At 58.5% G+C, this 139,463-nt stretch overlaps 1 protein-coding gene and 1 pseudogene across 3 annotated transcripts; both read left to right on the top strand.

Annotated features, from left to right (window-relative positions):
* The first annotated feature begins 23,987 nt into the window (after nt 1–23,987).
* Nucleotides 23,988–118,971, top strand: SMOC2 (SPARC related modular calcium binding 2). Of its 3 annotated transcripts, none has more exons than XM_058670620.1 (13): nt 23,988–24,100; nt 58,424–58,595; nt 67,132–67,238; nt 68,008–68,107; nt 74,691–74,738; nt 76,942–76,992; nt 79,176–79,250; nt 95,807–95,993; nt 101,376–101,458; nt 114,546–114,648; nt 114,873–115,147; nt 117,884–117,921; nt 118,695–118,971. In XM_058670620.1, the coding sequence occupies exons 1-13, from the start codon at nt 24,017–24,019 to the stop codon at nt 118,710–118,712; spliced, it is 1,341 nt and encodes a 446-aa protein (XP_058526603.1). In that variant the 5' UTR covers nt 23,988–24,016; the 3' UTR covers nt 118,713–118,971. The 3 variants fall into 3 exon arrangements, with proteins under 3 accessions (XP_058526603.1, XP_058526600.1, XP_058526607.1); XM_058670617.1 differs by having other exon boundaries at nt 76,909–76,992; XM_058670624.1 differs by lacking the exons at nt 23,988–24,100; nt 58,424–58,595 and adding an exon at nt 62,414–62,473 and having other exon boundaries at nt 76,909–76,992.
* On the top strand, nt 92,649–92,722 carry LOC118758387 (U6 spliceosomal RNA; annotated as a pseudogene).
* Nucleotides 118,972–139,463: the final 20,492 nt, after the last annotated feature.

Below are 139,463 nucleotides of genomic sequence, written 5' to 3'. Positions count from 1 at the left end.
TCCTGCCCACGGGCCGGGTGTCCAGCCCAGGCTGGCATGCTACAGCAGGGTGACGGGCATGCGCAGCTGCCCACACTCCTCCCCAGCAGGCCAACGTGCAGCCCTGGCTCCCCTGCGTCTGACCTAGCTGCTTGCCCAGGCGTACTTGGGGAGGCCCTGGGTGATGGCTCAGCTCCTGGAGACAGCTGTGGGTGCCGCCCCTGGCTCCTAGCTCTGCGGACTGGGCTTATCCCCTCCCTGTCCACATGCTTATCTCTTGACTTTTCAGATACTGTAAATTGAAATAAATAAGGCAGGAATGGCCCAGAGGAACACAGCCAGGCTCCCACTGGCTGGCAGCACACCGTCAGCCCGGGACAGGACCTGTGTTCGAGCAGCGGATGGATGAGGGGTGGACAGTGAGGGTGGGGCTGCTTGCAGGGTGCTGGCCTCTCCAAGGTGCTGGGCGCCCTGGCTGCCCACAGCCGGGCCTTTGGGGGTTGAGGTTGAGGACTGGGTCTGGGCCTCATGGGGGCTGGGGCCGGGGGCCTCATGGGGGCTGGGGCTGAGGCTGGGAGCCAGGCCTCGTGGGGGGCTGGTGAGCCTCGCGGGGGGCTGGGGACATTCTCTCCTGGCTACCCTCATGGTGGGCACCGAGCTGTCCTCTCTGAATTCCCCAGGGCACTAGATAAGCAGGACTTGGGTTTTCATCCTCCGTGCAGGCTTTGGGCCGTGGTCTTCCTGCAGCCTCACGTGCTCAGTCACGTGCTTACTCCAGACAGGGGCATCTGGAAGGCCTGCTTACTGGTCCCTTGCACGGGGTCTGCAGGGGCTTGTGGTGCCAGAGTCTGGGCTGAGGAGGGCAGAGTCCCATGGCCCTGAGCAAAGCTGGAACTGGCCTAGGACCCTTTGCACATCTGTGGACAGTCCTGGCAGGCCTCTCCTCAGGGTCTACCTGGCAGAAGCCTTCGTGCTGGTCCTGGGCCTCTCCCTGTGTGTGCATTCTCTCAGGTTTTCCTTTCAGAAGCACAATTGAGGAGCTGGTGACAGCTGCAATGACGTGGGGCGTGCAGGACATTGACACATGTGTTTGGATGCACTTGGAGCCCTGGAGTTTGCCCTGGCTGTTCACCGAACATGCAAACAGCGTGTGATTTGTGTGGTCTGGGTCATCAGGGTCCCCCGTGCCCACCACAGCAAACCACAGCATCCCCACCTCCTGGTGCCTGGGGCTCGCTCCCTGCTCCCCATGCTGGGTCAGCGGGCCTCCTCCTGTCCACCACAGCAAACCGCAGCTTTGCTCCCTGTTCCCCACGATGGGTGGGATGTCCTTGGAGGAGAGTGACTTGGGCTTCAGGGTGCTCTATGGGGAGCAGGATTCCAGCCATGATTTTAGAGGTCATGTTTTGTTTTATTTTTAAAATATGGGAGCCTATGTGCAGCAACATGACCAGTGCCCGCTAGTAGCATGTCTCCACGCCAGATCTGTGTGTGCAACTGAGCTTCCGAGGGAACTCGTGTGACTCACTCCATTCACACATGCATGTGCTGACCCCACGTCTGCGACAAGAGGAAAGGGCCTGGATGTCACTGCCCACAGGCCCATCTGCCTTGCAGTGCCCAGCAGGGCGGTGGCCTGGCTGAACATGCAGGGCTGCTGGGTCCATGCAGTACCGTGCTGCGCCACCAGGGGCCGCCCTTGACTTGGGCTGGAGGTGGCCACCACCCAGGAAGTGTCCTGGCCTGCACAGTGGTCCAGCAGGCTGGGTATGGCCTTGGGCTTTGGAAGCCCTCCCTGCTGGTGCTCCTGCCTTGGTCAGGGAGGTCCAGTGTGCAGGTGTGACTGGGCACGGGAGATGTATCTCCAGCGTCCTGCCCTGGGGTCCTGGACCCTTGTGGCACCCAGCAGGGCCAGTCCGGAGCCGATGGACTCATGGGTGGAGGCTTCAGGCTGGACACATACATGTGTGACAGGTTGAGGCCGCGGGGCGGAGGCCATAGCTGTTTCCTCTGTGCCAGGTTCATAGCTGCAGGGCTGGGCAAGCCCTGGGGGCACTACGGAGCCCCAGCAAGTGGCCAGGTCCGAGGCCAGGAGTTGTGGGACGCAGGAATGGTCACCCACCACCAGAGGGCACTGTGGGCCTGGGGTTCCTGCCTGGGGCTGGCACCCCACACTCTCACGCCAGTAGCTGGACTGGCTTTTCCCGGAGGGTTCGGGGCTGCTGGGCTCTGCCGGTGACCTTGGCTCTGTCTGCTGCTCCCTGTGGGCTGAGAGGGCCTGGCAGAGAAGGCTTGACTACGTTAGCCTGGGGGTCCCAGGGCAGAACTTGGTGGGTTGGGGCAGAGCCAGGGTCCGAGCACAGACGGGAGCTACAGGGGACGGGCGGGAAGGTGGCAGAGCAGTGGGCAGAGAGCGGCCGCAGTGAGCTTGGCGTGCGTACACACACCAATGAATCCATGGTCACATGTGTCAGGCTGCTACACACAGACACATGGCTAGTTACATGTTTCCATATGTGAACACCTACATAACTCACACACATGCACACAGCAATGTGCTTACCCCCTCACATGCACCCGGGCGATACGATCACATGTGTACACACGTGTACACACGTACACTCACACACACATTCATGTAAACACATGATAACACCCACTTGTGTACACACACTAGAAAAAAGCACAGCCAGGGCCCGGCGTGGTAGCCTAGTGGCTAAGTCCTCACCTTGCATGCGCTGGGACCCCCTATGGGAGCTGGTTTGTGTCCCGGCTGCTCCACTTCACACCCAACTCCCTGCTTGTGGCCTGGGAGGGCTGTCGAGGACGGCCCAAGGCCTTGGAAGCCTGCATCTGTGTGGGAGACCCGGAAGAGGCTCCGGGCTCCTGGCCTTGGGTCAGCTCAGCTCTGGCTGTTGTGGCCCCTCGGAGCAGGCTATGGAAGGTCTCTCTGATTCTTTCCGAAAACCGGATCTGCCTTTCCAATGAAATAAATCTTACAAAATCACGCAATCATACATTAATACATCTTCACACTCCCCCACGCTGCGTGTTTGCACACACACATGTACACGTGTGCAATCTCACATACAACGTCCTGGGCTGGGCAGTAGCCAGGTTATAATCACACGCTGGGCCAGGAGCATGTTCCAGGAGACACTGTTCTGGTGGCAGCAGCGTCCACAGGGCCATCCTGCAGGCTGTGGGCTGCAGCCCTGGGGTTCTGGTGTGGTCCCTTCTGGGTTTTCTCTCCACTTGAGCAGAGATCCGCTGTCCTGGCCTGCTCTAGGGGCTCATGTTTGCCTCAGAGTGAAACCACGGGGAGGCCTGTGGGCAGTGGTCACCCGGGGGCCCACAGGGAGTCCTGGGCCGGGCACCTCGGCCACCTGGGCGAGGGCCGGGCCGCTCTTTGATGTGTCATTCTCTGTGCAGTGCCTGCGCAGCTACCGGAACACTGGTTCCCACGGGCTCACTCGGAACTGTCCTGGGCTCCCGGCAACACTTCAAGGCTCACAGGTGCCCAGGGCAGCACCTGGGAGGTCACGCAGGCGGTTACTGATAAGGGAGTGCCCTGCCTGCCTGTGCCAGGAGACACTTCCTCCTGGCTGCGGTGGAGATGGGCCCGGGCGGATGACTGTGGGACGAGCGAGCAGCAGCACCTGCGTTCGTCCAACGGTTGGCACCTGTGTTGACTCAGCCCTTCAGGGGCCGCGTCTGCCAGGAGGACCAGCACGGAGATAAGCCGGGGTGCCTGCCAGCTCCTCAGACGTGGAGCACCCCGATCCTGAAGGGCACCCTGCCCAGGGCACTGAGGCTGTGGGGTCCCCAGCCAGGTGTGCTCTCACAGGGGACACAGGGCCCAATGCTGCAGAGTAGAGTGGGTGCATTGCCTTGGGGCGTGGGGGCCCCGGGAGCTCTCTTTCCAGCTCTGAAGTCTCCCCTGGGGTTGTGTGCACCGAGGAAGTGGCCGCTCGGTGTTTTTTTTGCCCACTTGTCGGCATCTGCTCTTACAGCCAAGGGCGGGGGTCCTTGCGAGAGGGGGCTGGCAGGGGCTTCAGAACCACTTTGGACAATAAGCCCAGGGACCGGGTAGTTCCACAGGCAAAGCTGGAGGCTGTGGCGGCACTTTCTCCTGGTGGGAAGTAGGAAGGGAGCCCAGGGCATCCCAGAACGGAAGGAAATGGCTATGCCCCTCAGGCCCCAGTCCCTGCCCGCATACCGGGTGCTCATTGCTGGCCTGGGTAGGGCAGACCTGCAGGGTTGGGAGACCCGTCCATGGCCCCTGGGCTCTGACCTTCACTCAGGGGCAAGGAAATGTTGGCTCTGGATGCTGGAGCCCCCCGACACCTGCTCCTGACTGCTCCTCAGGGCCTCTGGGCTGTGTTCAGCCAGCCTGGGCCAGGGCTTGCCATGCAGACCTGTGTACCAGCCACACCGCTATGCTGAGCGGGCCCTGGGAGCTGCGGGCACTTTACAAAGGATGTCATGAGGCTGCTGTGTAGGACCCTGAGGGAGCCTGGGAGCTTTGGTGTCAAGCTTGGGACCCAAGGGGACACCTGAGGAGGGAAGCAGCAGGGTCCCAGGTGGGGGGCCTGAGGCTCAGAGCCACTCCCAGTTGTGTCTACACAGTGCCAGCTGGGACCCAGGGGACGTGAGCCTCGGTTTTATCCCTGCACTACCTCAAGCAGCTGGCCCGCAGAACCCTGATTCCCCATCTGCCAGTGGCAGGGTGCTCTGAGTGCCCGCCTGTAGTCCCATCCTGGCCTGAGTCCTGCGCCCACCGCCCGCCCTGCCCAGCCCTGCCCTCTGGGTCCTAGCATGCCAGGCCTGCTGTTCCATCCGTGTCTGGGATTCCCTCCTCCTGCACCTTCCTGTGTCCTCGGCCCGCACAGCTGACCCTGGCCCTCACCTTGGGGCCTGCTGAGAGAAATCCCCAGGCCCGCAGCCTGTGGGCCAGCGCAGTCGCTAACCAGGCCGTCTCGGGGCCTTTGCTTGCCTGTTTGGGTTTTGTGTTTTCAGGCCCACGAGTTAGACCACGGTTAGACCTCAGTAGAGCCACGGTCTGGTCCCTCAGGGAAGCTGTGAGTGCTGGAGCATCAGGGCAGCGGGCACGGAGCTGAGCTGGGGTCTGCGAGCACCAGGAGGGACCCTGGCATTCCCTCCTAGTGTGCCCCCTGCCAGGCCACGTGCTCCACATGCTCCCTCCCACGGAGCAGCCCCCAGGGCCTCGACTACTGCCAAGGGGAAAGCAGGCTTTTCCAAGTCCTAAAATGCTTGCACGTCACAGGGTGCGAGTCGTGGAAGCCACAGGGACTTGGGGTTGACGGGAAGGGGCCTGGGAGGCTGGCAGCCATAAGGATGCAGGCATGACAGCCAACAGGGTTGGGCACGAAGGCCCAAAGGCTTGCAGGCTGAGCGAACGCCCGTGGGAGCCACCTCTACTGCACAGCTTCTGGCTCCCTGTGGGCAAGACCGGGTAAGCCGTGCACAGAGCGGCCTCCCTGTGGCCCGGGATTCCCCGAGGAGGCTACAGACACGTGGGCCAGGCAAGGGGGAGGAGGGGCTGGGACATGCGGCAGACACCTGCTCCGTGGGCTTGCTGCACGCTGCCCAGCATGGTGCAGGAGGGCTTGCTGGCGCCATGCTTGCTGGTTGTTGTTTTTGCCCACCAAAGCACCAAGGCCATGGCTGGCCTCTGCATGCCTTAGTGCTGTGTGAGGCGAGCTCCTAGCCGCGGCCTGGATGCAGCTAACACACCTCCTGGGCAGCCAGGGCTCAGGGTCTCTGAATGGAGCCTGCGTCCTGTGCACCATGATGGTGGCCCAACTGGGCCTAAGCTGCCCGGGAGGGCACCTCCAGCCAGCCTGGGCCAAGAGCCAAAGCGCATCTTTCCCGCAGTGGAAGACATTGTGCAAAACAGACTGTGGAAATGCCATGTCAGAAAGGGCATTCAGCTGGGCCTGTGGCTGCGAGGGACAGGTGTGCAGGGGAGCTGTGCCTGTGACCGCGAGGGACAGGCGTGCAGGGGAGCTGTGCCTGTGGCCGCGAGGGACAGGCGTGCAGGGGAGCTGTGCCTGTGGCCGCGAGGGACAGGCGTGCAGGGGAGCTGTGCCTGTGGCTGCGAGGGACAGGCGTGCAGGGGAGCTGTGCCTGTGGCTGCGAGGGACAGGCGTGCAGGGGAGCTGTGCCTGTGACCGCGAGGGACAGGTGTGCAGGGGAGCTTGAGGACCGCGAGGGACAGGCGTGCAGGGGAGCTGTGCCTGTGGCTGCGAGGGACAGGCGTGCAGGGGAGCTTGAGGACCGCGAGGGACAGGCGTGCAGGGGAGCTTGAGGACCGCGAGGGACAGGCGTGCAGGGGAGCTGTGCCTGTGACCGCGAGGGACAGGCGTGCAGGGGAGCTTGAGGACCGCGAGGGACAGGCGTGCAGGGGAGCTTGAGGATCGCGAGGGACAGGCGTGCAGGGGAGCTGTGCCTGTGACTGCGAGGGACAGGCGTGCAGGGGAGCTGTGCCTGTGACCGCGAGGGACAGGCGTGCAGGGGAGCTTGAGGACCGCGAGGGACAGGTGTGCAGGGGAGCTGTGCCTGTGACCGCGAGGGACAGGCGTGCAGGGGAGCTTGAGGACCGCGAGGGACAGGCGTGCAGGGGAGCTGTGCCTGTGACCGCGAGGGACAGGCGTGCAGGGGAGCTGTGCCTGTGACCGCGAGGGACAGGTGTGCAGGGGAGCTTGGGGACCGCGAGGGACAGGCGTGCAGGGGAGCTGTGCCTGTGGCTGCGAGGGACAGGCGTGCAGGGGAGCTGTGCCTGTGACTGCGAGGGACAGGCGTGCAGGGGAGCTTGAGGACCGCGAGGGACAGGCGTGCAGGGGAGCTTGAGGACCGCGAGGGACAGGCGTGCAGGGGAGCTTGAGGACCGCGAGGGACAGGCGTGCAGGGGAGCTGTGCCTGTGACCGCGAGGGACAGGCGTGCAGGGGAGCTTGAGGACCGCGAGGGACAGGCGTGCAGGGGAGCTTGAGGATCGCGAGGGACAGGCGTGCAGGGGAGCTGTGCCTGTGACCGCGAGGGACAGGCGTGCAGGGGAGCTGTGCCTGTGACCGCGAGGGACAGGTGTGCAGGGGAGCTTGAGGACCGCGAGGGACAGGTGTGCAGGGGAGCTGTGCCTGTGACCGCGAGGGACAGGCGTGCAGGGGAGCTGTGCCTGTGACCGCGAGGGACAGGCGTGCAGGGGAGCTGTGCCTGTGACCGCGAGGGACAGGTGTGCAGGGGAGCTTGAGGACCGCGAGGGACAGGCGTGCAGGGGAGCTGTGCCTGTGACCGCGAGGGACAGGCGTGCAGGGGAGCTGTGCCTGTGACCGCGAGGGACAGGTGTGCAGGGGAGCTTGGGGACCGCGAGGGACAGGTGTGCAGGGGAGCTGTGCCTGTGACCGCGAGGGACAGGCGTGCAGGGGAGCTGTGCTTGTGACCGTGAGGGACTGGCATGCAGGGGAGCTTGGGGACCACAAGGGACAGGTGTTCAGGGAAGCTGGGCCTGTGACCACAGGGTAGGTGTGCAGGGGGGTGGGGGCGGTGAGTAGGTCTTGGTTGCTGAGAGCTCCCAGGAGCGTGGTCTGTGTCTCCATGCACCGCAGCCAATCTGGCCAACCCTCCTGGCTGGCAGGGGTGGCTCAGGCCTCTTTTTTGTGTCTCCTGGGCACACCTCAAGGTTGTCTTTCACCTCCAGGAGTCCTGAACACTGACCGATTCACTGAGAAGTCCCGAGCCATAATTAGGGGTGAATCATCAGCCAATTAATAATGATTTAACCTGGTATTTGTAAGAAAAGCTAAAAATACCCTGGAACTGGTCTGTGGGTCCAGAGCGTGGCTACAAGGGCGACCGAGTTCAGTGCTTTGTGACCTGTAGGGCCACACTGGTCAGGGGCCCTGGCGTCTGTGTGCGGTGCCAGTCTGGGACCCTGGCATCTGTGTGTGGTGCCAGTCTGGGATCCTGGCGTCTGTGTGCGGTGCCTGTCGGGGGTCCTGGCGTCTGTGTGCAGTGCCTGTCGGGGGTCCTGGTGTCTGTGTGTGGTGCCAGTCTGGCACCCTGGCATCCGCGTGCGGTGCCAGTCTGGGGCCCTGGCGTCCGCGTGCGGTGCCTGTCGGGGGTCCTGGCGTCTGTGTGCGGTGCCAGTCTGGGACCCTGGCGTCCGTGTGCGGTGCCTGTCGGGGGTCCTGGCGTCTATGTGTGGTGCTGGTCAGGGTTCTTTGGCAGGATGAGGGCCTGACAAGCTATCCTGTTACTACTTAGTGGATCTGCGGTCCTCTCTCCTCTGCAGAGCCCCTGGAGGCCCCCAGCTCTCCTGGACCTCTGGGCCACCCAGGTAGAGGCCTTGGTCTTCTCCAGGAAGCCCTGGCAATTGCTTCTCGGGCCTGGAGCAGGAAGACGACACTGGGGGGGGGGGGGTCTCTGGGGCTCCGGCTGCTCACCCTGAGCCCTGAGGCTATACCCACGCCTCATTGACTGGACTTACCTGCATATGCTGGGAGTGGACAGGGACACACCTCTCCTCCAGGACGTCCCCCGTGCTGGCCCTGGAACAGCTGCCTTCTGTCGCACCATCCTGATTACCTGGTGTTCTCTGCAGGAGTCGCAGGCCTGCTGCTCCCATGCCTGGGACCCCAGGGCTGGTCAGCTGTAATTTCCCCCAGCGCCACGAGGCTGTCAGATCCTCCTCCTGTTCCCTGGTGCCCCCCAGAACTCTGCACTCTGATGTCCTTGCCTGGCACCCTTGTTACTTGGGTGAGTAAAATCCCTTCACTTGGAGGGGGAGTCCCAAGAGGAAACTGACGCTGGGGAACCAGTGTCTCTAGATATATATGTAAACAATACTTGGCTGATTTGTCTTTTACACTTAGAGAATGAGAGATAGAGAGGTCCTACCTGCTGGTTCTCATCCCAGATACCACCGGAAGCTACACTGCTCAACCCAGGCTATGGTTGGGAGCCTGCAGCCTTATGCAAGGCTCCCGTGGGCATGACCAGGGCCCAAGGACTTGAACCGGCCCTGCTGTCACCCAGGCTGCGTAATAGTAGGAGGTCAAAGCTGACCAGTGAACCCAGCACCCTGAGGTGGGTCAAGGCCTCCTAACCAACACCCTGGTCTTTGACCTGCCTCTCCCTGGGGTTTGACCTCAGGGCTGCAGCAACAATTCTCGAATGGCCAGCAGCAGTGCAGTGGCCAGCGGCAGTGCAGTGGCCATCAACAGTGCAGTGGCCATCAACAGTGCAGTGGCCAGCGGCAGTGCAGTGGCCATCAACAGTGCAGTGGCCAGCGGCAGTGCACTGGTTCTCACCTCTCCAACAGCGTATGTAGGCATCCATCGCGTCCTTGTGAAGAGGCACAGTTCTTTCTCACTTCGTGCAACATTGTGGATTCCTCTGCTGCTGATGTGGACGAGTGTGTTGATCCTCTGTGACCTGGCCATCTTGACATGGTTCTGTGGTGGTGGGGGGAGGCAGGACTGAGGGCTGGTCAGGTGTGGGAGGCAGCTGGTCACCCTTTTCCCAGAACTGTGTGCGTCCTGGCTCTCCTGGAACTGCAAAAGCAAGGTGGTTATGAGGTGCAGCACCCTAGGGTCCTGCCCTTCTGGCCGCTCCCCAGATCTGCATGGGGCATGAGGCCCTCGCTGCTCAGGTGTGAGCTCCCGGCTTCAGGAACTGCAGACCAAAGTCGAGCTTGGCCAGGTCCAGGTCACCCGGATGGGAGCGCAAGCCAACAAAAGTCCACCTGAGCTCTACTCCTCTGAGCACACAGCTGGGGTCCCCGCGAGACCTGGGCAGCCGTGGCAAGCTCACTACCAAGGGTCAGGTGAGGACAGAGCCTAGTGCTTCAGTAAGCAAACAGACTGGGCATACAGGGGGCTGCCAGGGCCGGCCATGGACCAGTGCACACAGGTGCAGAGGCCGCTCTGGTCAGAGGTGCCGTCTGCACATCTTGGAGGCCCCAAGCATCAGGGGCAGGAGTTGATCTACAGCCTCCAGCAAGGTCCAAGAAGACATGCCCATGACTGGCTCCAACACAGACACCCTCTGCAGCCTGTGGCCTCTGGAAAGCTGCCTCTCGGCCGGGCTGCAGGAGTGAGATTCGTTCCTTTTCATACAGCCTCTCCCATGACTCAGAAATAAACCTGATCTTGTTTGGTCTAAAGCATTTACACTAAATCAGGTCTTTGGGGAGCAAAGGGAGGAGCAGAAAGGAAAGGAGTCAGCCAGGAGTGCTCTTACATCACGGGCTCCGGGCTCATAATGGGCGCCTGTGTGTGCTGCAGCCCAGGGCACTGCTGGGCAGATGGAGCTGTGGGAACCGCCCTCTGCTGTAGCCTCTGCTGCCCCTCACCGAACCCCGCCAAGCCCCATGGCGCCTTGGAGACAGGCAGCTTCTTCTAGGAACAGGTTGCACATGGGGGCTCCATGGTGCTGAGCCCCTGGGGTCCCCTCCACACCCACGGCTATAGCAGGGCTGTCTGGGCTGTGCCTCCCAGGAAGCCTAGTGGGAGCAAGAACAGGGGCCCTGCAGGCCTGCGGTGGTGGGGGGGGAGCGGCTGCACCAGCGTGCTCTGAGGGGCATGGGGCTCTCTGCTCCCCAGAGGAGGAGGCTGGGTCTCAGAGGTGGGATCCTGACCCAGACCCCAGAGCACCTGTCTGGGTACCCAGAATGGGCAGTGGGCTGGGAGCAGCTCCAGGTTTGGCCCTGTACCCTGCTGGCCCTGAAGGACCTGGTCTTGCCTGACTGCTGCATTCACAGCTCAGACCCAATCCCAGGCCCCCGTGCATGCCACATGCTGTTGGCTATCCCGGCTTGAGTCCCAGTGCAAGTTTCTGGTAGAGAATACCACCAACCGTGGCCCAGGAGCCCTTGGTGAGACATCTGTCTCCTGTTCTAAGAGCTGTTGGGATTCGCCGTGATGCTGCTGTGCAGCCAGGGAGAGATTCGGAGGCAGCCTGCAGATGTCCCACGTGGCCAGCAATGGACACCCAGGCACTGCTCGCGGCCACCGTGTGTCATACCACATGCTGCTCCTACGTGCTCCTGGGGATGCAGGCCACGTCTGGGGATGTGCAAGGCAAGACAGGAAGTCCGGGAGAGCGGGCAGCGTGAGGCTAAGGAGGCCCTCCAGTGGCCTGTGCACACTGGGCTGCAGCGTGGGCCTCTGTGGCCTCTCTCAGGGGCAGGGACGCAGGCCTCAGTGCCAAGGACTCGGCCACTGTGGGGCACGGGCGAGCTGCTCTGAGGACGCCTGCGTGGCGGCCGGCATCAGCAATATGGCTGTCAGCTCCTGACCGTGTGGCTGGGATGAGAGTGTGATGGCTCAGGCTCCGGGCACGCTGGGCCTGAGAGCCGGATCTTGGCATCATGGCAAGTTCGCAGCAGGAAGCCTGCCAGCCTCCCTAGGGCACGGCTGCGTCGGCTCAGAGGCCACAGGAAGCTGTCCCTAGGCGCCAGGTGAGCTTGGCCTGAGACTTCAGCCTGTGCTGGAAGGGACGGGGCAGCAGGCCCCCAGGCCGCACGGCTCAGCCAACAGTGGGCTCCGGCTGGCTGCGGCCCAGGGCTCTGCGGCTCCAGCCTGGAGCTGCTCTGTGGACACAGTGTGCCCGCATGAATCCTGCCTTTCTCAGCCCGCATTCCCATCAGTTGTGCAGAGCCAAGGGATTGAAGACAAGTCCGAAGCCATGCACGTCCCAGCTGGCCGGCGGAGAGATGTCCGTAGAGGAGCTCAGGGCGTACACTTATTGATGAAAGGTGGAATTACACAGCTGGCTTTGCCGCCCAGCTGATTGGAGTGGGAGTGGCAGGGTTTTTTTTTCCTTGGCCTTTTCTTCTAAGTGCATTTACTCTGCTGGGCTTATACAGAAGTGCTATTCACGTCTGGGGCAGAACTGCTTTCCACTCTCCCTGGCCTCACTCTAAGGCCTGGCCAAACAGACCGGGTCCCCCGAGAGCCGCAGCCGCTTCCAGGGAGACTGTCAGCATCTCAGGGAAAGAAAACAGTGGCGCAGGCTTTGGCTCACCTGTGGACAGGACTGAGGGCCAGGAAAGGGGCAGATGGGCAGGGGTCCCCCAGCCATGACACCACCCATTGTCCCCAGGGACCCTGGTAGGTCTTGGGAGGGTGACTGGCTCGTGGCCGTGGAAGTGACCAGCCCGGGCCAGGCCTTAGCCCTGAGGTGCCTGGTCCATAACCTGCCCCTGAACTCCAGTCTCACTTATGCTGTCCTCTTTCTGTCACTTCAGACAGGATTTGTGACACTGGCTTGGCCCTGCCATGTGGTCACCATGCGGTTGGTGGGCCCCACACAGCCCCAGTGGTCAGCAGGTCCCACAGGCAGTCAGTGGGCCTCGTACAGCCCCCACCACATGCTTGGCGGGCCCCCTAGAGCCCCAGCCATGTGGTCAGTGGGCCCCATCCCCCAGTGCTCCCTCCTGGTCCTCCCACTGGGAGCCTAAACAAGTCCTGGTTGCAACACCTGCTCAGTTCTCTCAGCGTTCCTGCAGTTCCTTGTCTGAGTCCACCTGCTAGTCCATACCTACTTCACGTCCCCGCCTACGAGGTAAGGTCTGGACGCCTGGCTGACCTTGTGAGAGGTGACCATACCTCCCACAAGGCAGTCAGCCCTGGGAGTTGCTCCTGCTCCCTGGGGAGGGGCCTTTACCCGAGGGACCCTTCACACCATGGAGCCTAGGACTTGCAAAATCCATGGGACAGAAACAGTGCTATTGCCCCAACCCCCATCATCCCATTGCTGGGCCTGGTTACCCCTTTTCTGCTCTGCTTCCTGAACTTGGTCTGCATACCCTACATGTGGGGTACATGCATGGAGGCTGTCGTCCCAGGTATGACTGTTTTCCCTGTGTACACTGTGGGAGCTACGCAGCAGGCTGCTGTGGGCTGGGCCAGGTGTAGGCCACGGGCAGGCCGCTGTGGGCTGGGCCAGGTGAAGGCCACGGGCAGGCCGCTGTGGGCTGGGCCAGGTGAAGGCCATGGGCAGGCCGCTGTGGGCTGGGCCAGGTGTAGGCCATGGGCAGGCCGCTGTGGGCTGGGCCAGGTGAAGGCCATGGGCAGGCCGCTGTGGGCTGGGCCAGGTGTAGGCCATGGGCAGGCCACTGTGGGCTGGGCCAGGTGTAGGCCATGGGCAGGCCGCTGTGGGCTAGAGCCACGTGAAGGCCATGGGCAGGCCGCTGTGGGCTGGGCCAGGTGTAGGCCATGGGCAGGCCGCTGTGGGCTGGGCCAGGTGAAAGCTATAGGGTAAGCTGCTGTGGACTGGGCTGCATGGCCTCATGTCACCCATCTTCACAGCCTTTACGAGCCACACTGCGGCAAACGTGGGAACGGGAACGTCTTGCATGCACACGTGCCGATTGCCCGGCCTGAATGGATTCTGGCAGCATGCGAGGATTCAGGCTTCAGCTTTGGGTGCAGGTCCTGTGCTGCCCACAACGGCTGGCAAGAGTGACTGTTCTTCCTCGCTCTTCTCGGTTCCAGCCCAGGTGAGCTGCCCTGGGCTCCCGCAAGGCTTCACGCCCCTCAGAAATGCCGTCATCTTGCAGCCACTCGGCTCTTTGATGCTATCCTGCCTCGGAGGCCGACCCCTCGTCAGAGCTGAGCCTGCAAGTGCCTCCGGTGGTCTCTGTGTTGGCCCCCGGGCTGTGCAGGAGCCCCGTGTTTGTCCTTGTTGTCCGTGGTTTTGAATTTGAATCGGACACCATTGCCCAGACCAGGGAACTCTTTGCCTGACTTTGTGGCAGTCCTGCAGCTTCACGACACACGGACGTTGCCAAGGCATTGCTCCTCGGCCAAGGAAAGCCGGTTTTCCCAGCACCGTTTATTCAAAGACGCGTTCCCCCCGTCGGTGTTTGCCTGGCCGCCCCATCCTGTCCTCTGCTCTGTGCCGTCACGGTGTTTGTGCCGTCATGCTGTTGGGGCTGCTGTAGCCGTATGGTGTAACTGAGAGTGGAGAGGCATGATGTCATCAGCCTTGTCCTCCTGGCACGGGCTGTGGCCGCTCAGAGTGCCTGGTGGTTCCCTGTGGGAGCTCTCCCTGTGGGAAATGCCACCGGGATGGCGGTAGAGGGTTCAGGCGGCGTTGGTGGCGTGGGTGTCTGAGCGACGTGTGTGCCCCCAGCCCGTGACCCTGGGACCCCCCTGCTCACGGACGGCTCCTTCAGGGTCTCTGAGTGTTTTAGTTTCCAGTGCACAGGGAAAGACTCATTTCTCTAAAAATACATGTTCTAAAAATAACAATCTCTCCCCTAAATGGTGGTGGTATCAGGCCGGCATTTGAGAGCTGGGCAAACTTAAGGGAAAGCAAATGAGTGTGTCCTGCCCAAGGGCAGAGACGCCTGCCTGCGGGGGAAGAAACAAGCTGTGAGTAAGGCGCTGAGGAAACGGGACTTCACTGGGTTCAAGGTGTTTGGTTGGGAAGAACCTGAAGTTGCCACCACAATCTGATAGAAAATGAAATGGTTTGTGTAATTGAACACAGCAGGAGTGTTAGGACGACAGAGGAAAGCCGTGGGGCCACCTGCTCCCTCTGCAGCGTCTGAGCCGAGAGCTGCTGCCAGAGAACTGGCTCGCATCGGGAGCGGTGCCGGGACTCTGGGAGCAGCACAGGGAGAAGGCGGGAGGTGCGCGAGCAAGCAGCAGCTGGAGCGGCAGGGCATGGTGCACCGGGATGGGCACTGGGGTGGCAGGCCATCCTCCTGTGCCTGGAAATGCTGCCCACCATGCCAATCCGCACGTGGCTGGCAGCAGCGGGGGAGGATAGGGGTCTTCGGTGGTGGTCTGTTGAGGAGGGACAGGGCAGCAGGGTCTGCAACCGGACCCTGCGGAGGCAAGAGAGAGCCCCAACAGGCTTGGTGCGGGAGGGAGGAGTTGTGGGAGCCCTGGGTACAAGAGTGGGGTCCCTGCACAGAAGGAAAAACCCCAGGGTGACCTCACCCAGGGTGACCCCAGCCAGGGACCCCAGGGGAGGAAGAGTGTCTTCTGGTTGGTGGGTGGAGCTGGGGGACAGAGCCCATCCTTGGCCACACAGAGGGCTCCACAGCCTTAGAGGCAAGTGGGCAGCGCTCGGGGGACCCCCGCGTGCGGAGTCACGCCAGGGGAGCCAGGGGAGCCAGGAGAGCCAGGAGAGCAGTGCCGGCTGCCCCTGCACAGCTGAGTCCATCTTGGGATGCTTGTTGAGTTTCCGGCGTCTTCTGCCCACTCCCCGTACGTTCTCGGAACGCTGGATCCGGCTCGTCAGCCACAGTGACTTATAAACACCCAGCAGCTCTGTGACAGGTCTCCTGGAGAGCAGAGGGCTCGGTTTGGCCAGCCTCCTGTTCCTTTCCCGGAGCTCCTGCGGCCTCTGTCAGCCCCCTGGGGGCGGCCGTGGGATACCCTCTTGCATCGCTGGGTCCGGGCCAGGGTGCCAGCGGGCTGCTGTAGTGCGTGTCCACAGCACAGGGTTTGCACAGGGTTGTCTGTCATGGTGCCCACGCACGGCCCTCGTGTGCGAACCCGTGGAGAGCCCGTCTACCCAGGCCCACCCTTCTCTCCTTCACCTCAGCCTCTGCTCCCTGCAGACACGGCCATGTGCGGTGAGAGTTTCAACGTGGGAGGTTTTGGGTTCGGGGAGCCACGCTTTGGTCCACAATGTTCTAGCAGAGTTTGAAAGCTGTCCTGGGTTTCTTCGGAAAGTGTCAGGGTTTGGTGTTTGCACCCATGGTCCACCCTGAGGTGTTTGTGAGGAAGGGGTAAGGCTCGGAGGAAGTTCTTTGTTTCTCTCTTTCCCAGGGCCCCGCTGCTCCTCCCACTTTGCCTCATGCCAGCCGCCTCCTGGCTCGTGCCCTGAGCCCACGGTGCCCAGGCCTAGCCTCCACCAGCACCCTGTCACACTGGCTGCACGGTGGTCGCCTCGCCAGGAGGCTCGACCTCTCGGTGGTTCCTCCCTGGTGTTTTCCAACCCCGCGCCTCCTCCCAGGGCCACTTTAGAGCAGGGCGCCTGCTGGGAAAGGAGTCTGTGGCGGGCTGGTGATGGGGACAGCAGCGAGAGGGCTGGGCGGGGTGATGCCATGCGGGATGTGGGATGCCACAGGCCTTATCAGAGACCCTGGGTGTGAGCTGCAGTCCCGCTGCCGGCCACCTCCCTGGGAGGCACAGGTGGTGGCTCCAGGGGCTGGATCCTGTCGCCCACATGGGAGTCTGGCGCACCTTGTGCCCAGCTCCTGGCTTCCCTTGACCTACCCCTGGGTGCTGCAGGCCTGGAGAGTACACAGTGCACGGGAGTTCACACACTACAGTAAGCCCATTGTTGGCCCAGGCACTGGACACAGCTACCCCCGGCCCTGCCCCACTGTTTTAATGTCCCGCTCTGAAAATCTCAAGATGTCACACCCGTGAGAGGCGGTTGGGGTGCGGGACACAGGCCACTCCCTGCCGCCAGGATCCCACAGGCTGCGTGTGTGCAGGAGTGCTAGCAAGCCTTTTGTCACGCCTACAAGTGTGAGAGTGCATGATCACGGCCTCTGTTAGTATCTGGGCAAAGACCTGTCTGTCCCCCAGGGGCCCTACTGTTCCCACGACCCCGGTGGACAGCCTATGTCTCCATGCCCTGTGTTCCCCAGAGCCGTGCTGGTCCACGTAGCTCTGTCTTGGGCCACACGGTACAGCCCCGAGCCAGCTGTGGGGTCGCTGAGAGCCTGAAGGTGAGCAGGAGTCGTGGGAAGCTTGTGTCCGGCATGGTGCCTAGTGGGGGGGCTTCCGACGCCCCTCTCACTGTCTGCTCTCTGCTGAGGATGCAGCTGGGATGGCCCCAGATAGGGTCCCTGCCTCCCCTGGCCGCCCTTCCTGAAGCCAAGAAGGAGCCGCAGCACTGCTGCCTGGCATGGTCTTGTCTGTCCCGCCGTCCTCCTGAGGCAGCCTAAGCCTAACCCTGTGGCCCAGGCCCAGGGGGAGCCCCAGGTGCTGTCAGCCCCGGGCCAGCGTCAGCATGCAGGGGTGGAGTTGAGATGAGCTGGGCCAATCCCCCTGCTACTGTGTGAGCTCATCCTCTGAAGGACCCACAACTCTCATGCTTCCCACACATGTGTGCACACACATGAACACATGCAGACAGGTGCATGCTGTGGTCCGGTCCCTCATGGTGATACTCATTCTCTGGTATCAGGTGAGTGGCCACAGGAGAAGCCTTTTGGGAGTGAATACCCTGGGAGAAGCGAGCAGCATAGAGCCGACCTGGATGGACACATGCGTCCACCCCGCCTCGTGAGGCCCTGGGCCACTCCAGGACTCTTCCGAGGGGACAGGCCGGACTGAACCCCAGGGCAGCATGCATGAACATCGCATTTCTTCACAGAGTGAGGCTGCCTCTGGCCGCTCTGTTGGTGCTGAAAGCTTGAGTCACACGCGTGTGTGACACATACACACGTGGGCACCCAGACAGCCCAGGAACCCAAACCACAGGGAAACGTCCTCCTGCCTTCCAGAAAAAGCTGAGGTGCCAGCCTGACCTGGGCACAGCGGGCAAAGCTGAGGTGCCAGCCTGACCTGGGCACAGCGGGCAAAGCTGAGGTGCCGGCCTGACCTGGGCACAGCGGGCAAAGCTGAGGTGCCGGCCTGACCTGGGCACAGCGGGCAAAGCTGAGGTGCTGGCCTGGGCACAGTGGGTAAAGCCACCACCTGCAATGCCGCAGCCCACGTGGGTGCAGGAGCCCAAGCCCTTGGGCCATCTTTTACCTCCCAGGATTGATTACCTGGGAGCTGAGCTGGAGGCAGGGTAGCTGGGACTCCAGTGGGAACCCCAATGTGGGACTGAGTGTCAAAGGCAGCTGACCCCTCTGCATCCCTACACCCCCTGCTCACCTGCCTGACTTTGGGGGCCACCTTCCTGGCCGTCAGGCTCCCAGCACATGGTGTTGCTGGCAGGTCTCGTGGCTTGGGAGGGCAGGCTGCAGTAGGCTTGTGAGGGTGTGGGGTGCGGGTGCAGGGACAGCAGCGGAAGCCAGATTTGCTGATGGCAGCTGATGGAGGCAGCTTGATCAGTTGAGGGAGCCCAATAGCCAAGGCCTTAGTCAGAGACAGCCGGAGGCCAAATGTGGGAGACTGTCCGTGGAGTGCCTAGACAACCTGCAAACAAACCAACCTTGTGGCCCTGGGGATACCTGGGGGCCGAGTCCTGGCGGGTCGGGAGGGAGAAGTGGCTGCCCTGAAGGGCAGCATTGGCAGGCTAAGCCTGGAGGGGAGTGTCTACACTACATGGGTGCGGGTGCCATGCTGCGCTGTGGGCCAGCGTGGCAACAGCTCCCCGTTGTTGAGGTGGGCATTGGTGAGGGATTGAGAAGCAGCCAGCGGGGAGGACCTGGGTGGAAAGGGGCGCTCCATCTCTGCTCCATGGCGACTGGACGCTCAGCCTACTGGGAGCTGCTGCACTGTCCCGTGTGTCTTGCTCTGGGGCCGCAGGGTGTTCTGGGCATGAGGCAGCTGTCCAGGCTCACCGAAGCAGAGAGCAGGATGTGCCGGTGCGCGCAGTGCTGGCTGCCAGCCCACCTCGCCGGGCGAGCAGGAGCGCAATCCTTGGCTCTCTTGCCCAAGAACTTAAACACTCATGCATCTAATTTTCTCTGTTTGAGAAGCAAAAAGATGGGGCAGAAAGAGCTGGAATATGCTCTTTGGAATTCAGTGCCCCAAGGCCAGCAGTTCCCAGGTCTGGGCCGAGGCTGAGGCAGGAAGCAGGGGACTCGAGCCTGGTCTGCCTTGTGGACAGCTCGGTGCCCTGGCCTCGAGCTGGTGCTGCTCTCCGCCAGGGTGTGTGTGAGCAGGAAGTGGGGTCAGAAGCAGAGCTGGGACAAGTGCTTGGGCTGCGGGAGCCCATGGAGCGTCCTGCGGCTGTGCTGTCCTGGGCTGCGGGAGCCCGTGGAGCGTCCTGCGGCTGTGCTGTCCTGGGCTGCGGGAGCCCGTGGAGCGTTCTGTGGCTGTGGCTGTCCTGGGCTGTGGGAGCCCGTGGAGCGTTCTGTGGCTGTGGCTGTCCTGGGCTGTGGGAGCCCATGGAGCGTTCTGTGGCAGCCCATGGAGCGTTCTGTGGCTGTGCTGAGCCCCTGCCCCGAGGCATTTGGTGTTGCAATCACTTCTGGAGTGTGGCCAGCCAGGCAGCCCCTCTGCGCTGTACTGTCCCGTGGGTTCAGCTTCTTTCTTGGGACCCCTGGCGGGGTCAGAGGGAATCACCCAGCTTCCCCTAGGATGAAGCCAGACATGAGTAGGGGTGTGATGTGACATACGCTTGTGCATGTATGTGCTGATGTGTGTATACACTGCCTGTGTGTTGCATGTCCTCTGTGTTTGTGTGTCTATTCATTGAGTATGTTTCTATAGCATATAGTTGAGTCTGTGTGTGTGTTTGCATGTTGTGTGTGTCATGTATGTTTATCTGAATGTTGTGTGTGTCTGTGTGTACTTCTGAGACGTGTGAGGCCAACCTGACCCTCGAGAGGCCAGATCTGAACCCCCAAAATGTCAAATCAGGGTGTTCTTCCATGGAAATCCTCTGCTGACTAATTTAATTTTATCTATGATAGATTTATTTGTTTGAAAGGTACAGTTACAGATAGAGGGCTAGGCAGAGAGAGATCTTCCGACCACTGGTTCACTCCCCTAAGCAGCCACAGGGCCGGGCTGGGCCAGGATGAAGCCAGCAGCCAGGAGCACTGTCTGGGTCTCCCACGTGGGTGCAGGGGCCCAAGGACTTGAGCCGGCCTCTGCTGCTTTCTCAGGTACATTAGCAGGGAGCTGGACCGGAAGCAAGGCAGCCAGGACTTGAACTGGCATACATTTGGGATGCCAGCATTGCAGGCAGAGGCTTAACCATCGTGTCATCACGCTGCTCACCCCTGCCCGCCCTGGTGTCTGTGCGGGGCTCTCGGAATCAGCATGTCCTTCAGTGATACACACCTGGTGGGGTTGTGGTCGCTACAGGGAACAACAGTTCTGGTTGGCGTAGGTGTTGAGATGAGTCCTGCTGGTGACGCGGACGAAGGAAGGACGACCCCTGAGCACACAGAGGGAGGCTTGCTGGGTGCTTCCCTAAGGAGATGACAGAGGACAGTGATGCGGGAGGCTGCCAGCTCTCAGGGGCTGCCTTGTACTTGTGCTGGGGACACGAGGTGGAGCGTTGGGCACAGCCTGCACCTGTGTCATCTGAGATATGGCCCTCGATAGGGCACTCACCTCCATGGGGAGGTGCCGGCCATGGGCACCTCATCATGCAGTGATGAGAGTCCTCGGTAGGACAGAGCATATTTCTGAGCTGCTCTGGGCAAAGATGAAGAGCCTCAGCGTGAGGAGCCATGTGGCCCCCAACCTCACGGCTGGACCCCCACTTGAAGGCTCTGTGTTCCAGGACAGGAACTTCAGGAAACTGCCACGGATGGAGGCATGGTCAGACAACACCAGAAGACCACGGATGGAGGCGTGGTCAGACAACACCAGAAGACCACGGATGGAGGCGTGGTCAGACAACACCAGATGACCACGGATGGAGGCGTGGTCAGACAACACCGGGAAGACCACGGATGGAGGCGTGGTCAGACAACACCGGGAAGACCACCATCCTGTGTGTTGTGGCACAGCCGGCTGGCGATCATGTTCACACCACTGCAGCACAGCATGGCCACTTGTTGCTGTTCCAACATGAGGCACCAGAACCCTGGGTACAACGCCATGGGGAGGGGGTCAGGTATCCAGGCTGCCAGGACTCTGGGGGGAAGGGAGCAGAGGAGGAGAGCTCAGGGTTGACTGCAAGGCTCTTCCCTTGCCGTGTCTTCTCCCTGCTGTCCACCAGTGCACAACGTGTCTGTGTGGTCCACACTGCCTGGGAGCATGTTTGTGTAGTAAGGCCCTCCTTACAGGAAGTGGGCGGACACCCAGTGTGGGGAGCAAGGAGGAGGGCAGAGGAGGGCAAGGCACAGATTGCCCCAGGCCATGGCCCCTGCAGAAGGGCACGAGCTGTCCGCACGTGCTGGGCAGGTGCAGATGATAAAGACGACTTTCCAGCTGTGTGGGTGCACGACTGTGGGTGAGGGTGTCTACAAGGGTGGACCTGCGTGCCTGCAGACAGAACAGCTTCCCCAGCCACACCTGGGCTGTGTCTAGCCGATGCAGCAATGGAGTGAGGTTTTATCCGCATATGAACTGAATGGAGGAAGAGACAGATGGGATGAGGGGAGGCTGTGTGTGTGTGTGTGTGTGTGTGTGTGCTCCTGAGCTGTTATCACACATGCACACACTCATTGCCCATCACCTCTGCTTGCGCCGAACTCAGCCTGGGTGAATTTGTGTCCTTCCACCATAATAATCTCTGGGTTTTCTCCTTGCTCTCTGTGAGAGTTGCATCCGCCCTGGTTCCAGAAGGGTTAACAACCAGTGTGCAGACCACCCAGGAACACCCTCCTGTTAAGGATGCCCAGGACGATGGTGTTTCTGGGGTGAGCAGACCCCTTCCCCACGTCACTGCAGAACACAGAAGAACAGATTCTCACTGTCCCTGTGCGTCACAGGGGATGCTGGTGTCTGTCTTGACCCTGGTTGCTCACTGGACAGGCTCCACAGGGACACACGGGGATGCTGGGCCAGGGCCCCTGATGACTCTGCCAGACCTGGGGATTCCGACTGACCTGAGCTGTTCGCTTGGCTCCTAGGGTCCTGGAATTGCACAACTGTGCTGCAAAGCTGGGTCCTGTGTGTGGATTGGTCATGCACAGCTTGTCTGAACTACAGGCCACAAGAAGCTGCAGTGTTGTGGAGAATGAAGAGCCCCCAGGAGCTCCCGCGAGCCTGCTCTTGCCTGCCCAGCCAGGTCCTGAAACGCACATACGTAGGACTGGAACCGTGAGAAGATATGCCAATGCAGGTAGCGGCTGGCGGGCGGTGGGCGATGTGTGGGTATGCACCGTGCTCTGGGTCCTCCTCTCTGACTCCCTCCCTGGACGCTCAGGGTGTCGCAGATCGCCCCTTAGCAAAGGAGCCCTTGGCTCTGCCCCGTTTGTACACTTTGCAAAGCCTTTGTTCATGGAGATGCCCAGTGCACCTGCGGCATTCCCACAAGTTGGGATCTGTGCCCTGTGCTCATGGGAGCCGAGATTGGAGGACAGGGCTAGTCTCCTCACGTTTGGACTGGCCAAGGCAGCTTGGTGTCTGCGTGGGCCTCACGTGGTGCTGAGTGGGCCCCTCTGCGGGTCATGGTCTGCCGAGGCAGATGGCTCAGAGGCAGGACTCTCACATGGTGTTTTTAATCAGTGGGCTGTTTTGCTTCCTAAGAATGGAACCTCATCACCTTTCCACATTCCGCCTGTCGGATCTCCGAGGAAGGAGGACTTGGCGCTCCATCTGCTCGAGCACTTCCAGATTGCGGCCTCTAAGGGCGCCAGCGCGGCCTCATCTGTCAGAGGTTTTGGATAAGTGCGCCTCGTGGATGTTTCTGGAATCCTCTGAGGATCCCGGAGTTGATCCGTGAGGAAAGTGTCGAGAGGCTCGCCCACATGGCCAAGCAATGTTCTCCTGCCACGTGTGTCTCTGGAGGAAGTGGGGAGGACTAGTTGGGGCGCAGGCTTCGCCATCTGGCCATGTCTCCCGGGTTGGGGTGTGGGGGCGCCTGGCTGAGTCATCAGCCTCGTCTGCCTTCCTTCCCCATCTGTGAAATGGGAATAATTAACATTCCTGTCCACTTGCAGGGATGAAGTGAATCCAGGCACATGCACATTTCCCAGAGAGGGCGCTGTGCAAGCCACGTGACCTGGAAGGCCCTCAGCCCACTGGGTACACCGTAGGGACACAGGCTCTGCCTCAATGGCGGCGTGGGTTTAGGGAGCAGCTGCAGGGCTCGTGACCCGCCTAGCTGCTTCTGCTTCTCTCAGGCTCTTGCTTTCTCAGTCACTTGCAGCTGCTCGGCTGCCCTGGCCTGGAGCAGTCCCCTTTTGGGCCTCTGACCTGGCTACGCCAGCATTTTGGGGCCTGGAGGTGGAGGCCTAGTTCCCCTCTGCACACCCCAAGCCCAGCCTTCTCCTGGCCCAGGCTGTGCAGCTGGTAATGGGGCTGGGACCCTCGTGGCGGTTCCCAGAACTTGCAGTGTAGCCCCCTGCCTGAACTGGCGGCTTACCAGCCAACTCCCCTGTGGGTTCCGAGGTGCTGGGACCACCAGTCATTGCTCTGGGCTGTCTCCTCAGCACCTCAGAGCCACCTTTGGCTGTGTGTGTAGCCCCCTAGTGTGGGTGTGCAGAGTGCCTGAGGTGGCCCCACGAGGCCACTGCTCTGTGCTGGCACCTGAGCGTTGGGGCATTCCCCACAGGTCCACCAGCCAGGACTGCTGTCAGATCCCAGGGCTGGGGACCCCACAGCTGCAGAGCGCTCAAAAGTGGCAGGGTGGGGGTGGCTGCTCTGGCACCGCCCTGCAGTGCCTGAGAGCGGCAATCCGGCAGTCCCATAGACACCTTCCCCCCACCCCCACCCCCGCCGCATCCCGCTGGTCGGTGTGGTGTTAAGAGTCCCTGGGCCAGGGCTGCACCTTCAGCCTGGTGGACGAGTCTGCTGGGCACGTCTTGGGCCACCGGGTGGGGACGGGAGGAGCCGAGGGTGCGCCCACAGCGCCAACTGGCTACCACACAACCCGCTCGGGGGTCCCGCCCGCCCTCCCTGCTCAGCGCAGCCCCTGGGCCCCAGCAGGCGTCGGAGCCCAGGGGCGCGGCAGCGGTGGAGGCTGGGGGAGGTGGGGCCGGGGGCGGAGAGGGCCAGAGCAGGAGGCGGAGGCGGGGGAGGATCCCAGAGGCTCGGGGTATTTGACAGCGCGAGGGAAGCCTGGGCGTCCGCCTGCAGCCCGCTGGCCACGTCCAGACCCCTGGAGCAGGACGCTGAGCACGCAGGGCAGCCACTCCACCCGGCTCAGCAGGGCCGCTGCTCCAGGGCGCTGCCTGTACTCCGCCTGTGGCCCAGTCCTCTGTGCGAGAGTCCTCCGGGTACCCTCTCCGTGCCGGTCACCATGCTGCTGCCCCAGCTCTGCTGGCTGCCACTGCTCGCCGGGCTGCTCCTGCCGGCGTTGGCGCAGAAGTTCTCCGCGCTCACGGTAAGCCCGGCCTGCCGGGAAGGACCTGGAGATGCGACCGAGTTGGGGCCCCGCTGCCCTCCTCGCCCAAGTACCACCAAGGCGCGGGGAGCAGGTGGCCAGCGGTACCAGGCCAGGTGGGCCCCGGAGTTGATCCGTGGTGTGCGCGCCTGGGGCCGAGCTCCTGGCCGCGCGGCCCCAGGCAGCCAGGCTAGGAGTTTGTGCTCGCCCGCGCAGCGCAGTTTGGGGCCCACGCGAGAACGCGAAGGTGTGCGAAAACCACTGGGCTGTTTGGAAGGCCCTGGGCTGCCTCCCGGGCCAGTGCGTGCCTATTGCCTCCGTTGGACGCTAACAGGGACTCTGCAAAGTGGGCGGGCAGAGGAGGATCTGCAAAACCGCTGGTATAAGTCCTTAACCCCTTTGCCTGGGCATTGGCGGGGAGCTGGCTTGGGCTCTGCTTTCTTCTCCCCAGCACCTCAGCCCTCCTGCCTGCCAGGTGGCCTGGAGGCGCCCACCTGGATCGCCATTGCGTGTTTGTCTTTTCCCCGGGACAACCTGCGCACCAGAGCGCTGGTGGGGCCAGGCGCACAATGCCAGACCCAGAGCAGCTCTGGGGCAGGCTGAGTGCAGCAAGGGTGGTGGCTGAACCGGGACTGGTGCCTGCAGCCCGCGGTCCTGGGAGCCCACAATGACCACCATCACAAGTGTGTGCCTTGACCAACGCTGGGGGAAGCACCAAGGAGGGGGGTGCTGACGGCATCCACCGTCTGGGCTCCTCCAGCAGCTGTGGCAATTGCCGAGGGAAGGAGGCGAGCTCGCCTCTCATACCTGGAATTCTTCCTAGCAGTGGAGGTCCCTGCCTTGTGTCTCACAAAGGACCTGAGATTAGCAGCGGTTGGTGGAAGCTGGCGGAAGTTTCCACACACCCAGGCCTTGCTGGTGGGCCCTCTGGGAGCCTTCCCTGCATGTGTGTGCACACAACTTTATGGGAAGACTGACACACACACGTGTGCGCTCACACCTGCGGGTACCTGTAGGGTTTGTGGAAATGCATTTAATGATCTGTGGGTACTGGGGCAGGACTTGGGTCACTGGCAGCGTGTGCAAGGGCAGCACCCGCCCACCCCAGTGGAAGTAGGACATTCCTGCACCCCAGTGAGAGTGTGCTTAGTGCTGGCAGGCACCTGCAGGCTGTGTGGGAGATGCCCGCTGGGGCTGGCCCGGTGAGGCTGTGGGTCAGCCTGGAGGAGGGAGTTCTCTGCCTCTGGCAGTGCGCGTCATCCCGGGCCCTTGGCCTTCTGGAGGCAGCTCCCGGGACCTTCTGGGCTGTAGTGCTGCCAGCGGCCCTGGGGCGGGATGGGCGGGGGTGTCCCCATGTGGCAGCTCGCTCACAGCCTGGGACAAGGCCCCGTGTGCGGGACTCTCGCACGACCTGTTGTTTTAAACGCATGTTGGCAACCAGGAGAACCATGGGCACCCACTCCTTCCCACACGGCCCCTGGCAGCCGAGGGCAGGAGGCTGCAGTGGGATGGGGCCTTGGGGAAGTAGCAGGTGTGTTTTGGACCTGCCTGTGCCGCTGGTCTCTGCCCAGTTGCCTTTTGGTGTGGGAGAGGCAGCTGTGGGGCCGGAAGGCTCCACTCGAAGCAGGACCTCCTTGCCTGTGAAGCACGTGCAGGAAGCAGGACAGGTCTGGGGCAACGGGCAGGGCTGGCGGCTCGTGCCTTGCTGGGCGCTGAGATCTTGGTCCACTGGCGTTCTCTGTGAGCCTGTGCCAGGGCTGCAAACGCCAGGGCTGCTGATGCATTCTGGGTTGCACGCACCCCAAGAGCCCTCAGCCGACCCCTGGGTGCGGCTGGGTGGGCTGTGCTGTGGCCCCTGCCTCGCTCTTCCCAGACAAGGTTGGTGTGCTCCTGTGCCAGCCAGTGTTCTTGCTTCTGGCCGTCTGCAAGTCACGAGATCACGGAGCCGTCTGTCTTCCTCCTTTCCTAGCAGTGTTTGCTGTCCCACACACAGGAAGTTCACCCTTCCCGTGGGATGCTGGCTTCTTAGAACCATGTGGTCGGTTCTTTGGCCTTCCCCCAGGGGTTCTTAGGGGCATCTGGTACACCACGTCCAGCAAGGGGACTCTGCCTTTCTGAGTGGTTGTGTCCCTCCATCAGTCACCAGTTGGAAAAGAGAAGCTCTGGGCACCTGGCTTGTGGCTTGCTGAGTGGGGGTGTCTCTGCCGCTTGTGTCACTGAGCTGTGGTGCCATCTGCAGTTGGCACGTGGCACCCTTCCATGCCTGATGCGTGTTGCTTTGTGCCTGGGTCTATGTCCTCTTGAAAAAGCAGCTCTGTCTCGGGGCCAGGCCGACCCTGCCTGCGGTTCCTTCCGGCCTCAGTCTTGTGGCAGGTGTAGTTGTGTGGCCTTGGATGACCTGACTGATCTCAATCCATAGCCAGTGTCTTCTTTGGGGGCCGTGAGGGAGTGTGCGCCAGGGCTGTTGGAGTTGTCCCCACCCTCCTGACATGGCTAGCCTGAGCTTACACCCAGGGCAGCCCTTGCTGCCTCTGCGGCCCAGATGGAGCGTGCAGCGGCTGCCAGGGTTTCCGCCAGCCTCCCGGGACCCCGAGCAGGGGAGGGGCCATCACAGCCCAACTTCCCTCCTGTCCCAAGGCATCCTCTCCATCTCCATGTCGACTTGGAGCTGTTGCCTCCTAGCCCAGGGGCTGGCGCAGAGCCAAGTCCCACTGGGGGAGCTGGTGGTCACTCAGTTGCACCTGTTGCTTCTCAGCCCTGTTTGTATTTGTTCAACTGGGATGGGTGGAAAGAGGGTGGTGGGAGGCCTTGACCGATTGTCTCACTTGCCGTTAATCTGAGAGAAAGGCCAGTGCAGACTCTGCCTGAACATCCGGGCAAGCCCTGGTGTCCCCAAGCCCAGGGGTGCTCCTGTGTGCCCCTGTCCACTCTGTCTTCCACTGCTTTGGGCAGTGCTGGAGAGCTGGGCTGCTGCTGGGGGGCACTTCCCACCTAGAGGCCCAGGTACATTTCATCTGAGACCCCCAAGATGTGGCAACATCACTTGAGCTGAGACCTCAGGGCCAGGCTGTGGGTGAGATGACAGACACTAGCGCCCTTGCGTAACTGCGGTGTGGGCATGACCTCAGCGTGGCTGCTGTGGCCCAGAGTGAGCAGGAACCCAGACGCCTATGTCCCTGAAGGTCCAGTGTGCAAGCATGGGGGTTGGTGAGGGCAAGGCAGGGGAACTTGGGGCGGGGGCTCAAGGGTCTAGAGCCATGTTTATGTATTTTTGGATCCATCAGCACGGGACATGGAGTCGGAGCACAGAGCTTAGCAGCAGTGCCCTTCCTGTGCTGTTACCTCTGGACGGCCATGCTGGGCACCTGTGGGTCCTGGTCAGTGGCATGGGGTTGTTCAACTCGAATTGTGCAGGGGCCAAGGCCCTGAGAAGGGAGGGGTGGAGGATGACGGGTCCTCATTTCGTAGGACCAGGAGGAAAGGGTTCTAACTGTACAGGTCACGCTGTCCTGTGGGGGAGACCAAAGCTGGTCAGGCACACAGGACAATGTGCCCCAGGAGCTCGTCTGCTGTTTCAGGGGCACATGTGGCCAAATGCACGAGGCTTGGCCCACAGCGGGGGCGTCTCGGCTGGCGCGGCCGTACAGCCCAAGACCACGCGGGTGACACGCCATGGCTGTCTAGTCCTCCTCTAGTGTGTTTCTAAGCCTTATCCTTCCTGTCTCTCCTGGACATGTTTTTTCCTTCTCTGATTTTGTCCAAACAGCAGTCCCCCACCCCCCACCCCGCCAAGGCTGTGGTTTGTGATCAGTATGCTGGGACCTACAGGGGGCCTGGCCCTCGCACCTTGCTGTGTCCTCTGTCGGGCCGTGCGCCTGCTCTGGGCTCAGGAGTGGAGTGGCCTCACTCTCAGCTGTGGCCCCATTCAGAGCATGTTCTTCTTGACCCTCGGAGCCACAGGGCCCCGAGCCTGGGGCAGTCACAGTGGGCAGTAGCGGCAGCCAGGCAGGTGTCCATTCCAGATGTCCTAAGGGTGATGGCTTGCTGTCACTTCTTTAAAAAATAGTATTTCTGTGAAAGGCAGAATCGCAGAGAGAGAAGGCTCTTCCACCTGCTGGGTCACTCCCAGAATGGCTGCGACAACTGAGCTGGCTGGGCCAAAGCCGGGAGTGCCCTCCCGCTCTTCCACAGGGGCAGGGTCCCAAGGACTTGGGCCATGTATCAGCAACCAACCTGCTGGAGGCATGAGCACACCCATGTGGCACCTGGTGACCGTGACCCTCCTTCGAGTCGAATGGCTTCCCTGGCTTTGCTGTCCTGGCCAGCCAGTAGGCGTCCACTCCAGTGGGCCCACAAGGGCTGGCGGTGTTTCTCCCAGCAGGATGGCAGTGAGGACTTTTGGTGGTGTCAGGGGCTGAGTGATCACGGAGGAAGCCCCTGCCACCCTGCCACACTGCTGGTCACCGGAGCGCCCCTGGGGACTTCTCCTGAGACATTCAAAAGGACCAATGGTGATGTTCATTGCACCCCGAGGAGGAGCTGGGCAGCAGAGTGGAGCGAGGGGACTGCTGTGTCACCGGGAGAGTCAGGCCCAGTGACCACCGTGGAGGCCCTGGTCTAGCACACACTGCTCCCCACATCTCCGCTAGCCACACCTACCGGGGCTGTGCCGACTGCCCTGCACCCCCATGCCATCTCCACCGCCTGCTGGCCAGCTTTGATGTCCACCTGCCCTGTTAAGGTCAGACGCTTGCCGATCCGCCACTGGGCATGGACACACATCAGCCAGTCAGGATGCCATCCCCCTGTCTGCCACACCTAGCCCTTCCCGTGTGGCGGCCGTCCTGCGAGAAGCTGGGCCGAAGCGAGGGTCTCGGGAAGGCACAGGCGCCGGTGCTGTGGCACCCTCGCCTCGGACTGGAAACTCCAAAGCCACATGTGCTTGCACTTTCAAACCAGCTCCAGAGGGCACGTGGGAACAGTGAGACACAACTGACCTAGCACTCACACAGGAAGGACGTGTGTAACAAAGACACCGTTTTCAAAAGCTGGGGCCCCCAGGGCTCCGAGGCAGGGGACGCTGCTTCTGGCACGACTTCCTGGGGAGCATGCCTGGTGCGTCTGGCCTTCACCTTGGCCCCCAGGCCACCTGCTCACTTGAGCCGTTCTCAAAGGGCCAGAGTCCTCATCCCAGGGAGAGGCCCGTGCCCGGGAGCGAGCAGCGGCTGTCGCTCCAGCCTGCTCGGTCCGGGCTGGAGAGCACTGGGCCTCCTGCTGTCCCCACATTGCGGGGCCGCAGGCACCAGGTGGCCACCATTCACTGTGCTTTCCATGAGTGTGAGGAGGGCAGGAGAGGGCGGAGTCATAGTGGTGACAGGTGGGTTTGTGGACCCCCGAGACACGTGCCTGCGTGGCTGTATCCAGTGAGGCCTGGGCTGGGAGTCCCCTTGTGTTCGGTAAACAAGGTTTAGGTGTCAACAAAGAGGTGCTGTAAGCACATAGCCCTGGTTGGCACCCTGGCCACAGGGACGTTGGTCACCATGAGGACTCTCCTAGGAGTCACTGGCCCCAAGTGCAGACTGAGGTCATGGCCACGCTGTGCAGACCGAGGCCATGCAGTGAGAGGCTCCCTTCGCTGCAGGCTGCATCATCTGGCCGAGTGCTAAGCATGGGTGAGGCTGCTTGGTGACCTGTTCCATTTCTAGCTGTGGGGAGGGTCACCGGAAGGCAGCTGCCCGCCTGAGAGCCGGCCCTAGCTGGGGGACCTCAGCCGGCCAGCGCCTCCTTCCTGCGCCGTGGGAGCCACGGGACTCTGCACAGCTGTCCCAGTGGAACTGCAGTGTCTCAGGTTGCAGACGCCCACTCTGGTCAACACGAATCACTTGTTTCTTCCTGTGGTTGGGGCCCTTGTGCCCCTGTAGGTGGGAAGCGGCAGCTTGGCCAGTCTCACTTTCAGGAGAGACATGGGACGGGTTCTCCCTGGGAACCCACACTATGCCTTACAAAGCCTGCCCAGCCCTGAAACACCCACACTGTGTCCTGCACAGCCTGCCCAGCCTGGTGACCCACACTGTGTCCTGCACAGCTGGCCCAGCCTGGTGACCCACACTGTGTCCTGCACAGCTGGCCCAGCCTGGTGACCCACACTGTGTCCTGCACAGCTGGCCCAGCCTGGTGACCCACACTGTGTCCTGCACAGCTGGCCCAGCCTGGTGACCCACACTGTGTCCTGCACAGCCTGCCCAGCCTGGTGACCCACACTGTGTCCTGCACAGCTGGCCCAGCCTGGTGACCCACACTGTGTCCTGCACAGCTGGCCCAGCCTGGTGACCCACACTGTGTCCTGCACAGCTGGCCCAGCCTGGTGACCCACACTGTGTCCTGCACAGCCTGCCCAGCCTGGTGACCCATAATGTGCCCTGCACAGCTGGCCCAGCACCAGGAACTTACACTATACCCTGCACCGCCTGCCCAGCCTGGTGGTCCACATTGCACCCTGTGTCCTGCACAGCCTGGTGACCCACAATGTGCCCTGCACAGCCTGCCCAGCCTGGTGGTCCACATTGCACCCTGCACCACCTGCCCAGCCTGGTGACCCACAATGTGCCCTGCACAGCCTGCCCAGCCTGGTGACCCACAATGTGCCCTGCACAGCCTGCCCAGCACCAGGAACTTACACTATACCCTACACCGCCTGCCCAGCCTGGTGGTCCACATTGCACCCTGCACCGCCTGCCCAACCTGGTGGCCCACACTGTGCCCTGCATTGCCTGCCCAGTCCGTGTCCCCTCTGCTGAGTGCCTGGATGGCTCACTGCTCACATGGCACTTACACTCCTGCAGTCTTGGCAAGCTGCGTACACGTGCTGACTGGACTGTGTGTGCTGAGGTGTGGCACGACCAGTTCTCCATTCTCACAGATGCCACCTCCGTTGTCCCCCTAGTCTCTGCCCAGTCACCGTGTGCACCCCGGGGTGCAGGTCACAGCCTCTGTAAACCCCTCAGGAAAGGGCTGTGGCTCTGAACTGTGCTCTCCTGTGCTTCCCTGCCTGCCCTCAGCCCTAGGCTGTCTCTGGCAGTCAGGTCTCAGTCCATCTTTAGTGGCCGGGGCTGGAGTAGAGCCTCCCTTTGCGCAGAGATAGCTGCTGGAAAGGGGCAGGTCATGAGCCCTGTTTCTGTGCTGGGCATCTCCAAGCGCCTCACACCTGTGGACATGTGTTGGCCTGAAGTGCCCAGAAGAGCTTGCTCCTGGCACTTCCTGAAGGAGCCACAGGAGGGGGCCCAAGAGCGGCTGAGCGCCTTCTGCAGGGGAGGGGCACACAGGCCAGGTGTGGGGTCCCCAACCTCTGTGGCACCGGCCCTACTTTCTGGTCCTGGTGGAAGTCTGGGTGACGCACACTAAACATAGTGTCACTCAGAGTGTTCTATCAAAGTCAACTTCTGTTTTAAAACCAGTTAAGTCTCGGGACAGCTCGAGAGTTGGGCAGCCTCTGGGGTCCTGGGCTGGCAGAACATGGTCTGAGTTACTTTTTGCTGCAAGGACCTACTCGCTTTGTCAGCTGGGTTTTGGTTCAGCCACAGCTGACCTTCTTTGCCAAATTCGCACCGCAGTTCCTCTGCATGGAGGCTGGGTCAGGCCAGAGAACAGTAACAGCAGCACGTCAACTTGCTTCCCAGTGGAGCCAGCGTCCGAAGGAAGTTCTGGAGAGAGGATGCCAAAAAGGCAGAGGTGGCCAGCTGTCCTGTGCCAAGGTGGCCAGCTGGGCTGTCCTGTGCCACGGTGGCCAGCTGGGCTGTCCTATGCCACGGTCCTGTGGCTGCTGCCCTGTCGAGACCTGCTGAAGTGTGTTCTTTCTGGAGCTGCTGTAACTGGATGCGTCCAGGCAGGGGCATGGGACCCCTCCCCCTGCCCCATGCAGCCCTGCTGACCCCATCCCCAGGCACATGGTCCTGTTAGACGGTTTTCTGTTCTTTCCACCCCAAGTCCTAGGGGATTTGCGAAGGTTGGCGGTGTTCTGCATTCCAATGACTATCACTGGTTTCCGCCGCTCTGTCAGTTCACTCCTGCAGGGCATCAGGTCCTGGGGGTGTGGGAGAGGCAGGGTGCAGGGCGTCAGGTCCTGGGGGTGTGGGAGAGGCAGGGTGCGGGGCGTCAGGTGGCTGGGGATGTGGGAGAGGCAGGGTGCGGGGCGTCAGGTGGCTGGGGATGTGGGAGAGGCAGGGTGCGGGGCGTCAGGTGGCTGGGGGTGTGGGAGAGGCAGGGTGCGGGGCGTCAGGTGGCTGGGGGTGTGGGAGAGGCAGGGTGCGGGGCGTCAGGTGGCTGGGGGTGTGGGAGAGGCAGGGTGCGGGGCGTCAGGTGGCTGGGGGTGTGGGAGAGGCAGGGTGCGGGGCGTCAGGTGGCTGGGGGTGTGGGAGAGGCAGGGTGCGGGGCGTCAGGTGGCTGGGGATGTGGGAGAGGCAGGGTGCGGGGCGTCAGGTCCTGGGGATGTGGGAGAGGAAGGGTGCGGGGCGTCAGGTGGCTGGGGGTGTGGGAGAGGCAGGGTGCGGGGCGTCAGGTCCTGGGGATGTGGGAGAGGCAGGGTGCGGGGCGTCAGGTGGCTGGGGATGTGGGAGAGGCAGGGTGCGGGGCGTCAGGTCCTGGGGATGTGGGAGAGGCAGGGTGCGGGGCGTCAGGTCCTGGGGATGTGGGAGAGGCAGGGTGCGGGGCGTCAGGTGGCTGGAGATGTGGGAGAGGCAGGGTGCGGGGCGTCAGGTCCTGGGGATGTGGGAGAGGCAGGGTGCGGGGCGTCAGGTCCTGGGGGTATGGGAGAAGCGGGGTGCGGGGCGTCAGGTGGCTGGGGTATGGGAGAAGCGGGGTGCAGTGTTGCCTGCCATGTCGCCTTTGGACTTGGTGCTTCTTGGCTCCTATGTGGGTGACGCAGGGCAAGACCTTGGGTGCTGCCCCCTCCTGCAACTGAGGCTGGGCCTGCCTGCAGCCATGTCTCCAGGCCTCTGCTGGATATTGGGGCAGTGGGAACCACCGTCCAGGCCTTGGTCACGTGCGCTGGGCTTGCCTGCAGGTGTGCGAGGTGCAGGGACAGGGTGCTTGGGTCACAGCCCAAGATGATGCGGGACTGGGGAAGGGGATGGGTCACTCTGCTGTCTTCCTTGTCTCTGCCCTGTCCCTCCAGTCCTCCCCACGTCCTTCTTGTCCCAGCCTCATGGAAGCTGAGGAGGGTGCTTGGAGGCTGGCCTCCCTGACTCTCTGCTTCTCCCTGTCTGGTCTTCTCACCCTGTCCAGCCTGTCCAGCTCTTGCATGCTCACTCTTTCCTCCCTAGGCTGTGCTGCCTCTGGGTATCCCTGTGGCCACAGTCCTACAGGGAGGCTACTCACCCCATGGGGAGGGAAAGTTGACCTGAGCCGTACTGAGTCTGGCTCTGAGCCCAGAGCTAGCAGGCCCCTTTTCAAGTCCAACCCCACCCCATTCTTCTTTGATGTTCACCAGACGTTGGCTGGCAGCTCCCCGAGCAGTGTGCCGTCTCGGGCTAGAATGTTACAGGTGGGGGCTGCGTCAGCCCAGGGCCAGCTCCCATGGAGAGCCACCTGTGCCCAGCTCGGGCGATATGGCCAGGCACAGCCCATGGCTGGTGTCTCAGACTTGAAGGTAGACTGTTGGCAGGAGGGCTGAGTCTCAGAGGCCTGGGTGGCAGCGGGAGCTGAGTGTATGGGTGCCCAGAGTCCTGGGTGGGGGAGGGGAGGCGGCCAAGGCGCAGCCTGAGGCTGGGGGTGTGGCCCGACCCCTTACACTGTCCCTGGACTGTCATGGGGTCTTCGGACTGGGCAGCCAACCCGTTAGAGACAGGTGCAGGTGAGGGACAGAGTGGTCCTTGGTGGTGCTGTTCCCAGCTAGGCCGCCTGAAGGGCTCTGAGGTCAGGGGCAGCTACAGATGGAGTTGAGGAAATGACGGGGAGCCCAGCTTAAACGGATTTAGGCTCTGAGCCTGGTGGAGGGCGATGCCTGCAGGCTCTGTGTCCCCAACCCCCCCCCTCCAGCTGTGAGCTGCTGGGCTTCCAGGTGACCATCCTGTCCCCCACTCGTGGGAACTATGGCAGCAGCCAAACAGACAAGGGAAGGGATGACGACCCCGGCCTGGTTGTGGCTGACTTGGGAGCAGAAGCGTTCCCGGGATCCCAGGGGCCTTTGGGCTTTTCAGCCACTGTGCTCCCATCTGGGCGAGCAGCTCACCCTCCCCGGCTCACCTTCCTGGTGTGTGTCTGATCCTGTTCCCCTTTGGCAGCGCCATGGCACAGCCAGGTCCCAACAGGCACTGCTGTCCTTGGGAGTATGGTGAGGGAGTGAGATGCTGAGAGGTTGTGCTCAGCACACTGGGAGGACGGTGGAGGAGGGGCAGCATGCCCACAGGGGTACAGAGTGGCCATCAAGGGACCAAGTCTGACCAGGCTGCCCAGCCCTCTGCCCACTGCAGCCTGAGCACACACACAGGACCCCACAGGCTTGGTGACCTGGGATGGCTGTGCTGTGGTGATGTGGGGTATACTCTGGGCGGCATATCAGAGCTTGGGAATGGCTGGGCCTTTGCACGCCTGCTTTCCAGTGATGCCCAGGTCGGGTTGGTTGGCAGCAAAAGTGCCCCGAGAGCTCTGGCATCGTCAGGAGGAGAAGGTGGGCTTCCTAGGAGGAGATGCCCTGGGCCTCTGTGGGCAGTTGCGAGAACAAGGAGGATGAACTGTGTGGGCATGGGTCGCTGCGGGTACAGGCTGCATGAAAGTGTCACACTGTGTGTCATGGTGCACAAGGCAAAATTCTGAGGGATAGAGGGCTGGTCCAACACTGCCCGGGACCCCTGGACGCCATGTGATGTGCAGGGGCCATCGGGAAGGCGGTGGGACGGAGCGCAGCTCCGGGCTGTTGCAGCCATTCTCCAGGACAGCTGATTCAGAGCAGACATGAGAGCCGTGGCCACTGTGTTCTGGTGGCCCTGCGACCAGTCCTGGCGGTGCCACTGCCCTTGGGCTGCAGTTACTTCCTGCCTTGTTCTGTGCCTGTGTGGCCTGTAATTACATGGCGACCTGGAGCCTAAGCCAGGGGATGCCAGCTGCTGATGGCCGGATGTGGCCCAGTGACCCTCCCAGAACACGGGGGTGGAGCTGCGATGTGCCTTCCGGATGCGCCCTGTCACTGCCCCAGGCTCGCCAGCCGCAGTCCAGGCCTGGCACTGTTCTGGGCAGGGTGGACAGATGCTGTGGGCAGACCCTGCTGGCTCTGCAGGATGCCCTTGTCGGAGACCGTGCTGTCCCCCTCTCCTCTGTCTTTGCTCGCTGAGCAGACACGCTCCTGTTCCCTTTCTTTGCTTTCCGAGAGCTGATTCAAAGCGAGGGCCTCAGTACCCTCCCCTCCCCTGTGGCTGCCCTTTCTGGCAGCACAGACTCAGGGGATCCTGTCTGCAACGCTCCTCACACCCCTGGCTCAGCTGTGTCCAGAAAGGTGAGTTACTGGGAAGCCAGTGGCCCGGCGCTGAGGCCAGCCCAAGGCGGAGGTGTGGGAGGCCCTGTGGGTAGGGGCCTGGGCAGGGCTGGGCCCAGGACAGCCCGGTGGCCGTCACGCAGGGTTCATTGCTCTACGCATCGAACTCTGTGCTGTGACCTGGGGTTGGGGTCCTCTGTGGACCCCCACCAGTCGCCCCGTGTGGGATCCCTGGGCCTTGGTGGCTGCAGGAGAGACGCGAGGGTGCCTGGCCCACCCCACAGTCAGCGGTCGATGAGGGAAGTGCCCTCTGGGCCCCAGCTCTGGGTGCGAGCAGCCTGGTGCCCTGTGGCTGCTGCCTTTTGTGCTTGGCTGGCACTGGGGAGAGAGGGTTGCCGAGCCCGGGGTGGTCCCGCGAGCCCTGCGCCTGCCTGGGCGGTGGAGGGCGAGGGGCCTCTGGCTGGGCTTGTCCCTGCGCTCATTATCGCCTCATAAAAATTAGACGCTGGTTTGTTTTAGGCACTTGGTCTTGGGAATTAGCATAATGAGGCAGTTTAATTATGTGGAGGCTCAGCACTGTAATTAATAACTCGGAAATCTGAGGACTGAGCCAGTGTTCCCAGCGTTTACTGTGCTTGGGGCTGTGGAACACGCTCTCACTGTGAGCCCGATGGCTGCAGTGGTGCAGCCCCGGGTGGGTGCCGGGGACACCCACATCCTGGGAGGCAACATGAGGTGGCCAGGGGTTTGGGTTCCTGCTCCCATGTGGGGGACCCGGATGGAGATTCGGGCTCCAGGTGTTGGCCTGGCGTTGGAGGAGGGACCCCGCAGACAGAGCTCTCTCTCCCTCTCCCTCTGACTCTCTTATTTGCCATAAATAAGTGAATCCATGTTTGGGGCCCCAGACTGCTGTGGGGTGCCTGAGGTCAGCTCCTGGCTCCACTCCTGGGCCAGCTTTTAATGAGCACCCTGGAGACAGCGAGCTTGGCTCAGGAACCCACGTTCCCGCCACCCAGGTGGGTGATCTGGCTTGATGCCCACTCCCAGCCACGGTGGGCATCTGGGCGGTGGGCCAGCAGGATGAACCTCTCTCTCTCTCTCTCTGACACTCTCCCTGCCTTTCAAATAAACCCGCAAAAACAAAGGCCAAAGGCCAAAGGCCAAAGGCCGGCTTGGGCGCTGGGCACTCAGGCCAAAGGCCACTAAAGGCTGCGAGTGAGGGCACGAGGCCGCAGCCGACACGCTGCTGGCAGTGGGCCAGGGTGTGGATGGCCCAGCCCCTCCATGGCGAGCATCTTCTGTGTCCGGGCGAGCTCCAGGCCCCGCCGGACGCACCAGAGGAATCTGGGTCAACAACAGGAAGCGTGAATCCCAGGGTGAGCTGGGGGCTGGGGTGGGGAGAATTCTCCGGATGCTTGGAGGATGAGCTCTGGTGAATGTGGCCCGGGCACTCCAGGGCCAATGCTGAAGCCACATGGGCAGGCCACAAGGGCGAGAGCAGAGTGCCCACCACGGACAGGCCTGGGGTCCTGCTCTGTGGCCATGTCTCAGGATCACATGCATGGGTGGGCAGGGGTGTCTGGCTCCAGACCGTGTGTGTGTGTGTAGCTCCTGGCATCCGCACCATTGGGATTCCTTTCACCGTTGGGGGTCTCATTGGAGACCCTGATCCAAGGAACTGGGAATCTACTGAAGGGTTCCCTAGGACACATGGACACCTGGCTGGGGACTCCGCTAGGGGACATGTGGTCCATCAGACCCAGTAATCATGTCTGCAAGGCGCTCAGGCTCACAGAGTGTCCATGGTCTGAAGTGACCACAGGCAGCTTGGTGGCACTGACCCCTGGACCCCCAGTGCCACGGATGTCCCGGGAGGCCAGGAGCAGCTGCATGCATGGCCAGCACATGGGACAGCCACGATGTTTTCTCCAGCCTGCGGTGTGCCCACGTGTGGGTTTGCCAGGCTTTTGGATGAGCAGCATTCCAGGTCCTGATGTCACCACCTGGCACATCAGGTCCACGAGAGTGTGGCTGGGTCCAGAAGGCAGTGACTAGCTGACCTCTCCTTTAGGAATGGATGGTCTGAGCCCTGGCCAGCCCTGGGAGAGGTTGGTGTGGCCCAGGGGTGCACTGTGAATTCCCCACACAGGCACCTGCTCCATCCCGGCAGGCCAGGTCTCTGCCACGGGTAGCAGGGGCCTGGAGCACGGCCTCTGCCTGCCAGGGTGTGTATATATGGGAAGCTAGAGCCAGGAGGAACCGAGGGAATGTGAGGGGGAACAGGGACCCCGTGGCTGCCAGCTGGACCACTGGCCAGAGCCCTTCTTGCTGCCCTGTGACATACACTGCCCAAGTGCTGGAGTCAGCCATTTCCACGAGGTCACGGGAGCCAGACGAGAGCTGCAGGCCGGGATTCTCTAACATTCCACTTCTGTGTGCGCGAGTAGCGCTGACTGGTCCTAGCTCCTCTCTACCTTATGTTCGTCCAGTTTATTCCAGCAGTGGGAGCCGACTACACAGCGTCAAGGGCGCACTGAGGCTGGCCCCTGGGAGAGGCGTAGAAACTGTACCAGTGGGATGCTCGTGGGTGTGGGTGGGCTTCCCTGGCTGTCGATGCCAGGGCTCAGGGAGGACACAGGGTGAGCTTCTGGGGTCTGGGGGTCCCCAGCTACTCAAAGAAGGCTCATGCACTTCCCTGAGGCCGTCACTTGCCGCAGGTCCAGTATGTGACCTTAAAACGGCAAAACGAAATAGGGAGGCTTTCGGTCTGCCTCGGTGGGAGATGGCTGGTGAGCATCTCGCTGGCAGCTGTGGTCTGTGGTCTTCCCTCCAGCTCTCCAGGCTGCAGGTGGGGCTGGCATTGGTCCCTTGTCCTCAGCCAGCAGGGATCCAACCCAGGGACCACTGGGCCCCCCACTTCCCCCAGTCTGTGGGCTCCACATGAGGTCTCTCCGGTTGCCAGGATTAGAGGTGACCTAAGGACACTGGGCTGTGCTCCGGCTGTGGGGAGAAGGGTTGGCTGGGGTCCTGGCCACCTCGCTACTGTGAAGACGGGTCCTCAGACAAGGTGAGGGGTTCCCACCCCTCCCTGAACGGACGCTCCCGGCCACCCTGGCTACTTCCGTGGAGGCCGCAGCTGGGACGTGTGCAGAGAGGGAAGGATGCTGATGGCCAGCCCTCCCTTCCCGCTCCCAGGGCTCAGCTCCTTGCCAGGGGTGTCCAGAAGGAAAGATGTTTGTTGGAGTACTGTGCGAGCGCTGGCCTGGGCTGTCGGCTGAGGTCCCAGGGGACAAGGCCGCTTCCACCCCTGCTCTGTGTCGGGCGCACCTGCGGGATGTTTGTCTGCCTTGGCCCTGGCTGAGTGTGGGAGCAGCAGGTGGGCGTGGGCTTCCCAGAATGCTTAGCTGGTCTGGCTGCTCTGGGTGGGAGGATGTGGCGGCGTGTCTGTGTTGGATGCCCTTTGCTGACCAGGAACTCCTTCAGACAAGCTTAGCTCTTTCCCGAGCCAGCTTCTCAGCCCTGAGTCTGCTCTGCCTTCCCTGTGTCCTTGGCCTCAGGGCCTTTAGTGGCCATGGCTCAGGGCAGCACTGGCCTCCCTCTTGTGGTCTCTGAGAAATGAGGTCCAGACTAGTAAGGGGTCTTTATTCTGTTCAGGACGCCTCCTCTGCTTACCCAGGTACTCCATTCTCTGGAGGCCTCCTGGCTGTGCAGAGGTGGAGGAGTTTTCTTACTTGAGTCGCTCAGCTTTGGCAGATCTGGGCCTCAGGGGAAGCCAGCTCCTTGGGCCCCCTGGTGGGGAGCCATGCCCCCCGTGGGGCACACAGCCAGGGCTGCCTGTGCACCGCTCGCAGTTGGTTAGCTATGCCTGCTCCTCTCTGAGAAAACTAAATGGGAGTCCCCAGCTGGTGCCCTGGCTGTGCCAGAGCCTGTCTCATCACCGGCAGGGGAGAGGTGGGGGAGAAACTGGGAGGCAATGGTCTCCGAATTGGGTTTGCTTGTGGATAGCACAACCGGACATCAGAAGATACCCGTTCCCCGTTGCTGGACTCGGGCAGGTGCCCAGGCACCATTCAGTGGCACTACCCCCTGGGTCCTCAGTGGCCAGGGCAGAGTTCACAGGGTGGAGCCAATCGGCTTGTTCTTTCTGTCTTATTCTTTAAAGATTTGCTTGTTTGCTCACAAAGCTGACGGGGGTGGGGAGAAAGACAAGAGCCCCTCCACCTCCCGGCTCCCTGCCCCATGGATGCCTGGGAGCCAGCAGGGTGCCGAGCAGTTGGTCATCTCCTGCGTGTCTCCAGGTATGGCAGGCCCGGCAGCCGGGCCCCACAGCTGTGCTCTGATGGATGCCCGTGCTGCCAGCGCGTTTCGCCTGCTGCCTCGGGGTAACCGCACTTCCGGAGAGGACTCCTCTTCCCTGGCTCCGTGGGAACCTGCCAACACTGAGTCTCTTGGTGAACTCACATGAGACATGCCAACAGCACAGAGCAGTGCGCCAAATCTGGTCTGTCTCCACTGACCTTGGAGACAACTGCAGGATGATTTTTTAAAAATGTATGTATTTGGGGCCCAGTATGATGGCCTAAGGGCTAAATCTTTGCTTTGCATGCACTGGGATCCCATGGAGCGCCGGTTTGTGTCCTGTCTTCTCCACTCTCCACCCAGCTCCCTGCTTGTGGCTGGGAAAGCAGTGGAGGACGGCCCAAAGCCTTGGGACTCCACATGTACTTGGGACACCTAAACAAGCTCTCGGCTTTAGAGCGGCTCAGCTCTAGCTGTTGTGGTCACTTGGGGAGTGAACCAGCGGGTGGGAGATCTTTCTCTGTCTTTCCTTCTCTCTGTAAGTCTGGCTTTCCAATGAAAATAAATAAATCTTTTTAAAAAAAGTGCCACCAAGCTAACCCCAGTCCCAGGATATTATTTTTTTTCTTAAACCAAAGCACAAAACACAATAAACATGGTGAGACCCTGAGAGCTGGTTATACCCGCTGACTGGTGAGTGTAGTCCTTGCCATCAACACGTGGTGTTTAGCTGACATGTTTTTACAGAGTTATTGGAAAGACATGGTAACCAGGGCAGGGGCGGAAGATCATTCGCCTATTGTTCACTTCCCAAAGGGCCACAAACCGGGGACTCGCCAGAGTCCAGAACCTTGGGGATCTCCCACTTGGAGGAAGCCACCACCCCAAGGCATGGGGCAGGAATGGAAGCAGAGCAGCTGGGATAGGCACTGGCGCATTGCACCCAGGTGCCAGGGCAGAATGCCACAGCGCTGGCCCCTTATGAAGACCCTCCAAGTTGAGCTGGGATGCATGGAGTGTGTGCCGCCTTCCACAGGCTTGCCTTGGCCATGCTCTGTCAGCTTGATGCTCAGCAGAACCAGGCTGCCCAGCTCGCATCCAGAACTTGATCCTCTGGCAAAGCTGAAACTGTAGCCTGTGAGCCGCCTCCCACTATGCTCCCGCCCCGGACACCCCTGTTCTCCGGTCTTGGCCATCCTAGGTGCTTCGCATGTGGAATCATGCTGCATCTTGCTGGGCCCGACCTGCCATGGCAGGTCTTAGGGCTTCCTCTGCCACAGGGCTGAAAAACAGCCCTGTGTGCCAACCACATGTGGCTGACCCAGCCACATGCGGGGTGGCCGCTGCGGCGGCTTCCACGGTGCAGGTGCTGCTGGGAATGTGGGGTGCAAGGGTCTTGTGGGACCCTGCATTTGGTTCTTCTGGGGGTGCAGCCAGAAGCTGAGTGGCTGGGTCACGTGGTATCCTGGGTCTGGGGTCTTCAAAGGGCTGTCCTGGTTAAGAGTGCAAGCAGTGCCATCATTACCAGCATGTGCCCACCTCACTTCCTCCCGGACCGTGGCCGTCTGACAGGCTGAGACGAGGTCTCGTCTTGCGGTTTGGATTGGCATTTGTCTGCGCGTGAGTAGGATGGCAGTTTGGTCTCCCGTTGGCAGCTGTGCACCACCTGGAGAAGTGTGTGTGCCAGCATGTTCCCTTCCGTGTCGTTGACTGACCTCGGTGCTTTGTGTGCCCCAGATATGCAGGTCCTTTTCAAAAGTCTGAGCTAGAAGTGATCGCCCCTGCCCGCTGTGTCCATTTCTTGCAAGTGCAGAACTTGTTCATGTTTTCCAACTCCAAACTTTCCTCTTTTTACTTTTGATTTTTTAAATAAATCTCATGAAACGTCCAAAACCTGATTCACTTTTAGGTTTGTTTCATTTTATTTTATTTGAAAGGCAGATGGAGAGAGAGAGATCATCCATCCAGCAGTTCCTCCCCCTGCCAATGGTCAAGATGGCCCGAGCTGGGCCAGGCTGAAGCCAGGAGCTCCTTCCATGTCTCCGTCGGGTGCAGCCTTCCAGGGCTTTGGGCCATCTTCTGTTGAGCAGGGACAGGAACAGGTGCCTGTATGGGATGCTGGCACCGTAGGCTGTGGCTTGGTGCACTGCGCACAGTGCCAGCCCTGTTGTCACATTTGCTCCCAACACCTTTGGTGTCTTCTGCACAAACTGTTGCCAAGCCAGGGGCATGAGGTGCCTCTGTTTTCTAGTAGGGTTCAGCTCTTGCTCAAGGGTCTTGATATTCTCTTGGTGCCTGGTGTGGGTCTGACCTCACTGCCCTCTTTGTGGGCTGTCCTTGCCCACATGGGCCTGTTGGAGAGGTCGCTTCATTCATGAATTGCTTGAAGCTGCTCTGAGCAAGGCCCTGCTTCAAGTTCAGAATTGGCAAGCTTGCCTTACTTGGTTTCAATCTGTAGCTCTCCACTCAGATGTTTGTGGGGGACGATGCCAGGGTGCAAACTGCGAACAAAGTTGTGAATCCCAGAGTCCCAGTGAAGGGCGGTACGCTGCCAGTGGCCGCAGATGACATTTGGTCTTCCTGTGGGTCTGCCGATCGCTTCTGGTGTCGACCAGGCCAGGAGGCCTCACGGCTTGTGGATGCTGCAATCCACACTCACACACACACTGGGCACTGCCAGACGGGTGTCTGGAGTTCAGGTGACCACAGCCCACACTGGTGAGTTTGCTGCGTCTTTCCTCTTAGCTCCTCTGCGACTCTGCCCCTCAGCTGTCAAGGTGTAGTTGAGGTAGCATGGGCTTTGGTCTTTGCCTGGTTATTAAGTGTGTTTGGACGGACTTTCCATTGTGTGTTTCTTGTTGCTGGAAACCCTGCCCAGCTGATGCTTTTATAGGTGTAGTTTCTTGCAGAGAGAATTGGCAAGCACAGCAGGAGGTCTGGGCCCTGTGGTAGGCCCCTGTCTTTGGTGCTGTGGACATCTGGGGTCCTGGCAGGACGAGGGCGGCCATGCCAGGACCCCTGTGGCAGGAGCAGCTACAGCCGGTTGCCGGCAGCCTCGTTCCGGGGCCGTGGTGCCTGCGGGGCAGTTGTGCGGGCTGTGCAGCTAGAGGACCTGGGAAGATGCTGTTCTCACGCATGTGCCGCAGGTGAAGGTCTAGACACACAGCAGAGGGACCTGCCGTATCGCACCTTCCCCGTGGGACGCCTGCTTCTGTGAGTCTCCTACTGGCCCGTCCTGCTGGCCGCCTCCAGCCCCAGGGCGACGGCTGGGACGAGGGCTGCCCAGGGGTCTGCTGTGAGGCTGTGAAACTTGATGTACTCTGCCTGCCCATTCTGTGCCCACGCAGCATACCTCTGCTGCTCCCCTTACCCAAGTGACCGGGCAGATATCACAGGCCAGGATCCTGGCCCAGAGGGCCCCAGCAAAGCACAGGAGCGTCTTCCCACTCCCTAGGCAGTGAGGAGGAGGAAGGGGCTGGGAGGGTTAGGAGAGCAGGGCACCTGGGGTAGGGCGGCGGAGGGGGGCAGAGTCTCCAGTGCCTTCTCAGCGTTAGACTTTGATGTAGAGGTCGCCGGGGCCAGGGTGAGCCGGGGAAAGCAAGCACAGGCCAGAGGCTGCACAGGTGACAAGCCTCCTGCAGCCATCCTGTAGCCGGCCCGTGCTTGGGCCCGAGTGGCTGCAGGGCCCTGCCAGGGGAGAGGGATGCGCTGTAGGCCGATTTCCTCAACAACCTGCAGCGTTTCCCACAGTGATGGTGGGAGGAAGAACGCTCATGTGGGATGTTCTCTGCCTGCCTCATCTCAGAGGCAGGGGCCAGAAACATCAGACAGAACTGTGTCAGGCTGCCGACTGGTCCTGCTGCTTATCAGCAGGTCAAGGCATGACATTCAACTTGTGTGTGCAGATACGGTCACGATACTATGCAGAGGGTTCTACTGGAGACTGGCTGGAATGTGTCTGCCAGCTGCTTCAGTGAGTCATCTCTTCTGCATAGCATGGAGGGAGTCAAAGAGTTCGAAATGCTAATAGGTGGCAGAGTGGGAAGCCGGGAAGCCATGCCCCCACAGAGGCAATAGCGAGCTGCAGAGGTCCACACTGACCAGAACGGAGCTGTGGGCTGGTGGAGCGCTTGCATCTGCCAGGAGGAGAGCTGAAGAAGTGGGGTGTTGTCAGCGTCGCTGCCTCGCAGCCCAGGACACGGCGGGGGCTGGCTCCTGGCTCCTGACTGGGACACGTGCCTGCACCGTCTCATGGCATGGGGCAGCGTGCATGCCCTGAGCCCTGAGCCCTGAGCAACAGGGAGGGCTGCTGTGCTTGCAGAGGGCAGTGTCGCCCACGCACATGCAGGCAGAGAGGCTGCCCATGTTCTCACTGCCCTCTGGGGTTAGGCACCCCTCCTCAATCCTCGCAGGCCCCACAACTTTGCCTAAAGTGATTTCCAGATACTTTAAAGAGCCAGCACACTAGTTTCATTTTCCACTTTTCCTGTTTTGAGAGTCAAAGGAAGATACTCAAAGGAAACCAGCTGCGGGTGTTGGAGAGATCGGGACACCACAGTGCCCGGGCAGGGCGAGGCCAGGTCGGAGAGATCGGGACACCACAGTGCCCGGGCAGGGCAAGGCCAGGTTGGAGAGATCGGGACACCACAGTGCCCGGGCAGGGCGAGGCCAGGTCGGAGAGATCGGGACACCACAGTGCCCGGAGGGGATGAGGCCAGGCAAGACTCAAGAAGGAGTTAGTCTTGAATGTCAGGCACATCCCTGCCATGGACAGTCTAACTCTGAGAAAGGGAGAAAGATCCTACTTTCAGGATTATCACATTCAAGAATTCAAGGCCCGGAGAGATCCATTGACGTGTGGCTCAGGAAAAAGAAGAACGTGATTAAACAGAAGGTCATTCTCGTGGAGCTCTGGTGGTTGGACCAGCACTGCAGCATATGTGGGCACTAGTTCGAGTCCTGGCTGCTGCACTTCTGATCCGGTTTCCCACTAATGTGCCTGGGAAAGCAGTGGAGGATGGCCCGAGGGCTTGAGAGACACCTGGATGGCATTCAGGCTCCTGGCTTCAGCCTGGCCCAGCTCCTGCTAATGCGCCCATTTGTGGATTGAACCAGCAGATGGAAGATCTCTCTCTGTCTCTAGTTTGTCTTTTCCAATAAACAAGCCCTTAAAGCTATTCACTCTAGGGAGTCAAGGCCTCTTTGAGAAGGCAGACAATAGGACAGTGACAGTTACTGAGGAACAACAGGAAGTGTACAGGCGTGGTGGGCTCCTCAGAAGGAGGGGGCGGGGCAGAAGGTCTGCAGAAACAGTGGCTGAAACCTCCCAAATGTGATGAACTCCCAGTAGGTTGGATTCCACCCTGTAAGCAAATGGAGTAAGACAAGGAGAACCCGAAGACCGCCAGACGGGGCTCGCCCGGCCGACTTCTCCAAAAGCCTGCAGCTGATCTTTCCAGGCACTGTGAGACTCCCTGGCCCAGCAAATGTGTCCAAGAAGCGCTCGCTGTGCACGCTCAGGGGTCCGCGTGGGAGCCCAGCAGTGTGCAGGCCCACATCCTAGGGGCCGCAGCACTTTCTAAATGGATCTGTTTTCCACGTGCATTTGAAACTGCTAGCCTAAAAGCTCTGGTGTGTGACTATGCATCCTGTTCTCTGCACAACTCAAGAGGCGGGTGGATTGTTTGCATCTGTGTGCGCAGTGTCTGCAGACGTGAGCTCGCACATCTGCCGCTGATACGGGGCGTGGCAGCGCTGTTTAGGACACACGGTTTTTGTATGCCATTAGCATGAAACAACCCTGAATGTAAACTCAGAAGTCTGACTTGAGAATGTTAGATGCAGCCCATACGATGACCACAAAGAAAGCAAGCAGAGAATGCATATGCAAAAGAGATCAAGGACCTGAAATGTTTCATCACAGAAGCACAAACCAGGAAATGACGGACACAGAGCGTGATCCGTACGGGAACCAGCCAAGTGCCTGGAGCTGGCTTGCTCTCACCAGCACTTTATGAATGGGTTGCTGCAGCCGACCTCAAGGCAGTGATGGGCAGAAGGAAGGTACCGCTGGGCACCTTGAAGTCCGTGGACTCTTACCTAAAGTCACACTAGGATGGAAAGGGTAGGAAGTAGAGTTCAGGTCACTGATAACCAGAGGCAGTGAGAGCAGTGTTCAAGGGGGATCTTGCGGCTATAAACACCATGTTAAAAATAAGAAAGACCAAGTCAACCATCTGTCTGCACAGCTTACACAGCTAGCTGGGGGCTGCCGTGTGGCAGAGCTCGCTGAGCAGTTGCCTGCAATGCTGGCATCCCCTAGGGCAGCAGCTCGTGCCCTGCAGTTCCAGCTCCCTGCTAGTAGTCCTTGGAAAGCAGAAGATGGCTCAAATGTTTCGGCTCCAACACCCTGGCTTTGACGTGGCCCAGGCCTGGCTGTTGCAACCATTTGAAGAGAAACCAGCTGATGGAAGGTCTCCCTCTCTCTCTAATCTGACTATCAAATAAATAAATCTTAAAATGTTAGATAAAATGAAACCAGATAAACTCACAGATGGCAGAATAAGTAAATAATAGAGAGTAGAGCAGAATAAATGAAATAGAGTCAGTGAAACCAAGAAGTTGCTTCCTTGAAATATCAACAGAATTGACAAATCTTTATCCAAATCAATTGGGAAAACAGGAAGACTCAAAGCACTAAAACCAGAAATAGGGAAGGGACACTACTTCCAATTTCACAGGAATGAAAGGATTGGAAGAGAGAACCGGGAATGGCTGGATGCCAGCTTGTTCGATTATCCAGATAGAACAGAACATTCCAGGGAACCACGTACCAGCCTACTACATGATGAATGGCACATTTGAATAGATCTGTAACTGACCAGGAAACTTATTCAGTAACCAAACTGCTCGATAGCGCCGACAGTGCCCAAACCCTGCTCCAACAGTGTCACTGGGCAGCTCCCTACACGTATGAAGGACAGACACCTGCCCTTAGATGCTGCCAGGGTCTCCAAAGCCAGAGAGCACGAGAGAGACAGCCACTTGCTCCCTGAACCTAACCCTAACCCTGAACACTGAGAGCATCTGTATCAGCAGAAGCTCGGAGAGCTCAGGCAGCAGCGGTGGGTAAGGACTGCATGCCCTGACCCGGGGCACTCGCTCCTGGGATGCAGATGGCTCGCTGGATGCCAACCACGTGGGGAACTGGCCACATTCGCATGCTGAAGGGGTGCACACGTTGGCAGGGCAAGCTGCCAGGGGAGCCTCTGAAAGCCACCACAGGCCTGGAACAGAACTCACACTCCATAGAGAAAGGGTAAGCTCTATGCTGAGGTGAAGGCAATGGTCCTTGCTTCTGCATTTGCATTTAGCATAGTTCTAGAAGTTCCAGACCGGGCAGCCAGGAAGCAAAATTCCCACCGCTGATATGTGTTACAATGGTGAATGTGAAACGCCCTAAGGGATTCCATGGAAACAGCCTCTTTAATGAATGGATTCAGTCAAGCCACTGGGTTCATGCTCAAGCACAAAGAGCAGTTGTTGCTTCTGTTCACCAACAGTGTGGAAGCACTTGCACTCATCACAGTGTCCAGCAGAGTGGACTCTGTAGGGAAGAGCCAGTCGAGGAGGGACAGCCTGTGCTGAGAGAGGAGCATCGCTGGGAAGAGCAGCAGGGGACTGCGGCACTCGTGCCACGGGGCCGAAGACTTGGTGTTGAAACGTCCAGCGAGCTCTTCTGGGCTAGCGCGAGCCCTATAACCTTCCAGAGACTTACTCTCACAAACAGTAAGATGCAGCTTAACATTGTAGTGGCACATCAAGGTACAAAACTATCCTGAGAAAGAACACTACTGAGAAACTCTCACATCCTGGCCCCCAGGGGTCCTGCAGCTGCAGAGATGGAAGCCGTGAGATACCGACATGGGGCCAGACAGGCCGGGGAGGGAACAGAGCTGGTGGGCTGGTGCTGTCCAAGACCTTGGGGGAGGGAGTGACTGCTCAACACTCCTGGTGTTTTAGGGAGAAATAACAAAAATATTCTGGAATTGCTGGTGGCAACTTTTCTGCAAATCTGGAGACAAAACCAAGCACCCTAGCGGCTCCCTTGGAGTCACAGGAGTGTGTCGCAGTCACTCCGTCACCATCACCACTGGGGACACCACCGTGTCTCCAATCCCTCATCCACAGGTTCAGACGGCCACACATGGAAATTCTGCCAACGCAAAGCTTGAATTTTACACCTGCTGAGCGTTCCACTGAATCCATGGGATTGTGTTCCATTTGTGAGTGGAACTGGGCTCTGCCGGGGCTCAGAGGGGACTCGCGGGACGTGGGAGCTCACATCTGGGCTCCATGCAAAGTCACTCTGTTACAGCAGGCACTGGGGTACCTGCGTGCATGCCAAGATCGCTGTGTCTCTAGCGGATAGGATGCATTTTGAAAGACTCCATTTTAGGTACCTGACTTGTCAGGGTCTGAGCAATTCAGGCACTCTGTAGTGGAGGAGTCAGGGTTAGACCTGGGAGCTCCTTCTCCCTCCTGCTCACCGTGGTGAAATGGGCCTCCCCATGGCTTCGTGCTTCCTGTGGCAGAAACCCAGCTGCTCCACTTCCCAGCCTGGAAGGAGAAGGGCGCTGGACTCTGGCGGAGACACAAGGACCTGCCCAGAGAACTCTCCACCAGTGTGGTGTGCAACAAGGAGAGGAAGCAGTGGGTGTCTGTTGCCTCAGGGGCACTGCAGGTTCCCTGCCCTCAGCCCCAGGCAGGCCTTGCAGCCCAGCCTGATTTAGGACCCAGGCTCCCTGTGCATCCGGGCCGGGTTGAGCAATGCTAAGGGACTCCTTGTTGCATCCTGGCCATGAGCACCGCACAGGGCACTGGGCCCCTCTGTGTCACTGCGGCTCCCAGCGGCTTCCTCCTCCTTGGAGCCACACTGGTGGCGACTCACAGATCAGTAAGCGCTGAGCGTGCTGGCTTTCCCGCCTGCTCTGCCTTGCTCTGGTTCTGGGTTCATCCTCTCCTGTCCAGGCCGCCTGCCCTAACACCCAGGACGAGCCTGCAGCCTTCTGCCCCTCTGGTCCCACCACCCAGGACCCTCTCCTCTGGAGGTGCTGAGTGTAGCTAGATGAGACTGAGGGGCCAGTATTCCAGCTGCGTAGGCTCCGCTCAGCCCAACAGCTGCCTCTCTAGGTGACGGGCCAAGAGGCTGTCGTGTCATAACCCAGGAGTGTCAGAAAACTGTGAAGCAGTGTGTGCATCGAGGATCTGTGGTGCGAGTTCACCCTCTGCCATCCACCACAGTGCCCGCACACAGGGGTGTGGATGTGTTCCTAAGCTTGCTCGTCAAGGATACAGGCTTGCCGCTGAAGCCTGCTTAGCTGTGCTTGGGAAGGGCTGTTTTAGAAGAGATGCTGCCTGGGGGTTGCATTGCCATCCGGCAGGAAACTCGGCTGCAGTGGAGGAGGGGAGGCGCTGGAGGGTCCAGGCCGGGCTAGCCGGGCTGGTGGCTCTGTGTGTGTCTGCAGCCACCACACTGTCCAGGCCGGGCTAGCCGGGCTGGTGGCTCTGTGTGTGTCTGTAGCCACCACACTGTCCAGGCCAGGCTAGCCGGGCTGGTGCCTCTGTGCGTGTCTGCAGCCACCACACTGTCCAGGCTGGGCTAGCTGGGCTGGTGCCTCTGTGCGTGTCTGCAGCCACCACACTGTCCAGGCTGGGCTAGCTGGGCTGGTGCCTCTGTGCGTGTCTGCAGCCACCACACTGTCCAGGCTGGGCTAGCTGGGCTGGTGCCTCTGTGCGTGTCTGCAGCCACCACACTGTCCAGGCTGGGCTGGTGCCTCTGTGTGTGTCTGCAGCCACCACACTGTCCAGGCTGGGCTAGCTGGGCTGGTGCCTCTGTGCGTGTCTGCAGACACCACACTGTCCAGGCTGGGCTAGCTGGGCTGGTGCCTCTGTGCGTGTCTGCAGCCACCACATGCTCATCCTGTGACCAACCCAATTTTTCCATTAAGGAAACTTCTTCTTCTTTATTATTATTATTGGGAAGGCAAATTTACAGAGAGAAGGAGAGACAGAGAGAAAGATCTTCATGTGCTAGTTCACTCCCCAAGTGGCCACAACAGTCAGAGCTGAACTATACAGAAGCCAGACTCCAAGAGCTTCCTCAGGGGCTCCCATGCAGGTGCAGCATCCCAAGGCTTTGGTCCTTCCTCTACTGCTTTCCCAGGCCACAAACAGAGAGCTGGATAGGAAGTAGAACATCCAGGACATGAACTGGTGCCCTTATGGGATCCCGGTGCATGGAAGGCAAGCATTTAGCCACTGATCCGTCACGCCGGGCCCTAAAGGAATTTGTCTTTGGGCTGATCCCTTTCCATGGAGCTGTTTCTGGAATTGCGAAGGGGTTCACTTGTACAGAATGTTTTCCCCCATCCCGTTTGTGTCTGACCCCTCTTTGCAGGGCCAAGGTGGGTGCAGAGAGGACCAAGGCAAGTCCTCCTGTGCCCACCTGTGCTTGGGTGGCAGTGTGCTGGATGCAGGCACTGCCCGTCTGAGTCGCCCAGGGTGGTTCATGCTTATGGCACAGGCCCTCCCCAATTCCTGCATTCCCCCTTCCTTCCTGCCAGGGGAGACGTCCCAGACAGGGCTCCTGTGGATTTGCCCCTCTTTAACACTGACTGCCCTGCCAGACTTCACCCCTGGTAACCCAGCGTCTCTACAAAGCAGACAGCAGCTGCTGGTGGTGCGCCGAGTCCTGCCTTGTTCGTTGGCTGGGGAGCGGCCTGGGAGGCATTTTGGGGAACTCACTTCCAGGAGTTGCAGCCGACCTTGGTTGGGGCAGACATCTTCATGTCTGGGTCAGGACCCTTTCACTGCGTCCCCGGGGGTGCCCTGGACAAGGAGCAGCAGGCTGGCCTGGCCTTGTTCTTGCTGCACCCCAGTCCCACCTGTTTGGCACCCACACTGAGTTCCCCAATTGCTTCCTTGTCCTTCCACCTCCCCCACCCCGCCTCGAATCCATTTCCCTTTTCTCTGTCGTTACAAGTGTGGGCTTCAAGGTAGCAGACATCAGGATCTCTTCACGTTTCGGCTCAGTTTCCTGGTTTTGCTTGTGGCAAAGGCGCACGCCTTCAGCCTTTGGGGACGGCTGGAGTTGAGGAAGCGAGTCAGGGCCAGCATCTTTGCTGCTGGACATCCTCCTGATAGGACAGTTGTCCGGGCAGCAGCTCTCCAGGGAAGAAGCCGCTCCTGTAGCACACGTGGGGCGGAGTGCAGCTCAGCTCCTGCGACGTCAAGTCCCTTGCGTTCAGCGGAGTAACACATGAGCTCTGGATGACCGCTGGGGCCTGCCCCAGGCTGTGCGTCCAGAGGAGGTCAGACACCTGCTCCCGGGGTTCTGGCTGAACGGCAGCCATGGCCAGCCGCAGCCTCCGCCCTCCAGCCTCGCCAGGGAGCGGCCTTGTAAGAGGCAGCCTGGAGGTGTCTGATGAGGGACTGCAGGAACGGTCAGCGGCTGGTCCTGGCAGGACTTCCAGAAGTTTCCAGCTATCTCTGAGATTGTGCTCCTGGATTTCAGCTGCAGCAAGGGTGCTGAGAAGGGCAGCAGCTGCCCCGTGAGGACAGCCCCCCTCCGTTCCCCAGCACGGAGCCATGCCCAGGCTATCACAGAGTGCAAACAATGGCTGCCCAAAAATCCGAGGAATCCGTCATCCTGTGGGGGGCAAGGTGAGGGGCCGAGCCGTTCTCCATTCCCGTGTGGCCTCCACGGCCAGGCACTGACTGGGACGCAGAGCACGCAGGAGGCGGGGTCCGTGGCTGGTTCTCCCCTCCCTGTGGGTGCCCCTGGCCTGGTCTGAATGTGCCTGGGTGAGGGGTAGATCACTGGCTCCTTGGGGGAGGGGGCCTGTCCCAGGGGTGACAACCTCCGGGGGCTCCACCCCTTGTACTGAGTGATTGAGCTGGAAGTCTGCGGGCCTCAGGTGGTCCTGAACCTCCCACCAGGACATGTGCAGGAAGGTGGTCCCAGAGCAAGGGTCTGCGTTTCTGTTTCCAGGCCTGCGATGGGCACACACCCCCTTGGCCACGGGGCACAGGGCATCCCGAGAGGAATGGTCGCTGCCCAGCCTTGTCTGGGTGCTGTCCTGGCTTAGAAGACCTGTGTGGCTGAGACTCAAGAGTTGGTGTTCTCTTGGGTCACGTGGTCAGGACCTCAGCCCAGCCCACTGGTGGCTCAGCCCCCTGGGCTTCCAGCTCTGTCCTCTGGCCGGCCGTGTCCCCTCTGACACTTGAAGAGGCAAGGCTGGATTCAATGTGAGGACATCTCCTGGCTTCACCTGGCTCTTTTGAGGAGCCGTTTCTTGGCCCCTGTGTGAACAGGCGACGTGCAGTGCCTGGCCCCGCTGAGCTCTTCGCCGGAACCAGTCCGCGTCCTGTGCCGTCTCCACTGCTGTTGGATCGGAAGCAGAGCAGCTGCCATCTCAGCTTTGGACCTGTTTGCCTGCTCTTGGGGTTGTGCCGATTTTCTCCAATGTGCATTTAGCACAATTTGCTCTAAATGCTGGGGAAGGAACAGGGGGCTTCCCAGCAGCTCTGGCTGAACGTGTGTGGAATGTGACTCTGCCAGCAGACACGCGGGCTCTGGGCCAGTGCAGACAGGGCAGGGGCAGAGCAGGGGTCGGTGGCTACACTGGGTCAGCACGCTCTTCCAGTCGCTCCGAGGCTGTCAGGAGCTGGGGTTGTGCGCAGCACTGCAGACAGAATGGCTGTTGTTAGGTTCCAAGGGTAGTGGCTGTCGCCTGGCCGTGACCCCCACAACCTCCCCTCCTTGTGGTCAACGATTTCCCAAGTCCCGAGGAGAAGGCTCACAGACACAGTGAGGCCTGTACTGCCTGGCTGCTTGCTGTGGGGGGAATTCCCGGGCTCTGACACGTCCCCAGGGTGCTTCCTGGGAGCCCCGCTGACCCCCAGGGGTCTGCAGTGCTGGACCTGATTCCCCGGGGCTCTGGGAAGCAGCCTGGTTTCTTTTCCAAGCCCAGTGTGTACTTCTCACTTGTTTCCAGGGCAGGCACACAAGTGCGCCCTGAGGACTGGTGACTGACCGGGATGCATGGGGCAGGAAGGCAGGCTGGGTCCCCCAGACCTCTGAAGGCAGATCATGCCTGTGCATGCTGCCACCTGCTCAGAACAGGACTGGAGACACTGGAGACGGCCAGCTTTTCTGCTTCTGTGCAAGCAGCAGCCCAGTGACTTCCTGGTGGGCGTCCTGTGATTCAGCTGGGAGCCCTTGGGGGCTGTGTGTGTCCTTTCCTTAGCCCTCCAGAAACTGTCCAGTGCTGCTGGCTGCTGGGCCTGGGGTCTCCCCTGTGTCCAGAGCCCCATGCCTGCTGCTGAGCGGCCCCACAGCCTCCTCCCCGCCTGTGACAGGGCACTCACTCATGGTGCAGCTCGGGCAGGCACTGTGGGCTCAGGGCACTCACGATGCAGCTCGGGCAGGCACTGTGGGCTCAGGGCACTCACGATGCAGCTCGGGCAGGGACTGTGGGCTCAAGCAGGCCACGTGCAGCCCGTCTTCCCCCGACCCCTCACACCCAGAGGCCTCACCCCTGCTGACTTGGGTGCCCCTCTTGCCTCTGCAGTGACCCCACATTGTCATGTTAATGTGACCGCCTGTGGGTCAGGGCCACACAGCCAGCTTCGCCTCAACCCTGAACATTACTGTGGCGGGCCCTGAGAGCTGTTCAGAGGTCCGCTGGGCATCCATCCAGACCTAGCACTCCATGGACTGCAGCTTGAGAGAACACGTGCTCTCCCAGACACGTGCCCGTGTCTGCATCCATTCTTTCCGGGATCAGACACCTGTGGCTGGCCAAAGTGCCGGAGGACCATGCCAGCTCCCGGCTGCTTGCTCAATGTGACCAGCCACAGAAGAAAAGTCCCACCCTAGGGAGTTTGGGCCGTGATCGACGCCCTGGGTGCTGGCAGACTCTGCCCTGTGCAGGCTTGTCGGCTTTTACTCCAAGAGCGCTGGAGGGACGTTGCATCAGGTGATTGTTTTGGTGTCAAAGCTATTTCCTGCGTCACGTTAACACTGGCCACACGGTGGCTGACGGGAGAGTCAGACCTCATTGAATCCACATAAATGTGGATCTGGAACAATTAATGACCTACATGCTTGCTTGAATTACCTCCAAGAAGTATGGACGAGAGACACAGTACCCATTTCTGTTATTGAAATGAACACTGATGAGGGGCAGGGAAGGGAAACAGCAGAAAGAAATGTGTGGGCGAGGAGAGCTGGTGGGGTGCAGGCCAAGCCTGTCCCGGCTGTGCTCCCGGAACCCACGGGGAGGGAGGCGAGGAGAGAGCCTGAGAATGTGAGGAAGCTTGGTCCAGGGCCCAGGGCCAAGGGCCAGAGTAAGCCCGTGAAAGCGCATGTGGACACAGGCCTGGCTGCTTGAGAACCACAATGGCATGGCCGTGCGCTCTGCACCTGGAAGTTGCACCCAGTCTGCCACTTCCCCTGGACAGGGTGGCATAAGCTCCCCTTGGGTGTCTGACCTGTCTTTACCTGTGCCCGAGCCAGCTGTCTCAGTCTCTTTCTGGAAGACCTGCTGTCTCTCCTTGGGCTTTTTGGTTTATTTCCCTTCTATTTCCTGCACGTGGCTGGCCTAGATTGTGAGCATGGAGCTCCACTGCAGTAGAATCCCTGTCTTTTCCAAACACGTTCCCTCGGATGTTTGTTTTCACAAGATCTGCCTGAAGCAAGGCAGCCGAGGCTCACTCGACCCAGGACGGGAGGCTGATCTCTTGTCCAAGGTCAGGTCCACTTTCTCTGACCATGGAATTGGCGGCACCCATTTAACGCTGCCCTCTGAAAACCCACAGAGCATGAAGCCGCTCCCAGTACTGCCATCACAGGGACCACATCCTCTGGGTCCAGACATGGAGAAGCAGCTTCCGGAGGGCTTGCAGGTGGGAGGAGCACAGTGGCAACACAGATCTGCTCACGTGGGTACAACCCCAACGTTCCATTCTCATGGCAGGCGGGGACAGCAGGAGTCGCATCTCAGGGTGAGGAGTAGACTCTCAAAGCGACTGTGAAAATGTCAAGTTCCATCCGCTCGGTTGGAAGCCTTGGCCCCAGCCCTCCTGTGTGGTGTGGTAGCTTAGCTGGCTTGCTCGGGGTCCGAGGACCGGAATCCAGTTTCTGGGGCACTTGTAAGCCATGAAACTCCCAGTTTGGAAATGACCAGAAGCCATACAGATTCCGTAAGCAGCCTGCCCCCTGGTGTCATTACGTGTTCCAGACACGAGGTCTAGAACAGTGCCTCAGTGCAACTGCAGCCGCAGAGATGGGACCCCCGCCCCCGCAGCGCCAGAGCTGCCCCAGTCCCCCCTTTCTGCTGTGTCAGTTCAGCCTTGCCTGCACTCACTCCTGGCCGCCGGCTCCCTTGGCTGCATTCCCGAGATTCCTCCGACGGGTTTTTTCTGGACCAACATTTCCCTCTCTTGCTCTGGGCCTTTGCAGTCCCACCCTCTTGGGGAGCCGCCTTAAGGCCTGTTACAGACTGCACAGAAACTCTGCTCCATTTGTCGGGTGAGCCGGAGCCAACTTTTGAGCCACCTTAGAAAGATGAGGCTTCTTTCTTTTTTGGCTTTGTTCTTAAGAGTGGGGAAAAGAAGGTGATGGCAGTAAAAGCTGATGGCGTTTGTAAAACTCACAGGAGATGGGAGCCAGGGAGCGAATGGGGGGTGAGCGGCCTGCTCGCATCTGGGAGAGAGAATCTGGGAGCCCGATGGCCCCGTGGCATCTCCAGTCTTCGTACTGGACACAGGGACCTCCTGTGGGAGCCCGAGGAAGCCTGGGTGTAACATGGAGACGCCCCCATAGAAAGCTCCCATAGGACAGTTTCCCGTCTGTCACAGTCATCCCCTGTGTGCGTGCAGAGCTGCCTGAAGCCAGCACTGCCCAGGGCTCTGTCTCGGAGGAGGAGCCGACACACCACAGGGCTCCCACCTCCCTGGGACCTCTGAACAAGGAAGTGGCTGCTGTTGCAGGTCATTCCCTTTGCTCAAAGCCAGAGCTTGTCCTCTGATGTTGCTTCCCCAAAGGCCAGACTGCAGCAGGCAGCCCGGCTCTGTGCTGCCCCTGCCACCTGCTCACCCCCCATACTGCAGCAGGGAGGCATTCCCAGGGCAGCTTACCTGGCTCTGCCACAGCACATGCCCCTCTTGGGGGCTCTTATGGATGTGAAATGACATGTTTTAGAGGAGAAATTTACTCGATTCTAGCCTCTTGCACAATCTGTAAAAACAGAAGGCTTTGGTCAGTGTGGCACTGGGGAGATCCGTGCATTCGAAGGATGCTGTTGCCTCTGTCCTAAGGGGGTTGATTTAGCTTTTCTTCTCTTGGCCTAAAGATGTGCACTCGCCGAGAAAGATGCAGAACCTTGCTCGAGGTCCATATGGCTGACCTACTCACTGTCCCGTGCCTGCACAGACCACAGACGCATTCCCTGTGTCACCCTGGTCCCTGTTACCCAGACAGCACCACTTTGTGAAGAGGATCTGGGGGTGGGGGTGGAAAGCCTGGGGTCCTGTCCAGGCACCATGCCCACGCAGCCCCTCAGCGGCAGCAGTGATGGTGGCTGCGGGACGGAGGGCTCCTGTCCCCCCGCCCCCGCTGCAGGAGGCCCCAACTCAGTTCCCAGCTCCCAGCTCCCTGGCCTAGCGCTGGTCTCTGCAGGCGTCTGGGGAACGAACCAGCAGAGGGGACCTCTGCCTCTTAACCAAGAGCAAGCCAATGACAAGTAAACACGCTCCTGTGTGTCTGTGCAGTGGCAGCCCTGCAGTGCTGCACTGCTGTCTTGTGACTAAGGTGCCCATGATCCAGTGGGTTTCATTGCAAATGTGGCTCAGTGCCTTTGAGCTGGAATTGGTTTGAAGACTCAGCTGAACTCCCTGCAGAGCCGCGGCAGCCTCGCTTCTGCTCTGGAAGTGGGGGAGGCACCTGTGTACACAGCGCCTGCTCCTGGGCTCCTGGGAAGAATGCCCCATTGTTGGGTCTGCATGGTGAGGCTGTCAAGCATGATGGTCTGGTTCCAAGTGTTGGAATGCTCACCCTCCTCTGCTCTAGTAAGAGAATGGTCATTACCACGTTGCTCCCAAGGCCTCTGTATTTCCTCGCCCACACCGCAAAAAGCATGGAGGTCATTGTGGAAGGGCAGAGGCCCTGCAGCTTCCTGCACCCACGGCGGGCAGGCTCTGTCTGTGGCGCAAAGGGAGCACGTGTGATGTGTGTGGGGGTTAGGGTTAGGATTAGGGTTAGTATATTCACACCTGTGGACGCCCTCTCCCCACTGCAATACCCAGGGAACGTGTGCAAACACGCAGCTCCCACAGCGGCCAGAGCTTTCCTCTCCTTACGGCTCCTTGAACACTGCACGCCAAAGAACACGTCTGTGCGCCGGGTGATGCTCCAATGGCCACAGGCTGGGACAGTCCCGTCTGCCCCCCAGCACGAGCCCCACAGGCACATTCTTGCTGGGTGTGCCGGGTGTAGCTGCCTGTTGTGTGACGTGCAGGCCTACAGAGCCTGGAGGACACACAGTTAGGATGGAGACCGACAGTGGACACTTGAGCACTTGTCCAGGCACAGGGTGAGCCGTGAGGCTGTGTGGCCGCAGCAAAAGGAGAGCCAAGCCGGGCCCTGAAGTCAGGCCATCTGTGTGTGCTGCAGCCTCCTCCATGTGCTAGCTGCTTTGGGAATCCTAGGTGGGGGTTGCACCCCTGTACACCTGCCCTTCAGTGCACTGCCCTCATGCTGTGGGTGCAGGCTTGATGACCACATGCTACCAGGCATTTGCTTTAAACAGGTTTATTTCTTTGAAAGGCAGAGTTACACAGAGAGAGAAAGAGAGAGGAGAGACAGAGACCTTTCATCCACTGGTTCACTTCCAAATGGCCACAAAGAAAGAGGGCTGGGTCAGGCTGAAGCCAGGAGCGTCCTCCAGGACTCCTGATGCCTCAGCAGGGAGCTGGACAGGAAATTAGCAGCCAGGGCTCAAAGTGTCTGCTCTGACTGCCAGACAGCTGCGTGGAGACACCTGAGACTCGCCCGTGGCAGATCACTTCCCATTGATCCAGGAAGCATTTGTGTGACAACGGTGAGCTGCTGGCATGGGAACGTGCTCTGGTCCGGAGGCCACCGGGACCATGTGTCTGGCCATGTGATTTGGGGCGGGGCATTCCCTGCCAGACCCTGATCCATGCGTCTGCCAGAGGAAGAGCCCAAGGCCTTGCCCATCCGTCCTAATAATTACAAGTGAACTGACTAGTTAGAGGAAAGCATTTCTGTTCTACCTGCTCAGGCTAAAACAGCAGACATGGGCATCCCCCAGTGACCCAGTGCAGCTCGGTCAGGGGGATGTGCAGTGCCCCAGGAGGCCCAGGGGGTCTGGCTGGTCCTCATCACCCATTCCCTGACTGCCCTTGTGGAAACTTGTTTTAGCTTCCTAAAAGAACATGTCTTCACATGGCTCTGGCTTCTTTCTCTCCCTCAGTTTCTGAGAGTCGACCAAGACAAAGACAAGGACTGCACCCTCGACTGCACGGGCTCCCCCCAGAAGCCGCTGTGTGCATCAGACGGCCGGACCTTCTTATCCCGCTGTGAATTTCAACGTGCCAAGTGCAAGGACCCTCAGCTAGAGGTGGCTTACAAGGGCAACTGCAAAGGTAAGCTTCCGCCGGGCCATCCACACAGGCACACCCCTGCTACGTCACCCACTGAGACACACTCCCGCTGTGCCACCCTCTCAGGCATACTCTCCTGGGCGTCTGCTCAGCACACTCTCGCTGCGTAATCTGCTTCAGGCTGGCATCTGCGTATTTGCGTATTTAAAATACTAGCTCCTAAGCTGGCTGATCTGGTCAGCACGTGGGAGGGAGCAGTCCTCAGCACAGTCCTGTTGCACAGTTTATACAATCTGTGTCCTCAGTTTCATGCCACCGGAAGCCAACGTCCCCAAGGGCCTCGTGTTTTGCTCCTAAAGCCTTCTAAAGTCAGTCCCACCAAAGCTCGTTTCCACTTTCTTCTGAGCAGATGGAGTGGATGCCCCGACACCTGTGGCATTTTGCTGACATATTCTGGGGTGTTTCTCCCCCTGAAGTCTTTGCTTCCATAACTGAAGACTCAGGCTTGGAGTTAATGGAAAATGCTGAAAGATTTCCCGCATTCACATGTGGTTTGACCCGCAGAAGAGGTCCTGTTTAAACATGAGTAGAGTTGTTTCCAGAGAGATACGCCCTTTGCTCTTCACACCCGGGGAGGGCCACACAGATGCAAGTGGGCCTGTGCTGCTCTCTGTTGACCGGCTGCCAGACCCTGGGCCCCAGGACCCCTAAACAAATGCAGCCAGAACACCGAGCCCCGCCGGAAGGGCTTTGTCTCCGCCTCCCATGCAGCCAGGGTCTGCTGGCCCCTCGTGGTGGCAGAGAAGACCCTGGCTGCATGGAGGTCCTCCTCAGAGGGCCGAGCAGATTCTGCCATGCTCTCGGCACTGACATGGCTTTCCCCAACTTCATCAGCAGCTCCCTGTAGATGTACATGGCGCCGAGCACAGCAGAAAGTTCCCTGGAACTCTTGGTCTCTGCACTCCCAGCCCCTCCCTGTGCTGTTTGTGGGCACAGCCTGGGCTCCCCCTGCACTCCTGTGGTGGGGGCACTGGAAGATCAAGGACTTTCTCCGGTTTGTTCAAAGTGAATGCACTTAGTACAGCAACAAAAAGTCCAGAGCATGGACCAAAGTAGGCAGGACAGTGGGTCAGCAGGCAAGTTCTTGCAGAAGGTTCCCTGGATGGTGATGACACACTGAGGCTGCAGTGGGAATGTCACCAGAGAATAATCAGATGCTTGCTGCTTGCGGCTGGATGAGAGCTGGGGAGGGAGGGAGTGTGCACACAGCACATGTCCCTCCGCACTCCCAGTGAGCCCAGGAAGGCTGCTCTGAAGGGAAGGGCAGCTGGTGCAAGTGGGACAAAGCAGGGAGTCAGCCAACTGACGCCCGAGGGGAGGCTCTGTGCATGCTCACCCCCCAGCTGGTCCCTCCTCTCAGGAGCTTCCTGAAACTCCCAGGTAAATCTCACCACTCACATCTCACTGGCAGTTTGTGGCACCAGCAGCTGTCCCCGTCAGAATTAAAAAGGGAAGGGAGATGCCTTTATGAAGGTTAAAGCCAGGGCTCCATGGAGACTTCTAGAAGGTTCAGCACACAAGCATGTTATCCTCAACTTACACCAAGATCCATGGGAGGCGGTGCTGTAAGGACCAACTAGAAGGGCTGTGTGAGCTGGGTGCTGAGGTCTGGTGCCCACGTGGCGTGTGAGAAATGGGGCTCTGGAAGCCGCGATGGAATGCAGCCAGTGCAGGTTGCTCTGCGCCAGAATACGAGCCCTGAGCCCTGCAGCCTCCTGGACGGCACAGCCCTTTGTGTCTTCTTGTGCCATTGGGCAGGTGCGCTCATGCGGCAGTTACCTGCTGTGGTCAGGACCAGCCCTGGCGTGCCCACAGCCTGGCACACTCCATAAAGGACACAAAGGGAACTCATCAGCTACTTTCAAGTGGAAAGAGCAATTTTAACGCATTCATTCATACAATGCAATGAGAAAGTATGATTCACAGGTTACATAAACATGCCACAGTGGTCGGGTCATGCCGGAAGCCTAGCACCTGCACATAAAAGATGTGCAAATTGTGGCACAGCTGCCTTGCCCCTGACCTAGGAAGCCCTGCCCCTGACCCAGGGAGCCCTCCACCCAACCTCATAGCTGGGCTGCCCCTGACCCAGGGAGCCCTCCACCCAACCTCATAGCTGGGCTGCCCAGTGTAGCTGGTTCGTGGATGACCCCAGCTTGGCGCTGCAGTGTTTGGGATGAGCTGCAGTACACTGCCTGTGTGACAGGGCCTCTGTGTGACTTGTGAGCACTTTCTGGGTCTTTCTGGGGAATGTACACCCCACTGGGAGGCAGTGGGGTGTTGAAGGCAGTGATGGGAGAGGTCTTGGGGCTCACACTCCCCCATCCGGTTGGTCCCAGACCCCTTGTGAGGGAGGCACAAGGGTAGATGAGGAGTAAGAGAGTGTATCTGTGACCAGGGCACCCCTGAGGCCTGCCCAGCACTGGGGATCAGAGCGGGTTGCATCTCACGGAGCATGAAGTCCGCCTGAGGGTTTGGAGAGTCGTCAGATGCCTCGTGTCCCACACGAGATCTCGGCTGGCTGGAAGGGCCAGCTCCCCAGACCCCTCGCCAGGTGTGTAAGCGGCCCTGGGCCGCTGGGTGGCCTGCGGAGCATCGCCAGACAGAACCCGTGCCAGTGTCAGGACGCACGTGGCTGCAGGGGCCACCGGAAGTCCCGGCTTCCACTTCCGCTGCGCTGGGTTTCCTCAGAGAAGCCGACCTGAAGTTCTGGAAATGGCTGCCAGGAAGCCTGAGGGGAGGCCGGGGCCGGTGGCCTGGAGCGGCGCCTCGCCTGCAGACCTCCGCTCCTGAAGGAATCTGACAGGATGGAGAGAGGACAAGAAGGCTTGGCCCAGGAAGCTCTCCTGCCTCCTAGGGGTCCGAGTGAGGCCGCGCAGACACAAGGCTCCAAGGTGCGAGGTTTGGCATGGCGTCCTCCAGTCCTTGCGTTACCACTTTCCCAGAGTGCAGCCTCTCCTCCCTGGAGGCAGATGCGGTGGGGCATCGCACAGGCCCTTACTCGGTGACACTCCTCCACTGCCGCTCCTGGGCAGCGTTTTGAGGACGTTTGTGCATTTTTGGCAGGTGACAGGTCTGAGGCGTGTGTGTTCTGGACGCTGTGGTTTGGAAACAACAGTTCAAATGCTTCAGGCCACATTTCCCTAGATGGGATCGGAATGTCACATGCATGTCCTGTTAATCTCTAACCATCGGCCTTGCCTTGAATTGTGGTGGCTTTTACAATTGTGGTGGCTTATACACAAGGATTTTTCCCATATTTTCATACTTATTTCTGAAAAATTTGTAGTTTGTGTTTTCAGAACTCAGCAAACACATTAAAATTTTTTTCTTTTGATCTGAGACCATTGACATAGCCATTCTTTTCAAGAACATCTCTGGTATGGAATAATAATAATAATAATTAAAAAAGCGACAAGGGAGTCAAATTCCAGAAGACTGGAACTGTTATGAAATTTCTGGAAAGAAAATTATGACCAAAACGAACTTTCCCAGAGACACCCAAGACTGTTCTGTCAGTGCCCGCACCTTAGCCTGGGGCAGCAGAAGGGACAGGACAAGCAGGGCACAGCCACAGCACCCGCAGTCAGCTCCCATCTCCACTGTCCTGCCACGGTGAGGCTCACCAACCTCCTTCCTCACCTGGGAGCCCCCTGGCATGCCTGGCACAGGGACCTCAGTACAGAGCCTGGGCCGTTTCACAAACACTTGGCAGAAGCACAGGGCTATCACACCTGCATCTGTTCGCTCGCCTGCAATGAAGGTGTTGCTTTAGAGGGCCGTAGAAACCTTCCTATCTGAAGACCTTCCTGAAGGCATGTCTAATGAGCCCTTACTCGGACCCAGAGGCTTGGTCACAGGTTGGACAGTGCTTCGTTTCTGTTCTTCCTTCCTTGTGCTGTGGTGTTGCTTTTGAGGTGCCCATGCAGCATCCTCTGCAGGCAGCAGCCACAGCAAAGCCCTGACACCAAGTGGTGGTGGCCGCTGTCGAGAACAATGAGAGCCTTCCTGCGGTGTGTGCCCGTGAGTTTGTATGGGCACGTGTGTGTGAACATTTGTGAGACTACAAGTGTGTGTGGGGGAATGCATGAGCCAGTGAGTGTGTGGGTATGTATGCCTGTGGGAGACACTATGCATGTGTGAGCAAGTCATGTGTGTGAGGTTCCTGTAGTGTGAATGCCTGCATGTGAGGGGTGCTGGTCAGGGTCCTGCGTGTATGAGAGCAGTGAGTGTGCATGTGTGTGGCTCTCCCTCTGCCAAGATCTCACAGTCCAAATGCTCCCTTGGTTGCCCAAGAACTTGGGTCATATTTCTTTGTGTATGGACATACCATCTCAAATAACTTCCCTATGTTGCTATCCTTGGCTTTTGAAACACTTATGTGCTTGTCTCTTACAGAAACTGTCCACTTTGTGTTTACCTGAGCTGTTCTATGGCATCCTAATAGCTCTGGTGTTTGGAAACGCCCTTCTTTATGGACCAAAATAGACATAACAGGGGTAGCACTGTCGCTCTTCTCTTGAAGCCATGGCCATAAGCATCACAGAAGGTTTCTGGAATGTCACACACACACACACATACACACCCTACTTCTTTGTTTTGGCAGTGGCCATAATAAACCTCAAGACAGAAGTCGTCAGAATGGGTAGGGATTTTTGTGGCTTTGCTTAGATAGGAGAAGCCATGGGAGGTTGGGAACCAAATACAAAATCAGAGACTTCAATGGACAGTTCTTCAAGGAAGAAGTGCTACTGGTCAACAATACATGCAAAAAATATTCAACATAGTCAGCCATCAGAGAAATGAAACCCGGATCACAGTGACACACCACCTGACGCCTGTCAGACTGGCTGTTGCCAACGAGAGAATCATGGAGGGGGTGTGGTTAGCATGTAGAGAGAAGGGCACGCTGTAGACTGGTAGTAAGGAAAGTCCTTTAGGGCAGCCACTGTGGAAAGCAGGACGGAGAGTTCTTGAAAAATGAGAGAGCTCCGGCATTATCCAGGGCTGCCTCTATGTGCTCAGATGTGCCACGCCGCGTCACAAGCCACCAACGTCTCCGTGTTTGCAGCAGCACTGTTCACGGCGCCAGAATGAGGAGTCAGTGTCCATCACTGCATGGGTGGATGGAAGACATGTGGACTATACACACCCAATAAAATATGATTCGGCTATGAAAAGGAATGAGACCCTGCCATTTGCATCCCAGTAGCTGGAGGTGATCATGTGGAGTGAGCTAGACACACAAAAAATGTGTCACGAGTTCTCTCTCATATAGAAGAGCTAAAATTAAAATGAAAAATATGCCATTGGGTATCAGTTTTGCTGCAGATACAGTGTTTTGGCTGATAATGGAAAGGACCGGTGAACTCTTGTGTCTCTGTTTTCACATTCACATTTTTGTAAGCACTGCTACGAGCTGTTGCAAATATATTTATGACCATTTATCTGTTTAAAAACAGATGTGTTGGGGCTGGCATTTGAGGTGGCGGTGGAAGCAGCATCCTGTACTGGCACTGCCTTACATCCCAGCGGTTCCTCTTCTCATTCAGCTCCCTGCTCATGGCCTCAGGAGGCACAGGAGGGTGGCCCGCGGGCTTGAGCCTTGTCACTCACGTGGGAGACTGCGAGAAGCTCCCGGCTGTGGCCTAGCCCCGCTACCGCTGTGGATGTTAAGAGATGTGCCCCTCCCTCCTACCCCATGGCTCCGATTTACAGATAAATAAATCAATCTTTTAAAAAATAAAGAAGATCGATGCATTTATTTGGCATTATTACAGAGAGAGAGAGCAAGGACCAAGCTCGGGCTGTCTTCCGCCGCTCCTCACACGTGGCGGCAGGGAGACGGCTGCGACTGCGCCCAGTGCTCGTGTGGTGCCAGTATCACAAGTGCTGGCTTCATCCACTGTGTCACAATTTTGGTTCCAATCAGTTATTCGTCATGTGAATATTGTGGAAATGAATTCTTTACAGTGTAGTTTTTAGCTTTATTATTTGGAAATCGTAGTTATGCATCTAAGAGTTTTCTGTTACGCTTTTATTTCTGTCATTGTCCATTCAAGATGAGTATAATGATTCTTGAAGATTTTATTAAATAGAGATGCATGTAGACACTCCATGCAGAAGTTCACTCCTCAAGTGCCTGCCTCCGGCTGAAGCCACAGGCTGGGGATTCCATCCAAAGCTTCCACATGGGTGGCAAGGATATTGTCCATTAACACCCTTGTCTTCTGCCGGTGGGAGGGTGAGATGACCACACCCCAGACAGCCGTGTGGCGCTCCGCATGTCAAGCAGAACTTCCATTGGGCCTGGCAGTCCTGCTGCCCTCTCCCCAAAGACAAATGAAACCTGTCTGACTGTTTCTCACAACCTTGTTCCAAACAGTCTGAGGATGGAAAGCCGAAGAGCCCACAGACTGTTGTGTGCCGTTCCCCAAGAAAAATGTTACATGGCTTGCATGTTGGGCGTTTGGTGTTGGCACAGTTAGAATGTGCAGAGTAAGATCTCCATAAGGCCAGTGGATGGTTGGGGATCTGCTTAGCTTTGGGTGGAACTACAAGAAAAATACAGAAGAAACAGGGCGAGAGAATTTGTCACTTGAGGTGGAGAACGCTGAACAATTTTATTTGCAGTTTTTCAAAAGTTAGAAAGCCAAGAATCATGTAATTTGAGAGTGTGCTTAATACTTTTGACTTTTGTAAAGGGACACTTAATTTAGGTTAAGATTGAAGCATCCAGTGGTTTAGAGTGATGCTAATTACACATGTGAGCATTGCTGCTCTTGCGGGCAAGTTTCCTGCAGTTTGTGCCTCTCAGAAGACCTGGCCAAAACTCCTCTATGGCAAAGACCGTGACCTGATCTAACTCAGAATGTCTGGCATGAGAAACAAGAGTGCGAGCTGCATGGACAGTGTTATTTCCCAGCGACTGCAGGCCTATTTGAGTGGTAATTGACACGGCCCCTGTAATTTCATGCCACTGAATCTTAATTGTTCCTGTGACTGAGTAGCCTGCAATATGCTAGACATAAACTTGGAGTAGAATATTCTATTAACACGGGCTCTGAGAGTGAGCTGACTGGTGGCAAACACAAGGTCTCTGAAAGCACTCCCAGCCAGGAATGAAGCCCACAGGTGGTTTAGACATTTGATGCTTTTCTGGCATGTTCTGTGATAGTTCAAATATTAGAAGTAATGTGTAGTTCCATGTGTCCCCTGGTGGAGACCTTGCAAGCTGGAGCTCGTATCATGTTTCCTTGCAGAAGTCAAACCACAGGGTCTACCAAGCAGCAAGGCCAGCAGGCCAGCCCAGCAACCTTTTCTTCCAGCTAAAACACAGCCTGCATTAAAGCCACACACTGCTGTGCCTGGGCTGGCCCGGGTGACGCTCGCAGGGCTCGGGGCCCATAGCCAGGAGGGGGTTGCACAGCCTGGGACATGGACCACAGAGGTCTCAGGGCCCTGGTGGCAGAGCTGTGCTCAGCACCCTGCACCCTCAGCTTGCTAGGGCTGGCGCCCAGCCTACGATGTGTCCAAGCCGGCAGTTTCCAACCACAGCCCGCTAGAAATCCCACTGCAGGGACGGGCTGGGTCTCGTGTGAGGAAGCGCCCTTCGGAGTCACGGAGGCCTCCGTGCTGGCTCGAGACCTGGACACTTGCTGTGTGGACCTGGAAGTACCCTAAGCAGCTTGGAAAAACTGTTCTCTCCAAGATTTACATCTGAACTAATATACGTGAGCCATCAGCGCAAGGGAGGGAAGCTGGTGCGGTGCCCGAGGCCATGGCCTCCTCCCTCGGCAGAGGCTTGGGTCGCCCCAGGCTGTGGAAAGATGGACACCCCACCACTGTGTGGGCTGCAGGCTCTGGCATCAGTGGCAACACACGCCTTGTAGGGGATGAGGAAGAGCATGTGACCCCTGGCCCGAGTGGGGTACGCCGAGAGGCTGCGGCTCCTGGCCAGGTTTAGCATTGACCTTGACACCTGTGAGATGAAGGGGCAGGGAGCAGAGAGCTGCGCTTGCTTTCCCAAGGTGGTCTTGGACCTGCTGGACTGTACCTGAGGATGGGAGGGCCTGTCCCCAGGTGTCTCCAGGTCCTCGCCTCTCAGTCCATTCCTTTGGCCCGATTCTCCGTGGTGGCTGCACTGCCCTTGGGACTGGGCTCAGTCCTGCTGGGCTTCCTTGGATGTTCCCACTTGGCCAGGCTGTCTGGCACTGACCAGACGCAGGCATTGCTGCGTTTGCAGGAAGCCAGGTTCACTGAGATCCCTGGACACATGCCCAGGAAGTGTTTCTGGCCTCAGTTCCCTATCTGTGGGGAGGGAGAGCGATCCGGCAGGATAAAGCAGGCCTGCGTGGTTGGGAGCACCTGCACACAGCCTGGTTCCCTGCCGAGCCCCCGAGCAAGCAGCGGAGGTGCCCAGGAGGCCCCGCCCAGGCTCTGCACACCTGTGCCTTTGATGTCCGCGCCGCCTCTCCTTCCCGCTGTGTAACCTCCTCTGCCCTGTTCTGTCCTGCAGACGTGTCCAGGTGTGTGGCCGAGAGGAAGTACACCCAGGAACAAGCCCGGAAGGAGTTTCAGCAGGTGTTCATTCCTGAGTGCAAGGACGACGGCACCTATAGCCAGGTCACGTGGTGCCCTTGGTGGTCAGGCACCCCACCCCGCTGGCCAGGCTCCTGGCTCCCAGCTCAGTTCTAGCTCACTTCTAGTGGACGGCAGGTAGCTTTGTGCTGGTGTGTACAGGTGGGAAGCTGAGCCAAGCTGAGGCCCACACTTCCCCTGAGAACATGTGGCTCGCCAAGGGCAGTGTGGGGGCTCAGTTCTGAAGTGTCCTTACTGGGGCAAAGTGCGCCTAAACACGGCGCTGATCCACCGTTGGTCTGACAGCAGAGCAGGGCACGGCTCACCGTGCTGCCAGCCGAGTCTGTGCCTTCTAGGTGCTTCCTAGCAGTCATTTGGCCTGGGAGAGGTGAGAGAGGGAGGGAGGGAAGCTAAAGGGAGGCTCCAGCCCTGACCAGTGCCTGTCTGCTGAGGGGCCCGGTGGCAGGAGGGTCACTGGGGACCCTGAGGAGGCTCTGGCAGAAGTGTTCCTGGGGCTGCTGGACACTGGCCTCCTCTCTGACCGAGCCCCAGACCAACTCCATGGCTCTGAGCTGGCTTCTGCTGTGAGATGAGCTTGTGGGGTGGGCCTGGCAGGGGAAGTGGGTGCCGAGTGCCGAGCCCTATGCAGAAGCCGGGGAAAGTGCCAGGGTCACTTGTCTCTGTCAGCCTTGACATTCCAAGCACAGCATTGCTAACAGCAGCCGGCCCTGAAGCCTGTGGCCCGAGCCGTACGTGGAGGGCGCCCTGGCCGCAGACACTGCCTGAGGGCTCACACGCCGTGTCCTTTCCACAGGTCCAGTGTCACAGCTTCACGGGATACTGCTGGTGTGTCACGCCCAACGGGAGGCCCATCAGCGGGACAGCTGTGGCCCACAAGACCCCCAGGTGCCCGGGTAGGTGTGGCGTGGCATGTGGGGTGAAATGGCAGAGCATGAGTGGGCGGCTTCTCTCAACCACCTCTGCTGTGTGGGCAGGGGTCGGCTGCTGTGGTCCAGTGGCGACGAGCAGAGGCACAGGCGCGCACACCTGTCCAGGCACGGGTCATCGGAGGAGGTGGCCCTGGTCGGGTGGTGTCAGGCCCTGGGAGACAGCTGCCAGGGCTCTGCTCGCTGGTGGGAAAGGGCACAGGCTTGATTGACCGGAGGAGCGAACATTTCTCCTTTTGTATATACATGTTTTGGAAGAAAAAAGTGTCATTCTTCATAGGTCACTCTCCAGATGGTTTGTTTGTGTTATTTTATTACTCATAAGAGGGCTTGGTGTACTGAAAAGTAATAAAGTTGGCAGGATAAGAATCTATAAAATGCTCTCTTTTCCATTAATATTTTACCAAAAAAGGCCATAAATGATTCAGATCACTTTTATTTGAAAATGGTTGCAGCCCAAGTTTGATGAACTTCTGGGGGAAATACATCAGCCCATCTCGGAAGGAACTCCCTGGCTGCCAAAATTCCTAGGCTGTGCCTATGTGGCTAGCAAGGCGGGTCCTCCCGCGGTGTCGTAGGGCACAGGGCCTTTCCAACTCCCAGGTGAGATGTTTGCGTTTAGATCTGTGTGGCATTTACCGGGCAGACATCCTGTGTCAGGACTTCTCAGTGCGCCATCTACGGAGGATGCCAGGAGCCGGGTTAGGGACACGGCTCCTCTTCCCCAGTCGGGGCACAGCCCCAAGCCTCTGGGAGCCCCGGGCTCTGCAGAAGGAGGCTTCACAGGCTCCTTTCTCAAGCAAGGCATAGGAGACTGATGTGTGCATGTGTGTGGAGGAGGGCAGGCCTGCTGATGGCCCTTGTGTGTGTTAGGGTTACGGGTGTGATGTGTGCGTACATGTGGGATGTTTACACCTGAGTTACGGAGCCAACGGGGCAGATTCCAGAGCTGGTGCCACGTGGCTGAGCTTTTGCGTTCTCCCACTCATGGGTGCTCTCACTCGTGGGTGTGTGTTTGCCCCGCAGCATCCTGAGTGGAGCCTTGTTTTATGGAGAGGAGAGAAGAGGAGAGGAGAGGAGAAGGGAGGGGAGGAGAGGAGAGGGGATATCCGTGACTGTGGTTTTACTGCCCCCAAATGAAGTGGTATCTGAAAGAACTTTCTTAGTAAACTGCGAAGTTGAGTTCATGTGATCGCCCCACAGCGCTTTCTGGAATCAAATGCTGCTCTGTTCTCTCACGTTATTTTTTTCTGACCAAGCCTCAGAAACACTTAGCTGCGTGGAAATACTCCATTTTTCAAACCTACTTTTCTGATCCAGAAGGAGAAAGGACTCAGAGCGCTGAGGGCACAGCCTTCAGGTGCAGATGGCTGGCTCCCCGGGGACAGTGCTGGCATGAGCAGGGACCGAGCGCTGCTTGGGGCACGGTGGGAGGCTGGCTGAGACCTCAGTGTCACAGGCCAGTGACTGTCACGGTCCAAGTAGAGCTTCCTTCACTCCTGGCTGCAGTGGGCTCCCCCTGCGGTAGGAGGGCAGGGCTGTGGGGGAGCTCTGGGGAGTTGTCAAGTTGTTGCTGAGTTGTTGTGAGGCGGTGCTGGGGGGCTGTGGTGAGCAAGACCCTCACTGCCCAGGCGGGTAGAGGTCAATGCGGCCCACCCTGTAGGCGGTAGGCAGGGCTTTTCTGAGATGGGGGCAGCTCTGGCCTCCCAGGGTTCACCCCGTCCTCCCCCTCTGTACAGAAAGGGAACCCGTATGCAGATTGAGCAGCAGGTAGTGGCTGTGCCGAGGAGCGTGGGGTGCCTGTAGCCTGAGGCCAGCGTGTGGGAGGCAGGCACAGGTGCAGTGCCACTGAGAGCTGGCCTCGCCCTCAGGCCCCGCCCCTTCTCTTGTCCCCCAAAGGCCTTTGAAAGCAGGTGAACTCTTCATTTCACAATGTTGCAATGTTGTGTCCTGTGTCACAGGCACACAGGGGCCAGGGGTTCAGTGACCTGCTCCTCATGAGTGTGGCTATGCAGCAAGGTGGGCAGGCTGCCCACAGCAGCGGCAGTGGAGGCGGCGAGCCTGGGACTGTGTTCGTGGTGTCTGCGCAGCCCTCAGGTTGTCCCTGGTCCATGGAGGGAGCACTCCGTCGGCCTCTGGGTGTACCTCCATGGCTCCCCTAGCTGCAGGTCGCCCCTGGCCCATGGAGGGAGCACTCTGCCAGCCTCTGGGTGTGCCTCCGTGGCTCCCCCAGCTGCAGAGCCAAATGCTCAAGGCAACCGTGTTGAGGGTGTCCCTGTGTGTGTGTGTGTGTGTGTGTGTGTGTGTGTGTGTGTGTGCGCTCAGGGTGATGCTGATGCTGCACACACAAACTGGGCCTTAGAGAAGGGGTCAACATCCAGGGGCCCAGGGCTCTGACCTCTCCCCTCTCCTCAAGGCTGTGGTACTCGCAGTCCCCTGTCCAGCCCCTGTGGAGGGACCGAAGTCCCAGCTCAAGGCAGATGCAGCTGTCAGCAGCAATTCCAGGTGTATCCTTGGGTGGGAAAGCTGCAGCGCCACATGGGCGGCCTGGCCACCTGCTGGGCGCCGGCTTTGCTGTCTGGGCAGGAGCTGGCCATGGACTGGGAAGTGGCATCCTCTAGTGTGTGGCCTCTTTGGGGAGCACCTTGGCAGAAGGAGGGGGTCCACGGAAGCAGCTCGGCACCTCCAAAGCTGCGGGTTCAGCAGCTGCTCCCTGAGTTGCATCTACACTTGTCTGATGTCTCAGCCTGCCAACAGCAGGTGCTTCTCACTTAGAGCTTGGAGATTGATGTCCCGCCCTGCTGAGCAGGGACCTGTGTGTTGGACCCCTGGCTGTGTGCATGGCTGCTTGCTCAGTGGGAGAGGCATCCATCCTGTGGCTGGGCCTGTGTCTTGGGCCCACTCTGGTTACATCTGCACGCTCAGGATCTGTCCTTGCACCTGAAGTGCCCAGGTGGTGGGCAGTGTCTGTCCCGTGGCTCGCCTGCGCCCTGGGCCCGCTCTTGTCATCCCTGGAGGGCTCTCCTCTGCCTTTCGTCTCTTCTTCCTTCCTTCCTCTGCTTTTCTTCTTTTTAAAAAAATCTTTCAGGGAGGTGAAGGCTGACATTGCCGGGGCAGGAGGAGTGCTCTAAGACAAAGGGCTTTTGTTCCAAGCTCTGTTTTTGCAGCTGGCCCATGCTCTGTGATGTAGGGCAATGCCAAGTTCTTAATCTCACCTGCCTCCTGACACTGTGCCCCTTGGCAAACGCCCGCTCCTGGCGTGAGTACAAAGTGGTTTCAGGTATTGGCAGCAGAAACCTGTGCAGGAATCTTTAGAGCCACGATGTCCAGCATGTTCGTGTGGAGGTCCCTGAAGCTGCGTGGGTAGGGGAGTTCCAGAGGCCACATGGCAGAGGGCTGGGAACTGCACACCTGCAGGGCCGTCCTGGTGTGGACCCTGGTCCCGCCTTTGCCTCTGGCCTTCCCCAACAGGACAAGACGGCCTGCTGCGTGGTCATAGGGGGACACTTCCGTGTAGTGTGAAGAGGGTGGGGGTGGCGTCGGAATCTTGTGCAAGCTGGCATGGCCCCATCCACTAGTCCTTTCTCACGCTGGTCCCTGATTAGTTGCTGATGCATTGCCTACCAGCCGCCGTAGACCTGGTCTTCTGTAGAGGCCCATTCCCTCCCGGTCTCCCAGTCATACCTGTGCGGCAGGGTGCTGTGGGCCTCTCCCCACCATGCGCTGAAGGTAGTCTGCTCACACAGGGTTGAGGGCCCAGGCTGGCGGTGCCAAGCTCTGGGTCTGGGCGGCCTCCTGGTACACAGCACGGCATGTGGACCAGGCTGGCTCCTTCGCAGTGTGTGGTTTCCCTTGGTGCAGGCACAAGGCCGAAGGTCCCCCCTCCATCTTCCTGTTGATGGTGTCTCAGTGATTTCTGCCAAGTCTCCCTTTATGGCGAGAACCTGTGGGACTTTTCTTATTGCCAAGCACTGCTGACACTGAGTGAGGGCCTTGAGGGACCAGAACAATTAGCTCTCCAGACTACAACCTCAGCAGGAGTGCTGGGGTGGGATTCTAATATCGCTGACATTCTTCTTTATAAAAATCAATGGTGAAAGCCTGGAATTGCTTTGTTGGAGCTGCCTGGTTACAGAGCAGAGGGAAGCAGTTCAGGCCAGGCTGGAGCCAGGAGTGCACCGGGGCCTCCCATGTGAGTGGCCTTCACTGGGACGCACATCAGTGGGTGCAGTAGGGTGAGTGATGTGGGCTGTGGATGTGCCAGGAAGCATCTTAGCTTGCAGAAAACGTGCGCTGTCCAGGCAGGGTCAAAAACCGGACGCCGCCAAGCCCAGGTTGGACATCAGGGGCTTTCAGCTGCGGCTTCCCGGCGCCTCGGAGCCTGTGGCACAGCTGTGGGCGAGACACCGGAGACGTGGGACACAGGAGCTCTTCCTGCGGCTGGGGACACCCACTGTGCTCCTGGGATGAGGAAGTGCAGGACAGGGCCAGCAACATGTGAGTTCCAGACGGCGCCGAGCTAACCCTGACTTCTTCACACAGAAGAAGCAGAGGGGAGTGGCGAGGAGTGTAGCTGTGATGGAAACAGGCCACCTGCTCAGCAACATGCTGGCCCTGGGCTGGCCACGGCTCGGGCTCAGCTGGGCGAGCCGCAGCTCTGCATGTATGGGGTGGAAATCTGTTCTCATGTGTCCAGCTCTGACGGCTGAGAGTCTGACCGTGGTGAGCTTCGCTTTTTCCCTTGGGGAGAGACTTTCTCTTTCAGGACAAGGCGCCTCAGGCCGTGTCTCGCTTGTGTGCTTTCTGCACTGCGGCTCTCCTGAGCCTCCTTGCCTGTGTTGCTCTCCGCTGGTTAGTCACTGGTACTGAGTGCTTTACGCTACCGACTCCAACTGTGTGACGTCCTAACATGCGATGGATCTCTCTAGAAGGGATGAAGAGGCTGTGCAGAGGCTGCCATGACTGTGGCTAGCCGCATGCCTCCCCGGCTGCTCGCTGCGTGGCTGTGGGTGGTATGTCGCCTGCTGCCCCAGTCACGCCTGTGAGGCAGGAACCAATTGCAAGGGGCGGCTGTTGGCTTTGGTTCCGTTTCACAGTTCTTCCCTGGATACGAAGAACAGGCGAGAATTATTTTGGCAATGTCTGTGTCTGGGGTGTCTGGCGGACAGGGCGCGGTGCTGCTGGTGAGGAGAGCAGGGATCACCTGCCTGGGTATGCTTGCAGTTTGTCTTTCTCTGTGCTCAGCTGACAGCGTGTTGACCCTTTGAGTGGAGCAGTCTCCTGTGGTGGGTCAGCAGCACCCTTGGGCTCCATTCATGCTAATAACCCAACATTGCTGCTATGCAGAAACATTACCAAAATGCCTTCAGTTCCAGTGAGAAGACGTTTTAGACTCATTACAGATAGTCACAGTAAACCTAAGTGATGATGAAACTTTAGCTCCTTAAGAACACTGAGTGTGCAGTGAGCTGCTGCATCGGAGCAAACAAGAGCGGCAGGGTTCCGACAGCAGGCTGAGAAGGCCACGCCAGGAGGGGGCTGTGTGTCCAGAGGGTTCTCACCGGATGCCCAGAAAATGTGTGGCATGTTGGCATGTGGCGAGAGGGACAGGACTCCGTCAGCAGGTGTGCTGCACGCCCCAGGCAGCACTCAACTCTCCAAGGTGCCTTCCAGGCTCATTCCACAGCCACATTCCCATATGGGCCATCCGGCAGCCTCCCTGAAGCTGGCATTGCCACATGAAGGTGCCTGAAAGTGGAAGGTTCTAGAATGTCCAGTACAGGCAGGCACCCAGCCCCTACCCTCAGGGATGCTCGCAGCTGTCCCTCTGCCCCCAGGCCCTTGGTCAGCATGGCTCTTCTCTTTCCCTATATTACCAAGTAGCAAGGGTCCACATCTCAGAACTATTTCTACTGGAAATATTAGTCTGTATTTCAGCGTCACGTGCAAAACTGGTAAAAGCAAAAGGGTTTCCAAGCTCTGAGATGCTCAGACCCGGAGTCTGGGTGCAGAAGTTAGATTCGGAACCGAAGCTGCACATGGATGTCCCTGCATTTCTCCACAGACCCATCCATTCCTCTGAGTAGATGCAGCGAAGAGCACGCCAGCATCTGATAAGGCCATCTGCTGGGACAGGGAGAGCAGGGCCGGCTCAGGGAGAGAGATGGCTCACTCCCCAAATGGCTGCCGTGGCTGCAACTGAGCCGATCCAATGCTGGGAAGCAGGAGCTTTCGCTGTCTGCCATAGCAATGCAAGGGTCCAAGGCCTGAGCTGTCCTCGCCACTGCTTTCCTAGCATATTAGCAGAACGAAAGTGGGGCAGCCGGCCCTGAACCAGCGCTCATGTGGGGTGTGATGGGAGTGAAGGTGTTTGTTAACAAGGTCCTTTGGTCGAGTATGTGAACAGTGAGGGCAGGAGTTAGCTATCTTACCCAGGCGAGGGCTTCCAGCGGGATGCGCTCTGGAGGCAGGGCCCTGGGGCCATTGGGGTGGGGGCCAGGGGGCTGGGCAGGACTTAGGACCTGAAGTGTTTGTATTTCCTCCCCTTTAGGTTCTGTGAATGACAAGCTGCCCCCGCGGGAAGGTGCGGGGAGAGCAGGTAAGTACCCGAGGAAGGAGACTAGGCGCGATGCTGGCGCTCGTGTGTCTGTGCGCAGCTCAGTGCGTAGCCCAGGGCCTGTGCTGGGGTGATAGGCTGTGCAGCTGCTCAGCCACCTGCTGGGGACAGGCTCCTGCAGGCCGTCAGTGGGGAGCACGGGTTGGCACAGTATGGAGGCCTCCGTGGGTCTGTAACTGCAGCAGGTCCTGAGGCTGCGGAGAGAGGCTTGGGCTCCATTTTCCAAGGAAAGGGCGTCCCTTTCCCATGCGCAGCCAGAGCAGCCAAGAACCCTTTCAACCGTTTCCCTTAGAAGTCATGACAGACGAGACCAGGCACGGCGCAGTGGGAGAGGAAGGAGACGACGCAGAAGGTTACAACAAAGTTTCCTGCAGGGGTACATACCTGGGTCTGTTAGCGGCAAGGAAGGGGTCCGTGATTAGGACAGGAGCCGTGAGGATGGTGGCGGTCAGAGGCGTGCCTGTGCCGGGAGCCCCGTGCTTGGCTCAGTTGTGCTCTGGCTCTGCCGGTGCCCCACCTGTGGTCCTCCCGGGGGCAGAGCTTCAGCCTGGCAGGGGCCCAGAGGGGCAGCTGCTGGCCCCACAGTGATGGCCTGTTAGACCTCAGCAAAACTCACGCCAGCAACACCACGTCTGATTACTGTCATTCTAAGAGGCTGAGTGATGTTATTGAACACTTTGGCCTAATAGGTTCTTTCGGGTGCTTAATGTGTTATATGTTTGAGTTATGTCCCCCTATTTCAGTGTTTTGGGAGAAGTTCCCCTTAGTTGATTGCTGCCCCTGTAGACGTGGCATTTCTGTTAGTGTGACTCTTGATATAATTGGGTATTTTGAAGGCAGTGTTTTTTTCATTCAAGAGATTGTTTAAAGCTAAATACATGCTAGAAATTCCGTTCTGTTTGCTCCGCTCAAACACCGAAAGAACACTTCATTTTCATTCTTTAGTCAGCTGGGAAAGGCACTGGTCCCTTCTGACTAGATGCGGCCAGTGGCTGGCCTCTCTGCCACCTCCTCTGTGTGTTGAGCCTGAAAGACCATGGAGAAGAATCATGTGAAGAGGTGCAGATGGAAGGGTTAGGGTGGTCTCCGGGACGCCCCATGGGCCTCATCCCCGCCAGGGGCCGGGAGCTTCCGTGGGCCTCATCCCCGCCAGGGACCGGGAGCTTCCGTGGGCCTCATCCCCGCCAGGGGCCGGGAGCTTCCGTGGGCCTCATCCCCGCCAGGGGCCGGGAGCTTCCGTGGGCCTCATCCCCGCCAGGGGCTGGGAGTGCCCTGGGCCTCATCCCTGCCACAGGTGTGCCACAGGTGTGCACGAGGGTGTGGAAAGTGCGTCCACTGTGCCACTGACATTTCCTGGGGACCCGAGTGTGGTCTCCAGTTCAACGAGGTCCCTCATTTTAAATACAGTGGCCCCTGCTGCCTGGCCCAAAGTCCCCGTGGCTACGGAAATCTGGGGCGCTGGAAAGACGCTGCATTTGCACACACAGCCTGCGCTGCCGGGGCACTTGGAATCACCTCAGAGTCACTGTCACCCCTGACTACAGTGTCTGAGTTCGCTGTGCCCAAAAGGCCGCAGGATCCTGTCCTGTACAGGAAATCCACCCGTGTTCAGTATGGGTGCCGTGCTGCTCCCATGTTGCAAGGAGGCCTAGAGCCAGCATGCAGCCTTCCCCCAAGAGGGCGTGGGGCTGCCCTGTCTCACGCCATGCTCCCTTAGTCCTGGTCCCCAGCATCCTACTCTGCAGCAGAGGGGCTGCGGGGCTGAAGGGGTGCAAGGCGTCGGCGCTGGAGGCTGACCTCTCAGGCCTGGCCTTCCTTCCTACCTAGGACGGGTAGGGCCCGGCGGGCTGCTTGGTGCTACCCCACCAACCCGCTCCAGCTCCTCGGTAAGGCCCGGTGAAGAGCACCGGGGACCTATCTGTCAGGGAAGTTATTCCCAGTGGCGGGTCCCCTGCTCCTGTCACTCCACTGCTTCCTCGTCCATCCCGCCCTTGACCCTCCGGCACCCAGCTGAGCCATGCACAGGTGGATAGAGAACCTTTGTGTGCTTGTGTGTGTGCTGGGCGTGCTTGGGGTCGCCGGGGGCGGGGCTGCATGTGTGGCCCAGCATCATTCCGCACGCACACTCACTTACTTACTCTCATAATTGTAGTCTCCTTGCAAATCTTTTCCGTTCTGAATTCAGATGAGGCCGTGGCTCCTGCGTTAGAGACTCAGCCTCAAGGAGATGAGGAAGGTGAGCAGGGGAGGGGAGAAACGAGGGTGGGTCAGGGCTGGCGTGAGGGTGGGTCGGGGCTGGTGTGAGGAGGTGTGAGGGTGGGTCAGGGCTGGTGTGAGGAGGTTGAGGGTGGGTCAGGACTGGTGTGAGGAGGTTGAGGGTGGGTCAGGGCTGGTGTGAGGAGGTGTGAGGGTGGTCAGGGCTGGTGTGAGGAGGTGTGAGGGTGGTCAGGGCTGGTGTGAGGAGGTGTGAGGGTGGGTCAGGGCTGGTGTGAGGAGGTGTGAGGGTGGGTCAGGGCTGGCGTGAGGAGGTGTGAGGGCGGGTCAGGACTAGTGTGGGGGAAGTATGAGGGTGGGTCAGGGCTGGCGTGAGGGTGGGTCAGGGCTGGCGTGAGGAGGTGTGAGGGTGGGTCAGGGCTGGTGTGAGGAGGTGTGAGGGTGGTCAGGGCTGGTGTGAGGAGGTGTGAGGGTGGTCAGGGCTGGTGTGAGGAGGTGTGAGGGTGGTCAGGGCTGGTGTGAGGAGGTGTGAGGGTGGTCAGGGCTGGTGTGAGGAGGTGTGAGGGTGGGTCAGGACTGGTGTGAGGAGGTGTGAGGGTGGGTCAGGACTGGTGTGAGGAGGTGTGAGGGCGGGTCAGGACTGGCGTGAGGGTGGTCAGGGCTGGCGTGAGGGAGAGGTGTTAGCCTGGATCAGGGCGGTGTTGCCAGAGGTGTGCAGGTGGGCTTGGATTGGTCAGATGGAGCGCCAGACGTGTGATTTTGGTCTGTTGTGGGTGGGAGGTGAAGGTGAGCTGGGGTGCTGTCAGGTGTGGGGTTCTCATCATCCTGTGCAGGTTGACATGCCCTATGTGACCTCACTGTGCTATGGAGTCTGTGTCCCCTCCCAGTACAGGAATGGACTGTAGTGTGGCAGCTCCTGGGGGGGAGGGACACTAGGAAAGCTGTAGGTCAGAGGGCACAGAGCCGTTGTCTGCCTCAGGGGAGTTGTCTGCCACAGTGCGTTGCTGACAGGGCCTGCTCTTCTGGAGATCTCCTCAGGGCACAGGCTTCAGGTGCCTTTAGCAGACACAATAGCAAGCGTTCGAGATGCTGGATGCCTTAACTGGCCAGCTCACAGAGGACAACCCAGTGGGCCGTGGTCCCCGTGTCTCACCCTCCCAGCTGAGGCAGGCTCTCTCCCTTTCTAATAGTCTGGGAACCTGAGGCTTTTACGGTCTTTAATGGTGTATTTGACTTACTCAACAGGCAGAATTACAGAGACAGAGGGAAAGACAGTGAGAGAGAGACACACAGAGAGATAGAGATCTTCCAACAGCTGGTTCGCTCCCCAATGGCCATGAATGGGGGCTGGGCCGGACTGAAGCCAGAAGCCTGGAGCTCCAGCAGGGTCTCCTGCACAGGTGCAGGGGCCCAAGCACGTGGGCCATGCTCCTCTGCTGCTTTCCTGGGTATTGGAAGTGGAGCAGCCTGGGCAGGGGCTCCTGGCAGTTTTAGAAGAGTTTATGAATCTGTTGCACTGTTCAGATAATATGAAACATGCATTTCAGACACTTGCTTCCTGTCTGCATTTTTCTGCTTTATCAGTAGTCACAACAAAGACAAATCCCCTTTTACCTTTAGTGTGTTGGGCTGTCTGCCGGAAACTAGCACGTTCTTGGGCCGAGGAGACAAAGCGTGAAGGGCTCTCGTGACCAAGAAGCAAGGGTGGGCATCCCCATGGGGGGAGGAGACTCAGTGCTGGCGCTAAGTGTGTGGGAGGGGCGTCTGCCCCGGGGTCCCCAGGGGACACCATCCAGCAGCCTTCTCGGGTCATGGGGTCTGTGTCACCAGGCACACGCCAGGCAGTCTCACTCAGCGCCTTGCTCCTGGCCAGGCCACTTGTTGCTGTGGCATGCTGTGGGGGCTGAGTGTCTCTTAGGTGACACAGCTGGGGCAGGTGTCCAGGGCGGTTGCCCGGAGGAAAGCAGCTTCAAGCTACAGCTCAAGGGGAGAACAGCAGCTCACAGTACTGGTCAAGTTTTAAGACATGGGCTATCAACCCCCTTAGTCTCAGGAACATGCGCATTTCAGCAATTGCTTTAAAAATGTGTCATGTGCCTTTGGTACGGAGATTGGCTGTAGGCCATCTGCTGACATTTGAGATGGAGGAGTTTTGTGTTTTCATGAAGAATTAAAAACAATTTTCTTTCTGTTTTGGCTCACTAGATATTGCATCTCGTTATCCCACGCTTTGGACAGAGCAAGTTAAGAGCCGACAGAACAAAACCAACAAGCACTCAGGTAAGATGCCCTCTCTCTGCAATGATGCTTTCCCAGGTGCAGAACACATCTTCTTGTTGGAGTTAAGTGTGTGTCAACATCTGTTTCTCGGTTCCTGAGTCACAGGGAACAATAAGGTTTTTCAGACTTGGCTACCAAGTATGAATTAAACTTTGGCATTTTTGTGAAATGTTCGCCATTTTTCGAAAGACCCGTGTCTTCTCCAGGCACGTTACAGTTGCAGGTGTAAAAGCAGACACTCTGGCTGATGTGTATTTGGTTTTGACCCAGTTTCAGAGATGTTCACACACGTGTCCGATTTGGTTTAAAGTGCTTGGGTTGAGTGCCTTGTGTTGGAGGGACTTCCGCCCATCCCTGGAGGGGACGCCCTTCTCCTGCAGGTGGCCCGGGCTGCCTGTTCTCCTGCCGCTCCTTTGGGCTCCCGCTGACGGCCTGGGCCACTTCCCCCACTGCCTTACCAAGCTCAGGCTGAAGTGCTGTCCCTGCCGGGGGTCCCTGTCTGACAGAGCAGCTCGTAGCCTTGCACCCTCGCCCTGAGCCGTGGTCCCAGCACCTGCCTGGCCAGGCAGCCAGGGTTTTGGGAGTTATGAAAGCAAGGGGTCGGCTCTGCACTGGTCAGGGATTTGGACATTGGAAAGAGGAACCCAGAGTTCACGGGGAGCAGTGTGACTAAGGGGAGGCTTGTTCCACGCTGCACTGACTGAGAGGTTATTTCATGGAAGAATTGGGGTCACCCTCACTTATGTGTGGTATGCCACCCCAGGCCAGGCATACCAAGAAGTTCACAAAAATGGGGAGCAGTTTGTTATTCCATTACTTTCCGGTGTTACAATCTTTTTGTTATTTTGTTATTTTATATGACAGGCAGACGGAGCGACAGAGGAAGAGTCACAGAGATGTATTTTCCGTCTGCTGTGTTCACTCCCGCATCCCTGCAGGGGCCGCAGCTGGGCCAGGCAGAGCCCTGGAGCCAGGAAGCTCCATCTGGTCTTCGACATGAGTACCAGGGGCCAAGCACCTGGGCCACCTTTGGCTGCTTTCCCAGGGAACTGATTGGAAGTGGAGTAGCTGGGGTGTGAATTGACACTTGAATGGGATGCCACTGTTGCGGGTAGTAGCTTAAGTATCCATGCCACTCCACTTCCAATCAGCTCCCTTCTCTGGTATGCCCCTCCACCTGTGACACCTGTGACCACTGGTCAGCAAGGGCAAGGACTGAGGGACAGGAATGTCACATGGTGGCATCTGAGTGTTCGTCCTCCATGCTGCAGCCCCTTCCCTGGCAAGAGCTCCAGGGTCAGGGGTCCTCTGTAAAGGAGGGCTCCAGGGCTGGTAGGAGGGCTCCAGGGCCAGTAGGAGGACTCCAGGGCCAGGGTCCACGGGGTAGGAGGACTCCAGGGCAATAGGAGGGCTCCAGGGCTAGGGTTGTCAGTGTAGGAGAGCTCCAGGGCCAGGGTCCTCGGGGGTAGGAGGACTCCAGGGCAATAGGAGGGCTCCAGGGCCAGGGTCCTCGGGGTAGGAGGACTCCAGGGCCAGTAGGAGAGCTCCAGGGCCAGGGTCGTCAGTGTAGGTGAGCTCCAGGGCCAGGGTCCTCGGGGGTAGGAGGACTCCAGGGCCAGGGTCCACGGGGTAGGAGGACTCCAGGGCAATAGGAGGGCTCCAGGGCCAGGGTCGTCAGTGTAGGAGAGCTCCAGGGCCAGGGTCCTCGGGGTAGGAGGACTCCAGGGAAATAGGAGGGCTCCAGGGCAATAGGAGAGCTCCAGGGCCAGGGTCCTCGGGGGTAGGAGGACTCCATGGGAGGGCTCGAGGGCCAGGCTCCTTGGCCTAGGAGGCGGCTCTGGAGGGTTTCTGAGCTGAGTTCCTGGGGCTGCTCCCTCCCAGCCTGCTGACTCGCCGCTTGAGAGATATCTTTGTTCAGCTTTCAGGGTTCCCCTATCCTCTGCTAGGACACAGTGGACAGGACGGATCACGGCTGTGTGCCTACTTCCTGGGAAGCAGCCCAGCCCAGCAGTCGCCTCTTTACCGAGGCTTATTGTGCTGACTTCTGACACCCACAGGCACTGGAGGCTTAGCTGCTGCCAGCTGGCCTGGGTCCCCTGCCCCATGGTGGTCTACCTGACCTGGGCCCCCTGCTCCAGGGTGGTCCACCTGCCTGGCCCCTGCCTGGCCGCATTGCAGAGGTGGGGGGAGGGGCGGAGTGCAGGCTTCCATTGCATGGCTGACCTTGGAGCTGCCCTTTGCCCTGGATTGGTTCCCAGCACCCTCTGGTCCTGGGGAGGGCAGAGTGTGGCCAGTGCCTACAGACGGAGACCCTTCTCCTTGCCCCCACCCAGGGTCAGCCCATCTGCCGGCAGGCCGCTTGGCTGATTGTGTGTGAAGCCTTGTGCGCAGGCTGGGCGGTGGGCGGGCATGCAGGCCCTCTGAGGGGCTGCAGGTGTCCTTCTCCCTGAAATGCGTGCTGTCACGGCCCTGCTTTGTGTCTTGGGGACAGCCAGGGTCGATTTTATGAGAAACCCCTCTTCTGGTGGAAATATTTCTGTGCCTTATTCAGGGCTGATATTTTTTCCTTTTATTGCACATATTAAAATTAGTGCCAAAGATAATTATCTTTCAATTTGCCTTAAAGCATGCTAAATTGCATGCCCTGAGGAGGAGTAATGCAAGTTATGTCTTATTTCTTCATTTCTAAGAGATCTTTCTTTCTTTTGTAGCCTTTTAAAAAAGATTTATGTATTTATTTGAAAGAGTTGTAAAAAGAGAAAGAGAAATGGAGATCTTCCATCTGCTGGTTCACTCCCCGAGATGGCTGCAACAGCTGGGCTGGGCCAGGCCGGAGCCAGGTGCCAGGAGCTCCATCTGGGTCTCCCAGAGAGGTGGCCGAGACCCAAGCATGTGGGTTCTCTGCTGCTGCTTTCCCAGGCCTTGCAGGGAGCGGCTGGGAAGACTTGGATGCTTGTGTTGGAGGCAGCGACTGAGCTCCTTAGGTCACACTGCTAGCTACTAAGATTTTTCTATCTGTTCTGTTTTTTGAAACACACATAATTAAAGCATCAAGTTATCAATTAGTTTTTCAATTTTTGGTTACTTGGAAATATTACTGTATTCACTAAATCAAATAGTTCTTCCTCCTACGTGTGGACTATAAAAGTTTATTATTTAAAAACAGCAACTCATTTCCCAAAAGTATGTCTAATTGAAGTCGTTAAATTTTCCTGATTGCAGTAGTGATTTTATTTTCACCTTTTAGAAATATTTGTTTGAAAGGCTGAAAGGGACAGATAGATGGTTTGGAGAGTGATCCTGCACCCTCCAGCTCGTGTGCGAAATGGCTGCAAAGCCAGGAGCCCAAAGTGTTAACATGGTCTCCCACGTGGGTGCAGTGGCCCAAGCACTTGGGGCGTCTTCCACTGCCTCCCCAGGCACACCAGCAGGAAGCTGGACCCCAACAGGCTCGAGGTGACGCTGGCGTCGCTGGTGGAGTGTAGCCTGCTGGGCCCCAGCCCTTGTGCTGGTGATTTCTATCATTCATACGTGACCCTCAGATTCTGAAATACAATCAGACTTTGGGTAAGTGCTTACAGAAAATAGTAGCACAGACAAGCTGTCCGTCAGATGGTCGTAAATGCCTCTGCCCACACAGGCCTTCCAGCGGCAAGGGAGCTTAGCCCCAGGATATGCAGCTCCCACTGACATGGTGGCTGCGGATACCGGCAGAAGCAGAGCCCCCATACATGCCACGTGCAGGAGACTTGCCGTCTGTCGTGCAGCAGGCAGACACTCTGTGCTTTGAGCCAAGGACAGCCCAGCTCTTAACACGGACTGGAGGACTTGGCGCTCCTTGCCTTGTCTGCAGGAAGTCAGAGCAGGTCAGTGAGCCAGGGCTCAGCGTGGACCCATGATCCCGAGTGTGCTGGTGGTCAGTGCACTCAGAGGTCAGTACTGGGCTCCTGGGGGCTGTGGGCATGCTGTCAGTCATGGCTGCCACCCTTGCTCTGGACCTCTGACCAGGTCAGGGACCTCTGAGGCCCTGTCCTTAAAGTCTGTTTTCACCCAAGCAGCACAGGGGTAGGACTCACTTCTTTTTGTGCACATCTGATCTCTGTCAGGTTGGAGAGTGACCAAGGCTCGTGGATGCTGCCTGAGGAGCCGTTCTGTGCTGTGTGTCACCAATGAGGCAGCTGGAGCTTGGAGCATGGCGGAGTGGGATAGGGTGGCGATGGGCCCCTGCAGGTTGGGGATGTGCTGAGGAAAGGCATGTCCGCTTGACTTCAGTGTGTGGGCACCTGGAATGATGCCTCTGTTTGCCGCTAACATCTTAGAACCGTTCCATGGTCACCACTCAGCTTACAGACCAAGTGAGATGGGACAGGCCAGCAGAGCTGGAGGCTGGAGGTGGCTTACACAGCTCAGCCCATGGAGGGTTTCCTGCCCTCGGGCACCATCCTCCCACAGCGTCCCCTCTGGGGGCACCTTGCCTTGTGGAATGGTCAGTCTCATCTAGGCTCTGAGCAGTGAGCAGTTTTTGTTGAGTGAACAGTGAGGAATTTTTGCAACAACCAGGTGTTCCTGCCAACGCACCATCCTCCTCGGCAGGACCACGCCACCACTCGGTGGGACCACATCCTGGAGTGATCTTCCCCACAAGAGACAGCTTGCTAGAGTCACAGTGAGCTCAGGGATTGTACTGTGAGCAAAAAGCATGGGAACAAATGGGCCACATTCCCAGGGATAAAGTGGGGTGTGTGTGTGTGCACGAGTGCACATGGTGACACATGCTCTATTCCCCAGGGGAGACGTGGTCTCTGTGTGTGCACACGCTGTGACACGTGCTCCATTCCCAGGGGAGACGTGGTCTCTGTGTGCACACTGTGACACGTGCTCCATTCCCAGGGGAGACGTGGTGCCTGTGTGTGCACACGCTGTGACACGTGCTCCATTCCCAGGGGAGACGTGGTCTCTGTGTGTGCACACTGTGACATGTGCTCCATTCCCAGGGGAGACGTGGTCTCTGTGTGCACACGCTGTGACATGTGCTCCATTCCCAGGGGAGACGTGGTCTCTGTGTGTGCACACTGTGACACGTGCTCCATTCCCAGGGGAGACGTGGTGCCTGTGTGCACACACTGTGACATGTGCTCCATTCCCAGGGGAGACGTGGTCTCTGTGTGCACACACGTTTGCACACAGCCAGGCAAGCATTCAGTAACCACTGACGCTGTCCTACTCCCCTCCCTCCGCGTCTACATCGGGTCTGTGCCTCAGCAATACCAAGACATTAGTGTCTCTCCCTTGAAGGTACACTGATGGCCACAGCCCGAATGCACCGGATGGGGTGTTCTCAGATGAGGAGTCAACAGCCTGGTGTGATTTAAAGTGTTTGAAAGTGTCCCCACCCACTTCTGTGTATAGTAAAATGTCATTAGCCACTCAAAGAAGATGCGCATGATGATGAGCTTGTGGGCATTCAGAGCGCGTGGTGCCCTAGCATTTCTTTGGGCTCTCAAAGCCCGGGAGGGCTTGCCTGTGGCGGGCCCAGCCCCGAGGCCGCAGCCTCTGTGCATGCTGCCCTACATTTTCCTTTCTGCAACGACCCTCCAGGGCTGTCCTCAGGTCATCAGGCCACATGGGTCTGATCCTGTCCTCAAGGCAGCATCTAGAGCCAGCCCACAAACCTGCTTCATGTTTGTGGGAGAGAGCAGGCCCTTAGCACAGCAGCTAAGCATGGGCTGCAGAGCTGCTGTGACTGGGAGAGTGGAGGTGCATCCCCCAGGCCAGGTGGGAGAGTGGAGGTGCAGCCCCCAGGCACGGGTGGGAGAGTGGAGGTGCAGCCCCCAGGCACGGGTGGGAGAGTGGAGGTGCAGCCCCCAGGCACGGGTGGGAGAGTGGAGGTGCAGCCCCCAGGCACGGGTGGGAGAGTGGAGGTGCAGCCCCCAGGCACGGGTGGGAGAGTGGAGGTGCAGCCCCCAGGCACGGGTGGGAGAGTGGAGGTGCAGCCCCCAGGCACGGGTGGGAGAGTGGAGGTGCAGCCCCCAGGCACGGGTGGGAGAGTGGAGGTGCATCCCCCAGGCACGGGTGGGAGAGTGGAGGTGCAGCCCCCAGGCCAGGTGGGAGAGTGGAGGTGCAGCCCCCAGGCACGGGTGGGAGAGTGGAGGTGCAGCCCCCAGGCCAGGTGGGAGAGTGGAGGTGCAGCCCCCAGGCCAGGCGGGAGAGTGGAGGTGCATCCCCCAGGCACGGGTGGGAGAGTGGAGGTGCAGCCCCCAGGCACGGGTGGGAGAGTGGAGGTGCAGCCCCCAGGCCAGGTGGGAGAGTAGAGGTGCATCCCCCAGGCCAGGCGGGAGAGTGGAGGTGCAGCCCCCAGGCCAGGCGGGAGAGTGGAGGTGCAGCCCCCAGGCCAGGCGGGAGAGTGGAGGTGCAGCCCCCAGGCACAAGTGGGAGTGTGGATATGTGGCCCCCACCATGGGTGGAAGAGTGGGGGTCTGTGACCTTTAGCCACAGGTGGAATAAAGCAGCTGCAACCCCAGGCACCAGTGCAGAGTGGAGGCTAGGCCCTGATCTCTGGAGCCTGCCTGCAGTCCTTGTAAGGAGAACCATATAGCTGGCACTTGCTTCCTGAGTCCCTGCTCGCATCCCTCCTCACTGCCCACGCGGGGCATCCCTGAGGTTCAGTATACACCATGTATGTGCTGTGCATGCGCCAGTTATGTGTGACTTCCCTCCCTGCAGTGAACGTGTCACGCCCAGTGTCCCTGCCGCATGACAGTCAGCATGTGGGGCCTCGAGTGCAGCCTAGTGATGGGATTTCTTTCTTTTTAAAACTTCATTTGTTTACTTGAAGAAGTTACAGAGAGGGAAGGAAAAAGGGAGGGAGGGAGGGAGGGAGAGAAAGAGAAAGTACCCTTTATTCTGCTGGTTCACTCCCTCAATGATTGCAGAGGCCACGGCCGGGCCAGACTGAATCTAGGACTTGCCTTCGTGTCTCTAACACGAGTGCAGAAGTTCAAACACTTGGCCCATCCTGCTCTGCTTTCCCAGGCCCATCAGCAAGGAGCTAGATCGGACGTGGAGCAGCCGGCACACGGCATGAGCTGGTGCCCATAGCAGTCGCTGGCATCATGGTGGAATGCAGCACTACGCCCCCAGGCCCTTCCCAGGTCACAGTTGCCGTCTGTTCTCTGGCTAGCGGCCTGTGAGGGTCCATTTGCAGTCCTGGTGAGGTCAGTTTTCCTGCCTTCTTTGCTGCTTGGGCTTCTTGGCTAACAGACCATGCACCTGCTGTCTGGTGCGGGTTCCCATGGACGCGGTTGTTGTTCAGGGGAGAGCCCCAGTGGACCCACCGGCTCATTTCCCTGTCACGGGGCACTCATGGGTATTTTGAGCTTGCCACAACTGGCCAAGAGTGACATCAACAGTTAGCTTGCTTGGGGAACAGTAAGAGAAATAGTTATTTAAGAATATAAATTTCTCAGGGGCAGCACTTCGACCAGGACATATTCCTGAGGCTCTGAAGTTGGCTCTGGCAGCTGCTCCTCATCCCACGGTGCCCGCTTGGAGCCCAAGTTTCACCATTGCCCTTCAGGGAGGGATGAGCCCCCAGGCCCGCGTAACCACAGGCTTTGTAATAGGCAATTCGCTCTTTTTTTTTTTTAACATATATTTTTATTGCATTTCCTTTTTTTAAAATTAATTACATTGCATTTATGTGATACATTTTTTATGCACTGGGCTTCCCCCCGCCCCTCCCCACACCCTGCCCCCACGGCGGATTGCTCCACCTTGTTGCATTTCCATAGTTCAAATTCAGCTGACATTCTTTCATTGGAGGTATTAGCTCTTAATGCGTACCTTCGTCTATGCAACCTGTTTTCAAAGCTGGGAGCTTCAGCAAAGCCCAGAAACAGCCGAGCACACTGCTGCTTGGCCAGCGCACTCCCATGCTGCCCGTGCAGAGCTGGGTGCTGCACCAAGGGACTCTGAGCTGCCGCCTGGGCCCCAGCATTGCCAGGGACAAGGCGCTGCAGCAGGCTGACCACACACCGGGCAGTGGGAGAACCCCGCTGTGTCCGCACAATTAAATCCTTGGCTAAGGACTGTGTCTCCAGCCCACGTCCCACTGTTCACAACTTTGTGAAATAAATCTTCCAAAACTGCTCTCAACTTTGGATATTTCTTCTTCCTTTGGGAACTTGGAAAGGAGTTTGTTTTTCTCTTTTGGTGTGACTGCATCAAGGATAGTAGATTCCTTTTTTCATCCAATAACTTGATTTTTTAAAAAACAATTTATTGTAGTTTGCTTAGTGGAGAAGAGATTTGTTCAACTTTCTTTTTTTTTTCAGTGTGTTGTCAGTTCTATAGTCTCATGACTTCTAAAATATTTTATCCAAAACCATTGCCTTGGTGTTTGAAATAGCAGTGTATCGCACAAAAGCTGCCATGGATTGAAATTACAGGGTCTGAGAAATTGTAAATTGAAGCAGAAGTTGGTTGATAAAATACTTAAGATTTTTCTCTTTGTTTCACATTTTGCCTTTGTATCTAAAAACAACCGCCTTCTCCTTTCTGTCTTTGCTTTTTATCATTTGGAGAGCCATGTCGAGTGTCCAGCAGACAAAATGCTACCGTGGGGTCCCTGTGGTGTCTTGTGATGTTTGTAAGCCAGTGTTTGATGAGACAAAGCAAAGCTCTGTAGTCGAAGCCAGGAAAATGAGACACCGAGAGGTTCTGGGGACCAGAGCGTGGCAGGGAGGCGTGAGGCTGGGTGAGCCACCCAGCACCTCTGCCGTGTGGCGTTGGTTACGCTCGAGCTGTCCGCATTGCATGCATGCTGCTTTTGGTTCCAGGCAGCTGAGAACTACAGAAAGACCACTGTGCTGCCTGCAGAAGGCCCCTGGGCCCCGCGCTGTGGTGCTCCCTGGCACGCTGTGGTGCGCCCTGGCACGCTGTGGCGCTGCGTTTGTCCCGATGCAGGAACACCTCTGGGTGCGTTGTCAGGAGCTGTTGTCCACACTGTGGCCCTCTGTGTGTGCACGCCCTGCAGGCTGGACAAGCATGCAGCGACCAAGTTCAGGTGACAGAACTGCCTTGAGTCTTTCACCGCCCAGAGACACCTGTGCCCGCCTGGCTCCTCGTACGGCCCTCCAGCCCTGGCTGCCAACCAGCGTCTAAAACCGCCTTTGCAGCGGGCTGTTTTCACAACATTGTGGAGTTAGAATCGTTCTGATTTAACCTGCTGTGCCCAAGTACTGGTCCTTTTGCAGGGCTCTGAAGAGCCAGGGCCAGGAGTGGAGGGACTCAAGCATGGGCCCTCCAGAGTGCAGCTGTCCTGTGGGGCTGGAGGCAAAGCCACACCAACATCTGGCTACATCCTGTGGGAGACAGACGCTGGCAGAGCTTCTGGAGCCCGCTGCACCCAAGCCATACCTGAGCCGCACCCGGGCACTGCAGCCGCCAAGGGAACATGGCCTCCCCACCCCAGCTGCCACCTGCCCCCCTCCTCCTGTCGTGCACCTCTGGGTGCTGGGATGCCCCGTGAGAGCCAAGGCCCTGTTCCCAGAGTCCGCTGTCTTCCTCCACCGTCCTCAAGGCTGGCGTGAGGATCCCTCATTCTCCTAGGAGGTGTCTGGTCTGAGGGTGCCAAGGATGTCAGTACTGGGGAGGCACTGCCAGGATCAGGGCCAACGGCCATTACAGGCCCCCCGGCTCACACCATCGGGAGAGAGAGAGACACAGAGAACACAGCTCCAAGAGCTCAGAAATGTAGCTCAGACCCCAGGGACCTCTGCCAGGGCCTAAGGGATGATCTCTGAGACTGATCCGAAATAGTGCACCCTGAGCAAACTCTGCCTGGTGGTCCACTGATGGGGCTCGAGCCGTACAGGCCCAGCATGTTCCTCTGGGTAAGTGTAGTGGTCGACCCTGCAGGGCCTCCTAGAGGGAGTGTGCTAAGAGCAAATCCAGTGCCGTGGCTACCGTGAGGCCCACCCTGCCTCCAATGCCTCCTTAAGGTTATGTCCACCAGGCTCCTGCCTCGGGCTTGGCGCAGAACTGTGCTGCGAGGATTAGCAGCATCAGGCTGCCCCTGCATGGCCAGGCCAGGGGAAGACCCCGTCCTCAGCAGCTCCTCCTGGTCCCGGCCGGCCCCTCCATGTGCTCCTCCTTTTCCAGCTCTTGAATCTGCACTGTGCCTCGTCTTCCCAGAGCTCAGCCCCGTGCAGGCTGCATGCTGGCATGCCAGGCTGCTGGGGCTTGAATGCTGTCTGTTCCTGACAGAGAACGTGCTGGACCTTGGGCCTCGCGTGCCGAGACCTCTGCATGCCGTATGGGGACGCCTGGTTTGAGTGTGGCTTCTCCACTTCAGGTCCAGCTGCGTGCTGAAGTGCGCTCTTAGAGGCAGCGAGGGTTTGAGCCTCTGGCCAAGCTGAGGCCTGGTCTCCGCGTGGCCCCTGGCTATAGTGTGTCCTGTACTGCTGCAAGGGTGAAGGGAGCCGGCAGACAGACGAGCTCTCTTTCTGCCTTTCAAATAGCATGAAAATGAATAACTGAAGGGCCACGGAGCTGAGGATAGCACTTCTAGAGATGCTTTCATGGAGTTCCAGCCCTGGCCCAGGTTCCAGCCCTGGCCCTGGCCCGTGGCGGGGTGACCTGTGTGTGGCAGGAGTTAGAACAGCTGACCGTGAACTCGGAGGCTGCTGTGTCTGCCAGACTGTGCTGGCACAGTTGAGGGCTGTGGTGCGGTTCCCACAGCACCTGCAGAGGCGCAAGGGGCGGGTCCAGGCCCATGCCCACACACCCCTGTTGGCCACAGCCTTGCAGTCCAGGTCCTAGGGCAGGGAAGAACGCTGCTGCAAGCTTACTCCTGGAAGTGGGATGCCATTGTCCATTGAGAACGAACTGGGAAGGGCACAGGCGAGGACCCCACAGTGCCCAGGAGGGCTGTGTGTGCTGGGGGGCCTTGCCGGGCTGTCCAGGCTGCGGTTCCCCTGAGGCTGGGACTTGGCGAGGCCAATAGAAGTGAACAGGCTGTGGTCTCTGCCCCTCCAACCCCTGAGCTGGCTGAGAGGCAGGCATCGTGCCAGAGAGGCCTCAGGTGGGCAGAGGCAGGTCAAGGTAGGAACGGGCCTGCAGGCGGGCTCGCGGACTGTGTGTCGGACAAGCTTGGCCTGACGTGGTCAGCTCACGGCACCTATTCTGCCCATCGCTGGGGCAGGTTGGGCATGTTCTGGTTCTCTCACTCTTGCTCTCTAATGAGCACTGTGTCCTGCCAGTCAGGGCAGCGCCTGGAGGCCTGGCAGTGTTATCACAAACACAGCCGAACGTGTGTCTGCAAAGCCAGCCTTGGCAGCTGCAGGCACCACTCTCCCTGGTGTGAGCTCCTCCTCCGTCAGGGTGTGGGCAGGGTGGGACAGCGCGTGCTCCCGGTGAAACGCTGCTTCCTGTGGAGGGGCGTGGCGCTCGACTCAGATGGGAGTGGTAAGGTGGACGAGAAAAGAAGACAGCGTGGCCGTGTCCTCCTGTCCTGTGGGAGTCCTGCTTCCTACGTATGCACAGAGTGCTTTGGGCCACCCGGACAGGGATTCGGTCGGTTGGGAAGTTAGAGATGTACAAGCTGCTTTTAGGTGCGCCTGAGCAGGTGGCTCCATTCCCGCAAGATGGGTGCCACGTCCCTGCCCTGGCTGTGGACGCCTGCCATCACCGAGGCTGCCCCCACTCCCCCACTTCAGCCCACTTGGGACCAGTGGTGTGGCTCGAGAGCTGCCCTTGAAGGTGCGCTGGTGCCGCTTCCTCGGCTGCGGGGTGCTGGCAGGCACTGCCGTGTGCATTCTCCACTTGGTGGAACTTTCCAGGTCGACGCTGTGCACACTTTTGCACTGGTCCTTCTGTGGGCACATTTTGGTGCCTGAGGGCAGACCTCCGTGTGGCCCTCCTGTGTCGTACTGCCAGGAGGAGCACACGGGAGCACATCAGGCCTAAACACCACCTACACATGGTGGGTTCTGATTTGGGTCATTTTGGCAGGTGGGTGGTGGCATCTCATAGCGGTTTTAATTTGCATTTTCATAACAATTTTGAATGTGTTTTTTTCAAGGGTTTATTATCCAATCATGTAAGTTTCTTGTCAGTGTGTATTCAAATCATTGCAAAGTTTAAGTTGTGCTCTTTGTGGTTTGCGTTGATTTGAGGAGTAATAGAACCCCGAGTCTTTGTAATCTTTGTGAGACGTGTACGTGGGGAACATTTCCCGGCCTGAAGCAGGACTTTCCACTTGGCTGATGGTGTTGTAGTGAGCCTGGCTGTCAGTTCTGGTGAAGTCCAGGTCACCAGGGTTTCTTGCAGAGGTCGGTGCTCTGGGTCTGCCCTGCTGATTTTCCCCTAACCTGTGCTTCCATGGTGCACACGGAGGGACCGTGTGGGCCTCCCAGCATAGCGCAGTCTGCTCATAGCTGCCCTGGCTGTCCTTGGTCCCTGCCGGGCTGGGGGACCGGCTCCTGTACAGCTAGCTGCCTGGAACTTCAGGCAGGGGTGTGGTGCATTCACAAGCCAGCCTGGGGAGAATTCATCATGATTTGGGACAATCCCAACTCCTTTCAGCCACAAGCCCGGTGTGTCCGTCCAGAGGTTTAAGTTTCTCATCTTGTAAGCCTTCAACGTTAACTATATGTTTTCTTGAACTTGTTTCTTAGGATTTCATATTCTCTGTGTTACAGCAAAACACCCTTAAGTATTTTGCTTTCCGTTATTCATTGATAGCATATCTGAATATAGGTCAATTTTTTGTATTGGCTTTGTATCTTGGGACCCCGATATATCCACTCATTTGTTGCTTAATTGATGTTTATCTGAAAGGCAGGGTTGTAGATTTTTCCGTCTGTGGTTTCACTGCACCAAGTGCTGCAATGGGTCTGGGTCGGGCTGCAATCAGCAGCTTCACCTGGGGCTCCCATGTCCACTGCTTTCCCAGGGACATTAGTGGGGAGCTGGACCGGAAGTGATGCAGCTGGGACATGAACCGGTGCCCATGTGGGATGGCAGGGCTGCAGGCAGTGGTTTTACCAGCTCTGCCACACGCTGGGCTGGTGTTCTTTCATTAACTGCACACTTGTTCATTCGAGGAGCTTTGCCTGTGTAGACGTGTCAGTTTTCGGACGTGTGATCCGGAACAGATCCGTCTTTCTTCCCAGGAGCTGCTGTTGTCGACCCTCTGGTGCAAGAATGGAGAGCAGTGCCGACCGTGCCCCTCTTGTGGGGGTGGGGGGTTTTATGCCCAGCTGGGATGCCAGCTGAAGGCTGCATAAGGACCTGCTCCTGAGGATCCCTGCTTGCTGGGAGCCTTAGTTGGTTGTGTGCAGGGCTGCGGCCAAGCTGGGCTCTGGGAGGGCGGGACTTCCAGATACAGGCCCGCGTGCTCGCTTCGGCAGCATATACTAAAATTGGAACGATTCCGAGAAGATTAGCATGGCCCCTGCGCAAGGATGACAGATACAGGCCTGCCTGCACAAGGTAAGCTAACACAATGGAGTCTTTAAAATGTTCCATATCGTGATAACAGGAATGCAACCAGGTGGTGGGCAGCGCCTGGGTTCTGGCGGGCTCTGGTGGGCAATGCCTGGGCTCTGGTGGGCTCTGGTGGGCAATGCCTGGGCTCTGGTGGGCTCTGTGCTGCTACTGATTTGGTTGTGTTTTTCCTACTGTTCACTGAGCAGTCTGCTGAATCCTGGGAAGGATGACGCTAGACTGAATTAAAACTCCTTGTTGGAGCCCAGAAGAGGCAGGGAGCTGCAGCTAGCACGGGCCTGGTCCTCCCTAGCAGAAGACAGACCTGTTGCCTCCCAGGAAGGGGCCCCATATAGCGGTGTTGTGTTCTACTTGACCTCCCCCACTAGTGCTCACCAGCTTGTTGGGAGGTGTGCCTTCACAGCGGCTCACCTCACCAAGATGTGGCTGTGTTTTGCAGGAGCGCGAGCTCTTGTCAGGGGCCACACTCTGGGACAGGGCTGCATGACCACCGTCCTCATTACCCAGATCCGGTCTGACTCTGCTGCTTCCTGGGGGGCTTGGTGGCTTGGGGGGCATGGTTGACCCAGTCAGCACTCCTTGGCCCACAGGGAGCTCCAAACGCAGTGTGTGCTGCTCAGGAGGGCACCTGGGGAAGCTCCCAGCATGGCGTTTTCGGCTACAGCACAGGTTGGACAGAGTGCACAGTGAAGTGCTTGGATGGCGTCTCTGAGCACCTGCAAATGCTCACCAAAAAGCAGCATGTTCGGGGACACCGACCACCACAGCAGCCACGGTCAGCAGCCACCACGCTCCCAGGCACCCATGGCTGGCCACAGCTGACACACCATCAGTTACCCCAGCTCTGGCCACTGCTGTTTCCACGTAACCACGGCAGGTTGCCGCTGGAAGCGTGTTGCCAGCCCTGTTGTCCTTCCCTCCTTCCGGAGACACCTGGGAGGGTAACTCAGATGGGAATGTGGGTCACATCCCGCTTCCTTCTCCCGGGCTCCCTGTTACCCTGGAGATGGGAGCCTGTGTTCAGGGCTGGGCAGAGCCCATGTGTGGAATTTGTGAGGAAGCCTTGGTGTGAAGTGGCCGTCACTGGGGGTATCTTCCCTCGCTCTCAGCTGTTGATTGCGTGTGGAGAGACGTGAGAGACCCGGGTCCCCAGGTGACCCTGCACACGCCACGCAGGATAGGCAGCTGATCAACTGGGAGCAGCCTTCACAGGCCGATCCCAGGCAGAAAACAGCAGCTGGATGCCCAGCCAGTGGCTACTGACTGGAATCTGGGGTGGATGTGAACAGGACACTTGCTGTCCACTCTGTGAGTGCACAGAAACTACAGGCTTTTGGAACCTACGTGGGATGGGCATGCAGCAAAACGAGTTAGGCCGCTGTCTGTGAGGCTAGCAAGGCCAGAGGCCCTAGAAGTGCTGGCTGCAGCCCAGGCTCCCTGATACTGTGGCCCATGTGACAGGTCCAGATGGAACTCCAGACTGCCCTGGCTTTGGCCTGGCTCAGTCCTGGCAGTTCCAGCATTTGGAGGAATGAACCAGCAGATGGAAGATTTCACTTGCACAGGTGCATTCAGCTGGGTTCATCCTCACAGTGGCTGGCCTTACTCAGCCTGGTACAGTACACGTGTGTGTAGTGGCCTTACTCAGCGTGGTATAGTACATGTGTGTGCAGTGGCCTTACTCAGCCTGGAGCAGTACACGTGTGTGCAGTGGCCTTACTCAGCATGGTACAGTACACGTGTGTGCAGTGGCCTTACTCAGCATGGTACAGTACACGTGTATGCAGTGGCTTTACCTAGCCTGGTGCAGTACACGTGTGTGCAGTGGCTTTACCTAGCCCGGTGCAGTACACATGTGTGCAGTGGCCTTACTCAGCATGGTACAGTACACGTGTGTGCAGTGGCTTTACCTAGCCCGGTGCAGTACACGTGTGTGCAGTGGCCTTACTCAGCATGGTGCAGTACATATGTGTGCAGTGGCTTTACCTAGCCCGGTGCAGTACACATGTGTGCAGTGGCCTTACTCAGCATGGTGCAGTACATATGTGTGCAGTGGCTTTACCTAGCCCGGTGCAGTACACATGTGTGCAGTGGCCTTACTCAGCCTGGAGCAGTACACATGTGTGCTGTGGCCTTACTCAGCCTGGAGCAGTACACGTGTGTGCTGTGGCCTTACTCAGCCTGGAGCAGTACACGTGTGTGCAGTGACCTTACTCCACCTGGTGCAGTACACGTGTGTGCAGTGACCTTACTCCACCTGGTGCAGTACACGTGTGTGCAGTGGCCTTACTCCACCTGGTGCGTACACGTGTGTGCAGTGACCTTACTCCACCTGGAGCAGTACACGTGTGTGCAGTGGCCTTACTCCACCTGGTGCGTACACGTGTGTGCAGTGGCCTTACTCCACCTGGTGCGTACACAGGGACTGTTAGGGCCCAGTTGTGTGCACATTCTGCAACTTACTTGGCACCTGCCTGGCAGCACATTCTGCAACTTACTTGGCACCTGCCTGGCATGTGGAACGGGGCATGCCTGGCTGGTTTTAGCTGGAGGGCTTGCCCTAGAAGCCTTGTGGCCTGGATTCTGCTCTTCTCCCGGTAGACCGAGAGCCCATCTGCTCTGCAGTGGCCTGAGCAGACTCTGGGAGGCACGGAGTGGGGCAGTGGCCATGGATAATGATGATCCTCATGGAGACTGGGGGACCAGCAGAGTCTTGTGAGGCACAGGGAGGTGGCCCTGCCCTAGCCCCGCTGGCCTGGGCTGGGAGAGCAGGAGTGCCTGTGTCTATGAGACATGGGGAGGTGGCCTTGCCTGAGCCCTGCTGGCCTGGGCTGGGAGAGCAGGAGTGCCCATGTGCTTCTCTGGCATTGTTCGTGCTAGGCTGCCGGGAATGGTATGGACACAAGGCCCACTGGTGCCCACCATGTGCTGTGTCCTGTGTGGAGGGAACAGCTATCCATTCTGTGGTCACCTGTGCTGACCCATTGCTCTGCACCCAGATGACCCCGGGTGGCCCAGTCACCACTTCTGTTTGCTTCCTCCCGCAGTGTCATCCTGTGACCAGGAGCACCAGTCGGCCCTGGAGGAGGCCAAGCAACCCAAGAATGACAACGTGGTGATTCCTGAGTGTGCCCATGGCGGCCTCTACAAGCCGGTGCAGTGCCACCCGTCTACTGGGTACTGCTGGTGTGTGCTGGTAGACACAGGGCGCCCCATTCCTGGCACGTCCACCAGGTAAAGCTCACCTGTGCACAGATATGGGGACTCTACCCCAGTACACACACAGTGCCCCTCCACGCCCCAGTGAGGCCCAGTGGCTGGTAGGAGCAGTGACCCTAGCTGGCAGGTGCCAAGGTCACCAGGGAGGGTGTTGACACCATTGTTGCTGTGGTGAGGCCATAGCAGCAGGCAACTGCTGCCCTTTGAGCCTGGGCTGGGCAAGGGGAGGCAGACCACCCTGGGCCCAAGGGGGCTCCTTCTAGGCACACATGTGGTACGAAGTGTGCTCGGCTCAAGCGAGCAGCCACGGCTGTCACATGCAATCTGTCCTGCTCAGAGACTGAGCCATGGCAGCCCCTTCTCTGCACCTTGGGTAGAGCAGGCACGGCAGGCGTGAGCAGCCCTTCGTGAGGAGCAGGGACCTGCTGCTCTGGTCACTGCTGCTGCCCTCTGGGACCATCAAGCCTGGGCACTGTGCTCTACGATGTGGGTGGTTGAGTGGCATCTCCACCACTATCCCAGACGCCCGACCTACGTGTATGAGTTTTCACCAGTATGGGTTCTCAGACTGCTGAGACTCCCCACACCCCATTCTGGAGCCAAAGCAGCTGTTTCCAGGTTAGCATCAAAACTGTAGGATTCCAGACCAGTGCCATCCTGGGGCACCTTGGAGACAGCACACCAAGTCCAGGGAACAGTGGGGTTCTCACCCCAAGTCAGCCTGTGGTCATTGAGGGCCTGTAGGGAGTGACCACGGGGTCACAGGGCTCCTGAAGGCCTGTGGGGAGTGACCTCAGGGTTGCTGGGCTCCTGAAGGCCTGTGGGGAGTGACCACAGGGTTGCTGGGCTCCTGAGGACCTGTGGGGAGTGACCACAGGGTCGTTGGGCTCCTGAGGACCTGTGGGGAGTGACCACAGGGTTGCTGGGCTCCTGAGGACCTGTAGGGAGTGACCATAGGGTCGTTGGGCTCCTGAGGACCTGTGGGGAGTGACCATAGGGTCGTTGGGCTCCTGAAGGCCTATGGGAAGTAACCACAGGGTCGCTGGGCTCCTGATGACCACCAAGCACTGTCACCTGTGGGCAGTGGCCACAGGGTCACTGTAGGCTCCTGATGACCTGTGGGGAGTATACACAGAGCCACTGGGCTCCTGAGGTTCTGTGGGCAGTGGCCAAAGGGTCACTGTAGGATCCTGTAAGCCACCAGGCACTTTTGCCTCTCTGTGTCCTTTCTTAAATATGTATTTTTTGGATGATGTTTACATAGTTAAGCAGGGTAAAGGTTGTTTACACATTTTCTTTTCCTTGTTCCTACATTTGGAACGGAGGGGATGCCAGGGGAGAAACCACACCCAGCCTTCCATCTGCCTCAGCACCCGGGCATGGGGAACAGCCACCCCATGTCATCCCAGAGTCCCCGTGGTAGAGCATTTTCTGAGGTTTCTGGTTAAGTGGTTTTGATAGTTCTGAGACACTGCTGATATTGCTGCTCCAAGAATGAGGAACTCCTTCCAAGGTCAGTTGGCTGACTTAGTCCACCTCTGAGTCTCCATTCACCCAAAATTTTGCTGTCAAGATTCACTGGGTAGTTGATCAATTTGTTCTGCCCTCCATCCTCAGCAAACCACTGGGTGCCATGGCCACTGCTCAGTCCTCATGTACACCAGGGAGAGCTATAGCCCAGTCAGAGCAAGTGCCAATAAACCCCACTGGACCGGCCCGCCAGCTCTGGTTCCTGTGCCTGCCAGCATGTACAGTAGACTAGTCCTGTTTGTCCCGTATTTCTTTCAGATCTCATACAGATCATTGGGCATTGAAGCCTAACTCAACCCAACTGAATCCACACTCCAGCCCACACTCATGCCATTGGGTGCCACTGCCTGTCCAGCCAGGCCTGCCCACAGTCCTGGTTCTCATGCTCACCAGTGGGAGCTGCAGCCCATCAGAGAGGTGCCCACAACTTCTCCACTGGACCCACTCCAAACCCTGGATATTGTACTTACCAGGTGGTTCTGCAGTCTAGCTCAATAGACATGCCCCAGTCCCAGAACTTGTCAGCTGATGCTGTGGCAAAGCCCAACCCACCTGCCCTTACTGTGGCTCATGCCTGCACCAGTGGATACAGTTGGTTAGCCAAGCCTGGCTCTCCCCTAAACCAGTTCACACGCAGGCCAACAGGTGTTTTCGCCCTGTTTGACCTTGTCTGCCCCTAGTCACAGCTCTCACACTAACCAGCAGGTTCAGTGGCCCAGCATGGGAGTCCCCACATCTCCCCTATTGGGCTTGCTGGTGGGTGCTGTGGCCCAGTCTGACATGGTCCATCTCACCTCAGCATTTGCTGGCAGGTGCTGCAGCCTTGCCTGGCCTATCTGCTCCTATTCCAACTCACGCTGGCAGGTGTTGCCACCCAGTACTGTCAGCCCCTGGTCCCAGCCTTAATGTGGACAGGCTGGTGCTTCAGCTCACCCTGGCCTGTCCCACACCCAATGCTGGTTCTCAGATCTGCCAGTAGGTTATGAACTGGTGCAGCCTGGCCCACCTCCAGACCTGAGCCATACATGTGCTGGTGGGTACTGCAACCTGGCTTGGTCTGGGCTGTTCCTTATCTTGTTTCTCATGCTCACTTGCAGGGACTGCGCCCTGACAAAGGAGTTCCTGAAGCTCCTTTCTTGTGTGTCCTTCCAGTGGCAGAATTCAGGCACACCGGTTTGTCCTTGGCCCAGGCTTTCTCAATCTACCTCCTGTGCTGGCCTTGCCCAAGTGGCCCATACTCAACTGAGTTCTTACTGTTGGGTGTTACAGCCCAGCCACGCCTGGTTCAAGTCCTGAGGCAGCTCTAATATACCTAGTGGGAGCCGAAACCTATCCCAGCCTGTCCTACACCCATTCTGGCTCTCACAAGCACCAGTGGGTGCTGGAATCTAGTCCAGTCTGGTGCACCCCAGATCCAGTCCACACCCATGCCTAGGGACTCTGCAGCCATGTCCAGCCTGGACTCTCCCCATTCAGGAGCTCGTGTCACCAGGGGGAACCACAACCTACTGGGCTGTCCCCTTTGCTCCCCAACTTGGTCTGTTCCCAGCCCCAGGTCTTACACGAGCCAGTGGTTGCTCTGACCCAGCTCGGCGTAGCCCATCCCCTGTTTTGACCCTTGCTATCAAATGCTGTGGCTTGACCTAACCCTGGCCCACCCCCAGTCTCAACTTATGCTGGTGAGTGCAACAGCCTGGCCCTGGCCAGTCTGTTCCCATCCCTGACTCATGCATAGCAGCCCAGAATGCCTTGCACTCCAGCCTGGCTCCTGCACTTGCCAGTGAGCTAAGGTTGGCCTGGCCCTGCCTGGTCTACCTCCTTCCAAAACCAACCCACATACCTTCTGAGGGGGAGCCACCTTGCCTGGTCTGAACAACACCCAAGCCTGAAGCACATGCTCACCAGCAGGAGCTATCGCCTATGAGGGCTTTCCCAAGTTCCCCCACAGACCAGCCCCAGACCCAGATCTCACATGTGCCAATGAGTGTTAGGCTCTTACAGGAATAGACTACCCTTTCCGTCACAACCCATGTATGAGCAGTGGTTGTTGTGGCCTGTCCCGGCCCATACCGTATCCTTGGATGTGTCTGTAGGTATAGCAACCTGGACAAATCCAGCCTGTACCCAATCCCTGTACCCATGAGTGTAGGAGGGTTCCATGGTCATGCCTAGCTCAGCCTGTCATCACCCCAACCTCCCATGCAAACCAGTGGAAATTGCAGATCCACAGGGTTGGACTCACACATACCCCATCAAATCTGCCCCTAGACACTGTTCTCTCACTAGCTGGTTAGTGCCATGGCCCAGCCTAACATTTCCTGTCCCCTGTTCCGACTCTCACTGGCAAGTACTAGGATTTAGCTCTGCAGTGTCTGCCCCCAGCCCTAGCTTTAGTGTGCAACAGTGCGTGGCATTTGGCATCGGTCGGTCCTAACTACCCCAGCCCTAGTCTTCCACGTGGGCTGGTGCTTAGGATTGACTCTTAGAGGTCCTTTCATTTCTCCCCCATAATCCATCATGGTTGGCTCTAGGGTTTTGCTCAGCGCCATTAGTGCCCAGGCTACCTGGGACCCCGCCCCCAGGACAAACGTGGCTCTGGGGATGTGTGGCCGATAGGCTGGACCCTCCAGACATGAGTCCACGCCCCCAGGGCTAGCCAGACAGGCTGGCTCCAAGCATCTGGCAGGCTGATGGACCTGAGCCTCTGGCCCCAAGCTCTGCTGCCTGGGACCCTTCCCCCAGGACAAGATGGCCGACCTGACTGTGAGCTCCTGGCAGGCTGTTGGGCCCGAGCCTCTGGCCCCAAGCCCCCTCCCCAGGTTGAGCCAGCCCCTTCCTGAGTATCCTTTTGAAGATGATGTCCTGCCTGCCGTCAGCTGTGAGGGAGTCTGTTCTCGCCATCGTGGCTGCCCCACGTATTTCCGACATGGAACGAGACAGGAGGACAGAGGCCGCCTGAGCGCCAGGCTTGCCTGTCTCTCACTGATACTCCTGGGTCCTCCGTGGAAAAGCTGCTGAGAATGGAATCATTGCCCAAGACACTGAATGAGGGAGTGGGCTGGGAGCATTGTGCCCAGTGAAGGCACAGGGTTGTGGACCTCACCTCCCAGGAGCTGGGCCCGACTGGGAGCTGGACACTCCCAGGAGAGTGGTCCCTGACTGGGGCAACCCTGACTGGACGTCTGGGGACACCCGTGGTGAGGAGTACCCAGTGTGAGAGCTGGGCTCTCGCCTGTTTCCAGTCCTTCACTGGCACAGATCTGAAGTCTTCATTCTGGGCCCATGCCCAGTGCACAGCTCAGTGTGGAGCAGTGTATGTGAGGAGCTCTACCTGGGCGAACATGGGCCTGGACCCCTCGGCAAGGCCGTGGTCCAATATGGTAGAGGGCCTGCTCTGGCAGAGCCCTGGAGATGAGCACCAGGACTGGCACATCAGCCGGGATGCTTCTAGAGCTTTCTGCTCATGTCATAGGGGGCCGTGAAGTAGCTTCACTGAACCAGACTATAGTTGTGAGAGCTGGGCTGGCGCTGAACTGCCTTGGGCTGGGGACTGTCAGGATAAGATTCTGCCAGGCTTGGGGCTTAGCAGCCTGACCACCGACCTCAGTTCTCCCTCTCATGACTTCCCCTGCTCCGTACCCCGGATGGGGCTGGGAAGCACGAGCATTCAGCTCTACTCAGGGACCTTGCCTATGGCTTCCTGCAGAGTGGAAGGCATGCTTTGCTGTGTTCCATCTGCACCAGGGGCTGGCCCGGCTTTTCCCTGGGAACTGATGCTGCGGTGGCTGTGGCCTGGGGGCACTGCAGAAATAGGGACAGGTGCCATCTGTGGGTGTCAGGATGGCTCTTTGCTCTCCCTTTTGCCAGGTATGAACAACCAAAATGTGACAACACCGCCAGGGCGCACCCAGCCAAGGCCAGGGACCTGTACAAGGGTCGCCAGCTGCATGGTGAGTAGGCCCCATCTGCTACGGTTCTTAGAAGTTCAAGCTCCACCCTCCAGTGGGCTAGGCTGACCTGGGTCTTGTGACCTCAGAATCTCGAATCCCAGTAGACCTGATGAGGGGCACACAGGTGGGCACCTGCATGCTTGGGGTCCATCTGCACCTCTCAGGGCACGCCCAGGCTCCCAGGAATTCCTGGGAGGAAAACATGACTGAGCAGTGACCTCAGTGCTCCTTGATGTGGCAAGGGCTCCAACAGCTCGTCTGAGCAGTGGGAAGCAGGACACCCAGACTGACATATTTGATGCCTGCGAGACCCTGGTTGTTGGCTTTGATTCTGAGCACAGACTTCTCCAGATTGCCAGTTCCCAATGTGGCACCCTTCGTTCATGGTCCTTGCTTGACTATGGCCCTGCCTAGGGTCTCAAGAAAGGGATCCCTGTGCTGTCTGTGCTGTGGCTGTTGGATAATGGAGCTTGCTGTTGATAAGTCAGGATGGGGAGAGACCAAAGTACCCCCACAGCATATGTGTTCTTCCCACATTTCCAGGGAAGCAAAGCCCTTGGCCCAGGCAGCAGAGGCTGGGGAGGCAGCATCCAGTGCAGTCATCAGCTCTGTCTGTGCTTGCTCATGGGCTGGGCTCCCGCTGTGTCCCAATGCTGTGTGTACTCAGGGTTGTCTGAGGACACTATGGTGGCCTTCCACTGTGTCATGAATGCCCTGGCACTCAGTGTGGCTGCTCAGGTGCAGGTGGGGTGGTGAGGGGGATGAGGGAACCTCTGTGTGCGCGAGGCCTTGGCTGTGCCAGGTGCTCGCCAGTGGATGCTTGGCCTCTCCCTGATACCTCTATGACTCCTGAGAGGGAGCAGCTGCATCCCCCTGTAGCCCTGAGTGGTCCCTGGGCTCTGGTGCAAGCCCAGACTTTGAGCTTAATGGACAGTGAGTGGCTTACGCAGATGTGACGCACTCAGCCTGGGTGTGCTGGGGGAAGCCCTTAGCAGGTGTCTGGGGGGTTGGCAGCCCTGCTCATGTTGTAAACTTCTGACACCTGCTCTGTCTCTTCCCTCAGCCCGCGTCTTAAAGGGGGCAGGAGGCTGACCTTTTTTTTCCTTGGAGATGCCAGGCCGTGGTGTGGCGTTCACACCTAGCAAGTGAGGATGGTTCACCAAGGTCTGGCTGGACTTTGCAAATTGTTGTCAGCAAGACTGGGAAAAAGGGTGGGCAGGACACTCTGTCTCCCCCGAGGGAGTGTGGTGGAGGTGGAGTCTGTGAGACAGGCCGGGACAGATTTAAGACCGAGTCATTGGTGGTGTGGCAGAAGGAACTGGTGAGCTGGAGGAGGAGATGTGGAACTGTCTGAGTAGCAATAGGGCCGTTGGAGGGTGGTCCCAAGGTGGGCAGAGAAGCAGTTGGCACCATGAGGCCCAGCCCTGTGGGCATGGACACAGGGGACAGACGGGCACAGAGCCCAGAGCAGCAAGGCTGCACCTCCACCCAGTCTCCAATGGGAGCCAGTGCCCCAGGGTGCCGTGGCCTTCCTGTGCGAGCTGTGTCGGGGTCAATCCACTCTGTGGCTGCTGGGACTGCAGCCTTCTGCAGAGTACAGGCACCCAGTTTGCCAACCAGAGAGCTTAAGTGAGCTGCAGCAGAGCTCCTTATTAGAGTATCTTTTTCCCAAGGGCAGCCGCAGGCAGCCAGAGGTCCCAGGCTCCAGGAGGTGGCTTGCATGTGTTCTCCCATGAAGGCAGGGCACGGAAGTTGCTCTTCTGAGTTTAAGTCAGTAGAACCAGGCTGCTAACATTCTGACACTCGGTGCACCCAGTGACCTCTCACAGCACAGCACATGAAGGATGGTTATTGGCCTGCTGGCCTGAGGTGATTGGCACCTGCCTTGGAGAGTGAGAGGTCGGGAGCTGGCCTCACAGAGGCAGGGCAAGAACTGAGCCTTGCCTTGGCTCTTGAGGACTGCTCGGTTCTGGAACTCTCCATGCGAAGGTGGCTGTCGAGCTTCTGACTTCCCCCAGTGGTCTCTGAGAAGCCATCACGGAGGTGCCCACGTCCTGCAGGCCTGTTTTCCTGCTCTGTGGCTCAGATGCCTTTTCCAAGATGAGCCAAGGCCTGGGACGATGGAAGACCAGCTGGGCTCGCAGGGGCCCGGAGTGCCCAGCAGCAACACAGCCGTCCCTTTGGGGAGAGAAGCAGCTCTGATGCCACAGGTGGATCTGCTGAGGGGCCGTACCTGGGACAAGGTCAGGTTAGTTGTCTGCGTCTCGGGTGGCATCGGGAGCCTGCCTTCTCCCCACCCGTGTCTGCGTCTTGGGGCTGCAGTACGTGCTGGCTCTTGCGGGGTGTGCTAAGCAGGCTGTCTCTCACTGCAGGCCTTGGGTGTCTCTCGGTCTGCACTAACAGCAGCTGCTCACCTTTCCTGCTGGCTCTTAACTGTGGCTCAGTGCATGGGGTGCCATATGCCACTCTGTGTGAGGTGACCGGCGCCCAAGGCTACTGTTGACAGAGCTTGGTCAGCCAGTGCCACCGCCCCCCTGGGCCTTGTCCTCTCTGAATTCCATTCCTTCCTTCATAGCTTGGGCGAAGGTCAGGTCTTTTCTGTGGTGGCACAGCACAGGATAGAGGTATGAGGAAGTGGGGGGCCTGGGGCCTATGTGTCTGGAGAAAGCATGCAGTGGCTGCTAGGCTCGCCAGCCCTTTGCACTCTGGGCCTGTGCTCACCACGCAGGTAGCCACGGGCTCACGTGTCAGACACTTGGGACAGCTAAGGAGGACAGAATGCACTCGAGCACCTGCAGTCGAATTTGTTGTTCAACAGCTAGTCTGTTGTAAATAATACTGATCTCTTTAGTAGAGCAGTTTATCTGGAATACTTAATTGCTTTAAAAATCTTCCAAATGTGGTGTACACTTGGACATGTCAAGTTTCTTCTTATTGGTTGCAGCTCAGTTTCTTCCTGTATAATCTGAGTTTAACAAAACTCTCCCATAAGCACGCTGAGGTCCTCCTGCCATATCAGGCTCATTGAGTGGACGTCAGCCAAGTGGCACAGACCTGGCGTCCCAGTGTGATGCTCAGCCCTGCATCCCAGGGAGGCCACCTGCAGGCAGGAGAGGGGCTGCCTGCCACACCTGCGTGCAGCATCTTCCAGAGCTCCTGCAGAGTGTGTGGCAGGGAGTGCTGTCCGCAGAGTGTTCTCCTCCCCTCACGGCTGGCAGCTCCCTGCCGTGACTTGACCCATACTAGGCTGCTTCTCCATCCAGCCTTCCTGTGTCCTTGGACCCTTCCATTGGGAATGCCACCATCCTTACTCTTCCAGTCCGGCTTGCCCTTGTGGTCCCTGCAGCTGGCCAGATGCCCAGATCACCTGGGATGTCTGAGGCTGGGTGGGGTTGGGAGTCTCAGCATCCCCTCTGTAGATGCCAGCATGTGCCAGGGGATGGTCACATCTGGCTGTGCTGACCCCTGGGCACCACCAGCTCCCCTTGTGCTGTTCCCCCGTTCGAATCCCATTTGCTTCTCTTACTCACTTTGGCTGGAATTGATTTTTTTCTCACACATGTTGCCCAGGTGACCCCATGCCAGGTGCTGGGATGGGGCTGAGGGCAGTTGTGGAAGGCCCCATCCACACCAGACACATACCTGACAGACTGGTGGAGAATGCCATCAGATGAGGACGTGTGGGCCATTATGATGATGGGGAACATGGAGCTGGGGTGCATGGGGGCTTCCCCTGACAGGGGGCGTGGGGCTGGGGCCCATGGGGGCTTCCCCTGACAGAGGGCGTGGGGCTGGGGCCCATGGGGGCTTCCCCTGACAGGAGGCGTGGAGCTGGGGCCCATGGGGGCTTCCCCTGACAGGAGGCATGGGACTGGGCACATGGGAGCTTCCCCTGACAGAAGGCGTGGAGCTGGGGTGCCTGGGGGCTTCCCCTGAAAGGAGGCGTGGAGCTGGGGTACACGGGGGCTTCCCCTGATGCCTGGCACATCGTGAGCAGGTCTGAAACTGCTTTCCATGTTCTGTGCCAATTTGAACGGACGAGTCTGTGCCATCTTTGGCAGTGGCTGAACACCATGGGCGTGGGGGAGTCAGGGCTGTGGCCATGGCTGTGGTGAGAAGGGGCAGTGGCCGTGGTGGGGTGGGGCCATGGCGGGGTGGGTCTGTGGTGTGTGGGGAGGGGATGTGGCTGTGGCAGGATGGGAAGTCAGGGCTGGCTGTGCGGGATGAGGATGTGGCCATGGTGGGGTCTGCAGTTGGCTCCATGGCAGGGGTGGGCTGTGCTGAGTGGTGAGAGGAGTTGGGTGAGTCAGGCTGGCTTCCTGGGGCAGTTGTAGGGGACATGGGGCCATCCTGGGACCTTGCCTGCGAGCTGGCCTAGAGCATTCTGGTCATTACTTGTGGGGCAGTTAGCACCAGGACAAGGGCATTGCAGGCCATAGACTGAGATGTATTTTACTCAAAGCCTAATTTTGCCAGAATTTAATTAGGAAAACCCAGAGTGCACAGTTGACATGCAAAGCTGAGGGTCAGGATGCTTGGCTCTGCCAGTGACCACAGATGGTGGGAAATGGCTTGAAGTTTGCTCGTGATGAATCCCCAGAGAAGCTTTCTAGAATGTTCTAAACAACTCAGCAATTGCCCCTGAGCCCTCCTTGGCTGCCTCGCTCGGGAGCACTCCCAGCAGGCTCTTGTGGCACTGGACACTGGTCCCTGTATGAGTGGTTTGCTGCAGAGGAGGGTCTGTGGTCATCTGTGAGAAGGCTGGTAGAACACGGGTACTGTCCTGTGAGCCCCACACCTCCAGCAGTGGCAGGGGTTGTAGATCTCTGCCTTGGAACTTCAGTCTGTGGTGGTGCCATAGCGTCAGGTGCAGCTGTCGCCCGGCGCTGTCCCACTGTGTCCACCTGGTGCGGGAACAGAGCTGGATCTTATCTCTGTTGCAGTGTCCCCTATGGGGACCTCTCTCTGATGGAAGGGGAGGGTTGAGGTGTGCAGGGACAGATGCAGGGACACCTGGTGGCTCCTGCTGTGCCTGCAGACTGGCTTTCCCATCGCCGCTCTTCATCTGGTCCTACTCTGGTACTTTGTTGCACAATGAGCTGGCACTGGGTCTTGCTCTCAAATTCCCAGACATGCAGGCTCTGGGATTTTCTGCTGCAGGCTTGCAGGGCCTGGGGAGCCCCAGGACAGCCTGCATCCTGGGCTGAGGTGCCTGGACCTGCCAGCTGGCATGAGTGGTCAGTGAGGGTCACTGCCAGGCTCCAGGTAGGACAGGAGATCAAACCAGCAATAGCCAACACCAGCCCTCATACATCCTGGGCACTGCCCAGGGACCTGCAGGGCACCATCCGGGTCTTCCCCATGTGAGAGCCTCCAGCGTCCCAGTAGCTCTTTGGAAAGCACCACCTCACTTACTTCACAGGTGAGAGGAAGTGTACCATAGCACTGTGAGACACTCTTGGTCTCACGGAGGCTGCAGAGTACAGTACCTACACAGGTTGTGGGGGAACCTTCTAGAACCAGTGCTTCTCAGGGTGACCCCGCTCAGTGACTCCCCAGTGGAGCAACCAAAAGAAAAGTGCCCCTTGTTGCCCCTTGTTACAAGATGAGAACAGAGGTTCACGTAAGCACACACGCTCACAGACACACATATATGTGCGGGCACAAAGACATACATGTACAGACACACACATCCCCACACCCTTAGATATCCACATACAGGCACATGCACACACACAGACACACACATCCCCACACCCTTAGATATCCACATACAGGCACACACACAGACACACACATCCCCATACCCTTAGATATCCATATACAGGCACACACACAGACACACACATCCCCACACCCTTAGATACCCATATACAGGCACACACACACAGACACACATCCCCACACCCTTAGATATCCATATACAGGCACACACACAGACACACACATCCCCACACCCTTAGATATCCATATACAGGCACACACACACAGACACACATCCCCACACCCTTAGATATCCATATACAGGCACATACACACAGACAGACACACACATCCCCACACCCTTAGATATCCATATACAGGCACATACACACAGACACACACATCCCCACACCCTTAGATATTCACATACAGGCACATACACACAGACAGACACACATCCCCACACCCTTATATATCCACATACAGGCACATGCACACACACAGAGCCTTAGATCTACACACAGGCACACACATTCAGACACTCAGACACACACATAGATGTGCAGGCACAAAGACACACACACAGACACACATCCCCACACTCTTAGATATCCACGTATGGGCACACACACATACAGGTACACACCCTTAGATATCCACATATAGACTCACACACACACACACACACACACACACACACTTGGATGCGTGCATACACAAATACACTTAGACATCAGACACACACAGATACTTGCAGACATGAACATATGTCAACTTAGATAAACACACACATCACACAGAGGCCTGCAGGCACAGACACACAGGCACAGCCTTAGATCCACATATAGGCACACACACAGAGGCATACAGACATGTGTACAGGAAGCACACAATGCACACACACTACACATACAGACCCATGCAGACCTCGTCCACCCCCTTGCCGTCCCTGTGGGTGAGTGAGGTCCACCCCAGAGAGGATGGCCTTTGTTTGCCTTCCTTGTGGCCGAACACCAATGTCCTCGCCTTCCCTGCTCCTGGGTGCACTTGGGCTTGGGGATGGGGGACACACATGCCGCTAGGGGAGGGGTCTGAAACTTCTGGAGACCTTCCAGCCAGGGGTCTGAGAGCAGAAGGGTTGCGGGACTTTCCACACAGCTACCGGGAGCAAGGTGTGGACCCGATGGCCACTCGGCACTGGCACTGTGCCAGATTGCAGCTCTGTGTCCCTCGACAGTCCTTTGTGGCCTGTTCACAGCTTGCTCTCTAATAGCAGCAAATACGTAACTTTGGTGCCAGGCCAAGTTGCAGCCACTATGCTTTCAGGAGTAGCTGTCTGGTGAATCCACTTTCTCCTGGGGATAGGGTATGCATGGCAGGGCAGGGCAGGTGGCTCTGCCCACCTTGACCAGCTCCTGGGATCATATAGAGCAGCCAGCATGAGCCTGCCCATGGTTGCTGATAGGACAGAGGCCTCGACCTTGCCCACGTTGGGGCAGCCTGCTAGCTCTGCATGGTATCCAGGCTGCAGGACCACAGTCCTGACTTTAGCCATCACTCCACAGGAGGGCACAGACCAGGCACACTGAAATGGTGGTCATCGCGGTCAGCCCCCAGCTCCCAGTCCCTGACCGCAGTCAGCCCTGCAGCTCCTGGTCCCTGACTGCACCAGGAACCTCGCTGACTGCTCAGGCTCTCAGTTGACACAGTGCTCAGCATGAACAGAACAGAGGAGACATGTCTGCAGGCTGCGTTCTGTGCGTGACAATGCCCGGGAAGGGAGTCCAGGCTTCCAGCAGGCTGTGCTGCTCCCTCAGGCTCCATGTCCTTCTGGAAGCAGCACACAGACTGATCTACATAAGAAACCCTAGCAGCTTGCTGCTGGCCAGGGTCAACCTTCCCTTCCAGCCATGACAGGAGACACATTTGCTCCTCCATTTGTGTGTTTCCAATAGAAAAGCTGCTTTTTGTGGATTTGCTGTGAAAAAGAGAGATGATATAAGGAGCTCATAGCCTGTAGGGACTCAGAGCTCGTGCGCTTAGCAGTAGCTGAATCATGAGAGCTGTGGAGTTGTGAGAGCTGCCCCACCACAGGCAGGCCCTGGAGCTGGAACTCTGTGAACTGTAGACCTGCTGGAGGCCCTCGGGGGCTCAGAGTGGAGGAAGAGGGTGGTGGTCAAGGTGAAAGCAAGGACAGTCATGATGAGGGCACAGGGACATTCATGGTGGCAGAGCAGGGACACTCATGGGGATGGAGCAGGGACACTCATGGTGGCAGATCAAGGACACTCATGGGGATGGAGCAGGGACACTCATGGGGATGGAGCAGGGACACTCATGGTGACAGATCAGGGACATTCATGGTGGCAGAGCAGGGACACTCATGGGGATGGAGCAGGGACACTCATGGTGGCAGATCAAGGACAGTCATGGGGATGGAGCAGGGACACTCATGGGGATGGAGCAGGGACACTCATGGTGGCAGATCAGGGACATTCATGGTGGCAGAGCAGGGACACTCAAGGTGACGGAGCAGGGACACTCATGGTGACAGAGCAGGGACACTCATGATGATGGAGCAAGTGCTTGCCGCGGAGCCCCGTCTCCTCCATCAGGCTGTCGTCGAGGGAGGAGTAGGGTGCTGTTGGCTCCAGCCCGTCGAGACGCAGGGCACAAGGTGTGCGTGTCGCTGAGCACGCCCGGGCTGCGGGGTGGGTGCAAACATGCTTTGCTTCCACGGGTGAGACAAAGATGGACAAGGCCACTGTCTGTTTCTGACAGTGTCTACGGATGAAAGCGCAAGGCAGGCTTGGCCTTGGAGGCTGATTAAAGTCAAGTCAGGAATGGCTGTCAGAACGCAGAGCCCCTGGCAAGCAGCTCATTCCAGCCCACTGCTGCGGTGCTCAGAGGCAAGTTGCCTATGGTCCCATTCGGCGTCTACTACAAATGTGCAAGAAGCAAGAGCCCCGAGCTGGACAGATGCCCCAAAGGGCCACTGCCTGTCCCATGGACCCTGGGGGACCCTGGATGGGCCCGTGGCCTTGTGAGTCGGGGCAGCTGCCTCCCTGGGGCGCCGGTACCGGCTCCTCTGGCCTGGCTGAGCTGTGGGCTGCTCTGCTTCCGCAGCTCTCTTCTGCAGCTGGCTTCAGGAGGGGGTCGTGTGGAGGAGCCCCGGCACTGACTCACCCATGGGGTTCATGCATGGCCCAGGTCCTCCTGTCCTCACTTGGCTCTGGGTCACTGCACGCATGGGGGAGGGGGCGTCCAGTTGTCCTGTGTGTTGGCTCCCTTGCCAAGGGGCCCTCTGTCAGTGCAGTGGGGTCTCTGAGAGACGGATGCAGGAGAGAGGCAGTCAGGCACCCTGCACCCTTGCCGCCCAGCTGCTCCCTGCTGGCCCAGGACCCCGTGGCCACTGGTGATTCGGTAATGGGATGGTGTGCCAGCCAGCGTGCACTCAGGGGACACAGCCACCCTTCCCTGAGGTTGTAGCACAGTGTGTGTGCCCACAGCACAACCAGGACTCAGTGGAAGGATGCTAAAGGGTGGGTCTTAGAGCTTGGAAAGTGGGCCATTCTGTGGGAGCTCTGTGCTTCCAGGGTGCAGGGGTGTGGTGGGTGTGTGGAGATGCGTCCTATGGCTGGCCTTGTGCTTCGAGTCCCACTAGGAGACAGCAAAGAGGGAAGGTTCTGGGGCCCTGGGCCCAATGGAAGGAGAGGGACTCGGAGTCTGGGACCTTCAGGTCTGAAGGCATTGCCACCCCAGCAGGGGATGGGCAGGGAACCACACAGCCTGGTTGTGTCTGGGATTAACTGTGCCACAGGCCTGGCCAGGCTGCTGCTTTGCTGGGGGACCCCAGTCAGTGTCCCCTCCAAGCAGAGTGGCTAGTGGGGGCTGCCAAGTGGGGCAGGGCCACTGCTGCCCAGCAGAACCAGCTCCCAGCACCTTCCAGCTCTGCTCAGCCCCTCTCCCTGTCTGGGGCGGTGCTGGGTACAGGGGACCCCGGCTCTGGGTAGCTGCCAGTTCTGTCCAGCCCCTCTGCCTGTCTGGGGAGGTGCTGGGTATAGGGGACCCCGGCTCTGGGTACCTGCCAGCTCTGTCCAGCCCCTTCTCCCTGTCTGGGGAGGTGCTTGGTACAGGGGACCCCGGCTCTGGGTACCTGCCAGCTCTGCCCAGCCCTTCTCCCTGTCTGGGGAGGTGCTGGGCACAGGTGACCTCGGCTCCAGGCACCTTCCTGCTCTGCCCAGCCATCCTTCCTATTCCTTAGGCTCTGGCCTCGTCACAGGGTCCCAGGAGTGCCCAGGGTGCTGCAGACGGGGGCTGATATGGCCATTCACAACACCCATACAGGCATGCTCCCAACTCACTGGAACTCCCTCCCACAGAGATTTCCAGTGGCCAAGCAGCCCATGCCACAGGAGGGAGGCACAGGAGGGCAGAACCCTGACTGAGCCTGGCACTGTAGCCCCCGGGCAATGGCCAGCACACAGTAGGGACCTGGCCACCCTCAGGGTGGCGCACACAGTAGGCACCTGGCCACCCTCAGGGCGGTGCACGCAGTAGGCACCTGGCCACGCTCAGGGCAGTGCACGCAGTAGGCACCTGGCCACACTCAGGGCAGTGCACTCAGTAGGCACCTGGCCACGCTCAGGGCGGTGCACGCAGTAGGCACCTGGTCACACTCAGGGCAGTGCACGCAGTAGGCACCTGGCCACACTCAGAGCAGTGCACTCAGTAGGCACCTGGCCACACTCAGAGCAGTGCACTCAGTAGGCACCTGGCCACCCTCAGGACGGTGTACGCAGTAGGGACCTCGCCACGCTCAGGGCGATGCACATAGTAGGTACCTGGTCACACTCAGGGCGGTACACGCAGTAGGCACCTGGCCACGCTCAGGGCAGTGCACACAGTAGGCACCTGGCCACGCTCAGGGCGGTGCACGCAGTAGGCACCTGGCCACACTCAGGGCGGTGCACACAGTAGGCACCTGGCCACGCTCAGGGCGGTGCACGCAGTAGGCACCTGGCCACCCTCAAGACGGTGCACGCGCTAGGCACCTGGCCACGCTCAGGGCGGTGCACGCAGTAGGCACCTGACCCATGCTTGGGGTGGGTGCTGTGTGTTGCTCCCCATCCCAAAGAGCTGACTCACTGGTCTCTTTCGTCTCGCACTCCTTGGGTGTGTGGCCCCTTCCTCCTTGCTCATTGGTATGGCTGGGCTGTGGCCAGGTCGAGGTGTGAGCATGGGAAGGGGCTTCAGTGAGCAATGTGTGTGCTCACTCAGGCACAGGTGGTGCAGCCGCGGCCCCTGCTGCGGTGAGATCTACTCTTGGTCTTGCAGTGGGGCACCACTGGCACGTTGACAAGGTCCAGAACGGGAGGTTGCCAGTGTCCTCACTGGCAGCAGCATGGGCAGGGATCCAGGCAGTGTTGAGCAGATGCGGCAGGTGCTGTGCCCTGAGCATGCAAGCCATTACCGCACACGCACACACATGTACACACAAGCACGTGTCTGTGGGGCTCTGCACCTCTGTCTCCAGGCTGTGCAGGTGGATGCATGCCCCTGCCTTCACATGGCCAGAGCGTGTGCATGACACCTGTCATTCTATGAGTGGACGTGTGCATTTCCAGGGCCAGGAAATGCTTGCTTTTGTCTGCTGGGCAGCAGGGGAACCTTCTCCCCAAGTCTCCAAGGACGCTCAAGGTGAGGGTGGACACGCGGTGACACATGACACCATGGCCCGACACCTGCCCTGTGTCAAGCAGCCCATGCTGCCGGAGGGAGCCCCAGGAGGGCAGAGCCCTGACCGAACCTGCCGCTTTTCAGCAAAGGAAGCAAGCCGCAGTGCGCAGCAGCTCTCACGGAGCATGACAGGTCTTGTGTCAGAAGCGGGACTTAAAGTCCTGCTACCACATGTCCTCCTGTGTCCCGTGTCTGTGGATGCTGCTCACTAGTGGCAGAGAGGGCATGGGCACCCCCTGAAGCTGGAGGGCTTCCAGACGCAGCCAGCAGTGCCGTCTGCCCCAGCCTCCTGGTCTTTCTTGAGGCCCTGTCACCTTGGGAAACGGTACCAAGCCAGCCTTTGCGCACGCTGTTCTCCAATGGACTGGAACAGGAGGAGGCCTGGAGGTGCTCGGGGCCCACGTTGGCCTTGGTGAGGGCAGCGTCTCCTCGTCGGGCCGATCCCCAAGTTTCAGGCGGCCTCAGGAGACATGCCAGTCCTTGCTGCCCCCTCTTGTGGTTCTGCTGGGGCAGCGGGCCTTAGGGGAGCTGCTGCCTGTGGCAAGCTGGGCTTGTGCCAGCTGCCCCTGCTGCCAGACCCTGCAGACTCCTCCTGTGCCCTGGGTGGGGTATGGCAGCCTCCCCTGCCCCACAGCTGTACCCCAGAGTTGAGGAGTGTCCACACCAGTCGATTAAGCCACAGGAATCCTGAGCTTGGAGCCGCGGGTGGAACCTGGGTGGTGGCTCCTTGGAGTCCAGCATCTGCCCCTGTGCCCAGGGAGCATTTGCTGAGCAAGTTGGAGTTGCAGTTTCATGTGGTGAGTGGGCATCGCGTGTGCAGACCCTGGTTGTTGAGCCCGAGATTCAGTTCCCTCCCTCACCCCTTGCTCCACCCCTGCCCCAGGCCTTGGTCACAGGAGTGTAGTGGCTTGGCCTGCCTGAACCCATGAGAGCACCTCCTTGTGGCTAGAGAAGCTGGGCGGCTGGGTGGGCCACTGGGTGGGCACTGTCAGGGGTGTGTGTGCGCTCCTGGGGCATGTCACACCTGTCTGCATCTCCCAGGTGGAGGAAGGCTGGGTACGTCACAGAAGACCACGTCCGGCTCCTGCAGCACCTGCCCTGTGGCCCCTGCTTCCTTGCCCTGGGCATGTAGCACGTCCTCTTGGGGAAGAGCTCTGGGGCTCTTGTAGCTGGTGGGATGGAGTAGGAGGGAGAGAGACAGAAATGAAGGGAGTGCCCCCAAAGCTGCCAGGGCAAGGCTGAGCCTGGGAGGCAGGGCTCACTTCTGTCCTCTACGTGGGTCACTCCTGCCTCCCAGAGCAGGCCAACATGTGCCCTGCAGTGGGGTCTCAGCTCAGGCACTCAGGCATGGTGTCCTCACAGCCTGCCCAATGCCTCCCCTGCATGGACCGTGTGGCTGCCTCCAAGCCCCCGGCGGCAGTGTGTGAGGCCAGGGCCTGGTCCCACGCCATGATTGGTCAACGTTCCAGCATGGATGCTCCATGGGTGATGCCCGTGGTCGGAATTCTGCGTACGTGTTGCCCTGAGCTTGTCGAGCCAGCCACATGTGCCAACGTGCAGCAAGCGAAGCAGTGTTGCTTCCTGCCTCATGAGACACCTGCCGCCCTGAGAACTCTGAGCCGTGAGAACCTGTTCTTTCTTTCAGGTTGTCCTGGTCCCAAGAAGCACGAGTTCCTGACGAGTGTCCTGGATGCGCTGTCCACAGACATGGTGCACGCCGTCTCTGACCCCTCCTCCTCATCCGGCAGGTAAGACGGGGCTGGCTATGCGCAGGTGTGGACTGCGAGCACACCTTCATGGCGTCGTGGGCAGTGTTGGAAGCAGCTTGCAAAGATCCTGCTCAGTCTCTTCTCCAACAGTGTTAGAACCTGTCACCTTCACCAGCAGACAGCACAGGGCTGTCAGGCCGGCCAGGGGGTGGCTGGGAGGACGGCAGGCACAGAGGGCCGTCCTGACGCACTGCTCCCTCTAGGCTCGCAGAGCCCGACCCCAGCCACACGCTGGAAGAGAGAGTTGTGCACTGGTACTTCAAGCTACTTGACAAGAATTCCAGCGGCGACATCGGCAAGAAGGAGGTGAAGCCCTTCAAGAGGCTCCTCCGGAAGAAATCCAAGCCCAAAAAGTGTGTGAAGAAGTTTGTGGAGTACTGTGACGTCAACAGCGACACGTCCCTGTCCGTGCAGGAGCTCATGGGCTGCCTGGGTGTGACCAAGGAGGAGGGCAAGGCCGGCCCCAGGAAGCGGCACAGTAAGCGCCTCGCCTTGCCCTATGCCCTCTCCTCACCTCACCTCACCCCTGTATCCTCTCCTCACCTCGCCCCTGTACCCTCACCCTGTGCCCTCTCCCCACTCACCCCTGTGCCCTCTCCCTACTCACCCCTGTGCCCTCTCCCCACTCACCCCTGTGCCCTATGCTCACTCACCCCTGTGCCCTCTCCCCACTCACCCCTGTGCCCTATGCTCACTCACCCCTGTGCCCTCTCCCCACTCACCCCTGTGCCCTCTCCCCACTCACCCCTGTGCCCTATGCTCACTCACCCCTGTGCCCTCTCCCTACTCACCCCTGTGCCCTCTCCCCACTCACCCCTGTGTCCTATGCTCACTCACCCCTGTGCCCTCTCCCCACTTGCCCCTGTGCCCATGCCTCCACAGCCTGCTGAGGTGGGTTCTGGGCCTTTCTCTCTCATGCCTACCTTATTGTGCTCTTGTCCTGGCTCGGCTCTGGCTCACACTGCCACTCAGCTTCTCATGCATGTTGGTCCCTGGAGACTGGTGACCCACAGTGGAGCCAGCCCGGGGAGCCCCGGGGAGGGGAGATCATCGTCCTGTCTGCCGTGTCCCCAGGCCTGCACGGGTTCCTGCACAGCCTGTGAGAGCTGCTTGCTGTGGTCTGGCTGGGTGTGCTGGGCATCGCTCTCTGCCCTGGATGGCTGGGCTGGCCTGCAGCAGGTTGAGCCCTGGTGCAGCTTCTGCAGTCCACCATGGTCAATGCAGATGCTGTGCAAGGGGTAGACAAGGAAGCCATGCTGTCGACAGCTTAGAGCAGGAAGACCGCCCCAGAGCCGGGACACAGTAGGGGGATTCGGGCACCTGTATGGGGTCTCATGTGGTGACAGGAGCTCCTAGTGTCTACAGGCCACTGGCTGCCACTCCCCCACCTTTGTTTCCTTATCCTATGTGCCCATCGGACAAGCGGAGGCTTGGCTGCTTGGGCTGGGTGACTTCTGGTCCTTCTCAGAAATTCCGTCCTTTGGCCCACCTGGGGACATCTCATCCATGTGGAGGCGCTCACCCTTGCTGCAAACGGGAACAGATCCGGTGTGGGCCGTGCAGGGCAGGGGGCAGTGCCTCTGTCCACAGCCTGCAGCTGGGCGACACGATGGTGATTGTGCAGGCATGGGAAGTCGGGCAGCATGGCGCCTTGGCACATCCTGGGAATCCTGTGATGTTGCCCGTTCTTCTGCTGTGTACTGTTTTGGCTTCCTGCCTTCCTGCCAGCCTTGCTTTGTTTTTAGAATCTCCACCTGCTTACTCACTCCCCCAGTGGCCCTAACAGGCAGAGCTGAGCTGAGCTGAGCTGGGAGCCGCTGCTGCCCTCCCAGGCCATCAGCAGGAGGGAGATGGGAAGGAGGGACGGGGACTCATGCTGGCACCCACTGGAGTGCCTGGCATAGGCAGACAGGGCTGAGCCTGTTGTGCCACAGAGTCAGCCCCTCTTTGGTTCTAGAAAGTGTGAGCAATCCAAAGAAGATACATAACCTGGGCTGCTTTTCCCGCGTTGCACCTGGGTTTGCGTCTTCCCAGAGAAGCTTCCCTGGGAGCTCCTTCCAGGCCCGTGTGTGACGCTTCGTGTGCCATGGCAGTTTGATGGGTGTGGCCTTGCCCATCGTTCACATATGTGGCATTTTGTCCCATTAAAGCTCAGGATTTATTTCTGCCCAATTTTCCACCTTTTGTGTGTTACAAATAGCATGCTCCTACACTTGTTTTGAATGGAACATTCTACCAGATGCCATTAATGAAATTTATATTCACTTCAACCATATAACAAAGTTCTATATTTCCTTATACTTAACAATATTAGCTTTTTCTTGTCACCTGCTTTTAATCTATAGTTGCCTATAATTCGGAGGGAGACTGATATTACACCTAAAACAAACCACGCCAAGTCTGGCATTAATGAGTTGCCGATGGGCTTGGAACACATTCGGAGTGTCCTTGTAACACCCTTGGGACTACAACCATTGCCCGAAGCCCTTTCTAGGCTGTGTGTGGGAGAGGCCATGTGGCCTGGTTGCATGGGTCACTGGAAGTGTGTGAGCTCACGCCCATGAGGACACCACGGGAAAGGGTGAGGCTGCTCTAGATATCCCCAGTGGCCAGGAGAGGATATTCAGGTGTTGGGGACAAGAGGGGGTATAGGCCTGCAGGGAGGAGGCACAGGGTGGAGCTGGGCCTGCAGGGAGGAGGCACAGGGTGGAGCTGGGCCTGCAGGGAGGAGGCACAGGGTGGAGCTGGGCCTGCAGGGAGGGCACAGGGTGGAGCTGGGCCTGCAGGGAGGGCACAGGGTGGAGCTGGGCCTGCAGGGAGGAGGCACAGGGTGGAGCTGGGCCTGCAGGGAGGAGGCACAGGGTGGAGCTGGGCCTGCAGGGAGGAGGCACAGGGTGGAGCTGGGCCTGCAGGGAGGAGGCACAGAGGAACAGCCAAAGCCTATAGCTTGGATGCAAGGATGAAGGCTCTTCTGCATTTGCCGTTCTGTTAAGTCAGTTCTGGGGCCCTCTGTGGGTGTGGCCGGCTGGGAAGTGACCAGTGTCTGGTTTATGCCACACTGGCTCCGAGAGGGTAGGCAGGAGGTGCTCTGGGTTCAGGAAGCCTCCGCCACTCCAGGCTGTACTGTGTGTCCTGCTTGGGTTCTAGGGACTCCTGTGTGACAAAGTTCTGGCTCTAACCCTGTCTGTTTCCTCCCCCTCCCCGCTGCCCGCAGCCCCCAGAGGCAGCGCTGAAGGCACATCCAACCGGCAGGTGAGTGTGTCTGCCCATGGTTCAGCCATGGGCTGGTGTGAACTGGGAGGCCAAAGGCCTGGGACACACCAGCCCCAAGGCCCTGAGAGGCCTGAGCAATCTGCCCCTTGGCCTTCTGGGAAACGAGCATTGTCGGTGGTTTCCAGTAGTGCCAAATGAAGTGATGACACCCAGCCTGTCATCCACACACGTGTCCGCACGCTGACCCTAGCTGGGAGTGCTGGGTGACCAGCAGTGACCCACAGCAGGAGGACAGTACCCTCGGCTATCCCTGTCAGTGACACGGACAGAGTGCTGGCTGAAGGGTGGCAGCCCTCACTGGCACGCTGGGTTCCTGTCAGGGTCCAGGAGCCACCGCCAGCCCGCGCAGCTGCCCATTGTAGCAGCGGGACGCCACGGAGCTTCCTGTGGGGGCGGGTGCTTCCCACTTACCAAGTGGACAAAAGCTCCCTGCCGCAATGCCCCTGAGTGCTGCTGGTTGAAGACGCCCCAGCAGGAGTGGGCCAGTGGTCCCACACGCCCCGCAGCCCACTGCCTGTCTGTCCCTGCCCTGGTCGTGGATGACACAGCAAGTACAGAGGGTCGGAGGAATGCCATGCCTGCCTGTTCTGGATGCAAAGCCCAGCTGGATGTGCCATGGTTAGACTCAGAGCTCATGCTGCGACTGTGCTGCCGACGTGTGCAGGAAACGCTGCTGTCCCATCCGAGGCCGGCCCTGCCCACCCACCAGGATGATCTCTCTCTTTCTCTCTCTCTCTTTCTCTCTGTTTCAGCCCAGGAAGCAAGGCTGAGACGCCCGTGTGCATGGCGGCACCAAGGCTCCAGGGAAACGCCAGAGCACACCAGCCATGCAGCCCAGTCAAGTGTGCTCTGTCCCCACACATGGAGTCGCTGCGGAGGGGAGTGTCCCGGTGGCCGCTGTGCTTGCGACGGTGCACGCCTGTCTCCACCGGGCTTGCTGCACTGGCCTCTGACAAGTTTACGCTTCATCTGCCGCTCTGCCCATGGCCACACACAGCCTCCGTGCCGGGTGCTCTAGTCCTGCCCCTGCAGGGCACCGTCTGTGGCACCCCCAGCAGCTCGGGCCCAGTCCAGGACACACGTGGTCAGCCAGCAGGCACGGGTGGGTCGTCTCTCGAGCTCTAGCTGCTTCCTTTGCTCTGGAGTCAGTGCCCTAAGGCACATGGGGCCGGCACAGGCTGCCGGGCAGGGTCTCTGGTGCTCTCCCGGATGGGAGGCCAACGCGACTCGGACTGCTTCTGCTTGTCCACATGCAGCTTTGCTGGCGTCGCTTGTGACCCCCAGAACTTCGTGCCGCAGAGCTGCTCCTTCTGGACAGCCACCTTGCCCTCCCTGCCAGAAATGAGCCCAACTCTGACCTCAGCCCCGGCCTGGAGCACCCCACCCACCTGCTTCTCTGTTTCTGCTGTTGCTGTCCCGGGGCCACCGACAGTCCTCAAGAGGGATACCAAGGGGCCTGTGCCCTAGGAGCTGTTCACACAACCCCCCGCCTCATTCTAGAAGCCTGAAGGGAGAAGGACAGGCCAGTGGTCTGGGTAGGAGCGAGGGCTGAGTGCCTGTGTGTGGGGGTCCCCAGCCACTGCCCTCCGCCTTGGGCAGAGTGGGGAGGGTGTGTGTATGTATGGCCGTCTTGACCGGGATCAGCCCCTGGTCCCCAACAGGGGCCAAGTCTGGGGATGCCCCTGGGCAAAGTGGGGAGGGCATGTGTGTGTGTGTGGCCGTCTTGACTGGGATCAGCCTGACACCTTGATGTCCTCTCTGAACTGTGTAGAAAGAACGCCATGCGGACAGGCAGGGTTCCCCACCCGCTCAGGCCCGTGTCGAGGTTATTTCAGAAATAGCTACGACCCTGGATGTTTTGGATCATCTTTTATATTTCTGAACTTTGAATTTAATCATCTTTCTTAGATTAAAATAAAATACGCTATCAGAAAAGCACGGAGGTCTTTCTTCCAGTCAAGGTCAGCATCTTGTCCTTCCTGCCAGGGAGGCATGTTCTAGCACACCCTGCTTGACAAGTCCACCCACCCAGCCTGGGACAAGAGCATTTGAAAAAGAACCAGTGAGGCTGCTAGCTACATTCTGTGCCATGCTGTGCCCTGCGAGTGCCGTGTCACACGTCATGTGGAGGGACCAGTGGTGCAGACGCCATGCTGTGCTGTGTGCGGGGCATGCTGTGAGCAAGGACTCCGTAACCACCCTGCAAGGACAAGGGGACAGCTCTGCCCATGTCCACCAACCTCGCGGTGTGGAGGAACAATTTGTCTGCAGGACCACCCCGGCCTTGCTCAAAGCAGCTCCCATGGCCACCTGCTTGGGAGGCACAAAGAGTCTGTGTTCTGCTCGGTGCAAATCCCCGACCCTGAAACCATGGTGTGCTCTGCCCTGGCATGGCCGCTGTGTCCCCCAGGGTCTGTCGTGGTCGCTTCCGCATGGCCTCCTCCCTCTAGCAGCACCACTCTGCTCCGAGGAGAGTGGTGACCCACAAACTCTGTGACCGTGCAGGGAAAGACTCATGAGGATGAAGCCAGGGGTTGTGGCCAGTGGGAAACGTGCCAGGAAGAGGGTGGCTCAGATTGCCTTTTGCCCAGGTTGGAGAGCACCATATGTGCAGGGCCACAGGGGTTGGGCCAGGGGAGCTCAGGAGGGGTGAGGTGAGTGGGACAGGCTTTGACCAAAGACTCTCCAATAGGTCAGCCACCCAAGCCAGAGACTGCTGCCCTCACCCCAGGGTGGCCCTTAGCGGCAGGCCTCCATCCCCCCAGTGGCTGTCCTTGGCAGCAGGTTCCTTGAGTATGGTTGTTCATGGCAGTCCCCTTCCACACACACACACTCCTGTTGTAATTCTTAGCGTGAGGTGCCAGCTATGTTAAACTCTCTTCCTCACATTTGCAAAGGCTGCCCCTCACATGTGCAGAAATACTCTGACAGCCTGTGAATCATACCTGTGAATGCCACACCGGCAACTGTCACAGTGGCAATTGTTTTCTGGAATTGTATCGAGGTGACTAAAGCGACCACAGACTGCCAAGTGGATAGGGCACCATGTAAAGTACACTGTACCAGGCAGAGAGTGAGAAGGTGTGGTGGGCTCGACACGGGCCTGTGACAGTGCTGATGGTGGAGGTGGTCATGGTGGTGGTGGTGATGATGATGGTGATGGAGACAGTGGTGATGGTCATGGTGGTGGTGGTGGTGATGTGATGGTGATGGAGACAGTGGAGGTGGTCATGGTGGGGTGGTGATGATGATGGTCATGGTGAAGATGGCCACAGTGGTGATGATGATGGTGATGGAGGCAGTGGAGGTGGTCATGGTGATGATGGTGATGGAGACAGTGGAGGTGGTCATGGTGATGATGATGGTGATGGAGACAGTGGTGATGGTCATGGTGGTGGTGGTGGTGATGTGATGGTGATGGAGACAGTGGAGGTGGTCATGGTGGGGTGGTGATGATGATGGTCATGGTGAAGATGGCCACAGTGGTGATGATGATGGTGATGGAGGCAGTGGAGGTGGTCATGGTGATGATGATGGTGATGGAGACAGTGGAGGTGGTCATGGTGGTGGTGATGATGGTGGTCATGGTGATGATGATGATGGTGGAGGTGGTCATGGTGATGATGGTGGTATTGATGATGATCATGATGATAATGGTGGTGATCATGGTGATGAAATAGTTGCCATGCTGAGTAAGGGTGTGGCTTCGCCTTAGCAGGGTGGGGAGTCTTTTTTCTCCTAAGGGCCTTTTGGATTTCTTTAGCTTCATTCATAGTGTTCTTTCATTCTAAAAAGTTCTGTTTTAGTCATCGTTTATTGTAGTGCCATGAATACACCATCTTGCAATGCAGAGGTTTGAAATCATTCTCATTTGTTCCTCTCTTGCCCATGTGTTGCCTGGGCTCGGTGAGTCAGTCTGGATGTGGCTCCAAGGCCCAGTGCTAATTCCTCTAGGTTCAGTGTTGCTCTGCATGGGTGTGGCTAAGCTCAGCCACAGGCGGGCATTGCCAGTCTCGGCTGCGGACCTGCCTGTGAAGGCCTCTGGCTAAAGCCTCCCACGCGGCTCAGAGCAAGGCGGAGGCAGGGCCTTGCATGGCCCGTCTGGCTCCAGGCCATGAGATCTGTGTTAATGATGGGGGAACCTGGATAAAGCCAGATCATGGTGGGATGGGGGAGAGATTACGGAGGAAAACGGAGTGCAAGGCCCAGCCTGACTGCTGAGCCCAGGTGTGAGTATGGGGAACCAAATGTGGTGCTGGGGCGAAGCCAAGGACGCACACATGAGGCATGAAAGCCACGGGTCAGGGATGCGTCATGTCAGGCCAGGATTGTCTACTGGGAAACACCTAAACCACAGAACTCAGGCCCCAGTCCTGCAAGGTCAGCCCAATCCTAGTGCCCGGGGCTGTAGGATCCAGGAGAGTCCTGAGGGTAGAGCTGGGCATCGAACCAGCCTCTCCAATAGAATTCTGACCACGAGTGACAGACAGCCTAACCAGCAATGTTGTACAAGCTACAGATGTGTGGTCAGTTCTAAGAAGACAGGAAGAAGTAAACCTCCAGGCATCAGGACAACAGCCAGTCCTTGTCCCTGGGCTATCCAGGCCTGCCCTGGTCTATATCATGTGTGTCCTGGTGTGTATCACATGTGTCCTGATCTATCATGTGTGTTCTAGTCTGTGTCATGTGTGCCCTTGTCTGTGTCACATGTTTTCTGGCCTGTTTCATGTGTTCAAACAAGGACATCATGCTTACAGATGAACATTGCATGTTCACAAACATTGGCATCACATGTTCATGTGCAGACACTCACATGTAAACACACATGGACACCACATGTTTGCACTCATGGGCATCACAAGTTCGCATGCAGACATCTCATGTTCACACACAGACATCACATGTTGACAACAGACATCACATATTCACACACATTGGCATCACATGTTCACACTTGAATGTCACATGTTCACACACATGGACATCTTATGTTCATACACGGACATCACATGTTCATGCGCACACGACTATCTTTCATGTGTACCACAGTGTTCACATACATGCTTATGGCTGTGGTGTGTTCACACACAAGCACACACTCCAACCCTCAGATGTACCATGAGCTAATGAGCTCACTTGCTCTGCGTCTGCCTGGGGCGCAGACACCAGGAGCTTAACCGGCTCCCTGGAGGTGTGTTAGGGAAGGACAGGCAAGCCAACGGCCAGCACTCCTTCAGCAGGGCTTCCTGGCGCCTTATAGGCCACAGAGCACATCCCGATCGGGGCCCAGTTGCCAAGCATATAACAATGGGTCAGAAGCAGTGCAGGGTGGGCATGGTCACTCAAACTGTGGACACTGGTGTGGCCTTCAAATGATGTCACAATTACAGAAAGTATTCGGCCACTCAGGCCTGCTCCTTCTGCATGGTCTGCCTGGAGAACCGTAACAGGGCACAGTCCATGTCCCTCATGGGATTCATCCTGCGTCTCCCCCTTGCAGCACAGTTGAGGTCATGTCTGCTGTCGGGAACAGGCCCGTGACACCTGGGCAGGTTGTGTGAGAGGCATGGCCTGCTGGCTGGGGTGAAGCCTGGCAGGGTCAGCCTCTGTGCCCACACGGGACTCAGGTGTACTCTGCTGAGCAGCATGGTGTCCATCACACGGCCCCCAGGATCATGGGACCTCACGCATGCCCACTGTCTACTTGTGGAATTTTCTGTTGGATTCTTCTGGACTATGGTTAAGTGCAGGTCACGGAAGCTGTGGGAAGCCGATGAACTGTTCTAGCCCCAAGTGAAGGATGACCCAGGCCCAGCGCTGCTGGATGGTACAGCTTGCCACGCAGCGTGATTCCCAGGTGGCCCAGGTGTGTGGTATTCTCACGGGGCCTGCTGACTGTGGGGCAGAGGGGAGTGCCCATCTGTGCTTGCTGATTGGGTCCAGGAGCCATTCCTGCCTGCCTGCCTGCCTTAAGGTGTATGATTTGCAAGGCAGACGTAGAGAGAGAGGCAATGCAGTGAGATTTTCCATCTGCTGGTTTGCTCCCCAAGTAGGCACAACACCAAGGCTGAGCCAGGAGCTCAGAGCATGTTCTGGGTCTCCCAGGTGAGTGCAGGGTCCTGAGCACATGGGCCATCCTCCACAGCTCTCCCAAGCACATTAACAGGAAGCTGGATGGGAAGCGGAGCAGCCAGGACTCTAATAGCAGGCCATAAAGAATCCTGGCTCTGCAGGCAATGCCCCGCATGTGGGGGGCTCCTGAGGGTCCCGGCCATGTCAGGGCTCCAAGTAGTCTGCACAGCCAGTGCCTCACTCCCTTGCCTTATCCTGGGATCCCTCGCCCACTGTCTGCATCTGGACAGATGAGCCATGGGTTTCTCCCGATGCAGAGCCATGGGCCTTATTTTTCTTTCTTTCTTTTTTTTTTTTTTAAGATTTATTCATTTTATTACAGCCAGATATACACAGAGGAGGAGAGACAGAGAGGAAGATCTTCCGTCCAATGATTCACTCCCCAAGTGAGCCGCAACGGGCCGATGCGCGCCGATCTGAAGCCGGGAACCTGGAACCTCTTCCGGGTCTCCCACGCGGGTGCAGGGTCCCAAAGCATTGGGCTGTCCTCAACTGCTTTCCCAGGCCACAAGCAGGGAGCTGGATGGGAAATGGAGCTGCCGGGATTAGAACCGGTGCCCATATGGGATCCTGGGGGGTTCAAGGCGAGGACTTTAGCCACTAGGCCACGCCGCCGGGCTTTATTTTTCAAAACCATGTACCCCACATGGGTTGTTAGCGCCTGCACTCGGGGCCAGGCCCAGACAGGCGGCAGTTGGCCTGCTTGGCAGTGGAGAGTGTCCACTCGCTACCTGCCCTGACCTCATCCGTCCTCAGGACACAGCTCATAAGTCACAGCCAGGAAACAAGGAGCACTGGGGAGCTGCGCTCGGCCGACCTCAGCGACATGCCGGCAGTGTGCCTGCTGGAGTTATAGCCGGCTGTGCTCATACTCCAGACGCTCAGGGATTGGAAAATAGAGTGCTGAGTGTGCAGCCGTGTTTGGCTAAGTCGGCATATTTGCGGCTGCCGTAAGTCACAGGGCTGTCTTCGCTCCACGGGGCCGGACTCTGGTAGCTCTGTGGCACTTGCGGTCACACCTGCTCACGGCTCATGAAGCAGGCGTTGTGTGTCACAGGGACACGGTGTGGCTTCTGGGCAGTTCCCTGCTGTGCAGGCCTGTGTACCTGCTCCCCACACAACCAGAAGCCATGCCTGGAGTCCCCACTTGTCCTCTCCGCCCCACAAGAACACTCAAGCTTTTGGTTTCCAGGTGACAGGGTCAGCAAGCAGAGCACACAGCACACAGGCTCTCATCTCGGAAACCTCACTGGTGCCTGTCTGAGGTCACCATGTTGTGGAGAGCTGGCAGCCCACACAGAGACACACCTCACATCCGTCACTCGGAGGGAGCAGCCTTAGGGCAGGCACAGCCTTCCCTTCACACCAGCCACTGGCAGGCCCTTCCTCACATTTGACGGTGAGCCCAGGACCAAGTGGGCAGAAGCGCCAGCTCCGCCCACCTTCACAGTCCATGGCACCTGGCCATTGCCTCACACTGGCCACTCTCACCCCCAGGAGTCAGCACGAGCGGCCGTAGGGCAGCTCCTCTGTGGTGCTGCAGCTGGACATGCTGGGCAGTGGACGGTGCTTGCACACGGGCACAGGGACCCAAGCCCGCGGCCTGTCCTCTGCTGCCTTCTCAGGCCACAGGCAAGAAGCTGAATCAGAAGTGCGGCGGTCGGGACACAAGCCAGTGCCCACAGGGGATGCCAGAATCACACTGACTGGTTCCCAAGCTTGCCCTGGTGACCCCATGTGCCCCTTAGCTGACCCCCTGCTTCTGGGTGAGTCTGCTATCAGAGGGGCCCTGCCTACAGGGGTCCCAGCACATCCACACCCTGGGTGTATCTGCATGCTGAGTCCCACAGCTCAGGCCGTGGTGTGGTGGGCAGGAGTGGACACACGGGAGGGCTCAGGGAGGCATGGCGCTCACTCACTGCCCGGCACCTTTCCCTCAGCAGCGTGGGCTTGGTCAGGGAAGCAGGCTGCAATTTCTCACCCAGACCACGCAGGCTGCGGCTCCCAGTGCAGCAGGGTCCTGGGGTGCTGCAGAAGGGAACTTGTGGCGTGGGCAGTGGACAGTACCAGGGCACCCAGGCCCAAGTTTGTAGAGCCACGGGTTGCAACAGCTGGGCCTGGCACAGGGGGCCCAGCTGCAGCCTGGAGCCCAGGGCACTGGGCTTTTTTATGTGTCCTGGCATGGGGCCCCAGCTCCAGCTTGGCTCTCGCCCATCACCTCAACATCCCTGTTGGCCTCCAGTGTCTGCGTCCCGCCAGGACCTCACCTCACTTTTCAACACCTGTGTCAGAATGTGGCAATTTTTCCAGTCACATTTTTATGACTTGTTTTTTTTTTTGTTTACCTAGATTTTTTGGAGGGCAGAACTATGGTTCTTTAAAAAAACACTGAATGAAATGGTTGTTTCTCACTTTATATGAATTTTTTAAAAAGTTATAAAATCTTAAAAATCTGTCATGAAAAGGAAAAGCTATCCTGCTTGCCCTGAGTGGACCGAGGCTCTGGGTGCCAGCCGTGTTTCTCCTGTAGCTGGGCATGCATTGCCCGTCCTCCTGGGACAGAACATGGTGTCCTTGACAGTTGCGCTCGTGTGTCCCTGGGTGACCACATGGCCCTCGGAAGAGCCCAAGCTTTGGCCTGTCTTCTGGGCACCTGAGGAGTGATGCAGCGCTCGGAGACCTCTTCCTGTCTCTGTGATTTAAATTAAATCAATAAATGACTCTTCTTGCAGCACAGAAGCTGGCCTGCATTGCTTGATGCAGTGTGTGGGAAAGCTGCTAGTGACCACTGGGTCTCAGGGTCCCTCGGCCGGCCGAGGTTGCGCTCACACTATTTGCTTTGTTGCTAGCCCATGGTTTTTACTTTAACCCCAACTTCTGCCAGGCTCTCCAGTGAGGCCCAGCCTTGCCTTTTCTTTCCAAAACTCACTAACTCTCCTCCAGGAGAACCATGCGCCACAGCACAATGGGCCTTGCCCCTGGCAACAGCACTCAGAGCACTCCCCAAGTCATTAGGAGCTGCCCGTGTTTCCGCTCCTACACAGAAAAGCAGCACAGGACATGGTCCAGCTCAGCATTCAGGCAGAGATGGCAGCCAGGCTGCCAGCCCCACACATGTGCACACAGCCTTCACGGTGACCACAGGCTGTGCTGGAAGCAAAAGGGCATGCCCTCCTCAGCAGCACAGGTACCGAAACAGGAAACAGAAGAGGAAGGTCATGCTAGCATGATGATCACATGACCCACCAAAACAAAGTGGTGCAGGTGAAAAGGCACACACAAGCACTTCCAAACGCCATCAGTTCACCTCGGTTCTGCTAAAGAGGCTTCGGAATCAGTGTCCTGCTGCAATGCCACAGCCACTGCTCCCAGGCCTGTCCTCCTGTGATGGCACAAAGATAAGCTCCAGTAAGGCTGACCTCAGTGCAGAAAGGAGGGAGCAAAGATCTGCGCAGTGAGAAGGATGCTGGGGACGCTGCAGGACGGGCACTGCAGGATGGACACTCACTGCAGGAAGGACGCTGCATGATGGATGCTGCAGGATGGACACTCACTGCAGGAAGGACGCTGCAGGAAGGACGCTGCAGGATGGACACTCACTGCAAGATGGACGCTGCAGGAAGGACACTGCAGGATGGACGCTGCAGGAAGGACACTCGCTGCAGGAAGGACGCTGCAGGAAGGACACTCGCTGCAGGAAGGACACTCACTGCAGGAAGGACACTGCAGGAAAGACACTCACTGCAGGAAGGACACTGCAGGATGGACGCTGCAGGAAGGACACTCGCTGCAGGAAGGACGCTGCAGGAAGGACACTCGCTGCAGGAAGGACACTCACTGCAGGAAGGACACTGCAGGAAGGACACTGCAGGATGGATGCTGCAGGAAGGACGCTGCAGGATGGACGCTGCAGGAAGGATGCTGCAGGAAGGACACTGCAGGAAGGACTCTGCAGGAAGGACACTGCAGGATGGACACTGCAGAAAGAACGCTGCATGATGGACGCTGCAGGATGGACACTCACTGCAGGAAGGACGCTGCAGGAAGGACGCTGCAGGATGGACACTCACTGCAGGATGGACGCTGCAGGAAGGACACTGCAGGATGGACGCTGCAGGAAGGACACTCACTGCAGGATGGATGCTGCAGGATGGACACTGCAGGATGGACGCTGCAGGATGGACACTCACTGCAGGATGGACGCTGCAGGAAGGACGCTGCAGGAAAGACACTCACTGCAGGAAGGACACTGCAGGATGGACGCTGCAGGAAGGACACTCGCTGCAGGAAGGACGCTGCAGGAAGGACACTCGCTGCAGGAAGGACACTCACTGCAGGAAGGACACTGCAGGAAGGACACTGCAGGATGGATGCTGCAGGAAGGACGCTGCAGGAAGGACGCTGCAGGAAGGATGCTGCAGGAAGGACGCTGCAGGAAGGACTCTGCAGGAAGGACACTGCAGGATGGACACTGCAGAAAGAACGCTGCATGATGGACGCTGCAGGATGGACACTCACTGCAGGATGGACGCTGCAGGAAGGACACTGCAAGATGGACGCTGCAGGAAGGACACTCACTGCAGGATGGACGCTGCAGGATGGACACTGCAGGATGGACGCTGCAGGATGGACACTCACTGCAGGATGGACGCTGCAGGAAGGACGCTGCAGGAAAGACACTCACTGCAGGAAGGACACTGCAGGATGGACGCTGCAGGAAGGACACTCACTGCAGGAAGGACACTGCAGGAAGGACACTGCAGGATGGATGCTGCAGGAAGGACGCTGCAGAAAGGACGCTGCAGGAAGGACACTCGCTGCAGGAAGGACACTCGCTGCAGGAAGGACGCTGCAGGAAGGACGCTGCAGGAAGGACACTGCAGGATGGACGCTGCAGGAAGGACACTCGCTGCAGGAAGGATGCTGCAGGAAGGACGCTGCAGGATGGACACTGCAGGAAGGACGCTGCAGGAAGGCCACTGCAGGATGGACACTGCAGGAAGGACGCTGGGATCTGCCAGACTTGAACTCCAACCGAAAGACCTCTCCTGTGGTTAACTTGGCAAACAGAAGCAACTTTTCTCACAAGGGTTTCTGGTGGGGTCTTCCTCCCAGGCCGGGTCCTTCTGTCTTGTGGTCTCAAATGCATGTGGGCTTTACTGAGAGTAGAGTCATTCCAGACCTTTCTCTTGCAGCTGTATGGTCCCTGGTTTCATGGTACAGCAGGCATCCTGATCAGGCACCCTCTTGTCCGGCTTGTTTCCTGATTGGCGAGGTTTGCCTGGGGACCCACGGCTGCCCCAAATGCCAGCACAGTCAGCTGCCCTGGTGGCGTCTCTGCCTTGAGGCTCACACAGTCTTGTGCCTTCTGTGCCAAGTGTGTTGCTCAGGGAACCCATGAAAACTGTGTCTGGAGATGAGCTACACTTTCATAAGGTCACCCAGATGGGCATTAACTCCAGCCATGCGAGTACCGCTTTTTTTTTTCAAAGATTTATTTATTTTTGTTGCAAAGTTAATATACAGAGAGGAAGCTCTTCTGTCTGATGGTTTACTCCCAAAGCGGCCGCAAAGGCTAGAGCTGAGCCAATCTGAAGCCAGGAGCTTCTTCCCAAGGCTTTGGACCATCCTCGACTGCTTTCCCAGGCAACAAGCAGGGAGCTGGATGGGAAGTGGAGCACCTGGGACATGCACAGGAGCCCATATGGGATACCAGGGCTTCCCAGCAGAGGAGTAGCTGATTGAGCCTTCGTGCCAGCCCCCTGGATTCTTTCATCGTAAACACACAACCTTTACAATGAAAACATGATACTGGCTGCTCCCAATACAGAACCTTCCAGTTCCAGGCCCGAGACTATTCAGGTCCATGTTTTCTTGTGACCCTGCAGTGAAAAGCTGCTGCTTCCTGACTGAGGCGAGAAAGCAAGCATCCATTTGCACCCTCGGCACTGGGCTCGGCTCCCTAGGAGGGGCCACCTACGGCAGCTGCCCTGTGCCTGGAGCACTGCTCCTCCTCGCGGCACTCGACGTCACAGCAGAGGACACGGCCAGCAGCCACACACAGAGCTCTCAGAGGCCAGTGGGTGGCAGGGAGAAGGGCAAGGGGGTGAGTCTGACTGCTGGCCGGAGGGGCCTCTCCTAGACAGAGGCAATGATATGAGCCACAGGCCGGAGGGCTGCACATGCAAAGGCCTTGAGGCCGGCACCACCCCGCCCTGCTCCAGGGAAAGTGTGTGACTGTGGCTGCCTGGGAATTGGAGAGGTACGGGTCCCACGGCCCTGCAGGGGCTCTGCTTGTCCCAGGAGGTCTCAGGCATATGACAGGTCACCAAGACCAGCCCTGGCTCAAGGAGAAGGCAGAAACCTGGGGAAGCCGGGCACCCAGTTCCCACAAGGCAGTGGGTGGAGTGACTGACTGGTCCTGGGCACCTGGGATGGGGAGCTCCCTGGAGACCGCTGGCCCTTGCAGGCAAGGAGATCCCCGGGGACGCAAAGGGAAGGGGCAGGAAGAGAAGAAAAGTGCTGTGAGCACGTGGACTTCAGCAGGGACGAGGCCCCGCCTTCCAAGTGCCATCCCGTCGTCTGCACCCCACCAGGGCCCTGTGGGTCTGCAGGACTTGCTGGAATCATACGTGGTATCAACCCAGGAGCCATGCACCCTCAGCCAAGGGCAGGTGTTCACTCCTGAGAGATTTGGTTCAAGTCCAGCTGATTTCCAAGCCTCTCCTGGATCCCAAATGTCCATCTCCATGGAAACAGGGCAGACGCATATGTGCAGGCCCTCTTGCAGCTTCCGCTCACCTTGAAGACTTGCCAAGCCAGGGACCCTCAGTGCATGGGGGAGGTGGGTGTCCTGGCCCTTGGGCTGCTCTCGCACCTGCAGCGGCCATGTGGTCCAGAACACACTCCTGTTTGATACACAAATGCCGGAACCTTCTCTGCGACAGCAGCCAGGCCAAGTGACTGTTCGGATTTGCTGTCCTTGATGTATTGTTACGGGGTGCAGCCTGTGATAGCCAGCACCCATTGACAGTGGGCAAATGAAATTTGGCTGTGTCCCCCAACCTCTGTCCTGAGGGTGGATCCTACACAATGGAATGGTAATTGCCTCCTCAACCACTTCCCCCACATCCTAAATGAGCCGGGATATTGGAGTCCAATTGGTCTAGGTGTTTTTAGCTACAAGCCCAGGTCCTGTTCCTGCCCATCCTAACGAGCACTAATCAACTCCTTAGCCCACAACACTTCGGTATTCGCACCTGCCCACCTGTGACTCACGTATCAACTGAGAGGGGACGGTATTACATGGTTGTGTAACCAGTCCCCTCACAAGCCCCTTTAAAAGGCCCGTGAAGCAGGGGCTCTCTCTCTCTTTCTGGCCAGGTGCTTCCATTACTCTGGCACCTCAACTCTTGGCTGACCCAGGACAGGGAATCCCCTGAGCATGGTCCCTGTGTGCAACTTAGATGGGACAATGGTTATAGTGATGTTGTTTCTGGTCTGTGTGCTATCAGGAGTTCCAGGAGGGGTGAGGCCTAGCAGTGATGGAATGTGGGCAGAGAAGCCAGAGAAGAGTGAATGTCTGCAGCTTTGTAAGTGTGTCCAGGTTCTTTGTGAGTGTGTCCAGGTTATTCGTTGCATGTCTCTTAGCATAACTTGTATTGTTGGGGAAGCTGGGACATAGGTCTTCAGCTTAACGAATGGACTTGCGGGTAATGACCACTTGTTCCTTTTAGGATTATGATTGGGTGGATTATGATTAGGTGGATTGCTGTATGGACTTGTGATTTGCTATTGTGCTCTATTGTCTCCAAGCTCGATTAATAAAGACTCCTTAATAAACCTAAGACATGTCTGGTGTGATCTCGCTCGCACCCTGCAATAGTATCCTTGAACTCCTGCAGTTGGATGGGCCTGGGAACTGGGCGCGGTGACTCGGGGGAGGACAGGTCAGGCTTCCACGAAGGTGGAGCCACTGCAGGCAGCAGGCTGTTCCCACAGTCTGTGGTTTTTCTCCCCCACGGCGTTCAGGGGCAGGCAGGTGCCTGGGGTGACGCCACTCCAGCGCAGCCTCCCGGGATCTGGTGCCTAAGGGCCTTTCTGTGGGCAGTCAGTTTGGACCCAAGGCCGCAGTCGGCTCCTGGCAAGCTCTGCGCTGCCTTTGTCCTGCCAGCCTCCCCTCTGTTCCCAGAGCATCCAAGCCCAGGGCGTCAGCCTCACCCTCATGCATCTCGAACCAAGTGCCCGGGGGTGACGTGGCTGGGGCACAGAGCCTGCCCTTTATACCAGGCCCCTCGAAAGCCAGGAGGATGGACAGACACAGCCCCGCTGGCCCCACAGCTGCAGCCCACGCTGCTGGAATGCCCACCCGGGAGGGACCTGCATGGCAAGATATCTATACAGGTGGACTTAGAGGCTAGAGTCCAGCCCAGGAGGGAGCCACGCAGCCTGTGGCCGCTCGCATTGGCAGGAGGCTTTGCCCATCTCCGCTGCCTGGGGTGCAGCAAGGGCTCAGATGGGACGGTGGGTGCTGCTGTGGGTGTCATGGCTGCAGTCCCGGCAGCCTCAGCTGAGAGGACCAGAGCAAGCCAGCAGTCACTTACCTTGCCCGGCGGGCCTGCCGCTTGGTTAAAGGGAACAGGCTTCGAAGAAGTAACCACACACGCCCCGTGGCAGCTGCACGTGCAGAGCACAGGCCCACAGGCCGGCCCAGACCACCCTGGGTTCTGGTCCACGCCTCCCTGGGGAGCACAGGGCCTTGTGTGTCCTGCGTGTATGCGCCCCGCGCACTGCTGGGAAGCTTGCGGGCACTTAGAAAAAGGCTCCCCGCCCCCCACTATTCCCTGGAACTGCCTTTTCTCAACCCAGTGTGTTTTAAATGGGAAAAAGACAAGCCCAACATTTGAGGTCAGCACTTTCTCTCCTGCTCCCTTAAGATCCCCTCTTGTTTATAGTCAATGAAGGCCTACAGCAGCTGGGGCGAGAAAGCTGAAATTGAAAACCCTGACTCAGGCCCTGGGGTGCTGGGCGGGAAGGGGAAAGGACCGAGGAGGGCCACCTCTAGCTGGTGGGGGACACAGCACCAGAAGGGCAGCTCCCCGCCAAGGGGCAGGATGGAGCAGGGTGGCCCCAGGGCCCATCGCCTGCACAGCCCATGCGTAGCCCCCTTCACCTGGACAGGCTGAGGAACACACAGCAGGAGGGCAGGGAGCCAGCTCGAGCCTCCCAGCTGCCTCCTCGGCCCTTCGGGTTGCTCGGCTCAGGGACTGAGGGATGCAGGCCAGGCGTTCCAACATTTAGACAGACAGGTTGAGGATGGCGGAGCAGCCACATGCATGGGGCTCGCGGGAGGACAGCTGAGTTTGGGCGGCTCACAGAAGGCCCAGCCCTAAGTCAGCCGCACAGACTATCCCATCTCAGGGACCCATGTCGGGCTTCCCTCTGGTTGAGGGGCAGGTATTTGGCTGCTCATGGCAGTGTTCCGGTGTGGGTTACTCGGGAAGACTGCTCCCATCGGCACATGGCCCCAGGCCCACTTGGGGCTTCTGTGTCTGCGGGAGGCCAGGCCTGGACCCGGAAATGGACATGTTCCTTGCTCACATGAGAGACTCAGCAATTCCCGTTCCCACACATCCTCACACCTTTTGGGCTGAAGGATCTCTTCCGGACGTTTGGAGCGGCTGGGTTCTGACCTTTCAAGCCACAGGACTTTGGGATCCTGGATCTTGACTTTCGCTTGAAAGGAGGAGAAAGTTACAGGGTGCCTGGAAAGTGGGGGAGAAACAAGGAGGGCAGCTAATGGCTGCCCCATAGCGGGCTGCGCAAGGCACTGCCAGGCTGGAGGCTCGGTCAGCACCCTCTCAGTCCTGGAACTAACTGGGCAGATCGGTCAGCTGTAAAAGGTTTTGTTTTTGCTTTTCGATGACATGAACTAAACCTGTGTTCTCCAACGAAGCTACTGACACGAGTGAAGACATGTAGTGTAGCCTGCACCCAGAAGTAGAGTCCAGTAAGTGATGGGAAACAGGGAAGAGACCGAGGTCCCGTAGGTCTTCCACCTGCTCCAGGCGCCCTAGAGTGTGGATGGCTGGCCCTGCCTTGCCCGCTGGGCCTGGGCTCGAGCTCCACCATGGTCATGGGTCGCAGGTGTGAGAGGTCGGCGGCGCTCATCTCCTCTTCCTGGAGCAGGGATGGACTCCAACGGGGGAAGACAGCCTCATGGGGCCTTGGCCGTGACTTCCCAGCAAAGACCAGGCCCCTGGGGCCCCGGTCAGGCAAGCTGACCCAACTGCAGGCCTCCACCTCAGCTTGGGAGTTGCCCGAGGTCCCGCCTGAGTCACAGCTGCCATGGTCTGTGCCATGGGCGCCTGGGCCTACTGCTCTCCGGATGGTCTCTGGTCAGGGAGGACTGTAAGCTGAGTGCAGCATGTGGTATCCAGTAGATTTTAAAAGGTGGCAAGCTCATCACCTACAGCCAGATGACCAAATGCCAAGCATCCTTGGCTCATTGCTTCTGGGATGGCAAGGCCAGAGCAGCATCCGAACAGGAAGAGGGTGTGAGTGGGAGATCTGCGACTCCCACGTGCTAGGCGGCGATGGCGTGGCTCTTCTCGCTGGGAGCGCTGAGCTGGCCACTGCTCGCCAGCTTCACCCAATGCTTGTGTCCTGAGCATGCCTGCCAGACACTGCCAGGGTGGGGTGGGGATGGGGCTGAGCAGGCCATGCCAGGTCCATCTCAAAGAGAAGGCAACCCTTGGCTCACACGCGGGTGCTGCTTGAGAGCCCCATGAGGATTTCAGGGCCCCAGCCCGCGAGCCTGTGGTGTGGGCTTGCCCTCCCTGAGCAGGAATCTCCTCTGTCCTCAGGAGCTCAGCTCAGGTCAGTTCCTAACCGTGAGGACTGGCCCCCCCGGGTCATCTCAGAGCTCACCTAATACTGGCCTCTGTGTTGGGAAGCCCATGTTGCCGCCACAGTGCTTTTCAGAACACAGGGGCATGACTGACCATAGACAGGCCACAGGCAGTGTGGGCCCAGTGGAGGCGCCACCCTAGCTGGTCGCCAGGCCCGGCTCACCTTGTCCTCCGTGTGTGTGGTCCTCAGTCTTTATCCCATCAGAGAATTAGAGCTGAGTGATTGCACCAGGCTTCTTGTTCCGTGATTTGCAGCGAACCGACTCCTCCACGAGCCCAGCCCCATGGTCAGTGTTCTGCACATTGGGCAAAGGAACTTGGGGTGCCAGTGGTTTGATCACACACATGGTTAGTAAGACTCTCTGGAGGTTTCTGAGAGCATTTTATTCAACCAAGTGAGAAAAAAATCCTAACACTTTGATGCACATTAGAAGTGAAAAATGAATGTACAGGGCCCGGCGGCATGGCCTAGCGGCTAAAGTCCTCACCTTGAACGCCCCGGGATCCCATATGGGCACCGGTTCTAATCCCGGCAGCTCTACTTCCCATCCAGCTCCCTGCTTGTGGCCTGGGAAAGCAGTTGAGGACGGCCCAAAGCTTTGGGACCCTGCACCCGCGTGGGAGACCTGGAAGAGGTTCCTGGGGATGGGATCAGCGCGCACTGGCCCGTTGCGGCTCACTTGGGGGGTGAAACATTGGACGGAAGATCTTCCTCTCTGTCTCTCCTCCTCTCTGTGTATCCGGCTTTCCAATAACAATAAAATCTTTAAAAAAAAAAAATGAATGTACAGACAGCCAATGGCCTGCCACCTGCCGCTCCCCACCACGGTGAGAGTGTCGGCAGGATGGTTGTGGGCCTAGGCAGGGGCGTGAGGCGGCCACCCTCAGGCCCTGTTCCCCAGCCTCCTCACCCAGCTGGTAGCCGTGAGGGTCTTTCACAGCCAGCCCCCCACTCCAGTCCCTCTCAGCAGATGCTGCAGTCCCAGGCTCTGGACGCTTTAGTCCTGAGCAGTGTTGCTCAGGAAAACGTCAAGCTTGGCTCAGTGACTGTGCCTCGCCCCCACGGGTGGACAGAGATGGAGGCCCATGTGGCCACCATGCAAGTTCCCTAGAGAATCTGGTGTTGTGGTCAAAGAATGTCGCCTTCTTCATCAGTTTCCTGTGACTGTGTCAGACTTGGCCAGTTGGAGGAGGGGCCAAAGCAACAGACACCCTGAGAACTGGAAGCCTAGCGAGCTCCCGGGCCACAGGGCTGTATTCCCTCTGGGAGTGAGGTGGCACCAGGAAAGCCAGCCTCCTGAGCCTGGGGACACCACTGGGAGTACCCTGAGAGGGCCATATGTCCTGGGGGACACAAAGGAGCCTCGTGCAGGCCTCCTGACAGGGAGAGAGGACCCCACCATGGGGAGCCCTCGAAGGCTCCTTCATGCCCCAGAGCCATGGCCTACAAAATGTCTCCAGTCCTGACAACTGCTCAGCCCCTGCAGGGCCAGGTGCCCCACAGTCGAAGCCCTGCCCAGCCCAAGCCTGGGCCCAAACACCACTGAGGCTTCCTGGGTATTCGGGGGAACATGTGGTAGGCAACCATTGGTTCCCTATACTTTGTTGTATCCAACCACATCTCTCTCCTAGGTCATTTCTCCCCAGCTGAGTCTCCTCAAGTCTCAACCCTACCAAGTGTGTGCCAGGTCCCCGTGTGTCAGGTGCTGGGTCAGGTCATTGTGCCGGGTCCCCGTGCGTCAGGTGCTGGGTCAGGTCATTGTGCCGGGTCCCCGTGCGTCTGGCATTTGGGGGGTTGGGTGCTTGTCCACTCAGCCACAGCCCCCTCGAAGGGGAACTCTGGGTTCCATGACCTTCCACTATGTGACAAGGGAGCCCAAGTCTTGCTTTCCACAGTTATGGAGAGTCCAGACACATAAAACCGAGTCAGTTTCCAGGTTTCTCAATAACCACGTGCTGCCACATCATTGCAATGACTGACTCTCCACGAGGAGAGGCCGGTAAGTCGTGGCTGATGGAAGAGAGCTCAGGGCATGGGAAACCTCCACGCAGGTCCTGAGCCTAGCACCAACCTGTTTGAACATTTGCAGTTCCTAAGCATTCCTGATGAACTGTTTGTTTATTATTACAATCAAACTGCGTTTGTCTTAACCACAGGTATTTTCCAGTCTAACTGCATTCCACAGGAGACCAAGGCAAAAGCAATGTGGCTGGCTAAAGGGCGGGATATTCCAACAGCAAAAAGAACTGTAGTGCCACTCTTTCTTTTTCTTATCTTTTTTTTTTTTTTTTTTTTTTTTTTTTTTTTAGGAAGTCGGATACACAGAGAGGAGGAGAGACAGAGAGGAAGATCTGTCCATTGCTTCACTCCCCAAGCAGCCACAATGTCCGGAGCTGAGCCCAAAGCCCGGAGTTTCTTGTGTCTTACCTATTGTATAGAACGGAAGAGGTCATTATGCCATTGGCCAGGAAAGTCACCAGGGTCCAAGAGACGGCAGAGAAGCAGGGCTCTTTCCACTCTAGATTTCAAGGACGTGGTATTTCTGATTGGATACCAGCCTAGGGTTGTCAACGCTATGTTTCAGTTGTATTTGCCCTGTAAACACCCCAAAGAAAGCTATTTCAATATATTGACATCATGATTTCTTTCACAAGCAAAAAGGAAGGAGGTTGCCCAAGTGCCAGTAGCAATTTTTATGTGGAATACATCTAGCAAAATATGGTTGCCTGTTTGTCCAAGCTGGGGAGTTTGAACTGAGGTCTTGGCCGTGTGCTGTGGCCTGCCACCTGCTAACTGTCCATGTGAATCCCTGAGTGTCTCCGTGGCTCACAGGTCTGGTTAGAAAGTTAAGAACCACATGTCACTGTGACAAGCCTTCAGTGGGTCTCCAGAAAGTCCCGTCTTTCATCTTGTCCCTGAGGGTGGCAGAGACCCTGCAGCAGAAATCTTACAAATACGCACTATCATATTCCTCGGCAAACTGTGGTATGAAAAAGCATCGTGCTGCCCTAAGGAAACAGCACTTACGCGCTGCCTTGTTAATGCACTTTAGAACGCAGTCACCTTTCAGCTCACAGAAGGATAGCTCCAACAACCCAATAGACACCAAAGTCCACCGAGGTTCAAGTCCTTGTGTAAAGCAGCCTGGTGTTTGCGTTTCCCCTGCACTCACAGCAAGGCGTCAGGTGTTGGCCCAAGCGTGTGACAAGGCCCAAGAACAACAGTGAGACTTCCCTGCAGCTGAGAGGAGCTGCAGGCACCTGGGGAGCCGACCGGCATCGTGTAGCTCTTGTCCACGTCCCGTGGCCAGAGGGGTCAGCTGCGTCCCACACCCGCTATCCCGCAGGGGAACAGCGAGCCAGGAGGACCGCAGGGGTTGGTGGCTGTACACGCCCAGACCCCGGGCTCTACTGAGCACAGGCCTGGCCCAGCCAATGTCTTCCTTCATTCACCCTAGCTCGCTGCTGCCCAAGGTTCTCTGGCAAGAACGCAAGGACCTTGGAGCCCTTGTCTCCTGTCAGATGTTCAGTTCAGAGGTGATCTTTGCTCCTGATGGCCTCCACCTATCCTTGAGTGAGTTCCTGGATGCAGCCTCGGGGGTGCCTACGAACCCCCGCAACAGAAGGAAGCAGACACGCTGCCTCGATGCTGGGGCTAAAGGGGTTAGGGCACCCGGTGTCCGCCCCAGGCCCAGGGGGACTACTCACTGCCTCATGTCCAGAGCAGGCTGTGTTCACACAGTTCCAGTAATGCGGTCGTGTTACTGTATGTTCCCTGTTGCCAAACTCCGTAATTCTGACAGCAGCACAGCCAGAGTGGGGCGGCTGGGAGTCTCGGCACCATTGTGCAAGTGAGACAGTGAACTCTGAGGAGACCCACGGCACCCCTGCTCTCTGCCGGAGGGAACAGGCCAGCAGCCGGCTCCCAGGACGGGACACGCCAAGGCCAGGTCTGCCGGCTGCATGCTTCATCTGTGCCCAGAAGCGTCCTTCATAAACTCCCTAGCGCTCCATCTCCAACAGTTTCCTCTCCGGCTGTAACCTCCAGCTGTGGGAAATCCACCCAGCGGCCTTCTGGGGCACAGCCAGTGTTGCCACGTGTGGTTGCCCTTGGACACAGGGACACTGACTGACTCCTGGGAATAGTCCGGGTCAGCGCACTCAGCTTCAAGTCAGCGCCGTGTTCGCCCTTTCATGCGGTTGAACAAATGTTTTTTTTTTTGTTGTGAGTATGCACTCCGTGTGTCAGAGGATCTGTGCTTTCTCCCACAAACGGCGGAGTGGCAGTGGGGGCTCACGTCTCCTCCCCCACCTGCACCCGCTCCTCCGTGGCTTGGTGATGGACACACCTGTGTGAGATATTTTTCCTATCTTTTTTTCTTTTTGCTCCCCCGTTTTTCTCCCTCCCTCTGTTGTTTCCTGACACCTAAAGTTAATTCTTCATCTCACCAGACATGCATAGCTGAAAAAGATTGAAAT

Source organism: Ochotona princeps, chromosome 1, assembly GCF_030435755.1.
Source record: "Ochotona princeps isolate mOchPri1 chromosome 1, mOchPri1.hap1, whole genome shotgun sequence".
Taxonomy (NCBI): Eukaryota; Metazoa; Chordata; class Mammalia; order Lagomorpha; family Ochotonidae; genus Ochotona; species Ochotona princeps.
Note: the sequence above shows the minus strand (reverse complement) of the source record. Positions and strands in the feature narration are given on the sequence as shown.

What these genes read in the sequence shown, in the direction of transcription:
- SMOC2 (XM_058670617.1), top strand. Translation starts at nt 24,017, where the DNA reads ATGCTGCTGCCCCAGCTCTGCTGGCTGCCACTGCTCGCCGGGCTGCTC. An exon ending in AGAAGTTCTCCGCGCTCACG is followed by an intron (nt 24,101 to 58,423) that starts GTAAGCCCGGCC and finishes TCTCTCCCTCAG; the next exon opens with TTTCTGAGAGTCGACCAAGA. An exon ending in CCCTCCTCCTCATCCGGCAG is followed by an intron (nt 114,649 to 114,872) that starts GTAAGACGGGGC and finishes TGCTCCCTCTAG; the next exon opens with GCTCGCAGAGCCCGACCCCA.